This window comes from Cyprinus carpio, chromosome A5 (genome assembly GCF_018340385.1).
Source record: "Cyprinus carpio isolate SPL01 chromosome A5, ASM1834038v1, whole genome shotgun sequence".
Lineage (NCBI taxonomy): Eukaryota > Metazoa > Chordata > Actinopteri > Cypriniformes > Cyprinidae > Cyprinus > Cyprinus carpio.
The window spans coordinates 3,400,439-3,544,617 of NC_056576.1; the positions used below are offsets into that span (position 1 = coordinate 3,400,439).

At 40.5% G+C, this 144,179-nt stretch overlaps 7 protein-coding genes, 1 non-coding gene and 1 pseudogene across 15 annotated transcripts in view; 8 read left to right on the forward strand and 1 right to left on the reverse strand.

Annotated features, from left to right (window-relative positions):
- Positions 1-834, forward strand: part of LOC109045358 (transmembrane protein 127) — a 4,033-nt gene extending 3,199 nt beyond the window's left edge. Inside the window, exon 5 of the mRNA XM_019063219.2 lies at positions 195-834. Within this exon, the coding sequence (XP_018918764.1) occupies positions 195-472 (278 nt within the window). The 3' untranslated portion in view covers positions 473-834. The remainder of the gene's footprint in view (positions 1-194) is intronic.
- Positions 835-5,149: 4,315 nt separating this feature from the next.
- LOC109045366 (leucine zipper putative tumor suppressor 3) lies at positions 5,150-19,038 on the forward strand. 5 transcript variants are annotated; one of them, XM_042751423.1, is made up of 6 exons: positions 5,150-5,314; positions 9,557-10,174; positions 11,185-11,766; positions 13,431-13,751; positions 14,764-14,994; positions 17,704-19,038. In XM_042751423.1, the coding sequence occupies exons 2-6, from the start codon at positions 9,641-9,643 to the stop codon at positions 18,340-18,342; spliced, it is 2,307 nt and encodes a 768-aa protein (XP_042607357.1). In that variant the 5' UTR covers positions 5,150-5,314; positions 9,557-9,640; the 3' UTR covers positions 18,343-19,038. The 5 variants fall into 5 exon arrangements, with proteins under 5 accessions (XP_042607357.1, XP_042607396.1, XP_042607385.1 ...); XM_042751462.1 differs by having other exon boundaries at positions 5,151-5,314; positions 11,185-11,757; positions 17,704-19,037; XM_042751451.1 differs by having other exon boundaries at positions 5,153-5,306.
- Positions 19,039-22,990: 3,952 nt separating this feature from the next.
- LOC109045351 (FAST kinase domain-containing protein 5, mitochondrial) lies at positions 22,991-26,844 on the forward strand. Of its 2 annotated transcripts, none has more exons than XM_042751408.1 (2): positions 22,991-23,173; positions 24,244-26,844. In XM_042751408.1, exon 2 carries the CDS (start codon positions 24,323-24,325, stop codon positions 26,690-26,692), a length of 2,370 nt encoding a protein of 789 aa, XP_042607342.1. In that variant the 5' UTR covers positions 22,991-23,173; positions 24,244-24,322; the 3' UTR covers positions 26,693-26,844. The 2 variants fall into 2 exon arrangements, with proteins under 2 accessions (XP_042607342.1, XP_018918754.2); XM_019063209.2 differs by having other exon boundaries at positions 22,992-23,172; positions 24,311-26,842.
- A 3,223-nt stretch (positions 26,845-30,067) lies between these two features.
- LOC109074527 (endoplasmic reticulum chaperone BiP-like) lies at positions 30,068-73,411 on the forward strand. The gene is made up of 9 exons (XM_042751468.1): positions 30,068-30,196; positions 32,932-33,088; positions 33,445-33,676; positions 33,759-33,896; positions 33,987-34,099; positions 56,521-56,911; positions 59,923-60,160; positions 60,264-60,431; positions 72,588-73,411. Exons 2-9 carry the CDS (start codon positions 32,964-32,966, stop codon positions 73,142-73,144), a joined length of 1,962 nt encoding a protein of 653 aa, XP_042607402.1. The 5' UTR covers positions 30,068-30,196; positions 32,932-32,963; the 3' UTR covers positions 73,145-73,411.
- On the reverse strand, positions 69,375-69,481 carry LOC122145199. Its single transcript, XR_006160152.1, has one exon. It is a non-coding gene; the product is annotated as a U6 spliceosomal RNA (small nuclear RNA).
- Positions 73,412-87,159: 13,748 nt separating the features above from the next.
- LOC109053230 lies at positions 87,160-89,810 on the forward strand. The gene is given in 2 exon segments (XM_019070655.2): positions 87,160-88,080; positions 88,083-89,810. Coding segments are annotated over 2 exon segments (2,466 nt in total). The 5' UTR covers positions 87,160-87,342.
- A 9,809-nt stretch (positions 89,811-99,619) lies between these two features.
- On the forward strand, positions 99,620-123,473 carry LOC122142035 (annotated as a pseudogene).
- A 7,321-nt stretch (positions 123,474-130,794) lies between these two features.
- Positions 130,795-135,289, forward strand: LOC109076076 (endoplasmic reticulum chaperone BiP-like). The gene is made up of 9 exons (XM_042751482.1): positions 130,795-130,936; positions 131,637-131,800; positions 131,925-132,156; positions 132,244-132,381; positions 132,468-132,580; positions 132,689-133,067; positions 133,420-133,657; positions 133,745-133,912; positions 134,368-135,289. The coding sequence occupies exons 2-9, from the start codon at positions 131,685-131,687 to the stop codon at positions 134,931-134,933; spliced, it is 1,950 nt and encodes a 649-aa protein (XP_042607416.1). The 5' UTR covers positions 130,795-130,936; positions 131,637-131,684; the 3' UTR covers positions 134,934-135,289.
- Positions 135,290-135,352: 63 nt separating this feature from the next.
- The window catches only part of gng10 (guanine nucleotide binding protein (G protein), gamma 10), a 14,950-nt gene continuing 6,123 nt past the window's right edge, over positions 135,353-144,179 (forward strand). The window contains exons 1-2 of one of the 3 annotated variants that reach the window (XM_042751682.1): positions 135,353-135,893; positions 144,059-144,179. The exon at positions 144,059-144,179 is cut by the window's right edge and continues 150 nt beyond it. The gene's annotated coding sequence lies outside the window, so the exon portion shown is untranslated. Of the gene's footprint in view, positions 135,894-144,058 lie in introns of those variants that run through there. The other 2 variants (XM_042751673.1, XM_042751666.1) reach the window with 2 other exon arrangements.

Consider the following 144,179-nt stretch of genomic DNA (forward strand, 5'->3'; position numbering starts at 1 on the left):
AAAAACGTCTTTACTTACGATAGTTTGATCAAATAAGTCAAGAAACAGAAATGTGGAAACTAGTATAACATCTGTATTCTCTGGAATTACAATAATGAAGCAGTGGACAGAGAAAAGCATCATTTCTGGCCTGATGTGAGCCTGAAGTATTGCGTTTCTTTGACTAACCTGTGTTTTTGCACGTTTCCCCTCAGCGTTCTTCTGCGTGGCGGTTGTGGGTGTGTGTGCGGCCTGCATGAGTGTGATTGAACACAACCTGCAGCGAGGGAAGACTGAAAGCCGCCCGGCGCTCTGCATGTCTGCAGGAGAAAGCTTTTACATCGAGATCGTGGGCCTGCTCTTCTCCTTAATAGCGTGCACTTTGGCCCTCAAGGGTCGTCCTGAACCCATCAGGCCCTGTGACTACGTGAGCGTGGAAGCAGCGGACAGTGACACGGAGCCTTTGATTGGTGGAGCTGTGAGGCAGGAGTAAACAGACAGAGTTATGCTCTTTATTTTAATGGCAGAACAACGAGAGCAATGCTGAACAAGAGCTGCTGTGAGATCAGGTGATCTCAGGAGCGTGTACAGAATTTAAGAATCGGCTCCTTCCGGTTCATGAGTGTGAATTTGAATTGAATTGATCACAGCATACAGGATCTCAGAAGTTATGAACAGTAACATTAATAGAACGTTAGTTCAAAGTTATTTAGTCTTTAATAACGTTCTCAAAACATTAGCGCAGAAACATTATTCATACATCATTTACTGAAATGTTTGCCTTGGACATTCAGCCAACGTTTTTTAAATGTTGCCGCTTGTTTCAGAACATTCCGAGAACATTCAAAAGTAACACTCTTTGCAAAAATGATTAAAATGGAATGTTACAAAATGACTTCAAAAGTTCAAAAACTGGGCATTTGAAGTGTTCAGAAAGAACGTTTTCAAGAACTTAATTGTAGCGAAATGTTGGGATGTAGAATTGACAGGATTTAATTATTTAATTAAATTACAATTCAAAGAAATTCAACAATCACACAAAAGTGAAAACAAGGGTTTCGATAAAATATTAATTATGTCATTAATTTGGACTACTTTAGGTGCTGATATGTAGAGCACATATTTTTTTCTAAATCGATTTGACATTTTTCTCTAATATTTGGCTCTATTTTTAGCCTTGGGTAAACTGGAGCATTCTGGGAAATGAAGTCTTCTACTGTAATGATTAAATAAATCAAATTTAATTTGTTGGGACTTTACAATTAGATTCAAATTTTTAATTAATGTGATTAATGAATTTTTTAAGTGTGTTTTTAGTTATTGTGTTGGTTAAATAAATCAAATTTGCTGTATATGAATTAAATACAGATTTCTTTATTCTAAAAATATTAGTAGCATTGTCTAATGTTTCTTAAAATGTTGTGTGATGAGAACATGTTTTTGGGTAATTTGTTGTTAAAAATGTAATGAATTTCATTCCATTTTAATTCTACTTAATTGGCAATTCTGAATCCTGTTTGCTAATTCAATTCAAATTCAGTTCATGTTCTATATTCACCTCACTGATGCTGCGGCAGGAGCACAAATACACACTGATGCTGCCTTCAAGTCCTGCTGGATTATATTCATGAGAAAACACATTGATGAAATAATGAGCAAAGTGCATTTGGTCAGAATAAAACAAAAGTGTTGGGCAGCTTCATATTTCTCTCTATTTTGCACTTACAGACAAACACGGGAGGCATTTTGTTGCACAAATGCAGAATAATGAAGAGCGAAGGATGAACTAGGAGCGCCTCTATCTGTGTGTTTCATTCTACTGCAGAGAATTATGGGAAATGTAGTCTTTCTGTAAATAAGATCATTCCAGCATGACTTGAAGGCAGCATGAGATCCTTCAGTTACCTGTGGTGAAACTCATACATGAGCGTATTCTGTGCAGGTTTTTTCTGCTATTGGACCAAATACATAAACCACTGAAGGCACACTTGGTTTGTTTCAGGGTTTTGAGAGCTCTTGTGCTCAATTATAAAAACAAGTGCTCCATTCGAACCGTCCCAACATATTTTAATGCATAATCTTTATTATTCAATTTATACGTAAATAAGAAGAATTCATATAGTACTTAATATAATCCACAACATTGTGAACAGAAAGTGGACTGAGACCCGATCAACATTCAGATCGACTAAACTGTGATCGGAGCCCACTTTCTAGTCCACACACAGTGTGAATGCAAACAGAACTGAATTCTTTTTCACTTCACTTTTGACTCGAGTGTGAAAACTAACATATTCAGGGCTGTTGTTATTTTCTTTGTGATCACTGATGTGATTTCTGTAGAGAAACTAGTAAACAAATCAAACAGCAATCCTCAATGTGCCTTGAGCTTCCTGGAAGAAAGAGCTGTTAAATCACCAGCTCCTCCGTCAAACATCAACAAACAACACACTTTATTTATTAGTCACTTCCTGTCATGTCACAGTGTCAGCTAGCTTTGATTAAGATGAGGTCAACCTTTCAGTTTTCTGTTTTGTTTTTCTGTTCATATTGTATTTGTATTCCCTCTTTTAACCTGAATGATATTGCACCATTTATTTGATATTCTAGTATTTTACTGGAATTAGGATGTCGTTCAAACCCAAAACGACAGTTCTGTCATCATTTACTCAACCTCATGTTGTTCAAACCGGTATGACTTCCTTTCTTCTCATTGACAGGAAGATTATTAGTGAATAATGACTTAAATGTGGTTCTGTTCCACAGTAATTACAGTTAACTGAGACTGAAAGTAAGACTTAAAAAAAACATTCTGTTACTTGAAATACTGTTACATTTCCAAAACCTTTCAGAAAATTTCCAAATAATCCCAGCACGTTTTCAAAATGTCCAAAGTTTCGGAAATGTTCCGCCTTTTTGCAACCCTACTTGAAATAAAATAATCATTAACTGAAATATAATAAAATATAAAAAATAATAATAAGCTTATTTAATTTCAGTTAGTTTCCACATCATCTTTTCTTGTTTTCGTTCCTATTCTCTGAAATAAAAATATAATATATAATAAATCATTAAAACTGAATAGACATTAAAAAACAAACATTAAAATTGCTAAAACTTGAAAATTAAAGTGAAAACGGAAAATATACAAATTAAATCTCATTCAAAATATTAACAAAAACTAGTATAGTGATACTAAAATAACACTATTCAGATTTTCATACTAAAAGTCTTATAACTTCAGAAGACTTAATATAACACAAAACATATGTACTATTGTTTATGAATGTTTAAATTAATGTTTGGACAATGTCTTGGTCCTTTTCGGAGCTTGAAAGTCATACAGGTTTGAGCAGCATGAGTAAATCTCATTCATATGCATCTATAATGAATATCACTGCATGTTTCACTGTAATATTTCATTTGTCCTGTAAAGAATATAATAACAGAGACATGTCAAACACTGTGAGGCTATAGGATACTAGGACTGAGTCTGAAGAGGATTAATACAGTCTGTGTTTACGTTTATGTATTTGTGTGAAGCCATTTTTAATCACATGTATTATAAAAAATGAGTTTCTGTTCTAAAGTTGATGTATCATAACACTCCTCAATGATCTGGACTGATATAGACATACACAGATCTTGTTGAAAATGCATCTCTGGATGACAGCAGTGGAATCATGGGAAGCGGAGCTCTGCTGTGCCTTAATTTCTCAGCTCTCTCTCTAATTACACTCCATCCGTCACATGACACCAGCTTGTGCTCCAGTTGGACGGAGACCATCGCCATAGTAACCTTGAGAAGTTGTTGCTGTCACCGACCGAGTTGTGAATGGAGAGAGAGAGAAAACAGAGCGAGATATGAGATGTTAAACATTTGATGGTTTCAGTATAACGGGACGTTTTTCGGTTGTCTTCAGTCTAGTATTTGTGAGTGTGAGTTGTGCATATTAAACACTAAACCATATCTTGTGCTGTAGAAGCGTGTTCAGAGAGAGAAATGATGTGAAACTCATAAGTCTGTGGATCTTTAGTACTGATATTTACACTGACAGGACTGTGTTGTGTGGAAACGTGCTGCTTCTGTGACTGAACAAGCATTGATCCTCTCAAATGTTTCTTGTGAGTTTGTTTTTAAAACTGTGCATGCATATATCATGAACATTCATTCTGATGCTGTTTATGCCTGTTGAATTTAAGTTTACTGTTGCAAAAGACTTATTTGAATGTTTAAATGAAGATAAGTTACAACAATCTCACTTTATTTCATTTATCTTACTAATGAAAAACAGCTACACTGCAATAGGGTCTCATTTGTTAACAGTATTTAATGCATTAGTTAACATGAACTAATTATGAGCAATATATATATATATATATATATATATATATATATATATATATATATATATATATTTATTTAAATATATATATATTAACCTTTTAGTTCTTAAAAATACAATTGTTCGTTTTAAGTGCTTTACATTTTTATTTAAAAATTTATTATTAAATGTAAAAACTAACATTTAGTCATTTTTAGCAAATAAAAGCCTTATTGTACAGTGTAACCTAAAAAAAGCATTCAGTTGCATGTTTACATTTACATTTACATTTTTTTTTTTACATGTCAATTTGTATTTTAATAATAAAAATTTTTTACAGGTTTGCCTGTAATTTTCTATTAATTAAGAGTTAGAGCATAATTAAGACACACTTAAAAAATAAGAAATAATAATAATTAGGCAAAATGAATGTTCTTAAGTAGGCTACAATTCTTGAAAGTATAATTATATATATTTTTTATTTTTTAAGTTAGAGGTAAATCTAATTTGAAGAGGTTGATGATTTTAGGATTTATTTTTATTTATTTATTTATTTGCCTTTAGAACAGTGTTAATAAATATTAAATAAGGATAACATTCTTAAGAAATGTTTTGTGACCACAAAATAGTCTCTTTGAATTTTAAACTTTTTTTTTTTTTTTCGTGAATCCGCCCTCTGGAGAATAATAAAAAAAATGTATAGTATAAATTGATTAACTGTTGGTTTCCTAGTTTTCTAGCTGCTGTGATCGGTTGTTATGCATTAAGGGCCCTCGCCTTGCAGAAGGGGGCGTGTCCGACAGCGTCCGAAAGGGGCGGGGCGCAGGTGGGTGTGTCTCTCAGCTGATGCGCGCCGCTCGCGCTCTCTCCCTTTCCTCGCGCGCGCGCGCTCCATCTCCGTCGCGGGCGTCAGCGGCAGCGCATCGCGCGGCTTCACACGTTCGTTCACGCCGCAGCAGCAGAGCAGCGCAGCATCCGAACGCACAGACAGACGGACCCGCGGTGAGACAGTGAGTATGCGTGTGAGTGATGGAGACGCGGCGCGCTGGATGCTGCTGCTGCTGCTGTCATGGAGGGATGCGGATGCTGTGATGCATCATTTTGCATGAGCGGTAACACGCATTATGTAATGAGAGGCAAAGCGAGCGGATGCTTCGTCCTGTAGTCAGGTGAACGCTGGATCTCCATTGTGCTGCTGCTGTAGCGCCACTGCATCCTGCACTGTTGCCGTCTCTCTCTCTCTCTCTCTCTCTCTCTCTCTCTGTTAAATGGAGGCACAGCGTTTTATGTGATGATAAACGCAGCCTATTGAATGCATCCGAGCATCTGCTGGTTAGTAGCATCACTAGGCCCGCATTCACTGATTCACTGATCATGAGCTGCTTCAGCAGATGAAGATGCTTTTTTAGTGCATTTTGTGGGCTGTTTGTGTACAGGCCTCCATCTCACGCTCCACTGTCGGTTTTTTTTTTCAGTTGTGTGTGTTTTCTTTGAATTGCACTGCGGTGTGTGAGTGTGATGCATCAACACAGTGTGTCATTCTGCTGCACTGCATGTTTACATCCATGCATTTGCCTCGATTCGCAGATGTTTGTTATGCAGTGATGAGGTTAAGCCGTAAATCTGATCTTGCATTATTGATGGAGTGGCTGGGGCTGATGTAATTAGGATAGCAATCTTTAATGTGTGTTGGGATATATGAAGCATGTGAGCGATGATGTAATGCCTGTGAGTGACTGACTGTGCTGGAGTGGGTAGTAGAGGCACGTGCCAGTGCTGATCTGATCCAGAGCTCTGCTGGACCAGTGATGCTACTGCACACCATCAGCAGCTCTGCTCCAGCTGACGTCTCAGTGTGCTTGCATCGCTCTGGGAGAGAGTTTATGTAGAAACTGCGTGTTAATGTGCACGTTACAAAAACACAATAATGTTGGACATGCACAATGGTAGTATTGTGGTGTTCTTTAAAGTGCCTCGGAGGGCTGTGTAAATACCAAGATATTCAGATAGGTTAATCATTAAAATGCTGTGATATATATCCATGTGCATGAGACAAGAGAGCTGAGCAGTCATGTGTGTTTTTGTTTTTAATGTTGAATAATGCTACAGATTTATGGATACATTGTATCCTATTTTATCCTTTTTAAAGAAGTACCATGTTAAAATTATGGTATCAAAAGTCATCTTAATATGAAAGAAAAATGGCAAAAATGAAAATGTGTTGAAACTGTCCTCAGCCTCAGGTCATCCAAAATTAAGATGAGTTTGTTTCTTCATCAGGTTTGTAGAAATGTAGCATTGCATCAGTGTCTCAGCAATGGATGCTCTGCAGTGAATGGGTGCCGTCAGAATGAGAGTCCAATCAGCTGATAAAAACATCACAATAATCCACAAGTAATCCACAGCACTCCAGTCCATCAGTTAACATCTGGAGAAGACAAAAGATGAAACACATCCAGCATTAAGACGTTTTTAACACGTTTGGATTACTTGTGGATTATTGTGATGTTTTTTCAGCAGTAAGAGCAAATCAAGCATGCTATTATAGTGGATGTCCAGTTTGGTTGACATAAATATCACATACATTTCATTCATACTGGAAAAAAAAAGAGGTGTTTTTTTTATTTTTTTTTTTAAATGATGAAAGTGTAATATATGTGTATTGTTTTTTTTTCTTTTTTAAAAAGATATGTGTCTTTTGGATGTGTGTGAACGCTGGCTTTGTTTAGGCTTTACAGTCACGATCAGAGTCATGTCAGGTTTGCTCTGTGTTTGGTTAATATTTAACTCCAGTTATCATCATAATCAAGCTACAGTTTCGCTGAAACAGATCCGCGTTGATGTTTACACACCTCACACACACACATGCGCTTCATACGACTGAAGACCATCTCCTCACTGTCTTTTTCTTTCATCTGCTGGCATGAGAACTTGCAGTCAGGTTTTTGAGAGGTCTGATAAACGTTCAACATGAGGAGGAAGCAGTTCAGCTTTTATAATACTCGAGGGACGCACGTATGTTGTTATTTACAACTATTTCCTTTCTCTTGAGCTGTCAGTATAATATCCATTTATTCCACTTGGAATGTTTTTAACTATTTTTGAGACTATACATGTGGTACATGCACGTGCATTTTATTCTAGTAATGGTGTAAATATAATATTATAAAGCAGCTAGTTGTGTGGTGATTAACATTTCTGCATTCCGCTGCACTGCTTTTTTTAAAATTGTTTTTCTGTGTAAACATATCTTTTGCAACATCTTGTGGATGACAAGCTATTCTAAAAACGCAGTGCTCAAGCTAAAAAAGTTATAAACTCATTTTTTCATTACACTGCATTTTTAATAAAATGAAACATTCTGTGTGAATGGCCTCATAGAGAGCAACCTTTAACCTTAGTTTACAGCAGATTTTCCCAAACTGGTGTTCTTGAGTTGATGAAAAACTAATAGATTCTTAAAACTAAAGGTTCCTTATTGGCATCGATGGCTTTCAATTGCACAAAATATTCTTTATAATGGAAAAGGGTTCTTTAGCTTATTCAAATGTTGTTTACACTAAGAAAAAAAAGGTTATTTTAAGAACAGTGGAAATACTTTATTTTTTAGTGTAATAAAATAAATCATAGAAAGATCAAATTAAATTAAAGAATTTTAAAAGAAAAGCAATCAAAATAAAACACTAAAAAAGATTAAATATTGTTTTTTAAATAAATTAAAATGAAAATAATTTAAAACTAATATATTAAAAAAAGCAACATGCAATTGTGTTGATAAATTAGTAAAATATTTAAAATCTCTGGGGGATTTCAAGAACATATTTCAGCTCAAATGGATTCAGCTGACAAAAATGTCAATCTGATTTTATGAGATAACTATTATTAATTCATAGTTATGAAATAAAAAGTCAAAGTTATAACATTCTAAGTAATAGTTTATATTTTATATAATTTATATCCTATACATTTTATTTAATAATTTATATTCTAAGTCATAAAATTGTTATTATTATTATTATTTACCTGAATAACATGCAAAATAATATTTCAGCTCTAATTAGAAATTTTAACTTCAATAACATGTTTAAGGTCAAAATGGTTCGGCTGACAAAAAAAGGTTTGATTCACTAAACCGTGTGTTCAGCAACATTTGTACACTTAAAGGGATAGTTCACCCAAAAATACAAAATCTGTCATCATTTACTCATCCTGAGATTGTCTCAAGTCTGTATGAATTTCTAGTCCCCCTTGACTTCCATGGTATTCTTGCTCATACTGTGGAAGTCAATGACTACTAACAACTGTTTGGTTACCCATATTTTTCAAAATAATTTATTTTATGTTTAACAAAAGAAAGGTTTGAAGCAACTTGAGGATGAGTAAATCATGACAGAATTTTCAGTTTTGTGTGAACTATACCTTTAAGTGCATGATTAAGTAAATCAGATTGACTGGTTTCATCTTTACAGTGGTGAGAATTTTTTTTTCAGCCAAACCCCCTTTTGACCTCAAATATGTTCTTTAAGTTAATATTTCAATAATTTATCAATATTTTATAATATTTTTAAGTATCAGTATCATGGTTCTCTAATGTCAGTTAGTTTTCTATTTTGTAGAGGGGGTCAAAATGACAATTTTCACAGAGATTTGGAACCAAATTGCAGGGGGTAAATTCCAGTATCTGTGGAACTGAACCATACAGGGCCTTAAAAATGAAGATACTGAAAGAAGAGTTTGTTAAGGCCCAAAATCTTAAAGGACGTTAAGATAACTTTAATCATTTTTGTGATACAGGCATGCAAACTTTGGAGAAAAACTTGAAAAGTGTGTTTTTTCTTTTTTCTCCAATTTCTGAACTGTCACCACTGGCATATAATGCAACAAAGATTACTAAAGTTGACAGATTATTAATATACCTACTAACCTCTGTGTAAAAATAACATAATTATGCTGCTATTTTTCTTAAATAATTTTTACCTCCTATATTCTGGCTCTGAATCTAGGGTGAAAATTGTCATTTTGACCCCCCCTCTACAAAATAGCACATTATTGAGTAAATATATATCCATGACATTTAATATTTTGTCTTTCTTCTTCATTTATGTATTTCTTTCATAAGAACAAATATTAACAAAATCAAAAATCTAAGCTGGCGACCTTTGGTTGAGTTGGACGGAATGACCCAATTGAAAAAAGCAGTATAGTGCTATATTGTGTGAAAAAAGCCACTAATGCAGTCTGTTGTGTTGCAGTGTGTGTGACCCGGCTCACTTCCCCTTCATGCACATGTGTGCTGGCGCTGTGGGCGGTGGAGTGAAGCGCTCGAGGCTCCTGGCATGGGCAGCGTAGGGAGCGGGGCCTCCAGTCAGCGGCCCATCACAATGCGCAGCGTGGGCACCCGCACCACCCCCAACGGCCCGCTGGTGGCCGCACCGCCTCCCGCCTTGGCCCGCCGCCGCCTCGATGACCGCAGCTTCAGCGCCGAGCGCATCCCTGGCCCCAGCACCAAAACCAAGGGCGTCTCCGCCGACGAGCACAGCTACAACGCCGAGAGGGATTACCACGCTAACGCTCGTAACCACGCCGACACAGAGCGCGCCGCACCTCACAACGCCAACCGCCAGCAGACGCTCAACGGCGAGAGGCTGGTGTCCAACGTGGTGTTCGCCAACGGGGCGCGGAGGGAAGGACACAGGCGCGGAGAGAGTCTGGACCTGTGCGGGAACAACATCGTGCTGAACAACGACAAGAACGGCAGCCATCAAGCTCCACCGCAGCCGCCGCAGCACAAGGACAAGAGCAAAGCCAAACCCAATAATCACAACCCACCCAACATCCTGCCCATCTCGGGAAAACTCGAGCATGCACAGGTATGACAGAATTATGACATACCAAGTCCTAATTATGAGATAAAACATCATAATTATGTCATTAAAAGCTGAAATTATGAGATAGCTACTAAATCATAATTGTGAAGTAAAAGATCACAATGTGACATAAATTTGTAATTATGAGATAAAAATTGATAACTGTGTAATTAAATGTTGAAAATATCAGATATCTGTTAAATCATAATTGTGAGACAACAAACTTAAAATTGACATACTAAGTCAAAATTATGAGATAAAAATGAAAAATAGGACATACCAAGTCCTAATTATGAGATATAACATCATAATTATGTCATTAAAAGCTGAAATTATGAGATAGCTACTAAATCATAATTGTGAGATAAAATGTCAAAATGATAACATACTAAGTCAAATTTATGAGATAAAAAATTCTAAATTAGGACATACCAAGTCATAATTATGAGATAAAAGTCAAAATTATGACAAAAACAATGACTTAAAAGTCACATCTACGAGATAAAGAGTCATAATTATGACAGTTCTTGACTACTATAATTTTGACATGTCATAATTTCAACTCTTCATGTCATATTTATGAATTTTATCTCATAATTATGACTTAGCGTGTCATAATTTTGACATTTTGTGTCAAAATTATGAATTTTATCCCATGATTACAACTTATCTTATAATTTCAAATTTCAACTAAATGTTGCCTTGGCAACTAACTAAAATGAGTCGCAGTATTATATTATTATTTAATATTTCTGATATATTTTTAATTAAAGATTAAAATGATATGTATTTAAACTGAAATATATATATATGCATACTAAAAATGACAAAAGCACTTAAAAATCATTAAACAAAGTAAAATTTTAATGAAAATGGAAAATATAAAAATAATAAGGTAATTAAAAATATTAACACATAGTTATACTAAAATGTAGTTTATACAAAATAAACAAACAAAAAAAAAACAAATCTGTATTTGATGTCACCATTCAAATGAATTTCTGTCTCTGCAGACCAATGACTCTCTGGTGCGTCCATCAGCCTTCAAACCTGTGGTGCCCAAGAGCTTTCACTCCATGCAGAACCTGGTGTGTCCCCTGCAGTCCAGCTCCGGGACGGCCGGCGGTCCGGGCAGCAGCGGAAGCGGCGGCAGTGGAGGCGAGAAGGGGGGTCCGAACACATCCGGCCCACAGTGGGACCAGGACAGTCCCGGCAGCCGCGGGACACACGCCGGTGCAGGCCGGGCCGGACAGGGCAGTCTGTCGGACTCCGGGAGGAACTCTCTGACCAGTCTGCCCACGTACACGGGCTCCAGCTACGGCCCACCGCCCGCGCTCGGACCCCTCAGTGCCTCCACCAGCCACATCAACCGGCTCGGCACCGTCGCCCTGGACAAACTGGACAAACCGGGTTACCAGAACGGCCTCAGTGCCTCGGATAGTGGCCGCTCCTCTTCAGGCAAGAGCTCCTCCTCGTACCAGCGACTTAGTCACCTGAGCGACGCTCCCGCGCCCCTGAGGCCCTCTCCATCCTCCGACGACGTTATTCAGGACCTGGAGGACCGTCTGTGGGAGAGAGAGCAAGAAGTAAGTGAGGTGAAAGAACTTTGTACATTCATTAGCAATATAAATGTATTTGTTTTATAATGTGCCATCTGCAAAATGCTTTTGTCACCCTGTTTTGTACTTTTGTAAACTGTTTATAATTGTATACAAAACTCAAAATTTCAAAACTTGTCATCTTCATCTTTTTTTTTTTTTTGCATGCACCATTATATATATATTTATATATTTTATATATTTTTTAATTTCTTTAATTTTGCATACTTTTTGTAAAGTTTTTTATTTTATTTTATTTTTTTCATTTTGCATACACCATTGGATATTTTTTATTTTATTTTTATTCCTTTATTTTCAATTATTTAAATATAGCATTTTTTATTATTATTTTGCATACAATACTGGATATTTTAATTATTATTTATTTATTACATTTTACATACACCATTGAATTTTTATTATTATTATTATTATTATTATTATTATTATTTTATTTTTTAATTTTTTTTATTTATTTATTTTGCATACACCATTGGATACTTATTTATTTTAATTTATTTAATTTTGCACTCCAAAAGTGTGAAAGTAAGTCAGCGAGTTTCACTAATCGTGAATGGAACATTTTCACCTGGAAAGGTCCTTTGGTTAAGTGAAATATTGTATGAATATAAACTGACAAAAAATGAAAACAAAAGCATGCACGTCAACCTCAAATGAGTGTTTGACTAAAAAATAAGTAGAAAAAATTCAATACAAAGTTGGCAAAACCAAAGCTCCAAAAGTTTTTACAAATTTATTTAAAAAACTTTTGCATAGCGTGTGACGAGGCTCTTCATCTGACAAATTAAACACGACTAATGTGCCACCCTTTATACCTCCAGGTGATCCAAATGAACAAGACCTAGCACATAGGTCATGTGTTATATAAAACAAACAAAACATATGAAACTATGCAAAGTACAAAATACAAAAATACACTTCTCAGTATATCGTTCAACAAAATTAATTATTACCTGCATACGTACATATATTCAACTAATATCGCCAAAACCTTTATTACTTAATATACCAGAGAAAATAAAATAAATAAATACAATTTTTATTTAAAGAAATTGAAAAATGTGTAAGTCCTCATTTAATCTTTTGGGGGACAATATAAGGTGATATTAGTTGAATTTATTATGTATATATGCAGGTATTAATTAATTTTGTTGAACGATATATTAAGAATTGTATTTTTGTATTTTGTACTTTGCATAGTTTCATATGGTTAGTTTTATGTAACACATGATGCCCTATGTGCTAGGTCATGTGAATTTGGATCACCTGGAGGTATAAAGGATGACTATAAACAGAGCAACCATTTTTATTGTTAACAAGGTTGTAATCTGTTTTTATTGTTCCAGAAATTAGCATCGCCTGCCAATAAGGTCAGAAACATTCTCTATGCAAGTACTGTATGGAAATGCAGACGTGAAAGCAATAACACGATTCTGTTGTACATACATGCTTTCTACATGCATTAGATTATTATTATTAGATTTTTCTTGGGACGTGCTGTAATTCATGTAGCTAGATATAGAAGAAGTTTATGCAAAGTTGCATTAAGTATTGCAATCAGACAGGTGACGTGAGCATGCAACAATGCATGAAATCAAGCTTGTGTTTCGTGTGTTTCGGCCGCCCTGCCCTCCTCGCAGGTGATTCACATGCGGCGAAACCTGGACCAGAGCGAGGCGGCCATCGTGCAGGTGTTCGAGGAGAAGCAGCGTGTGTGGGAGCGTGAGATGGAGGAGCTGAGGCAGAATTATGCCGGGCGTCTGCAGCAGGTGACCCGACGGGCCCAGCGCACCCAGCAGGCCCTGCAGGCGCAGATCGCCCGTCTGCAGCAGGACAAGCGGCGACTGCAGGATGAGATGACCCTGCTGCTCGCTCAGAGAGAGGAGCTGGAGAAGAAGTGCTTGGACTTCAGGAAGGAGCAGGCCGATATCCTGCCCAGACTGGAGGAGACCAAGTGGGAGGTGAGAGAGACTCGTCTGACATCAAATCACAGTTGGACTTTTAGTTAGTTTTGAGACTGACAGCTGTAGCCTAGTGCAGTGAATGCACATCCACTGCTGAAAGTGATGTTCTTTCTCAATACTTTTGCCTTGTTTTCCAGTGAAAACATCTAAACATCCTTGAATCAAGATACATTTAGTTGAGAAGCACAATGACGTGTTTTTTGAGAAATTCATCAAAATGAAGTTATTTTATGCTTAAGACAAGAACAAATATCAAATATATATATGAGAGGGTTAAAAATATATGCATTTTTAACACACACATACAATTTCACTGTTACTTCAGATGTTTCACTAGTTATTTTATGATGTACAATATAAAGGCAATTAATACTTTTAATCCTTAAGGACACATTAAATTGAACCCAATTAACCTATAAATTTATATTGTTACAAATATTTCAAATCAATGCTGTTCTTTGAAAAACTTTCTATACATCTGTGAATCCTGAAAAAAATTCATTATGGTTTCCACAAAAATATTTCCAACATGAATAGAACCATTATTAATAATTGAGTACCAATAATAACTAAGCAGCAAATCAGCATATTAATATGATTTCTGAAGATCATGTGACACTGAAGACTGGAGTAATGATGCTGAAAATACAGCTGCACATCACAGAAATGTTAAATTTTATTTATTATTTTATTTATAAAATTATTTTAAATTGCAATATTTTTTCACAATTTTTACAGTATTTTTGATCAAATAAATGCAGCCTTAGTGAGCAGAAAAATCGCAAAAACAGTACAAGTCTTAATTATTCCAAACTTATTAACGGTTTTCTATAGCAGCAAATATTTCACTATATTATAGTAGCTGTTTAACCAGCATATGCTGTAATAATAGTGACATATTTGTTGCTTTTGCATGCAAAAAACATTCTTTTGAGTCATTCCGTATAGGCTAAATATCCAGATAGCTAAGACTGCACAGAAATATATAGTTGTATATGCATGTGTGCAGGTGTGTCAGAAGGTGGGTGAGATCTCTCTGCTGAAGCAGCAGCTGCGGGAGAGTCAGGGCGAGGTGACGCAGCGGGCCGGAGAGATGGTGGCGCTACGAGGAAACCTGAAAGACCTCAACGCCCAGCTGAGAGAGAGAGAGGAGGCTGAGATCAGCCTCAAAGAGTCTTTTTGCACCAAAACCCTGGAGCTGGAGCGCTGCGAGGCCGAGCTACAGACCATGCTGGCCGAGGTACAGATGCCACACATCTGTGTCTGCCTGTCAGACAATGATAACAGAGAAATAGATCACATTTTTATTCATACATTGTACTCTCATGTTTCCTGTACCAACACTGAATCTAAAAGCATCACAGCAACTCAAAAATGATGTTTGATGTGAGTTGTGTGTTTGCAGTGGGAATTAAAAGTGATAATAGAGACATCATAAAATATAGTAAAGACAATAAACAGACAAACATCCTTACATTGTGTTGTTCTAACTGCAACAAACAAACAAATGGTGTTAGCAGTTCAGTCTGATTCAGTACTCAATGTCTTACAGTATATGATATCAGTCCTTCAAGGTATCTTGGAGGGGTGAGGTGTCCACGTCGCACCATCTAGCTTCTGGGGTGCCTCAGAGCTCAGTTCTTGGATCACTTCTCTTCTCTGTCTGCAGTTCAACAGTTCAGTCTGAATCAGTACTCAATGTCTTATATGATATCAGTCCTTCAAGGTATCTTGGAGGGGTGAGGTGTCCAAGTCTCACCATCTAGCTATTGGGGTGCCTCAGGGCTCAGTTCTTGGACCACTTCTCTTTTCTGTCTGCAGTTCAACAGTTCAGTCTGAATCAGTACTCAATGTCTTATATGATATAGGTCCTTCAAGGTATCTTGGAGGGGTGAGGTGTCCAAGTCTCACCATCTAGCTATTGGGGTGCCTCAGGGCTCAGTTCTTGGACCACTTCTTTTCTCTGTCTACATAGCATCACTAGGTTCTGTCATTCAGAAACATGAATTTTCATATCACTGCTATGCTGGTGACACTCAGCTCTACCTCTCATTCCATCCTGATGATCTGACAATAGCTGCTCGCATCTCAGCTTGTCTAACAGACATTTCTTCCTGGATGAAAGACCATCATCTCAACCTAGCCAAGACAGAACTGCTTGTGGTTTCAGCAAACCCATCACTTCAGCAAAATTTCACCATCCAGGTAGGCTCATCAAGTGACGTGAAAAAAGTGACATGACATACAGCCAAGTATGGTGACCCATACTCAGAATTCGTGCTCTGCATTTAACTCATGCAAAGTGCACACACACAGCAGTGAACACACACACCGTGAACACACATCCGGAGCAGTGGGTATCATTTATGCTGCGGCGCCCAGGGAGCAGTTTGGGGTTCGGTGCCTTGCTCAAGGACACCTCAGTCGTGGTATTACTGGCCCGAGACTCAAACCCACAACCTTAGGGTTAGGAGTCAAACTCTCAGCCATAACTCCTTCAAAAACAGCCAGAATCCTTTGAGTTGTGATAGATAATCAGCTGAATTTCTCAGACCACATTGCTAAAACTGTCCGGTCATGCAGATTTGCTTTATACAAGATCAGGCCCTTTCTTTTGGAACATGCTTCACAATTCCTTGTTCAAGCTCTTGTCTAATCCATACTGGACTTTTGCAATGCTCTCTTAGCAGGTCTTCCAGCCAATTCTATCAAACCTCTACAACTAGTATTTAACGAAAAGAATGCACATCACACCTCTGTTCATCAATTTGCACTGGCTACCAATAGCTGCTCGCATAAAATTCAAGGCATTGATGTTTACCTACAAAACCACCACTGGCTCTGCACCCCTTTACCTAAATTCATTACTTTAGACTTTTGAGCCCTCTAGAAGCTTGTGTTCTGCAAGTGAACATTGCTTTATTATGCCATCCCAAAGAAGCACAAAATCACTTTCGCTGACTTTTTCATCTTCAGTCCCTAGCCATCTTCAAGAAACGGCTAAAAACACATCTCTTCCATCTTCACTTGACCCTCTAACACTTGCACTCTCTATTCTATTTCTGTTCTTACTACTTGTTTTCTTTTCTTTTTCTTTTTTTAAAAAGAGAGAGCCACTGACACAAGCATTGATGAAAATGAAAATTATTACTGACCTATATCAGTGATTAAGTATATTTTGCTGTATGAATATCTGAATATGCAGTACACCAAAATAAAGATCAAACCCTCTACTTTAAAACAAAAAGATCTGTTTTATTCTACCTTAAAGCATTATTTTTTATCAACACTTGAATATAGGTAGGTTTCATAAAAAAATATAATTTTGAGCAAAAAGGTGAGAAAATCAAATTTTTATCAAAAACTACATCTTGATAATATTCTGTACGATTATCAAATCCAGTAAATCGCTTCCATCAACACCTCCAAAGCTTGCACAGACATATACCACTCCCTGGATCATCATTTCACTCCATAACATTATGCAGTTTTCATATATATGCTGTCTATTGCTGATGATTGCATTATTTATCATACGCATCTGTTTATATAAGAGATCGCTAGTTTCTCCGTCCTGTTCACGTGTGTTTATGTCCGGGAGGTTTTGTACTCGTTCAGAAGTAGTGTAATAGCGCCCCCGAGTGTATAACAGTGAAAACACGAAAAGCCGTAAAAACTCGTTATTATGTCAGAGGGAGGGTTATTATTTATTATTATTACTTTTTGTAATAATAATAATAATGATAAATCATCATGTATTGTTTTATAGTCATATTGATATACATAAACTATTATTATTTTTCTTAAAAACGTTTTTATTTTACAGTGAAATTTACATTGACAGATTTTTATTTTATTTAACAGTGAAATATTATTATTTTTTTAGATTTTTGCCCTAAATCATGCAGTCCTATCTGATGTGTCTATATGTCCCTCTCTGTGTCTGCAGGTCACAGTGCTGCGGGACAAGCTGAGTGCGTTTGAGACGGAGGTCACGCGGCTGAAAAAGGCCCTCAGTGAACTCAGCAGCAGCTCCAGTCGCTCCAGTGAGCCCAGCCTGACCAATATGGGTCAGCTGGTGGCGTCCCGCAGCCGAGAGCATCTTTTGTCTCCTCCGGAGACGCCCCTGTCCCTCCCGGCACTCCCGGCGCCCGACACGCTGCTCACGCTGCAGAGCGACGACTCCAAGGTCCAGTGGCAGGAGTCGGGCGACCTGCGGCAGCAGCTGGAGCAACTGCAGGGTGAGCTGCGTCTGGAGCGGCAGCAGCGAGAGCGGCAGGCGGTTACCTTCGCTCAGGAGCGCCAGACCTGGCATGACGAGAAAGAGCGCGTGCTGAAGTACCAGGCGCAGCTGCAGCTCAGCTACGTGGAGATGCTGCAGAAGAACCAGGCGCTGGAGGAGCGCGTGGACAAGCTGGGAGCCCAGATCGCAACGCCGTCGCTGCCGGAAGCCCCCGTGTCCGTCTCCATATCACTCACCTCTCCCACCCCGCCGGTGGAGGAGAAGAAGCTGCCGGAGATGCACCAGCTGGCTCCGCTGTGGCCCGTGCCGACCCGACTGGAGAGGATCGAGTCGACAGAGATCTAATGCATCCCTGATTACAACTGCATTCAGTACAATCCAAAAACTAAACCGCTTCCGAGGACTGTCCAAGGATGCCCTGCTTGTCTGGGGCAGGTGTGTGGGTTGAGGGCAGGTTCGTTGGGTAGTTATGAGTTGCGTGTGTGGCCTTATCAGCTGGTTTAGTGCAGAGGAGCTGGCCCCAGGTCAGTAGCCAAGCGGAAAACACTCAGGGGTTTATGGGGAACCGGCATTAACAGACTGTTTCAGCTTTGTGTTTTTACAGGCGCGAGGGTTTAGGCTATTAATAAGTCACCATCTTTTCTGAAAAATATCCTTATGATGACAGCATCTTCTGTACTCTGCAGCCTTCAAACAATCAAAACTAGACTAAAACTGCAGGGAGTTCCTCTTAAAGTGAAGATCTTGCATGGTGCTTAGATGCAACGCGCCATCACGTTTAAGGACCAAATCTTAGTGCCAGTCTCGAATGTTTATGTTGATGTTTGTCGGGCCGCAGAAACATACTCTACACAAGTACACAGAAGTGCAGGACGAAATTAAGCAGATTATGCAAGCGTTGAGATTTGATGATTTCGAAGAAGTCTCTTCTGCTCAGCAAGGCTTTATTTATTTGATTAAAAATGCAGTAAAAATTGTGAAATATTATTACAATTTAAAATAGCTGTTTGCTGTGTAAATATCTGTTAAAATGTTATTTATTTCTGTGATCAAAGCTGAATTTTCAGCACCATTACTCCAGTCTTCAGCGTCACATGATCCTTCAGAAATCATTCTACACTCAAAATACAAAAATGTTTTGGCTAAAAAAAACAATAATAATAATAATTTATTGCAACAGTTTGCATCAGTCTTTTTGAGTTATGACATAACTCTATTTCTATATGAAATAGAAGTCTTTTGTCACATTATAAATGTCTTTACTGTCACTTTTCATCAGTTTAATGCGTCCTTGATGAATGTAAAAGTATTAAATATTAAAAGTATTAAATCTTACTGACCCCAAAGTTTTGAACGGCAGTGTAGCAGACTCAGAATGCATTGTTGCGACGCGTAATGAATTGGGTTTCTCCGAATGCAGTGAAATAGAGCTTGTGCATGCGTTCATGTGCTTGAATAGAGTATGTTTGGAGGCCGAGGCCTGGTGTGGGACAGAGGAGCGCTCAACCCTCCTGCTCTATTGCCCAAAGCAGTGGCGGAGGACGTGTATTCATTTCAACTCAGAACGTACTGTATATCACCTGAATGTTGTTTTTGCCCTTTTCTATGTTTTGAGCTACGTAGTGTAAACTAGAACGAGAGATTGAGTCAATATGTTAGTGCACCTGTCGCTTCGGTCTCAGACCATCCTGCTTTAAACTGAGGACTCGGTTGTTGTGAACAACAGCAACTGAATGAGGTTTGGTTGATGAAGCTGCTTGACTGATGGACGGCGGCTGAGCCAAAACTGTGCAGAGGGCGACGGGTCGATCTCGAATTAGTCAACGGATTATATTTGAATATGACTTTGCATTCTTCCAAAAAGAGCTTATAATATGTGTCAGTGTATACTTACTGAAAGTATCATTTAGAATATTTGACTTTTAAAATGTCATATGCAGTAGATTGAAGTGATAATTTAAATGTTTTGGAGTAAGTGCACAGATATCCTGAGGAATATTTGAAAGGGTTGTGAAGACTGAAATGTGGGTTGTGTGGTAGATGAAGATTGAAATTGGCATGCGACGCGTACTGTTTCTGTAGTGTGTCTACAACAAAGCACACTGTGCACGGTACTGTTTCCCACAATGCAAAGTGCTTGACTTGACTTTGCATTAACAGTGTGATGATTTAAGAGGGAATAGTAGAAAAATTCTGTCAAGAATGCAAAATAACTATTTAATTTCCCAGATGCAAGCTTGCTGAATACTATGGAAAGTCATTTCCACCATGGAATAAAAAATTAAAAAGGTAATTGCGACTTTTTATTTCTCAGTTCTGACCTTTTATTCTTGCAATTCTAAGAAAATTAAGAAGTGCAAGATATAAAGTTATTATTGTGAGATATAAGCTCAAAACTGTGAGATATAAACTCACAAATCAGAGAAAACAAGTCAGAATTGAGATATAAACAAAACATAAAAAAATAGACAAGCTTGACTATTTAAAAAAAAAAAAAAAAAGATAATTGCGACATTATTTTGGCGATTGCAAGTTTATATCTTGCAAATCTGACCTTTGTTCTTGCAGCTCTGAAAAAAAATTAAGAATTTCATGATATAAAGTCAGAATTGTGAGATATAAACTTGCAATTTGTGAGTAAATAAAAAAATTAAAAAAGGTAATGGTTGCTTTTTATCTCGCAATTCGGACCTTTTTTCTCACGATTCTTAATTTTCTCAGACTGTGATATATGAAGTCAGAATTGCAAGAGATAAAAATTCAGAATTGTGGGATATAAACTTACAATTTGTGAGAATTGTGAAATATAAAGTCATTACTGTGAGATAATAATTCAGATTTGTGAGAATTGTGAAATATAAAGTCATTACTGTGAGATAATAATTCAGAATTGTGAGATATTGTCATTATTGTGAGATATTAATTCAGAATTGTGAGATATAAACTCGCTTCCATACAATACCATGTGCACTGTGTACTGCTTACTATATTTTTTAAAAGTGTGCAATTCAGCATCTAATGAATAATACTGTTATGTTGCATTTTTAATACAGTTTTGTGTACAAATGGCATCTAATCAAATCAAGAAAGATTGATTGATGATGGTTCTGTCATCACACTGGAAGTTAGAAGGACAAGGGTGTAGTGTGCAGTATGTAGTGTGCAGTGTGCTCTCTTGTACAGAAACAGCACGAGTCGTATGCTTGTATGCTTTTCCAAACATGGCCAGATAACAAATGCACTACAGGCTCTGACGAGGGACAAAAGCGGTTTGCTATTGTAGTGGTAGCATTTCACAGAACACCTTTTGTCACAAAGTCTTTAATCGTTGCTTAGAAGCTACAGAAATTATTCCATTGAACCAAATCGATGATTCCTTTAACACAGCCGCCCTTTTTGATCCAGTCATACAGTATATCACAAGCCAGATTCGCTGTGTTTTGCATGCGAAATGCATCTGGTGCTGGATGAAGAAACAAGCACAAACAAGTGATTTATTTATTTCCCACAAGGTACCACTATAGAAATGCAATAGAAAGATTGACTTGAAAAAAAAAAAAAAACCGAGTCTGGAGCGTCTCTCCCAGCGCTCGTGCCTCTTCTTTCCCATCATGCCATATCTGAGATAATCATCGCAGCTTTATGACACTAGGTGTTAGGAGAGAAAGCTTTAGAAGGATGCCACACCTCTGCTGTCTTTGGCCACATTTGCTGCTATGTGCTTCTGTTGTGTTCTTGGTAGAGACTAAGGCATGTAAATATCACTGTTCCTTATGTGTACAGAACTATTCTATCCAAATATACCGAGCTAATGCGTGTGAATACTTTTGTGAAGTAATGAGACTGACATGTCAGCTTTTATTTTTCAAAACTATTAATATAGGAATATAATATACATATATGAATCTTAAATCCTTCGATCGGCTGCATCACGGTGAAGTCATACATTCGAGAGTCCGATGTCTTTGCTCTTTCTCGATCAGTTCTTGAGATGTATGGGTGCGCGACGCCACCGAGGTTTTTGTAAAAAATTTCGTTTTTTCCTTTCGTTCTTTTTTCAGAAATTGCTTGGAAAAAGCATATCTTAGCAAATATTAATTTAAATAATAAAGATGTGGATAAGAAAACATAGCTGCATCTCTTCATGGTTTTCTTTTTAAATAAACCTCAGCAGGTTTGGTGTACATTTGTGGATTACTTTAATTACAAACGATCAAAACCTACAAGTTTCAATGAGACTGCACACATCCTTTATGAAATATTAGGTAAAAATAAAAACCTGCACACACACACACACACGTTTAAAATAGTTTTGATCAATTACTGTTAGTACTGTAAAATCATAAATAATATATATAATAAATTAAAATTACAAAATCATTAAATGAATTTAATATTATAGATAAATGTCATATTAAATAGAAATATATAAAAATATATATAATAATAAAATGTTAATAGTTCCCAATATTGTCCTAAAATAATCATAAAATGTATATATATATATATATATATATATAATATATATATATATATATATATATAGTATATATATATATAATTCGTGATTTTGTAATGTGCAATACAATTATGTATGTATATATAATTCTAAAATATATAAATTTTATATATATATATATATATATATATATATATATATATATATATAAATCACAAAATTACTATATATATATATAATTCACATTAATCATCATAAATTAATGTATATTAATGTTAATAAAATATATAAATAAATATATAATTAATTACATTACATTAATTTTAGTGTTTTTTTTAATTCATATAAACTTTCAGATCTTTATTTATTTATTTGTACTGTAGAAACGTCCGTTTTCATTGTAAATATCATTGTAAAAAATAAAACACACAATCTACAATCCCATCAAGAACGTGACAAAAATGTAAGCAGATAATAATAATAATTGTTTGTTTGTTTCTATGTATGATTGCTGCAGTAGCTGGACTGACTGTGCGCGTGTCCGCTGTTTGGGGTTTGTCTCCTGCGAGCCTCCGTAGCGCGCATGACATCCGCACTCACTACACACATGGCTGTTGGTGTGGATTCGGCACATTAAATGAGTGTTTTTGCATTGTGTCTTAGTAAAATACATACTTGACTTGACTCGAAGAGCTTGGTGAATACACGCGCTGAAGGTACGTCCATCATTCTACACTCATGCGCGCTCAGTTTGTTGTTTTCAGTGCGTTAAGAACGTGTGCTGTCAAGGACGAGCGGTAATTTCTGTTTGATTAAAGACGTTTCGCCACGTGGAAATAACGCTTTGTTTAACTCACTTTTAAGTTAGTTGTTTTTTAAACGCACGTCATAAAACCAACCTTGTATTTTCACGAAAATCAATGTGAAATTGCCAGTTGCTACAACTGGATTAAATTCTTGTTTGACGAAGCGAAGTAGTGAATCTGTTACAATTTTTAAAAAAATACACTCTATGAGAATATGAGAATATGAGAATCTGTCATAGACACAGAAAACACGAGAATCTCTTCATATATATTTAATATTTAGGTTTAGAGGGTCTTTTAGGGTGTGTTTATGGTCTCTTCTGTGTCAGTCAGATTACAGTACAGAATTGCTAATATAATAGGAATTGTTTGTGCCAAAATTAACATAATGTATTATTATTTCATGGACTATATGATAGGATATATGGACTACATTTTTCTTAAATTTTAAGTCTTGTAAAATCATGCACAGACCCAAATGTAAAGTCACCATGAAATAAAAATCTTATTTTTTTTTATATGATAGGATTTTTGGACTACTTTTTTTAGTGATTTTTTTTTTTTTTAAAGACTTATCTGTGCACATTATTATTATTATTATTATTATTATTATTATTATTATTTTTAGGCACCCTTTTAATCTTTAATTAAAAACATTATGTATTCATCACTCATCACATAGGGAAGAAATTGGAACTATTGCGTTTTTTTTTCATGCCGATTTTAATTTGAGGGTATCTTTAGATGTTGTCACATCAGGTTTAACGTAAGTGATGTTTTGAATCGTGATAGACAATATTTCGTAAGTGATGTTTTGAATCTTGATAGATGATTTTTGATTTATGTTTTAATAATAATAAAAAATAGAAGAATAAATCAGTAAAAAATATATATTTTTGACAGAATTTTTTTCCTGTAATGGTCAGTTAAAAGTGAGAAAAATGAGTGTTAATGATTTAACACCAAATAACTTTGGTTTGAATTACAAAATTCAGACACTGTTGGTCTTTAAAATAAAAACAAAAATCTCTTTTATGATCCTTTCCAGTGCCTGCTATTGATGTCTGCGACAGTGCTGTTTCATCATGTGGCAAAGCACCGTCTTTATGCCCACATACAGCGCGTTTTCATCTTTAGATCCCAGCGTTTGTCATCAAACGTGGAAAATGGAGAGCAAAAGAGAGAAGAAGAAGCTGAAAGCACACTGGTATACAAACCCTCGGCTTACTACCAGAGACCATCGACACGTTCTTCTACTGTGGGCCGCTCAGAAGCCGAAGAAGAATTGTCCATTAATCTCCCCTTAAACTCTGCTTTCCGTCAACAGTGTAGCCCGTGCAGTATTAGCACCTCACGACGGCTCTCCAGCACCAAGAATACGCTGTTAAACACGGCTTCAGACCGAGTAGCCGTTCCGACCCCAAATGGCACCAAAGAGCCAAGTGCCAACAGTGCCCCTCGAGCCTTTCAGAGATGTCGGCCTGAATACCGCAACATGACCCATGATGTCTCCCAATGCTCGTCTACTGTAGACCTCAACGAGGCCTTCTTAGTTCTTCACCAAGTCATGGTACAAAAAAGCAACATGGAACCTTCAGAAATAATTAATTTCTTGTCCAAACTTGGTCAGATTCCCCAAGAACAGATCGTGGTCGTAAGGGGCGACAAGCGATTCAATATGCTCCTGCGGTACAGCGTGGAGATCCTGCCAAACTTCACAACGCCGCAGTTATTGGATGCCCTCATGGCTTTCGTGAACTTAAGCTTGCCTCATTCCCATAGCATTCTGGGATTGTACGAAACCGAGTTCTGTCAACGAGCCTGCGAGATGGACCTTCATGAGTTGCTGCTTGTCGCAGACTTGTGGCGATGCCTCGGTCGAGCTGTTCCTAAATACCTTGAGAGGCTCTTCGACAACGTGAGCCGAAACTTCAACCAGATGGGTGTTCCAGAGTTGGTTCAACTCTTTTACATAATCGGAGAAGGCAGGAGATGTCCGGATACCCTTGTTCAACCCGTCGAGTCGTTGCTCATGCGTCATTTGAACCAGTTGAAGCCTGAAGAACTGGGCGCCGTTTGCCTAGGCCTCTTCAAATCACAACGCTCCCTGTCTGAGAGAGCGACGCGCCGGCTTGTGGACAGGGCGCTTGCTGTAGTTGAGGATATGAGTGACTTCGGGATCGTTAATGTAATGAAGCTTATGCGATTTAGCTATCTAGACCATCTCCCGTGGTTGGAGGCCATGGGATCGGAGGTTCCTCGACGTGCCCCGAAGATGGAGGTACAAGGTCTCATGCACGTCATCTTGGCCTTCTCTGCTCTGCACTACCGAGATGATCGCGTTCTCTTTGCTGTGGCTGAACGATTAACCAACGTGGTCAGTCGGTGCCGGAGTAAAGATGCTGCAAAGATGCTGTGGGCCTTTGGGACTTTAGGAGTCCTTCCCAACCAATGTCCCAACCTTTATCCATGTCTCACTGCGATCTTACGAGAACGCCAAGCTGAGTTTCAGCGATATCCCGAACATCTGTTGACTGCTCTGCTTGGACTTGCTTTTGCCGGTCTGTTCCCTGAAGACCTGCTCAGTCTGGCTTTATCCACAGAGTTCGTCAACAGGGCTAGTAATTCCCAGGAGCTTGAGTTGAGGAAAGACTTGTTCACCTTAGACGGAACTGTAGGCTTGGAGTTACCCGAGTCGACGATCCCAAGACTTAGTCTTGCAATTCGGGAAGAAGTGACCAAACAGCTGTGGGATTTCGCTCAATCGGATATCTGCCAGAAGCCCGAGGTGCTCGAGGCTGAAGATGTGTTGCGGAAACTTCTGGGTGGAGAGATGTTTGTGCGCAAACACATGATACTTCCACATTTGCGTTCGATTGACTTGGAAGTGCACTTAGACCAAAATGACCAACCTATTCCTGTATCCTCCGGACCTGGGCAACAAAATCTCGCCTCTCAAAACTTGGATGCAAGGCTCTCTGGAGTTACCATAACTGATGACCTACTAGCTCAACTAACTAATACACGAAAGACTCCAGTGCAGCAGTCTAACAAGTTCCTCCAAAAGCCAGAGGTTCACACAGTTGAACCGGTCAGAGAGAGAGAAAGTATTTTCAATGTGGGTATTGATTTGACAGACGATCTTCTGATGGCATTGACCAAATCCCGAAAGCGGTCGCCTCGTCTTAGCGATTCTAAACCGTCTATTCAGAGACTTGCTGTTCAAGTGACACATAGGAATCACTATTGCTACAGGACTGAGCAGTTGCTTGGATTACATGCACTCAAAAGGAGACAATTAGCGCTGGCTGGATACAGAGTCGTAGAGTTGCCCCATTGGGAATGGTTTCCCTTGCTGCGACGCTCGTATGCCGAGAAACTCGCCTATCTGCACTGCAAGATATTCAGCTGTTCTGACTCCAAAAAATAGACTGATTGAATTCTCTACATATACAAACTACCAGGTTACTAAATATACTAAACCACAGCACTGATGTTTTTTGTTGCTGTTTTGATTAAATGATTATGTGATTGTATTGTTGCACATTTGTATGTCAATGAATTAAAAATTGTGGTATTGTGTGTTTATTTGTTATTTATATTGTTTGTTTTCTTTATTCTTTGATTTTTCATTTTTAAAGATGATTAGGTCAACCCTCTTGTTTAAACTGACCCACATTGGTTGTTTCCATGCAAGTTGCCAAAAAAATCGACATTAAATTAGAAAAAAATCAAAAGATTCAAGGAAACACTTTATTGTAGCCTGTCAGAGATTAAAATATTAAATATGTGAGAAATATAATAATTACCATTTGTTTTTATTGTTATTTCTGTTGTGTTAGGGCTCAATTTGAACAACATGTTTGTTCAATTTTTTTTTTTTTTTTTTTTTTTTGGTCATGACTGCTTGTAGTGACTTTGCATACTGCAAAATACTGTCACTGTTTTTTTTTCTACTTAGTGTAAGTATTTATTCGTTTTTTTGTTGTTGTTTTTTTTTTTTTTCTGGTTCTCAAACCTAAACCCACTTATTTTCAATGCTACAAGAATCTAGTATTTTAGATAAAAAAACAACAACTAATAACTGAAATCACCTTTGACAGATTTTTTGATTGTGAATTTTCCTTGGATGAATCAGAAGGCAAGTCTCAATTTCAAGTAAACTTTGACTCTTAAATTTCATAAGTTTGCATGCATTTCATATTTTAGCGTTTGAGAAGCTACAATAATGTTTTTCAATTTTTTACCTGACTGTTTAATGTTTTTAGAAATGCTGGTTTTTGGCAAATTTCATGGAAGCCATTAGGGTTCAGTTCAACCCCAACACAGGAGATTTAACAACATTTGTACAGCCTTTCCAAAACATATCTTGTCTATATGGCAAAACTTTGCATGCACATTCATGACCCTTAATGAGAAATATTCACAAAAATTAGTTTAACCAGTATTTCGATCAGTTTGCAAAATCGATTGTGGGTCAAATTGACCCAACACAACCGGAGGGTTAATGGAATGACTGTATTTCATGGTCTCCAGGCTGAATTGCTTTTTAAAAAAATGGTTAGTAGCCTACATAATAAACATTAGAAAAAGTCTTGAACAAGTTCATGAAGTGACATTTGCTGAAAGATCTAGTCCCTGCAGGCCCGGACTGGGACACAACTTCAGGCCGGGAAATCACACACTCATCCAGGCCATCTTATACACCAGGGGTCTCCAAACTCAGTCCTGGAGGACCAGTGTCCTGTAGAGTTTAGCTCCAACTTGGCTCAACACACCTGCCTGGAAATTACAAGTATGTGTAGTAAGATCTTGATTAGTTGATTAGGTTATTTTTCTTGTAGCCTACCTGTCACTTCTTTACCAGCGGGTCTTCTGTTATGAACAGAACTGCACCTTGTGGCAAAACAGCCACCTCATAGTAATTTGTTTGCACACAAGCTAAGTTTTAGCTAAATTCAAAATATAAGATTAGGACAGTCTGTTACTGTTGTTATTTATCTTCAAATCACTTTAATACCCAAGATTAACAAACATGTATTTCATATAAATATTTTGCAATACATTTTCTAAAGTGTCAAAGTCAAAATTTGTACAATATGTTTATATAAAAAAATAATACTGAACACTTTATTGCATTATTATGATCATATCTTTGTGTTGTCTGCTCTAGCTCCCTGCTTTTGAATAATTTATGAAAAGTAGGCCTGAACCTGAGTTACCACCTTCTGAGTTTTTACTGAATCTGACAAAATGGACACTAACAATATATTTGTCTTTCAAGATTTTTTTTTTTAAAAGGGAAGGTTATGGGGGCATGTTATAGCCCTTCTTATGCTGGTTTATTTTTAGGTAAATGAATTTTTTTTTTTTTTTTTTTTTTTTTTTACATCAATATATAGAAAGCCCACTGACAGAAGTGCAGTCCTCCAGTTTTCACCCTCCTAAATTAATAATATACCTTTTGGGCAATTTCAAAGATTGTGATAAAGAACAAGATTTTGAGTATAAAGCTAAGGCTCTAAAAAACAGTTTTAAAATAGAGGGTATAAGTTTGAAATTATTCGAAAAGCTAAGATACGTGCAAAAAATATGACAAGGGACAATATTTTACAAAGAAAAATAAGAAAATTCTTAGAAAGTTTGTTTTGTAACAAAATATAGTACAATATTTTACAAAGAAAAATAAGAAAATTCTTAGAAGGTTTGTTTTGTAACAAAATATAGTATAAATAATTGGGGTATTTTACAAAGTGATGACTTGAGAAACACATTTCCAGATCCTTATATGTTTATTTTTAGATGAATTGCGATTTTATAACTACCCCTGAAAGTTCTTGGTTAGGGAATAAATAAGGGTTGTTCTAAATAAATAAGGGTTGTTCTAAATGTCATCGCTGTATTTATTGTGATAATATTTTACTGTACATGGTTAAACATTCTTAGATGAAAATACAAACAAGATCTATTCTATTTAACTTTTTATTAATTGTCAAGCTGTTCATATTATTTATAGACTAGAATGTCCTCAATGTAAGGTGTTTAATATTTGGAGAGAACAAAAAGAGGTGATAGGGTAATGAAGGATATCCTATGGCAAAACACTTTAAATTAATGCATAAAAATAATCATTTGATCCTTAGAATAGGCTACAGGTTACTGATCATGTGAATATTACTATTAGGAAAGGAAAGAGAACTTAAATTTAACCAAAGAGAGTTATTTTGGATTTATAAATTACGGGCTAATATGTATCCAAGACTAAAAATAGGACTTTACTCCTTTTTTATAATTTATTTATTTATTTGTTTGGGATATTTTAAGTGGTATTTCTTGAGGATATATTGTGTGTGAAAATGTGCTGTTTTTGTTTAATGCTGTAGAGTGTTGTGGGTCACATCATGACAATTGTCTATTAATCAGCTGACTTGATGAATGACACGCTCTCGCCTGTGCTGTTTGTTGTTTGCTCTCTCTGAGCAAATTTGTACAGCCAATATGTACAATAACTATACAGATAAGTATTATGGACATAATTTACAGATTTTAAATGTTAAATACTATCAGCATGATATACAGATAGGTGTACTATGAACATACTATACAGATGGATTATGTGAAAGTGTATGTACACTATAGGCAGAACTATGAACATATGAACATAATTTACACTATTGCAATGGAAAATAAAGTGCATAGAAATATCTCAGTGTGCAAATGGGTTATTCAGTGTATCTGGATGAACAGACAGTAGTGCAAGTAATAACAAGTTTACTGTTTACACGGTAGAGTACTGTGGTCATCCTAAAGTTTTCCTTGATGGACTATTATAAACCCTAGACCAGAGAGCACCCTGATGCTCTCCCTACTATTGGACTTTGCTTGAAGATCATTGTATCTGTTCTAAAGCATCTGAAGTCTGCTGCCTGATCAGGTAAGAATACTTACATAACTTTAGCGTCCTATCTTTATTTTGTAATGAAGTCCTAAGAAATATTGAGTGAATATTGACTCTATCGCTTTGTGACTTTGAACGAGACACCTTTCCCCACGCTTCTCTGCTGGGATTGTCTATAGGAATATTTTCTTGTAAAAAAAAAAAAAAAAACATCCAGGTTAAAATATTTTATCAGACACCAATGGCTGAAAATCAGCATTCCGCTAATATTCAGTGCATATCACGATGGTAGTATAGTTACTTCACCTGTTTGTAACACTTGAGCTATTCTAAATTAGTTAAGAAACTTAAGTTGATTAATAAGTTAATTGGTAAGTATTTCAGAAAAACAAACTGCCAATCATTTTTCTGTTTGCATGCAGACAAAGTTTTTATTTTCAGACAGACACGTTTGGGTTTGTGCAGTAAGTATTTATTAGGTGAGCACGGAATTTAATGGCCTTTTTTGAATTGTGATTATGAGAGAGTATAATCCTAATTCTGCTTGTGCAGGCATTATTTGGGGTTTTGCGCTGTACTCGTAGTAAAACTTTGCATAGTTTGGTCTAATGATATTACATATGACACTGAAGCTTCACAGCGCAAGTAGGCGGCGCAATTTCTCACGAACCACGTGATCAACCAAAAACGACTTCATGCAGAGCTGCGCAGACCGATCGGCGAGAGTAGCCGCTTGCAGTCGGGGGCGGTATTGAGAGCGGAGATGTCAAGTCTGACATTTTCTGCTCCCTGAAGTGACGCTCTCGCGGAGTTTGCATACTCTATCACAGATAAAGTGAATAACATGCAATATTTGTCTAATAGACAGTCATTTAAAATGTTTTAATGAACAACAGAAACACTTTTTACATGCTTTATACCGTGCCATCTGTTCAAGAATAAAGTAAAATCAACATGTACTATTTAAATATCTATAAAGTGTGTTTTTTTTTTTAATGAACGTGACTCAATATAACATTGTGACTACAGTAAAAAAAAAAAAAAAAAAAAAAAAAACCTTTTACTGTTCTAAAAACAGTTTTGTGAGCAGTATTGGAATTGAAGATGTTAGAGACACAGGTCATTGTTGTCATGTAGTGAATTTGGCCAATCGTGAAACAGCTGTGTTGTCATCAGCGCTCCTACGGTCGCTCTGAAAAAGCTGCGCCAGCTGAGTCAGCCGGCTGCTCTCGAAATGCTATTGCGGTACTTTGATGCCACATGTGACAGTGATGTGGCACTGGTTCAAGTTGGACAAAATTTCTAACCGGCATGCACTGCATTGAGTCAGCCGCCGATCGGTCTGCACAGAGCTGCATGAAGTTGAACGCACCTAGATTCTTTCCATTCACGTGAATGCTTTACTTTGCCTGTCGGAATGTTTGAATATAGGTTTTTGAAAGTTGGGTTTTCAAATTGGGGTTTCTCACAACTCGGATGTCTGCATGAAAATTAGCTTGTGGGGTGGACAAAATTTGTTTGGCTGTTTCCAAAAATATAAACTAGTTAACAAACAAACCTAAGTGTGCATGTATTGCATCCAATCAGTCCCCATGTTGTTACCAAACACACACCCACACTGTACAAAAATAAATCTCTATTTTTTGATTACTGGTTTGATAACAATCCTTTAAAAGGATTTTAAATGCACATCGTGAAGGCAAAGAACCACTTTTGAAAAAGAATAATATAGTAGTCTGCTCATTATTTCATCAGAATATTATTAATCTGCTAGCTGTGACTGCTTATTGGAATAATGCAGGGGGTAACATCTGCTGGAAAAAAGGTGGATGCTTCCCCATACTTGTTTATTAATAAAGTAAAGGAGATTTCTTATAAAATGATTTTTATCCTGCAAATCATCACATGAAAAAATTCAAAAGTGATATTTCCTCCAGTTGCTCTTTTTGTGATGAAACTGTTGTTCCTCTCTTTTGGAACCGTCCATTTACAAATAAATTTTGGCAAGACGTTTTAGGTTTCATTAGGAGTAAAATTTTAATTAATGTGTCCTGTTTTGGAAAGACGTGATGCTGAGTTTTATTGAGTGTGAGATTATGTAGTGAATCTGATTTTGCTTCTTGCAACATTTCACATTCACAGATGCAAATATTATGTTCTTATATCTTTAATGACATGTAAGTCTCAAATTGTTTTTTTTGTTTTTTGTTTTTTTTTAGTTTGTAATTTTTCATGTTTTTATTTTATGTTGTTTTCATTGTCTATCATTTTTATTTGTCGGTGGTTATATTACTTTGTATACTGTCTTTGAGCGTTAAAAAAATTAAATAACTAAAAAACACCACACGCTGGTGACCCTGCTGGTTAAAATGGTTTAAATGCAATGAAAGCTAAACCAAAACATGCAAATTGCCTTCACAAACCCATTGCAAATGTTTTGTATTAATATAATATATTAAATGCAATTCACATCATCAAATACCATTACATATTAAGTGTCTGTATAATGTGTTCTTTTATTGATTTGCAGGGATTGTTTTTTTTTTTTTTTAATGGAAAGCTTACTAAACAGGCAAATAAGAGACTATTAACCTGATAGCACATGGACATCACTGAAACATCTATTTGATGTCTACATTTACATCTGCAAGAAATATTTTTTAGAGTGTTTGCTCATCTGCAATATGTCTATAGGACATTTCCTATCAGATGTCAAATAGACGTTTTTAGATGCCCTGGCCTGTGACCTTTGTTTAAAATACTCTTTACAGAAGTGACCATTTGACATAAGATCAACATCAAAATGCGATTGCTCTGCCTGTTCCTGCTGGTGGCCGGTAGTTCCTGCTGGTGGTTTACCGAAGAGGACGACAAGAAGGAAATTATTGGGACAGTGATTGGAATAGACCTAGGGACGACCTACTCATGGTGAGAATTTAATAGTTTGGATTCATATACAGGGACCACAGGATCATTACAGTTCTTGTTTGTTTGTATGTATGTATACTGTATATACACACATATATATTATTTTTATTTGATTTATATATATATATATATATATATATATATAATATATATATATATATATATATACACTTATATATATATATTAAAAAGATATATAAATTATATACATGTATATATCGTTTTGCATTTATTTGTATTTAGTGTTTTTTTTGTGTGTGTGTGTATTTATTTATTCTCCTAGTAATGCTCAGCGTGAAAACATTTCTCTATTATTTATAATTAACATAAGTTTTTACTATTTTAATTTGCTCCAGTGTTGGAGTGTTCAAGAACGGCCGTGTCGAGATCATCGCTAATGACCAGGGAAACCGCATCACTCCGTCATACGTGGCCTTCACCACTGAAGGTGAACGTCTCATCGGAGACGCTGCGAAGAACCAGCTGACCTCTAACCCCGAAAACACTGTCTTTAACGCCAAGAGGTTGATCGGCCGCACGTGGGGCGACTCGTCCGTGCAGCAGGACATTAAATACTTTCCCTTTAAGGTACACATGTCTGCCAGCCTGTGTCTGTATTTGTCTCTTTGTCTTCAATGGGGACGCCAAACACCTGCTGTGTCTCTTCCAGGTTATTGAGAAGAAGAACAAGCCTCACATCCAGCTGGACATCGGATCAGGTCAGATGAAGACTTTCACCCCTGAGGAAATCTCTGCTATGGTTCTGACTAAAATGAAGGAAACTGCAGAGGCTTACCTGGGAGAGAAGGTAAAGTTTGGTCTCCAACATCAAGAAATTATGTAATCTCTGTTGCCCTGCAGTAAAACTCAACATTGATCTGTTTCTGCTCTTCTAAAGGTCACACATGCTGTGGTCACTGTGCCCGCTTATTTCAATGATGCCCAGCGCCAGGCCACCAAAGATGCAGGAACCATCGCCGGTCTGAACGTCATGAGGATCATCAGTGAGCCGTAAGTATAGAATTGATTCTGCTTTGTTGTAAAGCATGTCGTTTTCATCTAGTTGTTTGTTTAAATTGAAATCAGTGTTATTTTAGTATGATTGATATGCTATTATAGCTTTTATTAATGATTTGATTTAATTTTTATATTGTCCACTATTAAAGTTTTAGTATTTTACTCTGTGTTTTAAATTGTATTATTTTAAACTACGTATTTAAATATATAATATGTATATTATAACACACACAAAAAAAATAAACGAATACACAATTAGGTTCACCTGTTAATTTGATTGGTTAAATTGATTGGTAATCAACCAATCACATGGCAGCAACTTAATGCATTTAGGCATCTAGATGTGGTGAAGACGACTTGCTGAAGGTCAAACCGAGCATCAGAATGGGGAAGAAAGGGGATTTAAGTGACTTTGAACGTGGAATGGTTGTTGGTGCCTGACGGGCTGTAGAAGACTGTAAAAATGTTGCCTGGTCTATTGAGTCTGGATTTCTGCTGTGACATTTAGATGGTAGGGTCAGAATTTGGCGTAAAGAACATGAAAGCATGGATCCATCCTGCCTTGTCTCAACGGTTCAGGCTGGTGGTGGTGGTGTAATGGTGCGGGGGATATTTTCTTGGCACACTTTGGGCCCCTTAGTACCAATTGAGCATCATTTAAATTCCACAGTCTTCCTGAGTATTGTTGCTCACCATGTCCATCCCTTTATGACTACAGTGTACCCATCTTCTGATGGCTACTTCCAGCAGGATAATGCATCATGTCACAAAGCTCAAATCATCTCAGACTGGTTTCTTGAACATGACAATGTGTTCACTTTACACAAAGCTCAAATAATCTCAGACTGGTTTCTTAAACATGACAATGTGTTCACTTTACACAAAGCTCAAATAATCTCAGACTGGTTTCTTGAACATGACAATGTGTTCACTTTACATAAAGCTCAAATCATCTCAGACTGGTTTCTTGAACATGACAATGTGTTCACTTTAAACAAAGCTCAAATCATCTCAGACTGGTTTCTTGAACATGACAATGTGTTCACTTTACACAAAGCTCAAATCATCTCAGACTGGTTTCTTGAACATGACAATGAGTTCACTTTACTCAAATTGCCTCTACAGTCACCAGATCTCAATCCAATAGAGGAGCTTTGGGATGTGGTGGAATGGGAGATTCGCATCATGGATGTGCAGCCGACAAATCTGCAGCAACTGCGTGATGCTATCATGTCAATATGGACCAAAATCTCTCATGAATGTTTCCAACACCTTGTTGAATCTATGCCACAATGAATTAAGGCATTTCTGAAGGCAAAAGGGGGTCCAAACAGGTACTAGCAAGGTGTACCTAATAAAGTGGCCAGTAGGGGTGGAACAATACATGTATTCATGCTGAACCATCACGGTATGGATATCTCGGTTCAGTACATGAGGCCTTACATGAATACAGGCAATTCAAGAAGGGAGTGCCCACAGCAGTGCAACACTGTTTGATAACCGGGTGCCAGGGGAATTGAACCCAATCCAGAAAGGCAGAAGCAGAAGAGCAGCGAATGCCACGAGATGCCCACTTGAAAACTATGTTTGCTTGTCTGTGAGTATGTGATGGGTGTATATTTTAAAGCAGGGTTCCTCAATTAGTTTTTGCTGAGGGCCGAATTCTGCCAACAATACCAAGCCAAGGGCCACTGACCTATATTTATATATATTGTCACGGGCTGAAGAATCACACGACAGGGTTTAGTGCAAAAGTGAAGCCCCGGAGGGTGTATTTATTGACAGGTGCTTTGATTTGTGCTGAATCCTGTGGTGTCCAGTGCTCGTCCTCGGTGCCACGTGATCCTGTTTGCCGGCTGGCTGAGTGCAAGGGGACTTGGTGTCCGGTGCTCGGGTGGCGGGCTGGTCGATCCGCAGCTTTCTGGAGGGACAAGAGACACAACGTTAGTTTCAGTCATCTGAAGATCCTCTCTTCCTTGTGTCACCTTCAGGCGCAGCGTTTATAGTCCTCTCCTCATCCGCTTCAGCTGGGACCGATCAGCCCGCTGTGATTGCGTGCAGGTGAATCTCCCTCGTTGCCAGGGCGACGCTGATAGCTGCCCAGGACACGGCTCACACTCCCCCCCCCCAAGCGTCGTTCTGGTTCCTCGGGCGAGGGGGGAGGTGGGGGCTGGGGGGAGGAAGAGTACCTGACAGACCTGCGAAAGCTGTCCACAGGCGGGAGAGTCCAGCCGCATTGGCGTTGGCGGTTCCAGCTCGATGTCGCACATCAAAGTGGAAGTCCTGGAGCGCCAGGAACCACCGCGTCACCCGGGCATTGGTGTCCTTAGCCCGGGCCATCCACTGTAACGGGGCATGATCGTGTAGAGACTGAATTTCCGTCCCAGTAGGTAGTATTTCAGCTCCAGGACTGCCCACTTGACGGCCAGCGCCTCCTTCTCCACTGCCGCGTATCGTTGTTCCGTTGTGGACAGCTTTCGTCTGATGTAGACCACCGGGTGCTCCTCACCGTCTTGCACTTGGGACAGGACGGCTCCCAACCCGGTGTCGAATGCGTCCGTCTGTAATAAGAAGGGACAGTTAAAGTCGGGCGCGTGCAACACTGGCTCAGACGTGAGTGCTGCCTTTATCCTCCTGAACGCTTCCTCTTCCGGGGCTCCCCACTTTACCTTCTCCGGCTGTCCCTTCTTAGTGAGGTCTGTCAGGGCCGTCGCTAGGGAGGAGAAGTTTGGTATAAAACATCTGTAGTACCCAGCCAACCCCAAGAAGGCCCGTACCTGTTTCTTGGTGGAGGGCCTCGGGGCCGAGAGAATGGCTGTCACTTTCCCCTGTTGCGGATGGATCAGGCCCCGGCCCACCTGGAAACCAAGGTATTGTGCTTCAGGTAGGGCGAGGTGGCATTTCTTGGGGTTGGCGGTGAGCCCTGCCCGCCGCAGCTCAAGAAGCACCCTCCGGAGCCGCTCCAGATGGTCCTCCCAGGTCTCCAAATGGATGACGACATCGATGTAGGCTGCGGCGTAAGCTTGATGGGGTCTCAGCACGATGTCCATCATCCTCTGGAAGGTAGCCGGAGCCCCGTGCAGCCCGAAGGGGAGTACACGGTACTGCCAGTGGCCAGTGGGGGTGGAGAAGGCGGTCTTCGGTTTGGCGGTCTCTGTTAACGGTCCCTGCCAATAGCCCTTGGTGAGATCGAGCGTGGATATGAACCGGGCTCTCCCCAGCCGCTCCAGCAGCTCATCAACACGGGGCATCGGTTATCCATTGAACTCCGAGACCTCGTTTAGGCGGCGGAAGTCATTACAGAACTGGAGGGTGCCGTCCGGTTTTGGGACCATGACTATGGGACTGGACCAGGGACTGCGGGAGGGCTCGATCACCCCTAGCTTCAGCATCTCTCGTACCTCCCCTTCGACTGCGTGTCGCCGGGCCTCCAGGATTCGATAGGGCCGCTGTCGCACAATGGTCCCTTGTGGGGTGCGGACGTCATGCTGCAGTAGGTTGGTCCACCCGGGCCGTGGGGAGAACACATCAGAGAACTGACCGACCAGATGTTGAAGCTCTGTCTTCTGGGCGGCCGACAGGTGGGGGCTGATGTCAACAACCACGGGTGAGGAGGCGGCTAGGGCCGCCACCTGAGTCCTCGTCCCCTCCCAGCGCTTCAGGAGATTGATGTGGTACAGTTGGCTTTCCTTCCGGCGCCCCGGCTGGCATACTCTGTAAGTCACGGGCCCCACCTTCTCCGCGACGATGTACGGGCCTTGCCATTTGGCGAGGAATTTACATGCTGCTGTCGGGATGAGGACTAGGACGTAATCCCCTGGCTGGAATTCCCGCGGTTGGTGCTCCCGGACGCGGGGCATGACACGGTCAATCCTCTTCCGCATCTCCCTCACGTGCTCGATCGTGGTTCGATGGGCGGTCAGCTGCTGCTCCCAGGCCTCTCAGGCGACATCGAGCAGGCCACGGGGCTGCCGCCCAAACAGGAGCTCGAATGGTGTGAATCCTGTGGAGGCCTGGGGGACTTCCCGGATGCCGAAGAGGACGTACGGCAGCATTTGATCCCAATCCCGTCAGTCGTCCGCAGCCAGGCGGCGGAGCATCTGCTTTAAGGTTTTGTTGAACCTTTCGACCAGCCCATCGGTCTGCGGGTGGTACACAGTGGTCCGAAGCTGCTTGACCTTTAGGAGGTGGCAGAGGTCAGCCATCGTCCGGGACATGAAGGGGGTGCCCTGGTCGGTCAGTATCTCCCGGGGTATGCCGACCCGGCTGCACAGCAGGAAGAGCTCCTGGGCGATGGCTTTGGACGTGGCTTTGCGCAGTGGAATGGCTTCGGGGTACCGGGTCGCATAATCCACGATGACTAAAATGTGTTCGTGTCCCCGGGCGGACTTTGGCAGCGGCCCTACGAGGTCCATTCCTATCCGCTCAAAGGGCACCTCAATGATGGGCAGCGGGATTAGCAGAGCTGGGGGAGGAGTTTGTGGCGACCTCCTTTGGCAGTCCGGACAGGCCTGACAAAACCGCTTGATCTCCGCCTCCATGCCGGGCCAATGGAACCTGTCCCGGACTCGTTGAGTGGTGTTTTGGGCCCCCAGGTGGCCCGCCTTAGGATGGGAATGGGCGAGCTCGATGATAGTCTGTGTCTTTGTGCGTGGGACTACCAACAGCTTGACCTCCTCCCCTCTCCGCTGTGCGACACAGTACAGCAGGCCGTTCTGAACCACGAAGTGTGGGGTTGGTTTGTGGTGGCGGTTGGACCTCTTTTCCCTCAACCACTCTCACCTGCTTCCAGCAGTGCTTCAGCCGGTCGTCCCCGAGCTGCTCCTTCATGAAACTTCCCCCACCCCGTACCTGCTGGAACACATCATAGAAAAGGTTAGCACTTTGGGGGGGGGGGGCTCACCATCTCGGGCGCTGTCCGAAGCCAGGAGGACAGGGTGCCGTCGGGGACCCCGGCTGACGGCTGACGTTCTTCCTCTTCTGGCGGTTCCCGGCAGGGCTGGCAGGCCGGGTGATTTGGGTGAGCAGTTGGTCAAAGCCTGGCCAGTCTCTCCCCAACAGGACGGGCATGGGCAGGTCCCTGACTACGCCCACTTCCAGTGGCCAGGTGCCAGTCCTCGTGGAGAGTGTTACCCGCCGGGTGGGCACGTTCTGGGTGTCCCCATGGACGCAGGTAATGGAGAGGCGAGCTTTGGTTCCCATCCGTGGGGGAAACAGGGAGGACTGGACCAGGCTTACCGCACTTCCAGAGTCCAACAGGGCTGTATACGGTCGGCCGTTAATGGAAACCTCGGTCTGGGGTGCCCCTCGTGGTGGCTCCAAATGGACAGCACAGCCTGCCAGCCAGGCGTGATTGGGAGAGGGTGGTGGCTCCGTGGGCATCGGCTCATCCTGTATGCCGGGAACCGCCGACCTGCTGACTGTGCGCTGGGTGCCCTCTGGCGTGCGTCGCTCCTGGTACACCCTCCGGGGAAATGGCGGTGCTCGCTCCCCAGCCTCTCATCGCATCGTCATCTCCGCTAGCTCAACGGCCTCGACGAGCTCTCCCACGGTGCAGGGATTCCTCATTCCGGCCGCCTGCCGAAGGGGCCGTGGTAGGGCGCACAAATACCAGTCCACGACGACACGTTCGGCCACTTGGGCGGCACTGGGGCTCCCGGCGAGTAACCAGTGATGGGCGAGGCGGCTGAGTTTGGCTGCTTGGGCGCGGGCTGGCAACCGACTATTATACTCCCAGGCTCGGAACAATTGGGCCGCGGCGATGGGAGATAAACCCACGCGCCCCAGTATTTCCTTCCGTAGTTCATCATAGGATTCCTTTTGGCGGGCTGGCATGGAAAAGTAGGCCTGTTGGGGTTCCCCGGTTAACAACGGTGCCAGTATCTGCGCCCACTCTTCCCGGGGCCAGTCCTCTCGAGCGGCGATGGTTTCAAACATTCCCAGATAATGCTCTATATCGTCGTGGATGGTCATCTTCGGCAGGAGCTGGGTGGCTTGCGTGCGGGGGTCCGGCAGCGGGGCCCGCTGAGCGGCCGTGAAGCGGAGAACGGCGACCTCACGCTCTGTTTCACCCTGTCGAGTGGCCATGTGCTCGACGATCTGCTGCTGTCGAATGCTTATTTCCGTCAGGTGCTTGAGAAGCTCTTCCATAGCTGGGGAGGGAGTCACCGCCTGACGAGAAAGCAGAGGGGGGAAAAAAAACAACTTGGTGAACCAGGACAATCGTGTGAGTCGGTGATCCTTCAGTAATCTGCCCGCATTCTCCACCAGTGTCACGGGCTGAAGAATCACACGACAGGGTTTAGTGCAAAAGTGAAGCCCCGGAGGGTGTATTTATTGACAGGTGCTTTGATTTGTGCTGAATCCTGTGGTGTCCAGTGCTCGTCCTCGGTGCCATGTGATCCTGTTTGCCGGCCGGCTGAGTGCAAGGGGACTTGGTGTCCGGTGCTCTGGTGGCGGGCTGGTCGATCGATCCGCAGCTTTCTGGAGGGACAAGAGACACAACGTTAGTTTCAGTCATCTGAAGATCCTCTCTTCCTTGTGTCACCTTCAGGCGCAGCGTTTATAGTCCTCTCCTCATCCGTTTCAGCTGGGACCGATCAGCCCGCTGTGATTGCGTGCAGGTGAATCTCCCTCGTTGCCAGGGCGACGCTGATAGGTGCCCAGGACACGGCTCACAATATATAAAGTATTATTATTATTACAATTATTAAATTATATTATATTATCGTTGCTTTTGTTAAAATAATCAAAAGATGGTTACACAATAAATATTCAGATTTTTTCCCCCCGGTAGTCTGTTTTATTCAATTATGAACATTTTTGCATTTAGATACAGAAGAACTTTGCCTGTTGAATATTAAAAACAAATGAACAAACAAAAAATCTGGATCTCCATGTCTGCCATGCAAAAGTGAAAGTGAAAAGTGAAAGTCGTGACATTTGCCAAGTATGGTAACCCATTCTCAGAATTAGTGCTCTGCATTTAACCCATCCAAGTGCACACAGCAGTGAGAAGTGAACACACCGTGAACACACACCCAGAGCAGTGGGAAGCTATATATCCAGCGCCCGGGGAGCAACTGGGGGTTCAGTGCCTTGCTTAAGGGCACTTCAGCCATGGGTATTGAGGGTGGAAGAGAGCGCTGTTCATTCACTCCCCACTCACCTACAACTCCTGCCAGACTCGAACCTGCGACCTTCGGGTTACAAGTCCAAATCTCTAACCATTAGGCTCATCTCCAGACTGGATCTCTTCTCTCCACTTTCCCTAATTGCAGGTTTAATTATTAGATCTGTCAGCATTAATATTTTTATACTTAAGATTTTTGGGGGGGATCAAACTATAACACCATGTGTCTAAACCAGACCTTACGTGACGCGATAGAAAGTATCTTTTCCATGTAGTTTTTGTCCTAACCACCCGCGACAGCGACACGTGACAATAAGCGACACGGAATACTATTTTAGAAATGGTTTTAATTTTCTGCGACGTCACAGCAGGAACAGCATACAAAATATGACAGTGATAATCTCAGGTAATGATTTTGTGCTTTATTCAATGTTAAAAGTGTCTAATGTGAGTTTGAAACAGTTCTGCTCTGCCATCAGTGAGTCTGTCCTGTGTTCATCCATAACTGTCTGGTTTGGTTCAGCTACCAAATCAGACATCAAGAGACTACAACGGACAGTCAGGACTGCTGAAAGGATCATTGGTGCCCCTCTGCCCAGTCTCCAAGTTCTTTACATCTTCAGAGTGAGGAAAAGGGGCTATAAAAAAAATCACCTTGGACCCCTCGCACCCAGCCCACTCTCTGTTCGAACTGTTGCCTTCTGGTCGGCGCTACAGAGCACTGACCACCAGAACAGCCAGACACAAAAACTATTTTTTCCTATACTTCTATTCCTGTATATATAGTACATTATTTAATGTTTTGTTTTTCTTTTTTTATATTAGTGTTATATTACATCCCTACTGTGTTGTTCCTATGTATGTCTGCACTATGTTGTACTTTATTCTACACTGGAAGCTCCTGTCACCAAGTCAAATTCCTTGTGTGTGTAAACATACTTGGTAATAAAGCTCTTCTAGTTCTGATTCTGAATATTATTTTGCGTGATCTTTATAGCCATTGTGAAAGCAACAATAGATGCTTTTCTTTACTTCACACTTGCCATGTTTTTGCTGTCACATCGTAGGCCTATATCTACACTGGACGAGACAACTCATTGTAAATCATTTGAACTTTGTGTCAGCACGTCATAAATAGAACGAGTCACCAGTTTTCTGTTGAGGATTTGTCACACCGCTCGCGTCCGGTGTAGACATGATGTAAGTTAATGTCGCTTTCTGATGCTGCATTTGTATTTTCATGCCACATTATTTGAAATTAGCGCGGGCCAAAAAGTTTTCTCCCACCTATTGAAGAACCCTGCTTCAAAGGCTTGTGCACTCAACTGTTTGTGAAATGGAGCTTTGTGTTTGTGAATCCTACCTCTCTCATTCAGCACAAATCATAATATTCCATAATATTTCCATATTTGCAGGGTAATGTATCTGAATGCTAAATGATTTATTATATAAATTAATCGGCTTTGTACTTCAGTTCCAACGGTAACACAGAGGCAGGCGTGCTGATGTTTGGCTCACTGTATTTTATTTTGATAAAGTACCTACTGTGCTGTCAAGTTAGCAATGCAGGAACTGATGTGTTTTGTGTGTGTGTGTGTACACCCACCGGCACGGAACGCTTAAGCATATTTTTTTATTGTTTCCTTATACCAGCAGAATTAACTTTTAAACACTTAATAACGCATCACCATATGAAGGTCTGCTTTTTTTGTGTACGCTTACAATGAAAACAAAACTCTAACAAAGTCAATGATTGAGAAGGAAGAGGACGGGGTCGGCTTGACTGCTGCTGGTGATTTTATTTGGGTTTCAGTAAATAAACAGAACTTCGCACTATAAGCGCTCAATATAACACAGTTGCATAAGCAATACACAGGGGCTCTCCAGAGCAGACACAGTCTCCACACATGCACACCAGTCAGCAGTCTGTCCTTCTCTGCCTGCCTTCTCATTCCCGGGCCTCTTTATGTTGTCTCTCCATGCCAATTACTGGAACAAGACACAGGTGTTTGTCATTTGCATTTGACCCACTTACTCACCGCTCGTCTCTCAACTGTCTCTCCCACTGCAGACCTCGCTGAACCACGCCCCCCTCACCACATACCCCCACCACCCGACTCAGGCCGGGGAGCTGTCCGGGCTGCAGCCCCCCCATTTCTGGAGAGAAAGACAGCCACAGCCATCTGTACACCCGGTCTGTGGACCACCTGGAATTTAAAATGCTTTAAAGCCAGATACAAACGAGTGATCTGCGCGTTGGTGTCCTTCATGCGGTGGAGCCACTGCAGATCTATATTGCCAAGGATGATGATGTCATCTAAATAGGCAGTGGCATATGTATTATGGGGCCAGAGAATATGGTCCATGAGACGCTGAAAAGTGGCCGGCGCCACAACCCGAATGGATACGTAATGAATTGGTGCAATCCAAACGGTGTTGTGAAGACCGTCTTTTCTTTAGATACAGGCGATAAGGGGATCTGCCAATATCCTTTTGTTAAATCCAGTGTCGAATTAAAACAAGAATTGCCCAGCCAGTCAAGCAATTCGTCAACTCGCGGCATTGGATACGCGTTGAATTTAGACACTGAATTTACTTTGCGGTAATCCACACAAAATCGAACAGAGCCATCTGTCTTAGGAACTAAAACTATTGGGCTCGCCCAATCACTGTTGGATTCTTCTATTACCCCCATTTTGAGCATTGCCTCTAATTCGGTCTGAACCACTTTTTTCTTGTGCTCAGGTAAACATTACGGCTGATTGCGCACTACTATGCCTGGCTCGGTGATGAATGAGATTTGTTCAACCAGGTAGGGGCGAGAACACATTCTACAAATTCTGCCAGCAACTTGGCCACATCAGTGAGCTGGGAGGGTGAGAGATGATATCATCCTGGGGCCAGATCGGGGGATTGAATTTTAGTGCTCAATTTGATGTGGGCGAGTGATGTTCTTTTCGCTTGTTTTAGAGCTGGCTTTGTTTGCCCTGAGCCTGTAACAAATTCTCCATAGATAGCCGCCCCAAAGTGTGGAGTTTTGTTCTCAGGTCCATTACATGCAGAGTTAAATTTTTACCTTGAGAAGCTCCGTTCTCCCAAGTTTTTCTCAGGATGTCCAAACCCCTCAGGGCTGACGTCTGTAGGGTCAAAAATTAACTGTAAGGATCCACCCGCCAGCCCAAAAAGCGGAATCCAGCGGCCTGGTCGAAGGTTTATTGTGTATTCGGTCTTTTATTTGCGCCTCTGAATCTATCAGGATTTAGTTTGAATTTTAGTCTAGCTCCATGTTTAATCTGACTCCAATTTCACGTGATCATTAAATTTAGGCAATATTTCTATCAAAAGCTGATCACAGATATCCATTGTTTATTAATTTTAGATATTTGAGTATTCTGAAAATCCCATACTTTCAATTATTCGTTCACTGCAGACCCGGTATCGCTTTAGAAGTAACATTTCGGCCGATTGAATGCTCTTCCCGAACACAAACTCGTCAGTCTGATCTTAAACATTGGATGCCAGGGTAAATATCTACCTTTAAGTCGGTTGCGCCCTGCTTACTCGTACAAAAAGTATAGTTTTTTATATATTTACGAAAACTGCAACTTATTTAAGACAGTGATAGTCAGAAATCGAAATGGATTCAATTGATGTGCCCCATGCTCCATCTATTAAACCTTTCGTATGAACAATCCTGAACACAGATTTGAGGTAATACCTTCGCTTTAATCTACTAGTAATAATGAGTTAAGAATAATGCAGAATAAATCAAATATAACAATTTATTATCAGTCAGGTAAAATTGTATCATGCCAATTACATAATGAAAATAATTAGAAGCCAATTTAGAAAGGATAGTGTAATTGTAAATCACATTGTAGTTGCAACTTTGCTCCTGCACAAAGACACTGTAGCCATATTGGGAACGGCCAAGTGATCCATGCAGGAGGCACACAAATTTAACATAGTCACACATGTAACAGTTATCCTAATTTAAGACACATGGTCTAAAATGCATAGCAAAGCACTCAGGTGTTTTAGAGAATAAAACTTAACTAGCCAATGTGTACATGTAGTAGCACAAACAACTATACAGTGTGCTCTGTAGGCACAATGTGTTTAACACAATAACATAATAGTATACCTGACTTCAGGAAGATACATAGTATGGAGCATATGAAATACACTCCACACTACGGGCTTTCTGGCAACAGAATCGCCCAGTAGTGTTTTGTCACTTCCCTTAAATACTCAGACCAGACAACAAATAATCTTCAAATCAGCTGTAAAAACATAAAAGACCTTTTGGTTTTTTTAGGTTCCCGTGGTCACATCAGGGTCACACCTGGCTGGAGATAAACATTCTCACAGACCCCTAAAGGGGGGCACACCCCCTTCTCAGCAGATTCTACAATTCTACAAAAGTTTTCAATCTTTCTCATAATATAAATGACTACTTTGAAATTGAGACCATTTTAGAGACCTTTAAAATGATACCAAACATGAAAAGTTTACAAGCATGAATCCTGAAGATATAGTAAATGTTTTATGTGAGCGTAACAACTGTTAGATGCCTGGACCATGTGCCCTGGGGGGAAGGATGGGTGAAGGTACCAAAGAGCAAATGGTCTTTCTTCCAGATCTTCCTATCTGTTTGTTTGGTCCACGAGGAGATCAAAGCCCATTGTTTTGGTGCATCTGCATTTGCATTGTGAGAGTTCCTGAAAGTCTGGCTTCACAAAGAATTCATTTCATAAGGAAATAATTTCACTCCTTACACGTCCATTAAGAAGCTCAAAGGGGAAACCCCCGTAGAGGCTTGCAGGACCTCCCACACTGCGAACAAGAGGGGTTCCAACCATTTATCCCAATCTTTGGCATCCTCGTGAACTAAGGATTTTAAAGTGCTATTAAATTGTCCCTTCGTTTGTGGGTGATGGACACTGGTGCAAATTGACTTAATGCTTAATAATTCGTACAGACATAGACGCTGGCCTTGGTCAGTGAGGATCTCTTTCAGGATCCCCACTCGGGATATTAATTGAAACAGTGCATCCGCAACCCTCTTGGCGGAAATGCTACGGAGTGCCACTGTCTCCGGATATCATGTTGCATAGTCCACCAGCATTAATGCAAAATGATGCCCTCTTGCGGATCGTTCTAATGGCCCGATGAGGTCCATTCCAATCCTTTTTCGAAGGGGACCTGCATTAACGGTAGAGGGTGCAGTGGCGTTTTGGGGAGGCCGGTGAATTTACCAGCTGACATTCATGACAAGACACACACCACCTGCACACATTCTCATAAATGCCCAGCCAAAAAAAAAAAAAAACACAGGCCATGAGACAATTTAGTGTTGTTATTTGACCTAAATGTCTAGCCATGGGATTACAATGAACCGCCTGGAAAAGCATTTCCCGATGGCTTTTTGGCACTAAAAGCTGTGTTGTATCTTCCGTTGTCTGAGCGTCTTGGTTTACTCGATACAACCGGTTATTATAATCCCAAAATATGAATAGGAAAGCAGACGAGCAGGTTGGAGAGGTTGACTGTCGGACCTGTTCAAAAGCATGTTTTAATGACTCATTCTGAGACTGTTCCAGAGGAAAATCATTGTGTCCTGAGAGGATCAGCCTCTCAATTTGATTCTGTTCCGCTGGTACAGATCGCAGTGGTCCCTGTTCAGCCTCTCCTACCAGCATGAGCGCCCTCCTTCCCTGCTTTTTCTTTTCCCAAGAGACATCCGCACATAACCATCCCAATAATTCACTAAAAGCAGGCCAATTAGTCCCCAGAATTAGCACATGTCAGAGGTGTGGGTTAACTGCGACCTCTACACTATGATTTTGTCCCCTAAATCGAATAACAGTGGACACTAAAGGATATTTCACCCCGTCCCCGTGGCCACTGCCTCAGGATATTGTGTTGCATAGATCCAATGCCTCGGGCTGAATCAGGCTTTGATGGATAAAGGTTTGGTTACATCCTGAATACACCAGAGCCTGATAGTTACCCCCGAAATACTCACAGGTGTTTGGTACCAGTCAGCCTGACCGGGGGCAGCCTGCGGGGCATCCGGGACCCGGATCATTGTGGTCAAATGATTGGCGTCGAGAGAGCTGGAAAATGGACGCTGTATAGGTCCCAGCCATGGTCCCCCTGGGCAGAGCTCTCGGGCCAGCAGCATAATCCGGTCTGGTCCCACCCCGCCCTCGGGGCAGGACTCGTGGAGGACCTGGAGGATGGGACCTGGAAAGAGGGACAAGTCAAAATGCAGGGAGAGAGGGAGAAAATAAAGGGGAAAAGAGAGAAACAGCTGGAATGGATTCCCCGACCTCAGGGCACGCCACCATCTGATCCTCCGCCAATTGCATGGCTGAGCCGTTGGGCCATCATGAAGGGTTGGACGCTCTCGCTCAGGTCCAGCGAACAGATTCAGGGGTCGTCCTGAGCCCCCATCTTGTTCAGCGGGAGGTTGGGGGCCGGGGTCTGCTGAATTGCCATTTCTACCCGAACCTTCCGGTCCATCCAGTTCCAGAACCTCTCGTGGTCCTCCTGTTGCGCCAGGATAATGGCCTGGAAGTGTCGTTCCTGGTCAGTCCGCAAATCCAGTTACGTTTGGTGTTGCTCTTGATGGATGACCACGAGGGATGAGATGACATCTGCAAATGGTGTACTTGTTGTTTGCATGACGGTGTTGGTTTTGTTGTTTTCTTGCTTGGTTTCAGGGTTTGTGTAAAAGTTTTAAATTGTCAATGATTAAGAAGGAAGAGGACGGGGTCGGCTTGACTGCTGCTGGTGATTTTATTCGGGTTTGAGTAAATAAACAGAACGTCACACTACCAGCGCTCAATATGACACAGTTGCATAAGCAATACACAGGGGCTCTCCAGAGCAGACAGCGTCTCCACACATGCACACCGGTCAGCAGTCTGTGTACAAGTTCTGTGAACAAGTTAAGCTTGTCACAAAATTGAACTGAAACGCAGCATTTTACATTACGGCTACGTTACGTGTCATACTTTTTCCCCCTTGTTTATCTGTAAACTAATCTAATATATTTCAAGAATTTATTCCTTGTATGTATACAGGTGCATCTCAGTAAATTAGAATGTCGTGGAAAAGTTCGTTTATTTCAGTAGTTCAACTCAAATGATGAAACTTGTGTATTAAATAAATTCAGTGCAAACTGACTGAAGTAGTTTAAGTCTTTGGTTCTTTTAATTGTCATGATTTTGCTCACATTTAAAAAAAACCAAATTAGAATACTTCATAAGACCAATAAATAATAATAATAAAAAATTTTTTTAAATGAATTGTTGACCTTCTGGAAAGTATGTTCATTTACTGTATATGAACTCAATACTTAGTAGGGACTCCTTTTGCTTTAATACCTGCCTCAATTCGGTGTGGCAAGGAGGTGGTCTGGAAGCCCAGGTTGCTTTGACAGTGGCCTTCAGTTCATCTGCATTTTTTGGTCTCTTGTTTCTCATTTTCCTCTTGACAATACCCTATAGATTCTCTGTGGGGTTCAGGTCTGGTGAGTTTGCTGGCCAGTCAAGCACACCAAGACCATGGTCATTTAACCAACTTTTGGTGCTTTTGGCAGTGTGGGCAAGTGCAAAATCCTGCTGGAAAATGAAATCAGCATCTTCAAAAAGCTGGTCAGCAGAAGGAAGCATGAAGTGCTCCAAAATTTCTTGGTAAACGGGTGCAGTGACTTTGGTTTTTAAAAAACACAATGGACCAACACCAGCAGATGACATTGTACCCCGAATCATCACAGACTGTGGAAACTTAACACTGGAATTCAAGCAACTTGGGCTATGAGCTTCTCCACCCTTCCTTCAGACTCTAGGACCTTGGTTTCCAAATGAAATACAAAACTTGCTCTCATCTGAAAAGAGGACTTCGGACCACTGGGCAACAGTCCAGTTCTTCTTCTCCTGAGCCCAGGTAAGACACCTCTGACGAGTGGCTTAACAAGGAATACGACAACTGTAGCCAAATTCCTTGACACGTCTGTGTGTGGTGGCTCTTGATGCCTTGATCCCAGCCTCAGTCAATTCCTGGTTCACTCAAATTCTTGAATCTATTTTGCTTGACAATCCTCATAAAGCTGCGGTTCTCTCGGTTGGTTGTGCATCTTTTTCTTCCACACTTTTTCCTTCCACTCAACTTTCTTTTAACATGCTTAGAAACAGCACTCTGTGACGGCCAGCTTCTTTGGCAATGAATGTTTGTGGCTTACCCTCCTTGAGAAGGGTGTCAATGATTGTGTTCTGGACAACTGTCAAATCAGCAGTCTTCCCCATAATTGTGTAGCCTCGTGAACCAAACTGATAGACCATTTTGAAGGCTCAGGAAAACTTTGCAAGTGTTTTGAGTTGATTAGCTGATTGGCATGTCACCATATTCTAATTTGTTGAGATTTTTGTTAAATGTGAGCAAAATCATCACAATTAAAAGAACCTTAAACTACTTCAGTCTGTGTAAATTGAATTTATTTAATACATGAGTTTCACAATCTGAGTTGAATTACTGAAATAAATTAACTTTTCCACGACATTCTAATTTATTGAGATGCACCTGTATATGTACTGCAGATTATATATATTTAACATAATGTAATATTTAGTTCTAAAAATTTGCATTACTGTCTGTTCAAAATAAATGAAAAGATAAGTTTTTTTTTCCTGTACCAAAATCGTATCGAACAGTGACCCCCAATCCAAGGTACCATGACATCTGTGTACCATTCCACCTATTTTTTTTTTCAGTTTCACTTTTGGACAATAACAACACATATTTACGGATGTTTTTTGTCAACTTCAGTTCAGAATTTAACACTGTTTTTTTGTTTATTTGTTTATTACACTGCTCCACCACCATCACACTCAACACTGGCGTACCACAGGGCTGTGTGCTGAGCCCATTCCTCTACTCCCGCTACACCCACGACAGCAAGCCTGTGCATGGATCAAACTCCATCATTAAGTTTGCAGATGACACCGCGGTGATTGACAACATTGCCTCATCAGAGACAACGATGAGACTGCCTACAGGGAGGAGGTACAGCACCTGGCCGCATGGTGCGCTGACAACAACCTGCTCCTTAACACCAGCAAGATAAAGGTGCTCATTGTGGACTTCAGGAAGAAGAAAGGAAGCATGCATGACCCCATCCACATTAACGGAGATTGTTGTTGAACGTGTGTCCAGCTTCAAGTTCCTGGGAACCACCATCTCGGAGGACCTGTCCTGGATCACAAACACCTCCAGCCTGGTCAAGAAGGCTCATCAGCTCATCCTCAGGACACTGAAGAAGAACCAGCTGTCTTCAGCCATCCTGGTGAACTTTTACCGTTGTGCCATCGAGAGCATCCTGACCAGTTGTATTACCGTCTGGTATGGAACTGCTCAGTTGCTGACCGCAAGGCACTGCAGAGGGTGGTGAAAACCACCCAATGCATCACAGGGACACCACTTCCTGCTATTGAGGACACCCATAAGAAATGCTGTCTACGTCAAGCTCGCAGCATTCTTAAGGACTCTTCTCACCCTGACCATAGACTGTTTAACCTCCTGCCCTCCGGGAGGCGCTTCAGGAGCCTCCGGACAAGGACCAGCAGATTCAGGAACAGCTTTTTCCCTACAGCTGTCTCCTTACTGAACTCTGCCCTCTGACACAACCCCCCCACCACCACCACCCACACACTGACTCCTCACCCCTCCTCATCACTACATCTGATTTACAAACAAGCAAAAAACAGTAAACTTGTTATTACTTGCACTACTGTCTGTTCATCCAGAATACCAAGTAATCCATTTGCACACTGAAATATTTTCTATGCACTTTTACTGTCCATTGCACTAGTGTAAATGATGTTCATATGTTCATAGTATCTGTTTATAGTGTACATCCATTTGTATAGTATGTTCATTGTACACCAATCTGTATATCATGCTGATAGTATTTAAAATATGTAAATTATGTCCATAAAACTGCCTTATTTGTATATTTATTGTACATTTGTAACATATTGTAGACACTGTATATTCTGTACTTACTGCTTATTGCACTTCTGGTTAGATGCTAACTGCATTTCGTTGCCTTGTACCTTACATGTGCAATGACAATAAAGTTTAATCTAATCTAATCTAATGATAATATCTACAATGAACATTTTTTGACTTTTTTTTTTATTTATATGATGTTTTATTAACAAGGTTCGGGAGGAGCATGATCAGATAATCAACCAATTTGGCTCAGGTGCAACTCGTTTAGCTAACCATCTTAACTAGCACAATACGTGTGATCATATAATCAACCAATTTGGCTCAGGTGCAACTCGTTTAGCTAACCATCTTAACTAGCACAATACGTTATTCCTAATCTGTTTTTATCCCACATTAGGGACAGGGGGAGTTCTTCGGGTTCGGGCTATATTCCGGGCTCGGAGCCCTCCCCCAGGACAGCACGCCAAAATATGCTTACTATTTGCTAACAGATTAGATGTAAGGGTGAACTCGTGAACTGCCCTTAATGATTGGCGCGCAGCTACAGACTTTGCTTTGATGCCCACAAAGCATGCAGCTCAGGCAATCGGTAAGGCTATGGGCTTTATGGTCTTCCTTCCTGACCTCAAGGACTCAGACCATAAAGTTCTCCTTAATGCCCCGGTGACTCCTTCCGTATTTTTCGGTGTCTTCGTTGATTACGTGGTTTAGATCTTTTAGGAGTTTAATGAGCATGCCAAAGCATTGAGCCACGTGATGCCGAGGTGCGTTTTCCAGCAGCAGACCATGAGATCCTGGTGTTCTTCCATTTGGGCTGGCTTTGGCCCCACGCACTTTCTCAAAGTGCATGGATGCACTGCCTTTTCCCCTCAGAGCGAGTGAGATGCACGTTCTCAACTATCTGGATGACTGGCTGATTTAAGCTCAGTCCCGGGACACGATAGTCGGCCATATAGACACGCTGCTTCGTCACTTGGACTCCCTAGGGCTATGTGTCAACATGCAGAAGAGCATTCTCAGCCAGAGTCAGTCTGGGGGTGTGTTTTAACTTGGTGGAGATGCGCACCCGCCTCTCTCTGGAGCGCTCAGTGGCCATTTTGTCTTCCCTGTGCCATTTCAGACCTGGCCAACTCTATTCACTTGAAGAAATTTCATAGGCTGCTGGGAATCATAGCAGCAGCGTCAGCAGTGTGTCATTTAGGTTTACTACACATGCGCCTGCTGCAGATATGGTTGAAATCTCTAGTCCCTTGGACGGCGTGGAATTCGGGCTGTTTGTGGTCTCTGGCGGCTGCATCGAAGCTCTGAGGCTGTGGCGCAACCCAGTTCTCATCAGCTGGGGGGTTCCCCTGGGCTTGGTGCACACTCTGGTAATGACGGACGCATCGACTCGCAGCTAGCGTCGGATCATCAGGATGGAATGAGAGGTAGAGTTGAGTGTCATCGGGATAGCAGTGATATGAAAAGCCATGTTTCTGAAGGACAGAATAGGGTTGACAGGAGGATCTGGTGATTAACCATGTCAAAAGGAGCAGACAGATCCAGCAAGATAAGTATTGAAGATTTGGAATCTGCTCTTGCCAGTCTTGGGGCTTCAACAACTTAGAGCAAGACAGTCTCGTTTGAATGTTCACTTCTGAAACCAGACCAGTTGCTGTTGAGGAGGTTGTTCTATGTGAGAAAGGCAGAGACTCGTTCAATGTTTTTTGCAGTGAAAGGAAGAAGGGAAACTGGTCTGAAGTTCTCTAAAGGAGATGGGTTAAGGGTGTGTTTCTTAAGTAGTGGGGTTATATGAGCCTGTCTAAATGCTGGGGGAAAAACACCAGTGTGAAGGTATTTGTTAATGATGTGAGTGAGTGCAGATACAACTGCAAGATAAATGGCTTGAAGGAGATGAGATGGAATAGGATCAAGCAGATCATGAGCGGATTAGAAAGGATGAGTTTGGAGACTTCTGCCTCAGAGAGTGAAGAGAAGGATGTGAACGAGTGTATGTTTGCTGGTAAGATGTGCTTGACAGATTGTGGTGTGGAAAATTGTGCACTGATGGTTTTAATTTTATTTATGAAGAACATGGCAAAGTCTTTGTTGATGTTTTGGGCAGAATTATGAGAGCCCACTCCCTTGGTTGAAAAGCAACCACACACATGAATGGTCTAAGAAGGCTTCACTGTTGGTACAACACAGGGCTCATGGTAGCGTTCACCTTTTCTTCTCAGAAGAAACGATTTTTCAGATGTCCCAAACAGTTGGAAGGGGGCTTCTTCAGTGAAAATATTGTTGTTTAGGATCTTTGTAATTGATGATTAATTTTAGTCTGTCCTTGACACTCTGGGACATCCTGAAGACTTTTTCACTGCAGTCGAACCTTTCTCCTTGAAGTTTTTGATGATCCGGTAAATAGCTCTTTCAGGTGCAATATCCTTTGTAGCAATTTCCTTGCATGTGAGGCCCTTTTGATGCAAAGCTATGATGGCTGCACGTGTTTTTTTTGGAAGTAACCATCGCTAACAAGAACACAATGATTGGAAGCACTTCTTCCCTCCTTTTACAGCAATCAGTCTGCTCTTACAATCTAATTAGTATGAGAGTGATTTGACCTGACTAGTATTCATTCATTCTTTCACATGTGCTGCTGATCTGATTAGTCAATTAATGTAAGCAGGTCATTTGGTGTCAGGATTAAAAAACAGTGAAATTATTTTTGTGAAAGGTTCATTTTTTGGCCAATGAGTCAATTGTCAATTGAGCTTTTAGCATCTGATCACTCTATAAAATAATCTAGAAACAATGTGAATGAACACCATTACAGCTTAAGCAGCAAACTTTGCAAAACACAAAATTTATGTTACTACCAAACTTTTGGTCATGACTGTATGCCAGGTTAAAGAGATGGGTCTTTAGTCTAGATTTAAACTGACAGAGTGTGTCTGCTTCATGAACAATGCTAGGTAGATTGTTCCACAGTTTGGGCGCTAAATAGGAAAATGATCTGCCGCTGAAGGAAAGCTTGCTATTAAAAAGCACAACTAGGGTCCTAACTAATGGCAAAGAATTGACACACTGTAAAAAAAAAAAAATCTGTGACATTTATGGTAAAATACAGGCAGCGGTGGTTGCCAGAATTTTTACCTTTAAATATATGGTAGCAACATTTTAGGCTTTACAGACTTAACTTAAATTCACAATAAAAATGTATTTCATTAACTGATGTAATGTTGAGAAACCAGCATATTGAAGTACTAATATCTGTTTTGAACCATTGTAATACTAATAACCACCAAAAGCAGGTGGTGATGAGAAAGTCACATGATGAATCAAAGCTCATTACAAACAGCTCTTCCACAAGCTGAGAAGGGATATACTAATATATATATGTACACAACTGATAAGAAAAAGCTAAGAAACAGGTATTTCAACAGAAAAAAAAAAACATAAAATATGAAGTGTCATACAGGGAATTCTGGGAGTGTCAATTTAGTTTTTTTTTTCACTGTAAATTGTACAATGACTTTTTCTTTTTTACTTCCAAAAACCGTAATTTTAACAGTATTTTACTGTAAAATTACATTAAATGTAATTACAGTTATTCACTGTATATACTGTAGTATGGAAACTTAATGATAACCAATTAACTGGTTTTTACTGTAACATTTTTACAGTCTTTTACTGTTAAAATCACAATCATTTTTTACAGTGCAGAGCAGCCATAAAGTGTTAGACAGTGTTCTAGGTTATTACATGTGGAGGTTTTTGGTCCGAGAATTAAAGGCCAGGACACACCAGGCCGACTTCAAAGAACTAGCGGTGACAAAAGCCGACGGTGTTGTTGCCTCACGTTGGCAGCATCTAGAGTAAAAAGCTGCGCTTGAACACACCGCTCAGACTACAGCCAACTGCAAACTAACATGTTTTCTTTACCTGTGTGAGAGGAATTATTTCTCAATATCAGCAGCTATCAATAGTAAATATTGGTCATTCAAAAGGAGAAACTGAAAAAAAGATATGAGATATATGAAGAATAAAACTAAATAAATAAATAAAACGTAAACAAAGCAGCACTTGTTTACCATTTTGAATATCAGTTATGTTGATAACTTTCTTCATTTTAAGTGGCTCATGTTGTTATAAAAATATTTGCATATTTTAGTGCTTGGGTAAAATCTTTCAATATTAGAACAGCCTTCTGTCTGTGCTGCCTTCATTTACATGCTCGTTTTCATCACTTTCGGTTTAAATCTGGGGGACTGACTCGTTCACTAAACTGAACATCCAATCAGAGTTCCCACTCTTGCCGATGCCCCCGATGCCAATTCAACATGTTGAATCAGGCAAGCTGCCACAAGTGTGAGCCCAATGAGAGCTAACGTGAGGAACACACCAAACAAACTAGCCCGACAGACTCTTATTTGAAAGCCTGGCGTTGCCAAATGGCTGACCGTCGGCTTGGCGTTTCCCGGCCTTAACACCTCTGTTTTTTCAGAATTTAGCGGTAGGAAATGACTAGTCATCCAGTTTTTTTTATATCAACTATGCATTTTGTTAGTTTTGCGAATTGGTATATAGAAATGCAGAGCTGAGTTTTATCAGCATAACAGTGAAAGCTAAAAGTATGTTTCCTGATGATATCTCCTAAGGGTAACATTGTAAAGCGTGAAAAGCAACTGTCCTAGTGCTGAGCCTTGTGGTACTTCACTTGTGATCCTCATCAATCACTGCTACGAATTGATTTCAGTCAGATAAGTAATATTTGAACCATGTCAATGCAATTCCACTAATGTCTACATTATATTCTAGTCTACTCAAAATAATGTTGTGGTCGACAATGTCAAATGCAGCGCTAAGATCCATTAGCACTAATACAGAGGTACAACCGCGTTCAGATGATAAAAGAATGACATTTGTAATTCTGATGAGAGCAGTCTCAGTACTATGATACGGTCTAAATCCTGACTGGAAATCCTTACAGATACCATCTCTCTAAAAATGAACAAAGCTGAGAGGATACTGCCTTTTCTAATATCTTTGACAGAAAAGGAAGATTTGAGATTGGTCTGTATGTAATGACAACTCAAAATTAGAAATGTTGCTTTGGCAACTAACGGAAATAAAATAAGTTTAGGATTTAAAAAAAATATTTTATTTCAGTTAATGTTTTAATTGCAAGTATTGTTACTTGAAATAAAATAATTTATATATATATTTATATATATATTATGGTTTTGGTTAATGATTACCCTGATGAACATCTTGCTCTCCACAGAACTGCCGCCGCCATTGCTTACGGTCTGGACAAGAGTGACGGTGTGAAGAACATCCTGGTGTTTGATCTTGGTGGCGGCACCTTTGACGTTTCCCTGCTGACCATCGATAATGGCGTCTTCGAGGTGGTGGCCACCAATGGAGACACTCACCTCGGTGGTGAAGATTTTGATCAACGTGTCATGGAGCACTTCATCAAGCTATACAAGGATAAAACTGGAAAGGACGTGCGCAAGGACAACCGCGCCATGCAGAAACTGCGTCGTGAGGTGGAGAAGGCCAAGAGAGCGCTGTCCACCCAGCATCAGGCCCGCATCGAGATCGAATATTTTTTTAAAGGGGAAGACTTCTCTGAGACACTGACCCGCACCAAGTTTGAGGAGCTCAACGTGGTAAGAGAAGCTCCGCTTTACCAACAAATCCTTAACAAGACTAGAAATAAAATTTATTAATAATGTTAAAAAACCCTGCAATTTATTAATTCTATTAATAAAAGATTTTCTATTTATTTGAAAAAAAATCTGAAAATATAAATATTGGGAAAATTTCTTTTTAGTTTATATATATATATATATATATATATATATATATATATATATATATATATATATATATATATATATATATATATAATCTATTTAGATTTCATTTGTTTTTATTTTTTTATTAATGAACTACAATTGAAATAAAAATTAATGAAATAATTCTAAAACAAAAACTATTAAAAATGATATCTCAAAATTACTTAAACTTTAAAAATAACTAATTCAAAATATTAATAAATACTGTTATAGGAAACTAATTAAGGTTTTCAGGATCAATTAAAAATTAAAGGCAGGTGTGTTTAATTAGGGTTGGAGCTAAACTTTGCAGGACAGTTGATCGCCAGGAGCAGGGTTGGGCAGCCCGATCTAGAGTTGGTTAATTTTTATTTTAGTATCACTAAAACTGAAAGAAAAAAGTAATATTAATAAAGAAATAAAAATGGGCCAGTCATGGCCTAATGGTTAGAGTCAGACTTGTAACCAGAAGGTCGTAGGTTCGAGTCTCATGACCGGGAGTGAATGACCGGCACTTTCTTCCACCCTCAATACCTCAACTGAGGTGAGACCCTTGAGCAAGGCACCGAATCCCCCAACTGATTCCTGAGCGCCACAGCAAAAATGGCTGCCCACTGCTCTGTGTGTGTGTTCATGGTGTGTGTGTGTGTGTGTGTTTGTTCACTACTCACTGCTGTGTGTGTGCACTTGGACAGGTGAAATGCAGAGCTCAAATTCCGAGTATATGACACAATTTTTTGGCCACCTGTTAGGCCCGGGGAATGAAACGCTATCGATATTTATCGATGGTACACCATCATCAATAACGATATATCGCATGATAGTTACCCACTTTTTTCATTTAAAGGCGTGTGTTTTGACAAGCAGAAAGCCAGCAGAACACAAACACATGCTGAAATGAGTGCGTGCCTGCCTGAGATGAGGAGACTGTGAATCATAAAAGGAATATTAGTCGAATGTGTATTTTGAAACATTTTAATGTTTTTGTTAGTCTATATCCAGTTGAACCCACAAGATGCGCCGCTGCAGCATTATTCATTCAAAATATAAGAGAACTATTGAAGCTCAATGCGGAGAAGATATTATTTAGGTTACAACCGAAACCAAGCCATTCACACAGAATGCATGTTCGGCACATTTTTGAGACGCACAACTATGACTGCTACACTCGCATCTCCCACGAGATGAATAGAAAGCCATGTAAAGTTAAAAGAGGTTCAACATTTAGAAAACATGTCTCGAGAATTTGTAGGGGTTTTATTCTATACCACTGGGTCTCATATGTTTACATGTGATCGGCGCTTTGGCTAGTTGTTTTAAAGGAGTCATCGGATGCATGCACTTTTACAGGTTGTTTGAACTGAAATGTGTGTAAGCAGTGTGTGTACACAAATACCCTATAATGATAAAAATCCACCCAGTGTTTTTATTTTAATCTACTAAAATCTTTACCCCTTTCTCAAATCGAGCCAATCTCAGATGCCTGTCTGTGTGATGTCACAAAAACAGGCCCCTCCCATGATAGTTTGATTGACAGCCAGTGTTTTTATTTTAATCTTACCTTAGACCCACCCTGAGTGACTGTCATCAGTCCACCATTTTTTCACCGCCGGAGCAGATGTAGACAAGAATGACTCCTGTTCTGTTGTTGGATGTTATAATGAACATAGCAGTCATCATTTACTCCCGACATCTGTGCTGCTGAAAACGCAGTGGATTATGTTTGTTTTTGAAGGGAATGCACCCCTGATCTACCTAAATGCGTCTGTGTTCGCGCCAATTATTCATGATCCAGCTTCACCTACAGAAGAAATGAATATACGTTTTTTTTCATGAATCTTTGCAAATCGTCTTTCCTAATAATCTGCTAATTAGCAAGTTTCACAATGAATGTGGCTAAAGTCTCTTAGAGAGCAGCTCGGAAGAGAGGGGCAGGGTCAGTAGAGCACATTAACATTTAAAGGAAAATGCTACAAAATAGCTTGCTCTGAAAAGAGCTGTTTTTGACAGGGTAAAAAGTGTGTTTTTTACACTACCATTGAGAAATGTAACCAAACTGTTACAGACTTTTCATTAAGACCCTAAGGAGTCATATCAATTTATGCAAAATGGGCATCCGATGACCCCTTTAAGGTATGCATAAATACATGATGCTGTTTTGTTCATTATTGTTTATGCAATTTACAAAATTATATTTGATTTATAAATACTAGTTTAAACTAATACAAAAAGTATGCACTTTCTTTTTATAGACAGTCATTATTTAATTGCATTGAATAAACAATTTAATGAGGTGCATTTTTTTGCTCATTGCGCCCTCCTGTGGCCTCAGGAGACAGGCCAAATGTTTCCTTAACACTTATTTAATCTGCATATAAAATATAAGAAAGGAGATATTAGTTTAAATCTTTTTTTTGTTATTTTGTTTAAGACTAAAATAAGATGCTGTTTGTCTTAATAAATTGGGTCAATTAAAAATATAATTGTTAAATTAAAAAAAAAATTCTACTGCTCTGTTTAAGAAAATTATTTTTTTTAAAATTCAGTAATTATCGATACAAAACAATATGAAACATTATATTGTGATAATTGTTTTTAGCTATATCGCCCAGTCCTACCACCTGTCCTTTTTCTTTTTAAAATGACAAAAAAAGAGAAAAGACTCACAGCAGATTACTAAAACTTTTGAATTAAAATGAAAACTGAAAATCTAAAAATAAAAAACTAATTCAAAATATTGAAAAATAGTATTGTAGTTTATTGAAAAAGATATATAAAAAGAACCATGCTTGTGCCTGTATTGCATGGAAAATAACCAATGTTTTGTGCTCTTGTCCTCACAGGACTTGTTCCGCTCCACAATGAAACTAGTGCAGAAGGTTCTGGAAGACTCTGACCTGAAGAAGACTGACATTGACGAGATTGTCCTGGTTGGCGGCTCCACTCGTATTCCCAAGATCAAGCAGCTGGTGAAGGAGTTCTTCAACGGCAAGGAGCCGTCCAGAGGAATCAACCCGGATGAGGCCATGGCTTACGGAGCTGCCGTCCAGGCTGGAGTCCTGTCAGGAGAAGAGAACATCGGTGAGTCTGTCTACAACCTTTAATGATGGCCACATCTAGGGCTGGGCTGTCTAATTACACACGTCGCTTGTGAGATGATTACTGGCTGAAATGTGTTGAACAGGTGATCTGGTGCTTCTGGACGTTTGCCCTTTAACCCTGGGCATTGAGACAGTCGGTGCAGTGATGACCAAACTCATTCCCAGGAACACCGTTGTGCCCACCAAGAAATCCCAGATCTTCTCCACTGCTTCTGACAACCAGCCAACCGTGACCATCAAAGTTTATGAAAGTGAGTGACACTTTTTTTTTTTTTTTTAAAACTGACCAAATTTGATTTAATTTTTTTGGTTTAATTTATTGACCTTTTTTTTTTAGTTAGTTTATATGAAAATGGTTTTGTTTTAGATTTTGAAAATAAAACTAAAAACAAAAAGAATAATAAAAAAAAAAAATCCCCCATATTTTGCTACATTTAACCGTTTCTCACTTAAAATTGCCAATGTTGCTGGTGTGTTAAATCACAAACATTCTTTTTATTTAGTTGATTCATATGAAAAGGTCTTTAAAGTCCCTGTAAAGTCAATTCTGAGAATTATTTCTAAACTCTTTATAAAGGTTAAAAATGTATTGCTGAAACACTTTACAAAGACTGTGAATTCTTTAGAACTAAATAGTGAAGTTAGACCATTAAACAGTTTTTCACCAATTCTTTGTTCAGGATTTTTCTGGCGGGGCTAAAACGGTGGCTCGATGCCGCACTGGAGCCACCGATCATGGCCCCTCCCCTAACACTATAATAACTGTTGATAACGCACTGGAGCCACCGATCATGGCCCCTCCCCTAACACTATAATAACTGTTGATGACGCACTGGAACCACCGATCACGGCCCCTCCCCTAACACTATAATAACTGTTGATGACGCACTGGAGCCACCGAGCACGGCCCCTCCCCTAACACTATAATAACTGTTGATGATGCACTGGAGCCACCGATCACGGCCCCTCCCCTAACACTATAATAACTGTTGATAACGCACTGGAACCACCGATCACGGCCCCTCCCCTAACACTATAATAACTGTTGATGACGCACTGGAGCCACCGAGCAAGGCCCTTCACCTAACACTATAATAACTGTTGATGACGCACTGGAGCCACCGATCATGGCCCCTCCCATAACACTATTGTAACGATAAAACAAACTTCATATTCACGGGTAGAAGGAGGCGGGAACCGGCGAACACTCAAATCAAACTTTAATAACCAAATAAACATAAAACAGCGCGACAGCCCCTCACGGGCGACTGCCGCGCACAAACAAAAACCAAACCACAAAATAAAACCCAGACCTGGTCCTTTCTCGTCCTTCACTGTCGTCGCTCCTCTTTTGTATCCTGCCAATCTCTTCCGTGGGACTCGAGACCGGTGAGTGGAGCAGGTGTCGCTCATTTCCCAATCACTCCACCGGCCTCGCGCTGTTCCCACGGCTCTCGGTCCCGCCCCACTCGTCACATACCCCCATCGCCCCTCGCAGGGCAGGGGGTACCCACGAGACTGCGCTCTACTCCCCCCCCCGCTTCCCTCTGGGGGGACCGCTCACGGTGGCTGCGGGTACCTGGGGGTAGGACAGACAGACGAGGCGAGAGAAAAGGAGATGGAAGGATGAGGAGCGACAGAGACGAGAGAGGGGAGAGAGGAATTTTTGTTTTTAAAAATCCGGTTCCCAGACATGTGCCGCTCTGACATGCTGCAGCTGGGTGAACTCTTCCATGGTGCCTGGCGGTGGCACTGGACGGCCCTCGGCGGACGGCACGACACTCCTCTGTCGCCCGGTGGACGGCGACGGCTCCTCTAATTTTGGGCAGCCGGCAGGAGTCCCCCGTTCCCTGCTCCTCCTCATACCTTGGGATGGCAGCAGGCTCCGGCCCCCTGGCGAACGGCGCCGACTCCTCCGCTCCCTCACGGACGGCAGCCGCCCCTCCACATCGCAGGCGGCCGGCAGCGAGTTCGTCCATCCCCGGCAACTCACTCCAGCCCACCGCCTCTAGCGTCCATGGCGCCAGACTGTTACGTCCTGCTCGATGGCACCGCGGATTCACCCCAGCGGCGAGGGATCTTCGGCAGCGCGTCCCTCCTTCCTCCCGGGTTTCAGCACCAGTGTAACAATAAAAACTCCATAATCATGGGAAGAAGGAGGTGGGAACCGGTGGACCCTCAATAAAATTTTAATGACAAAATAAATACAAAACAGCGCGACAGCCCCTCACGGGCGACTGCCGTGCACAAACAAAAACCAAACACAAAATAAAACCCAGGCCTGGTCCTCTCTCGTCCTTCACTGTCGTCGCTCCTCTTTTGTATCCTCCCAATCTCCTCCGTGGGACTCGAGACCGGTGAGTGGAGCAGGTGTCGCTCATTTCCCAATCACTCCACCGGCCTCGATCCGTTCCCACTCTCGGCCCCGCCCCACTCGTCACAACTATAATAACTGTTGATAACGCACTGGAGCCACCGAGCAAGTCCCCTCACCTAACACTATTATAGCTGTTGATGACGCATTGGAGCCACCGATCACGGCCCCTCCCATAACACTATAATAACTGTTGATAACGCACTGGAGCCACCGAGCAAGGCCCCTCCCATAACACTATAATAACTGTTGATGACACACTGGAGCCACCGAGCAAGGCCCCTCACCTAACACTATAATAACTGTTGATGACACACTGGAGCCACCGAGCAAGGCCCCTCACCTAACACTATAATAACTGTTGATAACGCACTGGAGCCACCGATCACGGCCCCTCCCATAACACTATTATAACTGTTGATGACGCACTGGAGCCACCGATCACGGCCCCTCCCATAACATTATAATAACTGTTGATGACACACTGGAGCCACCGAGCAAGGCCCCTCCCCTTACACTATAATAACTGTTGATGACACACTGGAGCCACTGATCACGGCCCCTCCACTAACACTATAATAACTGTTGATAACGCACTGGAGCCACCGAGCAAGGCCCCTCACCTAACACTATTATAACTGTTGATAACACACTGGAGCCATCAATCACGGCCCCTCCCATAACACTATAATAACTGTTGATAACGCACTGGAGCCACCGAGCAAGGCCCCTCACCTAACACTATAAAAACTGTTGATGACACACTGGAGCCACCGAGCACGGCCCCTCCCCTAACACTATAATAACTGTTGATAACGCACTGGAGCCACCGATCACGGCCCCTCCACTAACACTATAATAACTGTTGATAACGCACTGGAGCCACCGAGCAAGGCCCCTCCCCTAACACTATAATAACTGTTGATGACGCACTGGAGCCACCGATCACGGCCCCTCCCATAACACTATAATAACTGTTGATGACGCACTGGAGCCACCGATCACGGCCCCTCCCATAACACTATAATAACTGTTGATGACGCACTGGAGCCACCGATCACGGCCCCTCCCATAACACTATAATAACTGTTGATAACGCACTGGAGCCACCGAGCAAGGCCCCTCCCCTAACACTATAATAACTGTTGATAACGCACTGGAGCCACCGATCACGGCCCCTCCCATAACACTATAATAACTGTTGATAACGCACTGGAGCCACCGATCACGGCCCCTCCCATAACACTATAATAACTGTTGATAACGCACTGGAGCCACCGAGCAAGGCCCCTCCCCTAACACTATAATAACTGTTGATAACGTACTGGAGCCACCGAGCAAGGCCGCTCACCTAACACTATAATAACTGTTGATGACACACTGGAGCCACCGATCACGGCCCCTCCCATAACACTATAATAACTGTTGATGACGCACTAGAGCCACCGAGCACGGCCCCTCCCCTAACACTATAATAACTGTTGATAACGCACTGGAGCCACCGAGCAAGGCCCCTCCCCTAACACTATAATAACTGTTGATAACGCACTGGAGCCACCGATCACGGCCCCTCCCATAACACTATAATAACTGTTGATAACGCACTGGAGCCACCGAGCAAGGCCCCTCCCCTAACACTATAATAACTGTTGATGACGCACTGGAGCCACCGATCACGGCCCCTCCCATAACACTATAATAACTGTTGATAACGCACTGGAGCCACCGATCACGGCCCCCTCCCATAACACTATAATAACTGTTTGATAACGCACTGGAGCCACCGAGCAAGGCCCCTCCCCTAACACTATAATAACTGTTGATGACGCACTGGAGCCACCGATCACGGCCCCTCCCATAACACTATAATAACTGTTGATGACACACTGGAGCCACCGAGCACGGCCCCTCCCCTAACACTATACCTAGAGCACATTTGCATCAGTTCACCTGCTCAATCGCAAGTTACTGTCAGTACATTTAGTTACTACAGCCTAAAGTTTGCTAGCTAGCTATGACTTCATCATGGAAATGCATATTACCAGGTTGCATTATAGATACATATAAGTTATAGATAACTTACAAAACAGCTCTGTGTCCTTATTTAAATTTCCTAATAATGATTATATCAAAAAGAGGTGGATTAATTTTGTGGATTAAGAGCCACCTTGATGGAGAGCTGAAGATCACCAGCAACACCCGCCTCTGCAGTGATCATTTTACACCGGATAGTTTTATAAACTCTCATTGGAGACAACTGGGATTCACTGATAATCCGCAGCTTTCCTGTGAGTGGTCATGGTTTCAGCGCAGACAGCGGACACGCCCCCAGCATTTGAGAGCAGAGGATACCACCCATTTTTTCAAGATTTTGATAACTTATTTACTTTAGTGGATTTTGTGGTTGGTTAATAATAAATTTTTCTGTGGTGTGACAAACTCACAACACATATGTAATATTGACTTTACAGGTACCTTAATTTTATAGTTTTAGATTTTATTATTTATTTATTTTTTAATCAAAGATAAATTTCAAAACTTTTTTTTTTTGCTTAATTTTAAACCATTATTTGCTCAAATCTTAGCTGGCATGGTGTTTGTTATACACTGCACAAGAAGATTGAAGATCCAAACACAGCTTTTAATAAGGGGTAATCCACAAACATAGTCCAAACAGGCAAAAGGTCCAAAGCACAGACAGGGCAGTCCAAACAACAATATCCAGAGCACAGGCAACAACAACAAAACACAAAGAACCCCAAAAAAAAAAAAACACAACAAAAACAAGACAAGACACAGTAGCACCGGACACAAGGGCTTAATTGCAGTGCTAACACAAGGTACCCTTTGTCCAAATACCTGCACTTGCAGTTTTTGCACTTGACCACTTGACTACTTATGACGTATTTCCTGTATTTGGTCCAAGTGTTCAAGTGCGCATGAAGACTACAAGTGTGTGTAGAACTTTTTATTACCTGATGGGACACATTTATAGTGTTGTAAAAATGCAAGTGTTTATAGAGCTTTGTTTTTATTTTCAATACTTTGCATTTTAAAATCAGTTTCTAAATGTCTGTTCAGTAGCATCTATAACAGATGACAGTTTAATTTTGTGTTGCTTCTAATTAAGTAATAAAATGCAGTTGAAAATGGTGTACAAAATAATTATCACCACTACTCATTTGCACCAATAAAACGTGGAACTCTTTGTTTTACTACCAAATTATATGTAATATCTAACTATTATTAATATTTAACATACATTGGAAAGGATTCTGTGACCTCTTGCAAGATCTCTACAAGAAGACTTACGATATATTTCCAAAACATGATGCATGATGGGATACACTAAGCCTTGAATACCGCTCCGGAGTGGTATTCAAGATAGTGTGGATTAAGTATGTGTTTAGGGCACTGCTCTTTGGTGTTTTTAAGACCTGGGTCTTGTGGACTTATTTCCTGTCGAGTGCACACGCTCTCAATCAGAATCAGAATCAGAAAGAGCTTTATTGACAAGTGTGCTTGTGCATATAAGGAATTTGTTTTAGTGACATAAGCTTCCAGAACATGAGACAACAACAACACAGAGACAATGAATATAAGATGAGAATTTAAAAAATCACATACGTAAATATAAATAGACAAAAATTTTAAAATAGATGATTGAATGTAATGGAATAGAATGAGATGAGAGGATGTACTAGAATGGAGGTGGTAACTAATAAATATAAGGTTATTGAACATTTTTATTGTATAATGTGGGGAACATTTAACTGTTCATAAGGTAGATTGCTTGGGGGAAGAAACTGTCCTTGTGCCTGGCTGTCCTGGTATTTGGGGCTCTGTAGCGCTGGCCAGATGGCAAAAGTTCAAAAAGAGGATAACTTGGATGTGAGGGATCCAGAGTGATTTTCTGTGGCCTTTTCCTTACTCTGGATGTATACCAATAAGTTATCTGCACCAATAATCCTTCAAGCAGTCCGAACCGTTCTCTGTAGTCTTCTGATGTCTGATTTTGTAGCTGAACCAAACCAGACAGTTATTGAAGTACACAGGCCAGACTCGGTGACGGCTGAGTAAAACTGTTTCAGCAGCTCCTGCGGCAAGTTAAACTTCCTCAGCTGGCAAAGGAAATACAACCTTTGTTGGGCCTTTTTTTACAATGGAGTCGATGTGAGTGTCCCACTTCAGGTCCTGGGAGATGATGGATCACAGGAACTTGAATGTCTCCACTGCAATTGTTGTGCTTTTTTTGATGGTGAGTGGGGGGAGTGCAGGGGGGTTTCTCCTAAAGTCCACAATCATCTCCACTGTTTTGAGCATGTTCAGCTCCAGGTTGTGAAGACTGCACCAAACAATCAGCTGCTCAACCTCTTGTCTGTAATCTTGAGTAACTTTGGAACAGGGATCATGGTGAAGCATTTTGAAGAAGGAAGGGACTTCACACAACTCCAGAGATCTACTGAAGATTTGTGAAAAGATGGGGGCCAGTTGGTCAGCACAGGTTTTCAGACAGGTTGGTGTCACATCATCTGGGCCTGGTGCCTTTCTTCTCTTGTTCTTTCTGAAGACCTGGTGCACATCCTCTTCACTGATCTGAAGTGCAGGAGTGGGGGAGAGGGAGGTTACAGGAGGTGTTAACGGTTGTGTAGAGAGATGGTCTGAGTGGGTGTGGTGGGTGGGAGGTTTTAAATCTACAATAAAACTCATTCAGGTCTTCAGCAAGTTTTTGATTCACCTCAGTGCAGAGGGATGGTGTCTTGTAGATGGTGATGGCTTTCAGCCCTTTCCACACTGAAGTTGAGTCATTGGAAGTGAACTGATCTTCCAACTTTTTAGCGTAGGTCCTTTTAGCCACTCTAATCTCCTTATTCAGTGTGTTCCTGGCCTGATTGTACAAAACTCTGTCCCAATTTCTGTAGGCATCCTCTTTGGCCTGACGAAGATGTCTGAATTTTTCTGTAAACCATGGCTTATCATTGTTAAATGTTAAATAAGTCCTGGTAGGAATGCATATATACTCACAGAAACTAATATAGGAGTCTATATAGTAACTCACATAACCCACAGTTACAGTCTCTGTAAGTTTGTCCAGATCGTTGGTATAGTGTTGATTAAGTATGTGATCAGTGGAATCGAAACAGGCTTGTAAAACCCACTCTGTTTCGTTGGTCCATCTCTTTACAGTCTTTACTACAGGTTTAACAGATTTAAGTTTTTGCCTTTAGGTTGGTATAAGATGAACCAGGCAGTGATCAGGGAGTCCTAAAGCTGCCCGTGGGACAGGATGGTATGCATCCTTTATTTTTACCAAACTTTTGGCAAAGCCAGGCTCACATGCACTTGCGGAGGAATGTTAAACACTCATGAGAATGAACGCTGCGAGTAGAATGGTTTACAGTTAACGAAGAGCATTTCTAGATGGGAACAGCACATCTTGTTTAACACTGTTACATCTGTAGACCACCGTTCATTGATATAAAAGCATGGCCTGCCACTCTGAACAGCTGGAAACTTGGCAGATTTAATGTGCTGTATGGAGTCATTCAGCCAGGTTTCTGTGAAACACAGAGCAGCAGAGTGTGAGAAATCCTTATTTGTCCAGGAGAGCAGAAGAAGTTTGTTTGTTTTATTGTATAAAGAGCAGAGATTCGCCAGATGGATGGATGGCAACGGCGTTCAAAATCCGCTCTGCCTGAGCTTCATAAAGATGATGGATTGGTTAGATGGTTTGTTGGTAATGGAGTTTTAAGTGCTGTTTTTCTGAGATCTACTATGTTCAGCAAAACGTCTGAATAATCAAAAGCTGGTAGGAGATTTTGTAGTGTGTTCTGCCGAATGTTCAGCGGTTTATCCCTGTTGAAACTGATCATGTTTGAAAAACAAAAACAGGAAAAACTAACAAAAACACTAAAACAACTGGAGAGTGAATCACAGTGGCTGCCATGTCTGGCACCATCTTGCAACATATTTCAACATATTTCATCTCAAGTGGCCAAGGCTGCAAGTGTGGGTATTTGGACAAGGGGTAAGACTAAGCAATGAGGTAAAGAGACACCAGTTGAATGGTATACTTGAAAAAGAGGGCGTGCAAAGGATTATGGGGAATGCGGTTTGTGAGAGAGTTTGGGATGGGGTCTGGGATGGAGTGTCCTCTAGTGGACAACCAGGGCATTCCAGCCGGCCATCACAATAGTGTTAAATTACAGACTTGCATGCATTTACATTTATGATCCTATTTTTATTCAGTTTTATTCATGTGAAAAGTTATATTTTATATATATTTATATTATACTTGTATATATTTTTATTTATTATTTGTCATAAATAAGTTGAATTTTACCCATTTATTTAACTTTTATTTTATATTATTATTATTATTATTATAAATCAACTGAATAATATGACCTGTTTTAATATTAACTTTAATTTTCCTTATATGTTAAAGAATCATGATTTTATTTCCCTCACCTTTTCATGTTTTTGCTTAATTTTAAGCCTTTTTGAAATTTTCAGTCATCTTAAAAGGTACAGTTTGTAAGATTTTCGTGATAAAATATCCAAAAACAACTTGCACAGTGTGATATATTGGCAGCACATGTGGACAAAAATGCTGTTGTACATTTAAACTAAATCCATTACGGCTGTCGCACAAGTGCATGATGACTGCTCAAGGACACTTCAGCCATAGGTATTGAGGGTGGAAGAGAACACTGTTCATTCACTCCCTCCCACCTACAACTCCTGCCAGCACCGAGACTCGAACCGGCGACCTTCAGGTAACTAGTCCAAGTCTCTAACCATTAGGCCACAGCTGCCCCAAAAGATGGAGCGTCTCACGGATTTGAGTGTCATCCTTTCGCAGGGGCCATGCTAATCTTCTCTGTATTGATCCAATTTTACTATATGTGCTGCTGTAGCAAGCACATATACTAAATAAGTGTCCTGTCATTATAAAACTCCCCTTTCACTCAGCGTATGTGAAGTGGAACAAGAAAGCGCATTATGTTTGCTTTATTTTACAAAAGCGCAACATTTTGTTGCTATTCTGAGTGCACATGAATAAACATAGTCTTTACAGATACAAAAGATGCATTACTCTTATTTTAACACAAGTGCTTTATTTTGTTGATATTCTGAACCCATACTCAGAATTTGTGCTCTGCATTTAACCCATCCGAAGTGCACACACACAGAGCAGTGAACACACACACACACTGTGAACACACACCCGGAGCAGTGGGCAGCCATTTTTTATGCTGCGGCGCCCGGGGAGCAGTTGGGGGTTCAGTGCCTTGCTCAAGGGCACCTAAGTCATGGTACTGAGGGTGGAGAGAGCGCTGTACTCTTACTCTTATCTGTATGACCAAACATGAAGTATTTTAAGAGCAAATGATCACATTGGCGCCTCCATCTGTCCTGCAGTAGCCTAAGTGTGCTACATTTTAGCTTCCACACTCTGCACAAACAGCACACTTTTTTTCTAGGCTAACATTAGATTGAGCTGCCATGTAAAGTTGCTACTACATACATATCTCAGATGATAAGCCATATTTGAGGTCGATGAATGTTAGGTGAGCATATGTGTCAGGGACCAGGCAAGCCCGGTCCCAGCCAATCCACAACGTTCACGCTCCCCTGAGTATTAATCACCCTCACCTGATCTCAGATGATAAGCTAAAACACTCAACTCAGCCCCAGTTCACCGTCAAGCCTCCAACAGGAACAGACCTCATGTTTCTGTTCCCAGCTTGCCTTGCATCCCAAGAATTCCACGACGTAACGTATACGTACTTTTGAAAATCTAACCTCTGTGTCATTGTTCTGCTGTCTCCAGAATTCCCGATCCATCCCAGTTACCTGATTTCCCATCGACCTCCGGTATCTCCTGTGTTCCCGTCAAGCTCGCTGGACATTTCCCTCTCCTGTAAAAGAAAAAGGGACAAGCATTAGTAATCCGTGATTGTGTGGCATTAACCTCTCGTCTATGGACGTACTCACCTGCATTCCGCCTCTCACTGAGTGTTTTGTGTAGAATAAGAAGGTGAAATCACCTTCTACTCACCGTGCACTTATTCTTGAGAAAAATAAACATTGTGTTGAATTCACTTACCTCTGCCTCCAGTGACTATCCTGACAATATGGATGTCCTGTCCAATGTACTATATAACCACATAGACCAGCCGTCATGGACTGCATTATTTCGCCACTTCATGTGGAACTTATTTTTTTCTGCAACTAATAAAATTTTGGTAATATGCATATAAACAGCCTTTTAATTAGCAGAATAATCATGGCAGATAGTAAGAAATGCAAACATAAAAGAAAACCAAACTGGACGTTAGAACAGCTATATATTAAGGATATAATCAAACATTTGGAGTTGGGATAACCTCCAAACCAATTAGAAAAAAATTCTAAAATATTTATATTCCAAGGTAGATTGCTGGCAACAGCCATTTTAGGATATTTCAGATTTGGTCTTACTGACCTAGGACTCCTCTACACGACTCCTAAAGTTTCACAGATTTAGGAGCTAATTTTAGCGCTAGAGCAAAAATTCCTAAAAGTTCCAAAAAGTCCTAAATTTAGGACTGACATGCCCACTATTTTTAAGATTTTATGATTAATTGGATTTTTAGGATTTAGGAGCTACTCTTCACCTTAAGATGTTTTGTGAATACGGGCCCAGATCTCTAGAAAATGCTGTACTTTATTAGGGTATTTATTATTATTATTATAGGCAGAGAAAACGTTTTAAAAATAACATTATTAACCATTATTTTTTCTAGGCAAACCGGTTTTGGAACGATAATAATGCAGAGGAACACAGAAACAGCAATGTTAAAGTATCGATTCTGCTCGGAGTGAACCAATTGGATTTTTTTTTCCTTCATTTTAAAGGCCTGCCTTTGACACAATCAGTATTGTATAAAGCACAATTTTGCCCTTCATGACAACTGTGAGGGGGGTGTATTTTTTTTTTATAACTCTTCCGTTTAAATTATATTAAACCTTAAAGTTCTGCATGATTAAGGGAGTGGCCACTTGAGTGACAGGTGGATTGCCGCTGCTGACACTGCCGTCGAGCCAGGTCGGCGTGGTTTCAGCAACCAGCTCCCTCCTTTTTGCCCATTATTGAATATCCGGGAGTGATGTATGGTGACGTGCTGCCAAGATGGCGATGGCCTGCTCCGCCCACTTTGCGCTTCAAAAGCGCTCTTCGGGAATCTACGGGTGACGGCATATTTTCTTATATGCTAGTAGTATTTAGGGTGAAAATAGAAACGTTTTTAAATTCAAGTGCAAATAGGGCAAATTAGAAGCGTTTGGTGGCCAGAAAAATTTTCAAATGTAATGTTATGGTTTAACCACTAAATGCCCAAATGGCTGTTTAATGAATATAGCCTACATGTATTCAGCAGTTGCTCAAGTGTTTTGCCAGTCATGATTGTTTGATTTTGAGAAGGTTAATTACTCCCATCCCAGTGTTATTTTATGATATCATTCAGCAAAACTCTTTTTTGCATTCCTTGAATGAGCAGTCTTCATTGAAACCCTTTCAACCTCCTACAAAGAGAGTAAGATTGCAGAAAGACTAAAAGCTTAAAATGAGAATTAGCATCTGGTTATGGTCGTTATTAAGGAGTTTCTTACGTTATATAATTGCAATTATAGTATAATTGTCTATTATCTAATGAGAAACATTAACTATAATGTGCTTAATAAAATACCTCTATTGTCCAGATTGTGCCCTTGAGAAACACTGAAATAATGCGCTTCAATGCTGGAACTATTGGCTGCTCCGTGACACAGTTTACTTTACCGTGACACATATTCCTCAGTTCTTATGGAAGCCTATGGGAGTGTCGCAACTCTCTGCTCTACATTTGAATTATTATGTGGTTGTCGAAACTCTTTATTTCAACGGCTCTGCATACATCTCTAGATGGTTCTGTAGCGAAAACTTGCATATTGTGCCTTTAATCTTCGGAGTAGAATCTGTTCTCACTCTTTCCCTCAATCTTTCCAGGTGAGTGTTCGTTGACCAAGGACAACAACCTCCTGGGCACCTTTGACCTGACTGGCATCCCTCCAGCCCCCCGCGGTGTCCCCCAAATTGAGGTCACCTTCGAGATCGACGTCAACAGCATCCTGCGTGTCACCGCAAAGGACCTGGGCACAGGCAACAAGAACAAGATCACCATCACCAATGACCAGAACCGGCTGACACCCAAGGACATTGAACGCATGGTGAATGAGGCCGAGCGCTATGCCGATGAGGACAAGAAGCTGAAGGAGCGCATCGACGCCCGCAACGAGCTGGAGAGCTATGCTTACTCCCTGAAGAACCAGATTGGGGACAAAAAGAAGCTGGGTGGCAAGCTGTCATCTGACGACAAGGAGGCCATTGAGAAGGCCATTGAGGAGAAGATCGAGTGGCTGGAGTCTCACCAGGATTCAGATCTCGAGGACTTCCAGGCCAAGAAGGAGGAGCTGGAGGAGATCATGCAGCCCATCATAAGCAAGCTGTACGGCAGCGCGGGTGGCCCACCACCAGAGGAGGAAGACGAAAAGGATGAGTTGTAAAATGTCCAGACATTTTTATACAAGACGGGTAAACGTAAAGCCTCAAATCTCTTCAGTGAAAAATTTGGTGGGAAGAGTTGCGATTGTTGTCTAATTTTCTCTTTATTCTGGTGGAGATTCTGTCAGCCCGGTTTGAGGCTCGATTAAGGGTGCGGGAAAAAATTGACATATGTATCATAATTATAACTTCGAAATTGATATTCTAAAGTGTTCAGTTTCTTTAGCTTCACTGTACTAGTTATTGGCACGTTAAGAGTAATTCACAGTAAGCCGCAAAAAAGGACTTAAGATCTTTTTTTCGCTCTAACGGATTCGCTCTAACAGTGGATTTTTTATTGTTGTTAAAGCTGACTAGTGAAATGTTGCTGTTTATCTGTTTAATTTTATTCCAAAACAACAACAACATCAACAAAACAACGCTGAATCACTTCTATTATGAATCAATTTATATGTAGTTCATACAGTACAGACTATAGTGTAGTTTATTTTTAGATTTGATTATTCAGTTTCTGTAGTATTTAAGACATATTAATCTTAGGCAAATGTCCCTGAAAAACTTATTAATTTGATGATTTTATCTATTATATTTGTCCTATTGTTTATTTTATTTATCAGTTTTATGTTTGCAAATGTTTTTATTTTTGTGTCAAGGAATGTTATCCCTTACGAAAATGAACCATGGTTTTACCACAAATAAAACCAAAAAACCATGGTAACCACAAATTAACCATAGTTATACCATAGTTTAACCATGGTATTTTTAGTAAAACTGTGGTTATACAAATGATAATCAGTACGCCAAAAAAAACCATGGTTACTACACTTTTACAACAATAAAACCATGGTTAATTTATGTACTACATGGTTTTTCTGTTTGTCTCAGGGCTGCCTTGCTTTATTACAGATGGCTGCTGGTCCTGACTGCTGTCATCTTACATGGCCTTTTTTCTTTATAATACTGGGTTGACTAAAATAAAAATAAAAAATATATATTTTTCAAGGTTTACATTTAATTCAGTGTGATTTGTTTTCTTCAAGACCTATTAAACTGTCTTATAGGAAAAAAAAAAAAAAATTGTAAACTAGAATAAAATCTATGCATTAAACGCAACAAAATTTGATTCAAAATCGTGAATCAATTTTTAATCTAATTGTGACCTCAAGAATCAATATAAATCTAATCTTGAGGTTACAAAAGATTCCCACCTCTAGACTAAGAATTAAAAAAATAATAATAATAATCAAAATTGCAAGTTTATATCTGTGTTTATCTTGCAGTTTTGACTTTATTCTCAGATTTGCAAGTCTGAATTGTCAGATAAAATGTCAGAAACTTGCTTCCATTGAAAATAGTGTACTTCTCCATTGCAAAATTAGCTGGATATTAGACAGTGATCCAGTAGTCATGTTATTTATATGACTGAATATGCTTTTCTCTTCTGGAGAAGGAGGGACAAGCAGTTAATAAAGCCGGTATGAAGTCATTGTGTTTTGAAGGGGACCTTTTATGTTAAAATCACTTTTTATAAGGTATTTGAACACAGTTGTGTGGCCGCAGTGTGTGAAAACAACCAGCATATAATGGTAAAAATCCATTTTATATCTAATTTTTTAAATAATCTCAATAAATCATAAACAATCTCTCTGAACACGTGATTCAAGATTTCTCCCGTCGTCGTAGGGAAAAAAAATCCCACCCATTTGTGACGATCTCTGCCCTATTAGCATAGACACAGTCCTGAGTGAGAAGCAGCAGTCCGCCATTACTGTTTTCTTGCTGTAGCTGCTGGAGATATACAATGTATATCTCCATTGTATATTTTGGCATGCACCAACGAACATACGTTTTGTGTTAACTTCTACCATCAAGCTGCTTAAGGAGTTGGGAATCCATGGTTAAACCCTGCACCAGACCATCAGACAAGTGGCAGATGCTGCAGAAAACTGCAGTCGGTGGCTATGGAAATACCCCAGCTGGGCCCCAAGAAAATAGGGACCCACATCAAGGTCTGATCAACCTATGATGGGCCTGCTTCTGCAGAGGGTGTCTTGTTTAAAAGGCCGAAATACCTGAAGATGCAGAGGTACACATCTGAACATAGGTTGAATTTCATCAACTGGTAGCCCAAAACATTTGCTGGTGGTGGCAACCTTATATGAAGATGGTGAGGTGGGGATTTGTACATTGTTTTAATTTTGTATGTTTTAAAATGAGTCTATCTGGATGCATCCAGTGACAGCGAAGAACAGAATAGCTGACAACAAGGGAAAGATCTTGTGATGGCAAGTAGAGACAGCTGATTGCAGGGAACAGACCCCATGTGGGGCTGGCAGGAGCTAGCTACCTTCCAGTACAAAGTAGTACATGAAGATGCCCACCTTTAGCTACAAACAAAGTAAAGGAAGAATACCCCTGGTGTTGAAGAGAGTGGGGTGAAAGATGACACACAGACAGAATACACAGCTGATGACTTTGGAATGGATAAGAACAAGGAGAAGTAGGCACTGCACAAGAAGTTGTCACACTGAAGGAACCTGCTAAGAAGCTTCAGGTATGCTCATACTCCGGTGAACACTGCTCTCGGTTGTTGAAGCCCTAATTTTGTGGTGGTGGGATTCTTAATCTTCAATACTTATCTTGCTGGATAACCTGCCAAGAAGCTTCAGGTATGCTTATACCATGCGCTGGTCAGTGGTTATTCTGAATGGATCCGTACAGTAGCATGTACAGTCAGGTTAAGGCAGCAGGTTTAGTGGTCTTTTGGCGTCTCCCTGTGGTCCTGTTTCATATCGCAGCTTAACTGGTGCTTATGTATAATAAAAATGCCCTAAACAACATTCTTTCTTTCGGCATTATATTCATACATTGGGAATTATGAAATCGCATAAAAGGGTGAGTGTCTCACAATCAAAACAGACCAGCATTTGTATGCACTAAATTTGGTATTTCTTCAAAGGTTACATGCAATTTGTACGATTGATAGTATTTGTGAAATATGATGTACGCTCATGTATTTATATTTGTAAAGCACAATACGCTTTGTTACACCTCTGCGGTTTTGCTCACTCTGACTTTTGTATGTAGTCTATTTGCAACTCGCTTTCTGTTTGTGTGTGAGCTGAGTTTGCCTTTGCACAGCAGATCAAGTTTTTGTTTGCAAAATACTGGATTTGTTTGTTTAATTTTGGCACATTGTTAACTCCATAAATGTGGTTCAAATAGGGCCAGCACTAGGTATAGGCAGAGAATGCGATTGCCAAGAGCTTTGGGGTTTGAGGCGGTGCCTCCATAACACCAGTCAAGAAGGGGAGCAAAATACTAGCCTCAATGTTCATTCATAATGCAGCTGTGTGAGTTGTCTTCTGTTTTGGAGTGATTGCAATGTATTCTAAATATAAACTTGTACAAAAGTAAAAGCACAGAAGTTTGTAATCAAAGTCAAAAAGCAAACAAACTAGACCATTTTTCAATGTTTTAAAAAAAAAAAAAAAATCCTGCCCATACCCATCCCGCTATAGGATTTTTTTTTTTTTTATATAAAAGCACTGATATTAATTTATTGATATGGTGCTCAGGAACTGTAAATAAACTATTAAAATATTACTGCAAAATAAAAATAATAATATTTGTTACACAATAACATCCTCAACAAACAAAAAAAGAGATTACCTTTTAACTAATAATAAGATAAAGTTTTAATTAATCTGTACATATAGTACCGGTCAAAAGTTTAGACACATTACTGTTTTTGAAATAAGTCTCTTATGCTCATGAAGCGTACATTTATGTAATCAAAAAAAAAAAAAAACAGTAATATTTTGAAATAGAAAAGAAAAAAGAAAGAACAGCATTCATTTAAAATTGAAATATTTTGTCTCAACACCATTCAAAAGTTTGCAATTCAGTGGGTCAGTGTTTTATTTTTATTTTTTATTTTTCATGCTACAACATCAATTTTGCCTAGGGCCTCCAAATGTCTAGAATTGACCCTGTTCTTGGGAATATATTTTTGTAATAAAAATAAGCTTCTGTTTCATAAGCTTGGTGTTGATAACAACTTAACATTATTTATCTTAGCCTGCCTTTGGGGTCTTTGCTATTATATATCATTTTTCCTCAATTAGCTAATTGTTGTTTTAGATGTACAGATGGTTTGCTGCTGTGTTTAATAATTTGTGTTTTTAAAATAACATTTTGTTCCGTATATGCATGATTTAGCTACTTTTCAATACACCACATTAAGAATGCCACTTAGTACTGTAAAATGCATATTAAAGTAGTAGTTCACTTCAAAAATTCAAAATTTAACACAAAAGAAGATATTTTGAAAAATGTTTCAAAATCGTATCTTATTTTGCAATTATGGAAGTCAATGGTGTCTATCAACTGTTCGGTTACCAACATTTTTCAAAATATCATCTTTTGTGTTCAACAGAAGAAAGAAACTCAGGTTTGGAACAAGTGGAGGGTGAGTTGTGTTATGAAGAATATAGTTTATCAGGTCTGTTTAAATTGGTGGGTGAGTGTATTTCTTTAATCCTTAGAATATGATTTATTGATCATGAGAATATTACTATTAGGAAAGGAAAGAGAACTTAAATTTAACCAAAGAGAGACATTTTGGATTTATAAATTAAAGGCTAATATGTATCCAGGACTGAATGAGGACTTGGATTTTACTCCTCATTTTTATTTATTTATTTCTCGCCTGTGCTGAGTTTATTGTTTGCTTTCCCTGAGGAACACATGATCAGAAACGCGTTGGAGAGTGTTTAGATTTTTTTTCAGATTTAGCCATCTGATAATAAATTCCTTTTATACCTGAAAGAGTACTATGGTAATCCTAAAGATTTCCTTGTTGTACTACTATAAACCCTAGACCAGAAAGCACCCTGATGCTCTCCCTACTATTGGACTTTGCTTGAAGATCATTGTATCTGTTCTAAATCATCTGAAGTCTGCTGCCTGATCAGGTAAGAATACTAGCATAACTTTAGCGTCCTCTCTTTATTTTGTAATGAAGTCCTAAGAAATGTTGAGTTTGTAACACTCACTTATACTGAAATATTCTAAATCAGTTCAGGAATTTAAGTTGAACAATAAGTTAATTGGTCAATATGTCAGAAAAACAAACTGAAAAACAAAATGCCAATCATTTGTTGTTTGCATGCAAAGTTTTTATTTTCAGACAGACACGTTTGGGTTTGTGCAGTAAGTATTTATTAGGTGAGCACGGAATTTAATGGCCTTTTTTGAATTGTGATTATGAGGGAGTATTATCCTAATTCTGCTTGTGCAGGCATTATTTTGGGTTTTGCGCAGTAGCTACTCGTAGTAAAACTTTGCATAGTTTGGTCTAGTGATGTTACATATGACACTGAAGCTTCACAGCGCAAGTAGGCAGCTCAATTTCTCACGAATCACGTGATCAACCAAAAACGAAACCTCATTTTCTTTCCAGTCACGTGAATGCTTTACTTTGCGTGTCGGAATGTTTGAATCCAGGTTTATGAAAGTTGGGTTTTCAAACTGGGGGTTTCCCGCAGCTCAGATGTCTGCGCTGAAAATTGGCTTGGGGCAGGTAGACCAAATTTGTTTGGCCGTTTTCAAACATATAAATTGGTTATCAAACAAACCTAGTTTGCATGTAGGCTATTGCATCCAATCAGTCACCATGCTACACACTATACAAAAATAAATCATTTTTTTATTACTATTTTGCTTTTAAACAATGATAGAGTTTTAAACATAGCCTATAAGGATTTTTTAACATAGCCTAATGAATTATAAAGAGTGACTCGACTCTCACAAGGTATAAATAGTATATACCTGCATGGAGGAAGATTACACGAAGGCTCTAGTATCAATTTAATTCTAAAATCAAACCACAAAACTTAATCAAAACTGAATATGGGACTATACGATCCTGTCCTGCATCAGGACTGGTTTAAACGCTCCAGACTGGTCTTGTAGTCTATGTCCTTTATTGGTTTTGACTGTGCCAAGTTCAGTAGGCTACTTCACGAAAGACTTCCTCATTCTGTCTGAAGGTCAAGTGTGACACGAAGGTAAGCGCATTATTGTTATGGTTAATTTGTTTAGTTTCGGATTATCGTACATTATTTTAGCTCTATATCAATGAATGACAGTTTCGACTGTAATGGTGTGTGCATGAACGAGTGTAAATATGCTACGGTGCTTTTTCCGATCACGAAGCCTATATTGGGCACTTTTTGCATTTAAATTGGCTCATTCTGACTGTTGACATTGGAAATGATGCATGTGTTTTTTCGAGGGTATCAGTTAATTTCTTGATTGCCGTTTTGACAGTGTATGCCTCCATATTTCAGTCATATTTTGTCATTCTCTTTCATGTATTTGCCCCTTATCAAAAATCAAAATCCGTCTATTTAATATTGTTGTCATTATTTTGTTTTAATGAGTTAAAAATTGTCTTTATCAAACTTGATCGACATGACAATAACATTCTATCGAATTATTTTGATAGTTAATGTTTTGGGCTTTTTTTGTTGGAGTTGACAGGTGTTGGTGAGCTTTTGGGCTGGAAAGGATCCATCCAATCTGGCAACACTGTTCACTTATGAAAATATATTTTTCTTTTTTTTCTTTTTTTTTATAAATATTCCATTAACCCTGCTGAGATACAAGGAGCGTCAACTATAATAACTATAATTCCTGTGTCCGGGAAACCACTAAATATTCATGTTTGCTCCACACACTGAAACAGACAATCTCAGAAACCGAAAATATACAAGTGAGCGCAGCGCAATGAGTTACTGAAACTCAGAGAAAACCAGAGACTGTACATGAGAAACACAGAGAGGAGAGACACAGGCAGCACACACGACCTTAAGACGAGCGTTTATTAGGCTACACTTGTCAGGTAAGATATCTAGGCAGAAGAGAAACGGTCCGTGTAACGCTTCACAGTTACATTTTCAGACCATATTGTGCAAATGCAAAAATGAAACCAAACATTCATTTTTTTATTTTATTTTTTCAGTCACTTCATAAATGAATAATTGCCATTTTCTCTCATTTTTTCAGTACAATAAATTGTGACTTAAGAAATGATAATTTGAATAAAAATCTAAACAATTTTATATTTTTCCATTTTTTTGAAGCAATTTCCTCCGATAGAAAACTATGCCACACACACACACACACACACACACACACACACACACACACACACACACACACACACACACACACACACACACACACACACAGTTAGTTCGGAGGAAATCGCTTCACGTGAAACTTGCGCGTTGCGTTCATATTCTGGGCTCTTCTGTTTGTGTGTAAATAGTAGGCTATGCTTAATTTTTTTTTTAATAAGATGTATGTTTTGCTTTTTTAACCACTGACTTAATGCATTAAGCCATAACATTTTCAAATAATGGTTTTCAAAGGGAGGGTAACGCTTAACTTGAGACTTTGCGTGTCGCGTTCATATTCCGGTCACATCTGCTTCCTGCAGTAGGCGAGGCAATATACTGCGCAACATTAATAAGATGTATACTGAATTTAGCTGTACTTTTACACCGTCTTCTTCGATTAAGCCTATGAGGATAACAGTTTAGGGTGTAGCATTCATATTCTCATCTGCTTTGCTGTACCTATACTTTATTAATACAATGTATTAATAAATATACAGAGTTTGGGCTTTTTAATTTATACCACTGCCTTGTCTTCGTTCATTGAGCCACGTATCTTCTTTAGGTTTTTAGTGGGGCACAAAACACTTAATGTGCAATTTAGCGCAATTTGCTTCCATATTCTGGGCTATCCTGCTTGTCTGTAAATAGTATATGTTTATTATTAATAAGATGTGTCCTCCAGTGTCACTGTTTTAGTAGGATACATTAAGCCACGTTTAGCGTTTGTGAAACAGTCTGCCACACACGCGCGCTAATGGTACAGCCCACAGCGCAAATTGAAAGATTGAAAATTGTTTAGATTTTATTTATTCAAATGATCATTTCTGAAGTCACAATTTAGCAAAAGTAAAATTGAAAAATTGAAAGAAAATGGCAATTGTTCTTTTATGAAGTAGTTGAAAAAAAAATGAAAAAAATGTTTGGTTTCATTTTTGTATTTTTGCCTTTGCTCCATGTGGTCTGAAAATTGAATTGTGAGAAACGAACCTTTTCGAAGAAGCTTCGAATCAAATGAACCAATGGAGTACTTGCACAACTTACTCCAAATTCAATTTTATTTTTTTATTTATTTATTTATTTATTTATTTATATATTTATTTATTTTATTAAGCAATTAGTCATAAACAATCAACATGGCAATATCTGTAAATTTTTGTATTAGAATATACATAAACAGGTGCATGAAATTTGGGAACTGTTTAAAATGTATGTTATTTTTTATTTAGTACTGTCCTGAGTAAGATATTGTACATAAAAGATGTTTGCATTTAGTCCACAAGACAAAAAAACATATTGCTGAAATTATTAAAATAACCCCATTCAAAAGTTTGGGAACCCTTGGTTCTTAATACTGTGTGTGGTTACCTGGATGATCCATGACAGTTTTTTGTTTTTTTTTGTTTTGTGATGTTGTGCATGAGTCCCTTGTTTGTTCTGAACAGTTTAACTGAGAACTGTTCTTCAGAAAAATCCTCCAGCTCCTTCAGTTCTCCAGCATCATTTGCATATTTGAACTCTTTCCTGCAGTGACTGTATGCTTTTGAGATCCATCTTTTCACACTGAGGACAATTGATGGACTCAAACACAACTATTTAAAATGGTTCAAACATTCAATGATGCCCCTGAAGGAAACACGATGCATTAAGAGCCGGGGTGAAACATTATGCTATGTATGATACACTATTAAGAAGTGCTAACCTGCCAGTGTCTTCTTAGGGAGCTATTTCTACCTCATCTAACCCTTTTATTTCATTTTATCTCTATAACCGAATGTATAGGGTAATTAGGTTAATATTTTTAGGTTGAATAAAATCAGATAAATTAGAGATTACCACATGAAAAATTGTACATATTCAATGAAGAAAAACACTTATAGGGACTCAATGGCTTTACTCAAATGCAGGGGCGGATTTTGTGATTTGGGGGCCCCAGGCAAAATATATGAATGGGGCCCTAAACATTTTCAGACATTTACCTAGATCAACTGTGAGGTTCCTTTTTTGTTGTGATGCTTGCTGCTGCTCAATGGTGCCGCATAGCTGTGTGCATGTTATAATGGCTTTCTTACATGTTGTAGACTACGAAATAGCAATTGATTTACAGTTGAGATACAGGTTTTCACAAAAATAAAATAAATAATGAAATGATAAACCTCACAGTTGAACCTTTAAACCTTTTTTTAAAGAAAAGACGTCAGAAGTATAAATGATTATATTTATTATTATGTGCTATGTGGTGGTTTTTCTCATTGATCTGAACAAAAACTGCAGACGGGATTATTGAAAATGCACAGTCTTTCTCTGCCAGCAGGAGGCGCTTTTGGGACATCAGAAACATTGTGGTTTCCCCAGTAACGGCTGTAAACAAAGCAGCACTGCTTTTATCAGATTAAATGAAAACGCCATCGAAAATTTTCTGAATACAGTCAGGTCCATTCAGAGATTCATTAATATAAAAACTTGAATTAGTGAGAATGAGAAAAGTGTGAAAAAACAGTCTATATATTGACTGCTTTTAGTCCACTGATGAGTTCCAAGCATAAGACTGTGTACTGCGCTACATTCTCCAAAGGGTGTCCAAATTCTAAACTTTAAAATACATTTATTTAATATATATTATTATTTTATTTATATTAACTACAAATTTAAATGAAAAACAAAAAGGAAATTATACATTTACACACTTAAGGATTAAATCAACCAAAAAAGTAACTACGGTCCTCGGGTCCTTCTCATAAATAAGCGGCATTTAAAACAATATAATATGCACTGTTGATCAATATTTAATTATAGCTTCAGATGCATGATATTTTCATTTGATACAAGCAGGATACACAAGAAGCATGTTCAGCGCAGACCCACAGATGGTTGACATGGAAATAAACACAGTAAACAGCAACTGTTCCCATGTCTGCGCATACCCAGATAGCACATGTATGTCTGCAAGATGTCTGTTAAAGATCTGGAAAGCATCTGCTGTGTACAAAAATCTGATAGACATCTTTAAGTCAGTTTTACATACATTCTAAATCATAAACACCTTAAAGGCATCTTCTAAATGTCTGACATCTGATAAGAAACATCCTATCAACCGGGTCTAGTTGATACGCTTTTATTGTAGAACTATACAAACACAACAAAATACAAATGCATTAAATAAAATAATTAAATAAATGCATATTTACAATAGACACTTAACTCAAATTAGTATTAAGTAATATAATAAATAACTAGAGAAGGCTGACTAATCAGCTTGCTTCCATTTAGTTGGATAATAAATACACAATATCGGAGCGAGAACAATGTCTATTTTAAACAGCATATCCAGTTTTGTGTGAGAGTGAAGGAAATCTGCTTGCGAGTGGACAGATTCGTGCTTGCACATTACATGAATGCGTTATGGTGCTATCGCTTTACATCACTGCGCTCGCGACATTTATCATTAAGATAATTTTGGTTGTATAGATTTGTGTTTGTGCGTTAGATGCAGTTTATTTTGTAAAATCTGAGAAAAAACCTGTGTTGCAAATGAAACATAAAAATTGGAATGTAAACAGGTAGTCAGTGATGTAGCATAAGGTAATTTGATTGGCTGTTAGATTTAGTATGAAAGAAATAGAACCCTGCGAAACAGTCGGAAGCCACTGGACTTTGGAGCAACACAGTCTTTTGACCTATGCAAAACTGCACAGTTAATTTGTAAGAAAAGTAAATATCCTAAGTTTTTTATGTTTTAAGATTTATTAAACAGTCAAACGAAGAACTTTGGATTCAAGACTTTTATTCACTGACGTTTTGTGTTGAGTACAAAAGAACTTGGAAGTCCTAAGCTAGTGAGTCGGCTTGTTGCGCTCACATCCAAAGTCAAAAGACTGCTCGACATAGTCAAAATATCGAGCAAATTCGGAAGATTGTTCGACGAAGCCGAAAGACGAGCCGCGTGAGAAGATCGCTAAAGAAAAAAGACACTCTTGATGACGGCGAGCTAATTGACCAGGCGGATCTGAGGGAAACCTGCTAGCGGCTGCTAACAAATACAACAGACCAATACGGACGAAAACGACGTTGCAGTAAAATAATACAGAAAGGAAGCCAGAGGTAGCCTACCTAGAGAGTGAGTCGTCGGCTGAATGAGACATTCCCTGGAACAGGTCTGATATTTTCTTCATGACTCTATTAGCCATCGTCTAAAAGTGACAGTATTCACTGCATATTTCATCCTGAAAGTCATAGAGCTTGGCATAAATAAATCCTGCACATCAGTGACTCTTTTAAACGAGTGTTTATAAGAAGATTAGAAGCTGTGGACAATATTAAGAATTGTGACAGTTTTTGTGTGAATATTTTAAAGTGACATGACATGGCAGATGAAAGCGCAGCTGCGTGTGTTGACCAAAAGAGGGCGCCAAAGCCCACAGAAAAGGCTGTAGAGGAGAAAATACACAGGCTGAAAGGGAGAACGCAAGGGAAAGTTGGCACAAATAACCAAACAGAAGAATGATTTAGCCAAATTGAAGGAAAATGAACACAATGTTAATTTCATTAAAGATGAAGAATTGCTACGGTTCGAAAGATGCTTAAGACAGTATGAACGGATTAATGAAGAGTTGTGTGAGTTAATAGATGAAGATGAGAAGAAAGTGGATCAAGATGCTTATGAGAACAGATTTTCGGAATTTCAGCGGTTTATAGAAGACACAAACAAATGGATTGCAGATGTCCTAAAAGATGAGGAAGAGGATATTAGGCCACATGATAGTGTATCCAAAGCTAACTCAGTGGTAAGCCAGACTTCCAGTACTACTTCTGCAATGCTGAGAATTAAAGCTGAACGTGAAGCACTGTTGGCAAGAGCTGCAGCAATGAAAAAGAGAGAAGCAATAGAACAGGAAGAAATTCGCTTGAGAATTAGAAAAGAGCAATTGGAGCTTGAAACTGAGCTTGCTGCTTCAGACGCCAAACTGAAGGTGTACAAAGAATTTGAAGATGTTCATGAATTTAAATGTGATTTATCAAAGCTACCTTCAGGACCCAGATTTGAACCCCTGATGTATAGACGAGAAAAACACAGTGTAGACGATTATGTGCATCGTGGAGCTGGTAAGACATCCCTTACATTCAATCCAAAGCCAGCCACTCAAGTTGGTGCTTCAGATAGAAGAAATTCATCATCAAGGTTTGATGCTGTCAGCAGCACGCCACATCTTAATCATCATGATCACACTGATTTTTCTACAGATAGCCTGCACGAAGTGTTACAGCATCAAAACGAAGTCACTGAGATGCTCATTAAACAACAGAGTTTGTCTCAACTCCCTCAAAGAGACATATCCACGTTTAGAGGAGATCCTCTGACTTACAGATCTTTCATAAGGGCATTCGAGCATGCTATCGACAGTAAAACAGACAGTCATCAGGACCGGCTGTACTACCTCGAACAGTTCACGAGTGGAGAGCCACTTGATCTCATTTGGAGCTGTGAGCACATGAAACCTGACAGAGCTTATAAAGAAGCCAGAGAACTGCTTGATCGTCACTATGGAGATGAAATGACCATCGCTACAGCTTATATCAAGAAGGCTTTGGAATGGCCTCAGATGAGGCCGGAAGATAGAAAAGGATTGAATGCCTTTGCTTTGTTCTTGGTTGGATGTTGTATTACAAATAAATCATGTGGACTACATGGACGAAATGAACAATCCTACCAACATGAAGTCCATTTTATCCAAACTTCCATTCAAACTGAAAGAAAGATGGAGAAGTTATGCTTATGACATTCAAGAAAGAACAAGAAAAAGAGCCAGGTTTCCTGATTTAGTGGAATATGTGTACCGACAAGCAAAGGTTGCCAATGACCCGCTGTTTGGAGATATCCTGGACTTCACTTCAAGTAATCGGAACAGTTTAAAAAAGCAACCAAGCATTAGAAAAAGTGAGTCTAAAAGAAGCAGCTTTGCTGTGAGTGTGTCTGCTACCGAAAATAATGTCAGTAAAAGCCAACCTGAGAAGAAACCTTTTGCAGCCAAGTCAGCAAGTGTTTTTCAAAGTCCCTGTCTTTACTGCCAGAAGAACCATGCACTGAATGCGTGCAAACAAGATTCGAGAACAGCCTCTGAAAGAAAGAATTCAGTTCCTGAAAACGAAAGGACTTTGTTTTGGGTGTCTGACGGCAGGTCATATGTCCAAGGACTGTAAAAAAAGGGCCTCTTGTCCAGATTGTTCATTCAACACCCAGCTATCTTGCATGTGGTTAAGGAAGATGCTTCATCAAAGAACAACAGTGCAAACAACACGTCACAAAGCACGAGTGAAGTCACAAGCGCTCTCGTGTCTGCAGGGTGCAAAAAAGGTGACCATACTGGGGCCGGGAACAGTGAGTGTATTCTTCCCATCGTACCTGTGAAGATAAAACACAAGAAAGACACAAAGATAATTAAGACCTATGCTTTCTTGGATAAAGGAAGTACAGCGACTTTCTGCACTGAAGAATTGGCGAAGAAGTTGAATATGCGGGGCAGAAAGACAGATTTTCCAGAAAGAAGATGTGACGACAGACGAGAACAGTCGCAACATGACAAACAGTTCATGCATACGGTGACAACATCAGCTCAGCTCGTGGATGGTCACTTCTGCATTAAGTTGCCTTTGAAGGATAACAAGGTGAAGGATGCCATGCAACCGTGGTATTGCTGAACAGAGGCTTAACTATTTGAAGAGGAAGTTCAGTAGGAATACAGATTTCTTTCAAGAGTACAAGGCTTTTATGGAAAACATACTGGAAAAATGGCTATGCAGTAAGGATTCCAGAAGAACAGTTGATTCGCAGTGATGGAAGAGTATGGTTCATTCCACACCACGGGGTTTACCATCCAAAAAAGAGGAAACTCAGAGTCGTCTTTGACTGTGCGGCAACTTACCAAGGTGTGTCTCTAAATGACCAGTTGTTGCAAGGGCCTGACTTAACTAACACCCTCATCGGAGTTTTGTTGAGATTCAGACAGGAGCCTGTAGCCATGATGGCAGATATAGAGTCCATGTTTTACCAGGTGCGGATTCCAGACACGGACGCGGATATGCTACGCTTTCTCTGGTGGCCAGGTGGTAATCTGAATGTGGAAGCTGAAGAGTACAGAATGTGTGTGCATTTGTTTGGTGCTACATCATCTCCTAGTTGTGCGTCGTATGCATTAAGAAGAACAGCGGAGGATGCAGCATCAAAGAGTACGCTAAAAGCCACACAGACAGTCCTCAAGAACTTCTATGTGGACGACTGTTTGAAGTCAGTAGCCACAGAAGATAAAGCCGTTGCTCTTGTGAGGGAGCTGATGACGTTGTGCGCCAGTGGTGGTTTCCATTTAACCAAGTGGGTCAGCAACAGCAGAGCCCTGCTGGGCTCCATTCCTGACCACGAACGAGCGGCTGAAGTCAAAGATCTCGTTTTGGAGCATGAGGAGTTACCAGTGGAACGGGCATTAGGCATGCAGTGGTGTACAAGTTCTGACAGCTTCAGGTTCAAAATACATCTGCCGGACAAGCCATGCACAAGACGGGGCATTTTATCTGTAGTCAGTTCGGTGTATGACCCAATGGGTTTTTTGGCACCACTCCTATTACCCATCAAGCTCATTTTAAGAGATCTCTGCCAAGAGAAGAAAGGTTGGGACGAAGAGATCCATGAAAAGGAATGTCGGACATGGATGAAGTGGCTGACAGACTTGGACAAGCTTTCAGAACTCCGTCTGAACAGATGTTTTTAAACCCCCTGAATTTTGGGCGCACAAATGCTGCTCAAATACACAATTTCTCAGACGCTAGTCAAGATGGATATGGCGTTGTGTCGTATCTCTTAATGACAAATGACCGGGGTGAGAAACATGTATCATTCTTGATGGGAAAGTCCAGAGTCGCTCCACTCAAACAGATCACGATTCCGAGAATGGAGTTGACAGCAGCAATGGTTGCAGTCAGATCAATCGGGATGTTGAAAAAAGAACTTGAAGTTCCCCTGATGGAGTCGGTCTTTTGGACGGATAGTACAACAGTACTAAAGTACATTAAAAACGATGCCCTTCGTTTCAAGACGTTTGTAGCCAACCGTGTCTCTTTCATTAGTGAAGTGACTACATCTTCTCAGTGGAAGTATGTCAACACCTCACAAAATCCAGCAGATCAGGCTTCCAGAGGTTTGAAGATCCAGAGCTTCATGGAAAGTAAGAGCTGGTTTCAGGGGCCTAGTTTCCTGCGAAAAGAAGTTGAATGGCCGAAACAACCTGAACAGTGGCCGTACCTGACGGAAGATGATGTTGAGGTGAAGACATCTGCTGCAGTGTCATGCACAAACTCAAACGAGTGCACAGATCCACTGAATCAGCTCTTTGAGTATTACTCCAGTTGGCATAAGCTAAAAAAGGCAGCAGCCTGGATTTTGCAATTGAGAAGGATGTTGCAGCACCTGAGTGAGAAGAGAAAAGAGTTTGAGCAGAACGTACAGCAGAATGAGAATGATCCAGAGAAATGCAGATCTATAGTTGAACAGCAAATGGTGATGTACAAGAAAAACCTTGAAAAAAGAATACTTAACGTGGAAGGTCTGTCCAGAGCTGAAATTGAACTGGTTAAATACAGTCAGAGACAAACTTACATGGAGGAGATTATATATTTTTGGACGGCAGGCTCCCGTGTGAAAAAGAGCAGTTCTATCTTTAAGCTGGATCCATACTTGCAAGAGGATGTGTTGAGAGTAGGAGGACGTTTGAACAGATCGGCGATGCCTGAGGAGGCCAAGCATCCTGCCATTCTGCATAAACAGCACAGAATAGCTCACCTCATTCTCCACCACATTCATCAAGAGTGTGGACATGGAGGTAGGAACCACGTCTTAGCCATATTGCGACAACGGTATTGGATACCAAGAGCCAATGCAGCAGCAAGAAAAGTGATTTCAGAGTGTAACCTCTGCAGAAGACTGCATGCCAAGGCAGGAGAGCAGAAAATGGCGGATCTGCCTCAAGACCGTCTGCTCCCTGACAAACCACCCTTCACCAACACAGGTGTAGACTATTTTGGACCTTTCGAGGTCAGAAGAGGACGTGCAAAGGTTAAGCGTTATGGAGTGCTCTTCACATGTTTAACTGTCAGGGCAGTGCATATAGAAGTGTTAAATTCTGTTGGAGATGATTTTTGTTTTAGTGGATTATTGCGTTTTGAGGCAGTGAGTGTTAGAGTGTCAATTATTCGTTCCGACAATGGCACCAACTTTGTTGGTGCTGAACGAGAGCTGCGTGAAGCATTGGCAGAGCTGGATCAGTCTCGTATCAATGAAGTCATGATGAGAAAGGGTGTGCAATGGATTTTTAACCCGCCTGCTGCATCTCACCACGGCAGTATCTGGGAGCGTCAAATTCGTACAGTGAGAAAAGTTCTGAGCTCTGTTGTGAAGCAACAGCTCTTAGAAGATGAAGGACTACACACTCTTATGTGAAGTTGAGAGCATCATCAATGGGAGGTTTTTAACCACGAACACAGATCACCCCAATGACCTCGAACCGCTGACGCCGAACCATCTGCTCGCATTGAAAACACAGCCTAGTTTTCCACCTGGTGTGTTCACTAAGGATGATGTCTACGCCCGCAGGCGCTGGAGACAAATACAATATATGGCGGATCTGTTCTGGCGAAGATGGACTCACGAATACCTACCACTTCTGCAAGAACGACAAAAATGGCTCGGCTTAAAGAGAAGTTTCAAGGTTGGAGATGTTGTCCTTGTCGCAGATTCATTCCTGCCAAGAAAACTCCTGGGTGTTAGGCAGAATTAAGAGAGTGATGCCCGACTCCAAAGGCATTGTCAGAAGTGCTGAAGTTCAGACAAAGACCAGCATCATTCAAAGACCCATAATTAACTTTGTTTGTTGCAGGGAGAAGACTGAAGATAGAAGAGAAAGACTTGAATAGAATAGAAACTATCAGTTGAATAGTCTGTGAAAAGTATTTAGTTGTTAATACTTTCCAGTTAATGTTTACCTTTAAATACTTTCCTGTGAAGAGAAGAAAGTTCTTGCTAAAAGGAATTTAGAAAGTGTTAAATGTAAGAGTGTAAATGACTTCAGTTTAAATTTAAGTTGGTAATTGATATGTTACGGCCTAGTCAATTAGGGACCCGGGATATGTTGAAGCCATTTCTATGGAAGTAATAATATTTTGAGTTTATTTTGTAAAATCTGAGAAAAAACCTGTGTTGCAAATGAAACATAAAAATTGGAATGTAAACAGTTAGTCAGTGATGTAGCATAAGGTAATTTGATTGGCTGTTAGATTTAGTATGAAAGAAATAGAACCCTGCGAAACATTCAGAAGCCACTGGACTTTGGAGCAACACAGTCTTTTGACCTATGCAAAACTGCACAGTTAATTTTTAAGAAAAGTAAATATCCTAAGTTTTTTATGTTTTAAGATTTATTAAACAGTCAAACGAAGAACTTTGGATTCAAGACTTTTATTCACTGACGTTTTGTGTTGAGTACAAAAGAACTTTGAAGTCCTAAGCTAGTGAGTCGGCTTGTTGCGCTCACAAATGCGTTATGGTGCTATCGCTTTACATCACTGCGCTCGCGACATTTATCATTAAGTTGCCCATGACAGGATCTGCCACTGATGCAGTCAGAAATTTTATAAAAACAAGCCAGTCGCAAGACATCTGGTGGGGGTGGGGGGGGGCACCTGGGGTAGCAAACAAGATTTCAGTGGGGGCCAGTGCCACCCCTGGCCACCATATAGACATGCCCCTGCTGCACAACTAATTATTATTATTCTTTCAGCTCCGTTGCTGCTTGAGCTGGCTCTGAGGAGTTTTGTAACACACATTTGTCGTGCAACATTGGTTTTTGGCAATTCATGCTACCAAAACTATTTTGCATGACTAATTACTCTATTCTTGTCAGCCCATCTGGAAAGGCATGGAACCACTGTGTGAATTAGTTGTTTACGTGCAAGTGCAGTTTTATTTTGGCAAGCTATTTTAATGCTAACCATGGTCAGCCTTACTTCATGTGATTGACACGGTGCTTATGTGCTGCAGCATACATTGTGCAATATAAATGTTTGGTGCTTCGTGCCACCAAGCAGTGATTTGCATGACTAATTACTCTGTTCTTGTTAGCTCCACTGCTGCATTGAGCGGAACTTTTGTGTGAATGTGGGCAACTTCTAAGTGTGTTCGCCTCTCTGTCATCTGTTCCACCACTTGTTGCACATTTCAGACTGATTTTAACCATTCTCAGTGACTTAATTTTTTGGTAATTGAGAAGATACCCCTAGGCTAAGGCTAAGGGTGCAGGGTCTATGTTGGCATCTAAGTTCCCATTTCTCTGCACCCCCCCCCCCCCCCCCCCCCCCCCCCCCCACTGGCTTGCCTAATTGAGTGATCTGTTTCCTGTTTTAGAGGTTTTTCCCTCAACTCAGATGTCTCGGGGCCCCATGCGGGAAGAGTAGTCTGTCGTATGTTTACACCATCCAGCTTCTACCGTGACCACACATTTTGGAAGACATGCTGTCACTTTTAGAGTTACCCTGTTTTGCGTTCGATTTGGACTTGCATCACCTAAATCTTGTGCTTGGAGTAAGCAAATTCAAGATACTGACATAGAATTCCATCTTCTCTCTATCTTCTCATGAAGTGCTTTGAATGGCTAGTCATGCACTACATCAAGTCTGCCCCCCCCCCCCCCAGGACCCCTTCCAGTTTGTATTTTGGTCCAACCGCTCGACCAATGATGCCATCGCCACTACCCTCCACTCAGCACTCACACATCTAGAGAAAAAAGACTCATACGTCAGAATGCTGTTCATAGACTTCAGTTCATTCAACACAATCATCCCTCAAAAGCTCATTAACAAACTGGTCCAGCTGGGGCTCAACACTTCGCTGTGCAACTGGCTGTTAGACTTTCTGACTGGAAGACCTCAGGCAGTACGGGTCGGCAGCAACAAATCCAGCACCATCACACTGAATACTGGGGCCCCCCAAAGATGTGTGCTGAGCCCCCTCCTCTTCACTCTGCTGACCCACGACTCCACACTGTCACACAGCTCCAACCTCTTTATTAAGTCCCTTTTTTTCCCCATGCACCACTGAACTCTGTTAACCTCATCTGAGTTACCTCATTCAACTACCTCTTCTGTCAGTTTAAATAAAGAACTGCTTTCTGGGATTTTTTTAAACTTTAACCAGTCTGAATAAGCTCTTTTGCATTACAATTATTATATCTGCACTGTTTACTTCACCTGTTTGCACTCTATCTGCCATGTTCCTTGTGCTGCTTTGCTTATTTTCTTTTTACATTACCTATTTGTATATTTGTATAGCTGTACTTTATATTTTATTATCTGTATTTAATGTTCTACTGATAGTGTTATCTGTATGCACCAAGGGTCTAAGAGAAACACAATTTCAATTCTCTGTATGTATGAACTGTACATGTGGAAGAATTGACAATAAAGCAGACTTGACTTGACTTGACTTGATCTGAACCGGAGATTGTTTCTTGACCATCGATCTAAGGATACGTACCTCTACATCCAGATTGTTAAAAGGCACAGGAAGTTACTCAGGGTTTCATTTGGAACAAATCTAGCCAATACTGTGTTCTTCCGTTTGGACTATCTCTGACTCCTCAAACGCAAAGTGAATGGATGCGTCTCTGGCCCCGTTGTGGCTCCAGGGAGTCTGTATTTTAAATTACCAGGATGATTGGCTGATAGCTCAGTCACAGTGTTAAGCAGTAACTCATTGAGATTTCGTACTTGATCATTGAAGAGCCTAGGATTGTGTGTAAACCTTCATAAGAGTGTGTTGCTGCTAGTCAGCAAATTACTTTTCTAGGCTGGAACTTGGACTTCTTGCTTGATGCAGGCACGTCAGTCTCCCACACTTGTTCAGTCATTACAAACTTGTCTGATCTAGTTCAGAACAGGACATTCCTCCACATAGGTTTATTCCACAGGTTGATGGGTCTTATGGCAGCAGCATCCCCTGGGATGCAGTTGGGCTTGCTCTCGATGGCGCCGCAGACGGCTGCTTCAGTGCTTGGCTCTCCAGTGTTTGTACTGTTTTTGTTCGTTTTTCCTTTTTTTTGTTTAACAAACACGATCAGTTTCACCAGGGAAGAACTGCTGAACATTCGGCAGAACACACCAACAAGATCTTTTACCGGATTTCAATTATTCAGACGTTTTTTACTGAACGTTGTTGTCGGGCGGAGCAGCGGCGCTGATCAAACTCTTCAGGACGCGCAAAACGGGGGAAGCGAGCTGGTGCGCTCGTTAGACTCAGGAAGCGCGGATTTCGAACGCCGTTGCCTAGCATCCATCTGGCAATCTCCGCTCTCTACCCAACAAAACGGACGAAATCCTTCTGCTCTCTCGGACAAATAAGGATTTCTCACACTCTGCTGCTCTGTGTTTCACGGAAACCTGCTCAATGACGCCATACCGGACAGTGCGCTGCCATCTGCCGGGCTTTCAGCTGTTCAGAGCGGATCGCGACGCAGAATCAACGGGGAAATCGCGCGGCGGCGGGACTGCTGCTTTTACATCAATGAACGGTGGTGTACAGATGTAACTTTGTTAAAGAAGATGTGCTGCTCAGATCTCGAAACACTCTTCATTAACTGCAAGCCGTTCTATTCGCCGCGGGAGTTTCACTCGTTTTCATTTCTGGTGAGTGTTTTATATCCCTCCGCAAGCGCACGTAAGTCTGGCTTTACAGAAACTCGCTGACCAGATTACAGAGACAGAAACAACAACACCCGGACTCTTTTTTAATCATTCTTGGGGACTTTAATAAAGCCAATCTCTCCCGTGAACTGCCCAAAATACAGACAGCATGTTACATGTCCCACCAGAGACAGTAATATATTGGATCACTGTGTACACCACAATAAAGGATGCATATCACTCTGTTCCACGAGCAGCTTTGGGACTGTCTGATCACTGTCTGGTTCATCTTCATACCAACCTACAGGCAGAAACTTAAATCTGCTAAACCTGTAGTAAAGACTGTAAAGAAGATGGACCAACGAAATAGAGCAGGATTTACAAGCCTGTTTTGACCTCACTGATTGGAGTGTTTTGAAGCTGCTACCACCAATCTGGACGAACTCACAGAGACCGTACATCATATATTAGTTTTTGTGAGGATATATGCATTCCTACCAGGACTTATTTAACATTCAACAATGATAATCCATGGTTTACAGCAAAACTCAGACATCTTGGTCAGGCCAAAGAGGATGCCTACAGAAATGGGGACAGAGTCTTGTACAATCAGGCCAGGAACACACTGAACAAAGAGATTAGAGCGGCTAAAAAGACCTACGCTAAAAAGTTGGAAGACCATTGTACTTCCAACGGAGGAAACGACCTCAACTTCAGTGTGGAGTGGACTGAGAGCCATCACTAATTACAAGACACCATCCTCCTGCACTGAGGCTAATCAACGACTTGTTAATGACCTGAATGAGTTCTTATTGTAGATTTGAAACCCCCCACACCCATTCTGACCATCTCTCTGCACAGCCGTTAACACCTCCTGCATCCCCCTCTCCACACCTCCTGCTCTTCAAATCTGTGAGATGATGTGCGCCATGTCTTCAGGCGAAGAAAAAGAAAGAAAAGCAGCACCAGGCCCAGATGGCGTTACACCAGCCTGTTTGAAAACCTGTGCTGACCAGGTGGCCCCCCATCTTTTCACAAGATCTTCAACAGATCTATGGAGTTGTGTGAAGTGCCTTCCTGCGTTCACAACAGCTCCACCATCATCCCCCATTCCAAAGAAAACCCAAGATTACAGGACTTAACTGGCGCGGACCTTGTTGTTTCTTTTGTACTACTTGTAGACGCCAAGGACACTACACCCTAACGGTGTGAGCGTCGTAATGCACGGTTTGAGGAGCAGATGTGCATTTGTTTGCTTTGAGCATCGCTACCTATGCCATTGCCCTGCTCGTTTCCGCCCCGTCTCCTCCATGTTTCCTGACGGAAAAAATAATGGACGCCGCTCCCTGTTCTGGCCCTTCAATATGCGGTTCCCCATCGCCCCCCTGTCTGATCAATCTGCTAGTTGGGCTCCTCTTGGTTCCTTGTTCCTGATGCCCATTCAAATATAATTGTGCACGAACAGGGACTCCGTTTTTATAGTTTTGGGGTCGTGTCATGATTTACTTTTCTTTTGATAAAAACAAAGGTTTAGATTATTGTATGTATCGTTTGGCAGTTCATTTATTGTATACCCTTTAAATTCGCTTGATTGAAAGACCAACAGCAGCCGCGCAGCCAGTATGTGGGGTACCATTTAATTGGAAACACATGAATTGGTACGTTGCTACCTTATTGATCTTTACCTCTTCCTTTCATTCTTTTAATGGTTTTGGAAAACTTGGTCTCGGAAGTTTCTCTGCATTGCTTTTTTTGCATAACTCTGGTCCATCAATCACACCAAGCTTTGTTGCAAGTCTTCTGTCCTAGGACTTAAATGCGTTTTCTGTTCTCTGAATCTTTAAGTATGTCCCGCAAGCGATCGTACAGTGTTGACTATATCTGTGCCAGCTCAGCTCATTCCGACACATTTGTAGGTTATGTTGTCTAGTGACTAGGACAGAGTATATTGAATCTCTCTTGCCTGACCTCCGTTGAAGAGAAACGAACACGAACAATAAAATCGCACGTCAATAGAAGGTGGATTTTTCCGACAAACACTGGCCACCGATTGCGTAATCGCACCGGAACTCAATGGACGCTCAAAGGTGTGTTAGGAGCCAACGAACTCCCCCAGAAAGGTTGCGCTTTGGTCAGCTGTTTCGAACTATGCGACTGACGAAACTAACTCAAAACAAACTTCGTTTTTTTCGCCTGATTTTGTTCGAAATAACATTATATCAGTTTGTTCTTCGATTTCGTTTGAAGTATCCAGGGCCTTTATTGGCACCATTCATTCCTAAGAGATCCAACAGAATTTATAAGCCACCAAACACTTCCCATGTTTTCCCTATTTAAAAAACGTTACATAATATTACACGAGTAAGTCATGGGTGACACAAAGATACACATGGTGATTTTCTAAACGGATAAAAAATGATAACTCACTCATGTATGATGGAACAGCAACTTCGCAGCACTTTCAACGCTCGGCGCGCCAAAGTGCTGCAGGCGAATTACTGTGCCGAGCACTTCGACCCTCGGCGAGTAATAATCATCACAATTTGTTTTTTTTTTTGTGTAATGCGGCTTACTCATTAAAGAAGGACCCAAGCATAGCACCTGATTACTTTTTGGTTGAAGTAATACTTACGGGTCAGTGTGTAATGTACAGTATCATTTCCTTTCTGTTTAGTTTTTTTTTTTTTAATTTGTAGTTTAATACACTGAACAAATATAAAACACACAACACTTTTGTTTTTTGCCCCCCCATTTTTTCATGAGACTGAACTCAACAGATCTAAGACGTTTAGTCTATGTCTACACAAAAGCCTATTTCTCTCAAATATTGTTCACAAATAACCAATCTGTCTACAAATCTGGTGTTGAGGGAGCACTTTTCCTATGCCGCCGAATTAATCCATCCACCTCACAGGTGTGGCATATCAAGCATGCTGATTAGACAGCATGTTATTGCACAGGTGTTGCCTTAGGCTGACCACAATATGTTAAAAGGGGACTTATCCCTTTTCCTTAAAACAAAAAAAAAGGTTTCAAAGGCTCAATTGTGGGTGTATCATTTAAATTATGTATTTTGCTTTTGTTAAAAGCCTGTATTATCAACTGTAAATCAATTGCTATTTTGTGTCTCAAACATGAGAACAAAGCCATTATATAGCTGCACAACCAAAGCTATCAGGCACCACTGAGCAACGGCAAGCATCACAACAAAAAAGGAACCTCCAAGTTGATCTAGGTAAAATGTCTGCAAATGTAATAGGGCCGCCATTCATATAATATTATTTTTCCCTAGGGCCTCCCCACGAGTCGATACCAAATTGCTCTACCCTTACACGTAATCAATCAGATTTTGAAATCATCCCTCTGAACTCTCATTATTAATAACAGTTTAAGTCACCAAAATGATTACAGCACACTGAAGACTATATATAACTGGAAATAACTGAGACTGTATTCTTTCAAAACGGAAGGTTGCAAAGGTACCAGGTCAGATGCAAAGCCTTTGAAACACCTCCAGGCTGGTCCGTGTATTATGGGGTCTATCCCAATCACAGTGTTCGCTTGTACACTAGTTTATTTCTACTTAATTTGTGTTGATACTTTCTGGATTTGCGATTGTGTTTTGTCTTCTTCTCAGCAGAAATAGATAATAGGATAGTACTGTGTATATGTAGGTAGCTTTATTTCAGCAGAATATTATTGACTCGGCCAGCTAGTGAACTGCTTATCTGGAATAAGCTTCGTGGTAACAAGGCTGCTGACAAAAAGTGGATGTTTTCCTCATACTTGTTTATTAACTAATAAATGTAAAGGAGATTTCTTACAAACAAGTTGCAAATCTGAGTTATTCTTAGCGTACAAATCATTAAATGAAAAAAATATTAAGTACGTATTATCCTCCAGTTGCTGCTCGGTTGGTGATGACTCTGTTGAAACTGGGGGTCATCTCTTTTTGGAGCGCTGGTCCCATTTACATAAGACAGTTGGCAAGACATTATAGGTTTTCATTAGAGTAAATTATTAATGAATGTGTTTCACCCTGTTTTGGAAAACTGATTTTGAGTATGAGTCGTTAGCGTAGTGATATCGGCGTTTTACTTCTTGCTAAATTCCACATTCACAAAAGAGTTTGCAAACATTCAAACTTCACAAACCTCTCTATTTTGGTTTCATTGAAGAATTTTGAGCATCTGTGCAATAAACGCTTTCAGGTGATCCAATTGTCTAAGAACAAAATCAGCTTTATCTGTTTGGAACCTTTCTCGTTCCTAAGTCTCTCTGTTTTTCTGTTAATGTATTTAAACTACCTTCCCTTTTTTCTTTTAGTATTTATTTTATTTTTATTTTATTTTTGTTGGTCATTGTCTATCATTTATATATTTGTTTGTGGTTATATTACTTTGTATATCTGTCCTTTGAGATGTTATTAGAAGAATGAAAAACATCCCACACAACGCTGGTGACCCTGACTGGGTAAAATGGTGGAATGCAATGAAAACTACAACCGAAAACATGCAAATTGCCTTTACCAAACCCACTGCAAATGTTTTGTACCTGTAAGATAATCGATTAAATGCAATTCACATAATCGAATACCGTCTACATGTTAGTGTCTGTATACGTGGTTGTTTATTTTATGTGATTTGCAGGGGATTGATTTTTGTTTGTGTTTTATGGAAACTTTTGCCTAAACAGGCAAATAAGAGACTATTAACCTGACAGCACACTTACATCACGGAGACATCTATGTGATGTCTGCATTTACATCTGCAAGATGTTTTTTTTTTTAGAGTGTTTGTTCATCTATAGGAGTGTTTCCTATCAGATGTGTTAAATAGACATTATTTAATGCCCTGACCCCTTGACCTTTGTTTATTAAAATATCTCTTTTACAGAAGTGACCATCTGACACACGATCACATCAAATGCAGATTTGCTCTATCCTGTTTCTCTGCAGGTGGCCAGTACTTCCTGCTGTGTGGGTATTACTGAAGAATGAAGACAAAAAGGAAAAGTGTCCAAGGATGTTGAAATTTACAAGAAGGTCATCGATTGGGACCGTCGTATTGGAATTAGACCTCTCGGACGACCTACTTCTGGTCGAGGAGTTTGGATTTGGATTTTGGATTTCACATCACATGTGACATAAGTATATATATATATATATATGCTATATAGATATACCGCTTATACACTGCTCAAAAAATAAAGGAACACTTTGGAAAACACATCAGATCTCAATGGGGAAAAAATATCATGCAGGATATCTATACTGATAATGGACTGGGTAATTTGTTAGGAAATGAAAAGATGCCACATTGTTTAATGGAAATGAAAATTATCAACCTACAGATCTCTGGCTAAATTCAAAGACACTCAAAATTGAACGTGAAAAAAGGATGCAGCAGAGCGTAGTCCTATCCATTAAGCTAAATTTCATTGCAGCAACTCAAAATGGTACTCAGTAGTTTGTACTGGCCCCCACGTGCTAATGATCTCAGCATTGAAACATTTCTGTATTAGTCTATAATTAACATATGATTTTGTGCTTATGCTATTGGGGTTATTTTGCTCCAGTGTTGGAGTGTTCAAGAACGGCCGTGTCGAGATCATCGCTAATGACCAGGGAAAACCGCATCACTCCGGTCATACGTGGCCTTCACCACCGAAGGTGAGCGTCTCATCGGAGACGCTGCAAAGAACCAGCTGACCTCTAAACCCCGAGAAAACACCGTCTTTGACGCCAAGAGGTTGATCGTGTCGGCCGCACATGGGCGACTCGTCCGTGCAACAGGACATTAAATACCTGCCCTTTAAGGTACACATGTCTGCTAGCCTGTGTTTGAACTGTAGTCAAGTCAAGTCAAGTCCTACTTTATTGACAAGTTCTTCCACATGTACAGCATACATATAGAGAATTGGAATTGCATTACTCCTCAGACCCATGGTGGATACAGATAACTAACAAGTTAAGTAAGAGCCTAACAATACAGATAGATACAGATTAAATATAAAATTTAAAATAAAACTATACAAATAAGGGCATTTAAAAATAAGACACAATAAAAACTAAAGTTAAATAAAGCAGCGCAAGACACATGGCAGATAGAGTGCAAACCAGTGAAGTGAACAAATGATAACAATAGAAGCAATCAGACCAATGAGAGAACAACAACAGTATACAAGTGCCATGACAAGTCTCAGTTAGTCTAGCACAGAAAATCAAACCATGAGAGTGATTTTGAACCTCTTTGGGATGGCACCACAAGGTGCCGTTGACTTGCAGAACACAAGCTTCTGGAGGGCGCATAAGTTTGAACTAGTGAGTTTAGGTATATTGGTGCCGTGCCAGTGGTCATCTTGTAGGCAAGCATTAGTACCTTGATGTGAGCGGCTACTGGTAGCCAGTGTAACCTGATGAGGAGAGGAGAGTAACGTGAGCTTTTTTTGTCTCATTGAAGACAACACTCTCTGCTGCATTCTGGATCAGTTGTAGGGGCTTGATAGTACATGCAGGAAGGCCCGCAAGGAGAGGCATTACAATAGTCCCCAGTCTGGGAGAGAACAATAACTTGGACAAGAAGTTGGGTGGCTTGCTCTGACGGAAGGGTCTAATCTTCCTAATGTTGTATAAGGCAAATCTGCAGGACCGGGTCGTTGTAGCAATATGGTCTGTGAAGCTTAACTCGTGATCCATCACAACTCCTAGGTTTCTGGCTGTCCTGGAAGGAGTTATGGTTGACGAACCCAGCTGTACAGAGTAGTTGTGATGAAATGATGGGTTAGCAGGAACCACCAGCAGTTCTGTCTTAGTAAGGTTGAACTTAAGGTGATGGTCATTCATCCAGCTAGAAATGTCACTCAGACAGGTTGCAATGCGAGCAGCTACCGTCGGATCATCTGGTTGGAATGAGAAGTAGAGTTGAGTGTCATCACAATAGCAGTGATAGGAAAAGCCATGCTTCTGAATGACAGATCTTAGAAGAGAAGTGGTCCAAGTACTGAGCCTTGAGAAACCCCAGTAGCAAGAAGTTGTGACTTAGAAACTTCACCCCTCCAAGACACCCTGAAGGATCACAGGAGTGCGGTTCCAGAGATGCCCATCTTTCTGAGGGTGGACAGTAGAATCTGGTGATTAACTGTGTCAAAAGCAGCAGGTCTGTATTTTCTAGAAGTGCTGGATTTAGAGATGGTTTCTTAACCCTCTGAGGTCTAGGGGGTTTAAGTGCTGGATTTAAGTTTTGACATCCTCTGACTTTTGTGCTTTTTTCAGTTGCTTATAAATAGATACATGGCTAAAGTCTAATAACACTGTAATCAGTACAAACTGGGCTACAATAATATGTAAATAGCATGTATGTACATGATTGTGTTTTTGAGAAAACAACGTTTATGCGTGGTTAGTAAAAAACTATAATTTTGAAGTCACTGAAATAAGGTCATAAAACACATACAGAACATTTGTTCACAAGACTATCAAACATGGACCTTGTAGTCTAGAATTTTTGCTTCAAAATGATGTGAAAATCATCTTGTTTACTCACTCACAGAAAACAAAAGATTAATTAAAAATTTCTAAGACACTTTTTGTTTCAAAAGGGCATATGCGAGTAGGAATCAACTATCATGAATATCTGTGTGATTCACACCTGAGAAGACAAAGACCCACATAATGAGCTGCGTAATGAGCCTTTCAGCCAGGTATGTGACTGAGAGGGAAGAGTTACAAGAAAGAATGTGAGGACAAAATCAATGTATATATTTTTATGTTTGTCGTTATAATGAGCTGCATAAAATTATCCCTCAAAATAACTTGAGATTCACTTGCGAATGCAGTTAAAGTTTATTGGGAACAATCAAAGCTGACTCATCATCACTTGTGTGCTAAATAAAGTTTATATATAATATATATATATATATATATATAACTATATATATATATATATATACATACATATACTGACTCCCAGCTTATAAGTGATGCTTCATAAACAAATTTCGGGAGGAGCATGCATGGATAATTAACACGGCCAGTTCATCATTAGGGATTACACCGTTTACCAATCAGCTCAAGAGGAAACACCTATACCTATGCCATCTTACCAGGGATTTTTTCAGATCTGCCGCATTTTCCGGCCCCATGATAACTCCTACCCCGCCAAACACGGCCGCCGAGCACCAGGCGTTATCGCAACAGCTGCTCTTCTCGACCAGCCACACGCTGTGGCCAATAGACCGTGCAAAGCCCCGAGCTTGCCTAGCTCGACACCACCATTGTCCCACTCAAAGACCCGGCTCTCCTCGAGCGCTGGATCGCGGCAGCAGCAGGCATTCAAGGAGCCTGGGCCGCGCCCCAGATCTCACTGCAGCAAAGCCTCACTCGCTTCCTGTTGCGCGCTCAGCCTTTCACCGTGGCTTTTCCGGCCGCAGCGCAGTTTGAGGCTGCCTCCACTAGCGGCGCAGACCGTGTGTTGCAATTTAATAAATTTTAGAGTTGTCATCCACACTGAAATGTCTGAAGGCATTACATTTGCCTTACTGTGCATGTATAAACCTCACCGAGATGATACAGACATAGGTTTCATGCAATTTGTATTATATTTCGTGCAGTTCTTCTAGCAGGATCAATTTATTTATGGAAATATTTCACCATCAGAATTGATCTTAAACGCAACTGCCCTCGTGTTTGCCACAGGACAGCAATTGTGAGTAAATTTCTGTTGTCTTTTTTGGACTGCAATATGAAAAGAGTACAAAGTAAATATCTTTAGAAACAGTGTGAAAATGAATAGCACATAACTGCAAATTAATGTTAGTGCTATAAACATGTCTATTGGTACAATGTGCAGTGTTTCCCACAGCCTTACACTCTATTTGTGGCAGCACTCCCCCGCCCCCATATATACACATATATGCAAATTCATTTTCTGCCAGCAGGAGGCGATTTAAAAGCGGGAGAGATACAGGATTCTCTGGTAACGGCTGCAAAACAGCGCTGAGCTCACACACGCTGCCTTATCAAGGTATTACATGCAAAATGAAATAAAAATGAAATCGAAAATTTTCTTACCTAATTACTACACCCAATTCCCACACTGTCGCAGCAGTTCCCACTCCCGCAGGAGCCTTGCCTAATTTCCACGCTGCCACAGCAATGCCCTCTCCCACAGGAGCCTTTCCGTTTTCCCCACTGCCACAGCAGTCCCCGCTCATGCAAGAACTTTTCCATATTTCCCCACTGCAGCAGCAGTCTCTGCTCCTGCAGGAACCTTTTCCCTATTTTTCCCACAGCCGCAGCAGTGCCCGCTCCCGCAGGAGCTCTTCCATATTTTCCCACCTGGATGGTGCCCCGGGCTCAGGAGTCTTGCCGGGCTTGGAGCTCTCTCCCCAGACAGCACGCCAAATAAGCATAACCTTTATTTAATTATAAGTAAATGTGAACTTGTGAAATGGTATAGTGTATATTGTTACACTTGGAGTAAGACTGGAGTAATGATGCTGAAAATTTAGCTTTGATCACAGGAATAAATTTAATTTTAAAATATATTCAAATAGAAAGCAGTTATTTTAAATAGTAAAAATATTTCACAATATTACTGCTTTAGCAAATGCTAATTTCTGTATTTTGGATCAAATAAATGCAGGCTCATGTGTCATGCTGAAATATATAAATGAACATCACATACCTGGCATTTCCAAAATGTATATTGTGCTCTGAAGGACATACTGTTTTGAAGAGACTTTGAAGAGATGGGAGTGTGTGCCTCGCTTGGTCTTAGCTGTGTTCTAGGTTCCTGAGTGGGGCTGCTTATTTGCATTGGCTCGCTTTGCAACAGGTTATTATTTATCTGAAATAAAAAAAAAGTTGTGTTGTTGTTTACTGAGATAAACTGCATTATTAACATTATCGTGATGGTCACTGATACTATTAGTAATTTATAGGAAAAAAAGAACACAATTACCACATAGCACATTTATTGTCAGTGATATTTGCAGCTTACTTGATACAAATTTTTTTTTTTTTTTACCTCAGACGATTGAAAACACCAATGACGGGGGATAACACATTAAAAATATTTACACAAGAGCTGTCTATGTTATAGAACATAAAAAAAATTAAAAATAAAAAAAACATCCTGGCATCGTGAAACATTGAGATGATGTAAATGAAACTTCATAATGTTTCACCTGATTATACATTTAGTCAGGAATTATAGTCTGGGAAAAGTCTAACTAGTAAAATGTGTACAAGTTATATGAAAACTAATACAAGTAGATTAATAATAAAAAAGACTGACTCATGTTTATCTCTGCTGGGTAAAGCCGCTTCGTTCTTCTTTCTGAGGTAATCCAAATCTTATTCCTCTCAGCGTTCTTATTGAGGTGAATTATATCTTATTCCACTCAGCGCGAAGGGAACAGTAACATTTAAAAAACGTGAAGTACAGTCTTGCTGCTTTGTTTGCTCTGATGAGGGCGGTTACCCGTGCGAGCTTCATGTGGACGTTTATAATAACAATAGAGCGCTCGGCACGTGGGCTTGGTCGCATTAGATATAATGAAGGGAGACGTGAAAGATGGACATCACGTAGTTTTCATGTGGATTACTTTATCACAAAATATTTGTTTTGGTAGCACTTGCTTAGTTTAAAAAAAGTTTAAGAAAGTTTAGACATGTCAAGCTTTCTATAGCTATCTCTCTCATGTCTCTGTGTTGAGTATTCACTGAGTTACAGTTCATTTTAATCACGCATTTCTAAATAAAGATCACTGCAGACCAAGGCTGCAGACAGTGCACTCCCTTTGTTTTCTTTATTTTATAAATGCACAAAGTTTTGTTGTTATTATGTGTGTATACAAATAAAAGTAGACCCTTTACAGATTCGTTTGCTGTATTGCTTTTATCAGTACGATCAAAACTGAAAGTGTAATTTAAGTTCTTTTCGGTCTTATCATAAGAATTTGCCTCAAAACGCGTATCCGCGTTAGCCGATTTCAGAGGGTTAAGCAGTGGGCTTACCCGAGCCTGCTTAAATGCTGAGGGAAATGTACCAGAGTGAAGAGAGGTGTTGATAATGTGAGTAAGTGAAGGTATGAGTGAAGAAGAAATTGCTTGAAGGAGGTGAGTGGGGATAGGTTCATCCCTGATGGCAGCAGACTGACAAAGCTGTGTGTCGGGTGTGTGGGATCACCTGCGATGCAGAGGGCTTTGCAAGTGAGACGGGTTCCGTAAATGTCCTGGAGGGAGGGGAAAGAGACACCAATGATCTTCTCAGCTGTTCTCACTATGCGTTGAAGGGTCTTCCGGCAGGACGCATTACAGGCGCCATACCACACAGTGATGCAGCTGGTCAGAATGCTCTCGATGGTGCCTCTGTAGAAGGTGCACATGATGGGGGCCGATGCTCTAGCTCTTCTCAGTTTGCGGAGGAAATAGAGGTGCTGCTGTGCTTTCTTGGCCAGTGCTGCAGTGTTGTCAGTCCAGGAGAGGTCCTCTGTGATCTGCACACCCAGGATCTTGGTGCTGCTCACTCTCTCCACAGTCGCACCATTGATGGTCAGTTGAACATGTTGAGTGTGCACTCTCCTGAAGTTAACAACAATCTCTTTCATCTTCTCCACGTTCATAGAGAGGTTGTTGTCACTGCACCACCTGGCCAGGCCGCTCACCTTTCTCCTGTAGTTTGTCTCATCTCTGTTGCTGTTGAGACCCACCACAGTCGTGTCATCCGCAAACTTAATGAAGAGGTTGGAGTTGTGTGACGGTGTGCAGTCGTGGGTCAGCAGAGTGAAGAGGAGGGGGCTCAGCACACATCCTTGGGGGGCCCCAGTGTTCTGTGTGATGGAGCTGGATGTGTTGCTGCCGACCCGTACTCCCTGAGGTCTTCCAGTCAGAAAGTCCAACAGCCAGTTGCACAGCGAGGTGTTGAGCCTCAGCTGGACCAGTTTGTGAATGAGCTGTTGAGGTATGATTATGTTGAATGCTGAACTGAAGTCTATGAACAGCATTCTGATGTATGAGTCTTTTTTTCTCTAGATGTGTGAGTGCTGAGTGGAGGGTAGTTGCGATGGCACCATCGGTCAAGCGGTTGGACCAGTATGCAAACTGGAAGGGGTCCAGGAAGGGGGGAAGGCAGACTTGATATGGTGCATGACTAGCCGTTCAAAGCATTCATGAGAATAGGAGTAAATGCAACTGGACGGTAGTCATTGAAGCAGGATGGAGACTGCTTCTTCGGGACTGGAATGATGGCGGTAGCTTTGAAGCATGTGGGGACAACAGCCCCACATGCTTGGGGAAGTTGTGGCCTAGTGGTTAGAGAGTTTGACTCCTAACCATAAGGTTGTGGGTTCGAGTCTTGGGCTGGCAATACCACGACTGAGGTGCCCTTGAGCAAGGCACCGAACCCCCAACTGGTCCCCGGGTGCCGCAACATAAATGGCTGCCCACTGCTCCGGGTGTGTGTTCACACTGTGTGTGTGTTCACTGCTGTGTGTGTGCACTTTGGATGGGTTAAATGCAGAGCACGAATTCTGAGTATGGGTCAGCATACTTGGCTGTATGTCACGTCACTTTCACTTTCAGCCTGACTAAGCAAGATGTTGAAAATGTCTGTGAAGACATCAGTGAGATCTGCTGCACAGTCTCTCAGTACACATCCAGGAATGTTGTCAGGACCCGGAGCTTTGCATGCATTGATCTTGCTGAAGGATCTCCTCACACTGTCTGGGGTCAGCGTCATCACCTGGTCACCGGGAGGAGGTGGAGTCTTCTGTACAGTGGTGCTGTTTTGTTCCTCAAAGCGAGCAAAGAAGGCGTTCAGCTCGTTCAGCAGGGAGATGTTGCTGTCACAGGTCCGTGGTGGGGGCTTGTAGTCCGTAATGGTCTGTATCCCCTGCCACAGGCTCCGAGTGTCTCTGCTGTCCGGCCACACTTGAATTTCTTTGTGAACTGGTTTGGCGACTTTAACGAGTGGTCTGTATGCAGGCATTAGCATGAGAGTGATGTGGTCTGAGGCACCAAGGTGGGGGAGGGGGAGGGCCTTGTAAGCTCCTCTCTGTGTAAACAAAATCCAAAATGCTTTTACCTCTTGTCAGAAAGTTAATGTGTTGGTGTATTTTTGGGAACACACTCTTTAGGTCTGCATGGTTGAAATCCCCAGCTATGATGAGAAAAGCATCAGGGTGGGCTGTCTGCTGCTCACTGATGTGCTGGTACAGTTCATTTAGTCTCTCACTACTGTTGTTGTTGTTGGGGCTGGAGCTCGGAGGAATGTATACAGCAATGAGCAATGAGATAGAAAGGCCGACACTTAACAATCATAAACTCCACCAGGGGTGAGCAGTGTTTGCAGACCACAACAGCATCGCGGCACCAAGTGTCTTTGAGCGTAGTAGTCAAATGTAGTCCAGTTTATTGCCCAAAGAGCATACGTTAGCCAGTACGATGGTGGGGATAGCTGGCTTGTGTGGGTTAGCTGTTAGCCTAGACCAGATACCTCCGCGCTTACCCCTCTTCTGCTTCCTCTCACACCACTTGTGGCGCCTCTGCTGTGGATGAGATGCAGTAGTGGGAGTCGGTGATGGTGTAGGCTTCTGGAGCAGACCGAGATCCCGCAGCTGTTCCGCGTTGGCAGAGTTTAACTCTAAAAATGTGGTTCTGCCGACATCCAGCAGAGACTCACGACTGAATGCGCGCTTAAAGACAGGTAGACGTGATGAAGACTTACAAAAACACAGCGACTCACAAGACAAAAACACGATAAACGTTCTGACGGGAGAGAGAGAAGCCGCTGCGTGTGGACGTGCCGCCATCTTGGATTTAGCAATGCATTTTTTAACTGTATTTCTCTTTGTCTCAATGGGGACTTTAAACACCTTCTGTGTCTCTTTCAGGTTATTGAGAAGAAAAACAAGCCTCACATCCAGCTGGACATTGGATCAGGTCGGATGAAGACTTTCACCCCTGAGGAAATCTCTGCTATGGTTCTGACTAGAATGAAGGAAACTGCGGAGGCTTACCTGGGAGAGAAGGTAAAGTTTTGACACCAACATCAAGAAAACATGTAATCTCTGTTGTACTGCAGTAAAATTTCTGCTCTTCTAAAGGTCATACATGCTGTGGTCACTGTGCCCGCTTATTTCAATGACGCCCAGCGCCAGGCCACCAAAGATGCAGGGACCATCGCCGGACTGAACGTCATGAGGATCATAAATGAGCCGTAAGTATAAAATTGCTTATGCTTTGCTGTAAAACAGGCCATTTTCTTCTAGGTGTTTGTTTAAATTAACATCGGTGTTATTTTAAGATGATTGATTTGCTATTATAGCTTTTATTAATAATTTGATATTGATTTCAATTTTTATATTGTCCGCTAATAAAGTTTTAGTATTTTAATTTATTCTTATATTTATTATATATATATATATATATGTTATTTTAAGAATATATATATATATATATATATATATATATATATTAGGGCTGGGAAAATAAATCAATGCATTTCCTCTGGAATCTATTCTGAGCTTAGTTTTGAACAGCAGATGGCACTGCATGCTTTAGAAATATGGAATTACATTTGCTTCCATAAAAATGAATGAAACTTTATAAAAATGAACGAAACTTTAATTTGGTTAACGTAAAATTTTTCGTAAATTTTTAAGAATATGTCATTAATATGGAATTAAAAAAGAATGAAAATGAAATGAATTTGATAAGTATTAAATATTTAACAGGATTTTAAAATGTGCTTCATTCTTTGTTAATGTTTTTCAAAGATTCGTTTTCAGTAATCATGGATTCTGAATGCATTGTCACAGATTTCGCTTACGCTTCGCAGTTTTTTGTTTGGTGTTTTGACACAAACCTCTCGTGGGGGCGGGCTTAACAGTGATCTACTCTGATTGGATAGTGAGCTTTTGATGGACAGGTGCTCTCTGACCGGGAAGTACAGACGCCACTCAGTGGCGCGCATATTGGAAAGGACGTTCACTTGCGGATCTCAGACTTCTGGAGGGGATGTAGATTCGTAGTAGTGAGTGGAAGTAGCCAGGTGCTGAGGCTGTGGCTGTTCTATATTAAAGCATCAATGTCTTGAACTTGATGCAAGCCGCAACTGGTAGTCAGTGCCAGGAGATAAAGAGAGGTGTAACATGGGCTCTTTTGGGCTCATTGAATACCAGTCATGCTGCTGCATTCTGAATCAATTCAGAATGTTTATTAAGCACGCAGAGCAACCACCCAATAAAGCGTTACAATAATCTATCCTTGAGGTCATAAGTGCATAAATTAACATTTCTGCATTTGACATTGAAAGCATAGGTCATAATTTAGATGTATTTTTGAGATGGAAAAATGTGGTTTTACAATGCTAGAAACTTGGCTTTCGAAAGAAAGATTGCTATTAAATAGTACACAGAGGGTCATAACAAATGACGAAAAATTGACAGAGTAGCCCTCAAGTGTTAGACAGTATAATAGGTTATTATATGTGGAGGTTTATGGTCTGGCAAGGCCAGGTCACACCAAGCCGACTTAGCAACAAAACGAACTAGCAGCAACAAAAGCAGATAGAACTAGCAGCAACTAGCAGCGTCGGCAGCATCTAGACCAAAAAGCTGCGCTTGAACAAAAAGGTGAAAAATTCAAAAGGAGAACCCAAAACAAGGATATATGAGATATACGCAGATATACAAAATGTAAACAAAGCAGCGCTAGCTTACCATTTTGAATATCAGTTATTTGAAGGCTTGGGTCAGATCACGTAACATTAGAACAGCCTTCTGTCTGTGCCGCCTTTTTTATCACTTTTGCTTTAAATCTGGGGCACTGATTCGTTTGCTAAACTGAACATCCAGTCAGAGTTCTCAGTCTTGCTAATGGCCCCGATAACGATTCAACGTTGAATCTGGCAAACTGCCACTGGGGTGAGCTCGATAAGGGCCGACGTGAGGAACACACAAAACAAACTAGGCCAATAGACTCTAGCCGACAGCCTGGCGTTGCCCAATGGCCGACCATCAGCTTGGTGTGCCCCGGCCTTAACACCTCTGTTTTTTCCAGAATTTAGCAGTAGGAAATGAATAGTCATCCTGTTTTTTATATCAACTGTGCATTCAGTTAGTTTTGCGAATTGGTATATAGAAATATAGAGCTAAATATCATCCGCATTAAGTTGAAAGCTAACAGTATGTTTCCTGATGATATCTCCTAAGGGTAACATGTAAAGTGTTAAAAGCAACGGTCCTAGTACTGAGCCTTGTGTTACTCCATACTGCACTTGTGATCCTGATTATTCACTGCTAAAAATTGATGACACTCAGATAGGTAAGATTTGAACCATGCCAATGCAATTCCATTAATGCCAACATCATTTTCTAGTCTATTCAACAGAAGATAAAAAAATAAAATTCAATAAACTTTTTAAGAAGATTTCCCCCCATATTTTGATACATTTTAAGCCGTTTCTTGCTTAAAATTGCCAATGTTAGTTTTAAAGTTATTTTATTTCAGTTAAAGTGCCCCTATTATGGGTAAAGAAAGGTTTATATTTTGGTTTTGGGAGTCCCCAACAACAGGTTGACATGCATGCAAGGTCAAAAAACACTTTCATTGTCTTAAAATATGCATTATTTTTTTTCCTTTTTTGCTCAATGACTCCCAAACGATTCGTTTAACGATTCATTTTTCCAAACTCCTCCTTTGCATGACGCTAAACTGCAGTGATTGGTCTGATGACGCAGTATGTCATGATTGGTCTACTGTGTGCAGCACAGGTCAATAACAGAACACCCATCACCATTACTGAGCCCACAGCTCAGTGGTAAACACCCAAACAGTCATGTTACATTCACTATTCATCTTTATATTTCTAGACAATTGCGAGTGAATAGATATTGCTGTGAGACCTACACACAACTAAACACGTATTTTGCATGCCACAGTAGGCTTCAGAGTACATGACGGCAAGTTTTTAAAATAATTACTCCACTTTCAGAATAAAAACATCCTGATAATTTACTCACCCCCATGTCATCCAAGATGCTCATGTTTGTTACGGAATACCCAGGAGGCTGAGGATAACAGAAAGTCAGTTTTATTCAGGCACAAGCAGAGGAGCGGGTAGTGCTGGGAAAAGTGATGTGGAGACTGGCAGTGATGAATGGATCCGTAGTAGAGGGGTAGAGACGTCAAAGGAGGGAGGTGTACCACACACACGCACGGAGATGGCTGGGAGCTTCTGGAGATCGCTGGAGAGAGGTAAGTAGAGATAGAGTTAGTCCTTAGAGTTAGCATAAAGGTAAGACCTTGTTTGCGAACGAGAGCGGACGCTGACTGAGTGCGTGTGTGTGGTATTTGTAGTGCAGAGGTGATTGAATGTTGATGAGGGTCAGGTGGAAGTGCTCAGTACTCAGGTGAGGGCGTGCGCTGTGATTGAATGGAGGTGGAACCTGGCGTGTCTGTAACAGTATCCCCCTCCCCACAGCCCGCTCCTGAGGGCCGAGGACCCCAACAACGTGGTGGACGTCCTCTTCCTCTGGGAGCTGGCCTGTTAGGATGACTGGAGTGGAAGGTGTTTAGTAAGTTCGGATCCAGGATGTCGTTGCGTGGGACCCATCAACGTTCCTCTGGACCATATACTTCCCAGTCCACTAGGTATTCAAGTTATCCACCACGCCGCCGGGAGTCCAGGATGTCTCTTACTTCGTAGGCAGCACCGTCTTCAAGGAGGAGTGGAGGGGGGGCTTCGGCTTCGCCAGGTTCTGTGGAGGGAGAAACAGAGGGATGGTGAGGCTTAAGGAGAGACACATGGAAAGTGGGGTGAATCCGGTACTCAGGTGGTAATTGGAGTTTGTAAGTGACCGGATTGATCTGCTCAAGGATGGTGAATGGGCCACTGAATCTGGGACTTAGCTTGCGGCAGGGCAGGCGCATGTCCCTGGTGGACAGCCAGACCTTCTGACCGGGTTGGTATGCCGGGGCCTCAGATCGGCGAAGGTCGGCTGTCATCCTGCGCCTGTGTAGGGCCCGCTGGAGTTGGTGGTGGGCCGCGTCCCAGACCCTCTCGCTCTCCCGGAACCAGTAGTCGATGGTGGGGACATCCAAGGGTTCTCCTGACCAGGGGAAGAGTGGAGGTTGGTAGCCGAGCACGCACTGGAATGGAGTGAGTCCAGTGGTAGGTTGTCGCAGGAAGTTCTGTGCGTACTCGGCCCACCCTAGGAACTGGTTCCAGGAGTTCTGGTGGCCTTGACAGAAGGTACGGAGGAAGCGTCCAATCTCCTGAACCTTCCTCTCCGTCTGCCCGTTAGATTGTGGATGGTATCCGGAGGACAGACTGATGGCCACACCTAGGAACGAATGGAATGCTTTCCATACCCGGGAGATGAACTGAGGACCTCTGTCTGAGACGATGTCTTCTGGGATGCCGAAGTACCTGAAGACGTGGTTAAATAGTAACTCGGCCGTTTCCATGGCCGTGGGCAGACCTTTCAGGGGGAGAAGACGACATGACTTAGAAAATCTGTCCACTATGACAAGAATGCAGGTATTATTATCAGAAGGAGGAAGATCAGTAATAAAATCCACTCCTAGGTGTGACAACGGGCGATTAGGGACGGGCAGAGGATGGAGCTTGCCTGATGGTAGATGGCGTGGGCTTTTAGAGACGGCGCAGTCTGTACATCCGTTCACGTACCTTCTAACGTCAGAAGCCATGTTGGGCCACCAGAAGCGTTCCCTTAGCAACGAGAGGGTTTCATTGACCCTCGGGTGACCAGTGCCAAGAGATGTGTGAGCGGAGTGAATGAGTGGAGTGCACCGTGTCCTGGGGATGTACTGGTGTCCCGGTGGGCAACCCGGCGGGGTGTTGGTAGCAGGATCAGATGGAGGAAGGGTCTCGGCAGACCAGGTAATGGGGCTGATGATGACTTTTTCTGGGAGTATGGTTTCTGGTTCCTCTAGTTTTTCTTCGGGGGCGTGACACTGGCACAGGGCGTCAGCCTTCACGTTCTTAGCCCCTGGGCGATACGAGATGGTAAAGTGGAAGCGGGTGAAGAATAGTGCCCAGCGGGCCTGTCTTGGATTTAACTTCTTGGCGACCCGAAGATACTCAAGGTTCCTGTGGTCAGTGAGAACCAGAAAGGAGTGTTTGGCTCCCTCCAGCCAATGCCTCCATTCTTTCAGGGCCAACTTGATGGCCAACAGCTCACGGTTGCCGATGTCATAATTTACCGCGGCGCATGGGTGGAGGCGACTGGGATTCCCCTGCTGCTGAGATAAGACAGCTCCCACTCCGGTAGTAGAGGCGTCGACTTCAACGACGAAGGGTCGGTTGGGGTCAGGATGGACCAGGAGTGGAGCAGTCGTAAATGCCTTCTTGAGGGAATTGAAGGCCTCTGTGGTGGCTGGAGTCCAAGAGAGTGATTTTGGTTTATTCCAGAGGAGACTAGTGAGAGGGCTGGTGATGGCACTGTAGTTTTGGATGAAACGTCTGTAGAAATTGGCAAAGCCAAGGAATCGTTGGAGTTCTTTGATGGTGGTAGGAATGGGCCAATTCCTTACAGCATTTACCTTCCCCTCGTCCATCCGGATGCCACTGCTGTTGATGTTGTAACCAAGGAACTGCACTGAGGCCTGATGGAAGGAGCATTTCTCGGCCTTGAGGTAGAGCTGAAAGGCCCTCAGGCGTTGTAGGACCTCCGTAACGTGGCGACGAAGTTCCGCTAGGCTCCGGGAGTAAATGAGGATATCATCAATGTAGACGAGGACGAACTTATGGAGGAACTCCCGGAGCACCTCATGGATGAAATCCTGGAAGACGGAGGGGGCGTTAACAAGTCCATACGGCATCACGCAGTACTCATAGTGGCCAGTAGGGGTGATGAAGGCAGTTTTCCACTCGTCCCCCTCTTGTATCTGGATGAGGTTGTAGGCGCTGCAGAGGTCCAACTTGGTGAAGACAGTGGCACCACGGAGATGTTCCAGGGCAGCTGGGACGAGGGGAAGTGGATATTCGGAACTTGACAGTTATGTTGTTAAGAGCCCGATAATCGATACAGGGTCGTAAGCCTCCGTCCTTCTTTTCAACAAAGAAGAAACTCGAAGCAGCAGGGGAGGAAGATGGATGAATGTAACCCTGGGCCAGCACCTCCTTGATGTACTCCTCCATGGCCTTCTCCTCCGGAATGGGAAGGGGGTAGATCCTTCCTTTAGGCACTGGTTCACCCGGAAGCAGATCGATGGCACAATACCACGGCCGGTGTGGAGGCAGCTTGGAAGCCCATTTGGGGCAGAATACGTCACTGAAGGGGGCATAGCATGTTGGGATGGAGATGGATTGGTTTTCCACCGGGCTCTCAATTGAGGTAGTACAAACTGCAAGAGGTGCAGGGGTAGGTTTGGTTGGGACAGGACAACCGGTGATGCAGCTCTGGAAACAGGAGTCACCCCACTTAAGGACTTCGCCCGTCTTCCACGAGATGACAGGATTATGCTGCTCCAACCATGGGTGCCCTAGGATGACGTCAGCGGTGGATTCCTCCAGAACCAGCAGGTGGATCTCCTCTTGGTGGAGTAGTGCGGTTTGGAGGGTAATGGGACCCACACTATGACGCACACATCTTCTACTCAACGGCCTTCCAGTTATTGTGTGGACCTGGTAGGCTGACGGCGTTGCCGTGGTAGCGAGTTTGAGTTGACGGCAGAGGGCACCTGAGATAAAGTTGCCGGCTGACCCAGAATCGAGGAGGGCGGAAACTGGAAGAGAGATGTCAGCGGCAGTATGTGTCACAACAGTGGTGAGTGGTTTCATTTGATACTTCGAAGGGAGAATGGCACTCACCATGGGACGAGGAGGACGGACGGGGCATACAGAGATGAAATGCCCCGGGGATGTACAGTAGAGGCATAGATTCTGGGCCAGCCGTCTTTGTCTTTCAGCCGCAGTGAGTCGTATGTTAGTCGACTAGCATAGGTTCGTTGGCTGGTTCTGGGGAGCTGACGGCCTCTGGTCGGCAGAGTGGCGAGTTGAGATACGCCTGGCCCTGGTGCTCTTCTAGGCACAACTGCATATGGGTGGCGAAGAGGATGGAGAGTTGAATGAACCGTTCAAGCCCGATGGTATCCTCGTATGCAGCGAGATGCAACTGCACTCGAGGTTCCAATCCCTGACGGTAGGTAGTCAGCAAGCCCTGTTCGTTCCATCCACTGGTGGCCGCTAGAGTCCTGAACTGAAGAGCATATTCATTGACAGACTTTTTTCCCTGTTTAAGGTTATACAGCTTCTCACCAATAGACAAGTCCCAAGCTGGTCTGCCAAAAACTTCTCAGAAATGGTCGATGAAGCTGGAATAAGACTGGATAACTGGGTTATTCTGAGTCCAAATTGAATCTGCCCACAGAAGTGCTTTACATTGCAGTTGAGAAATTACGAATGCTACCTTGGATCTCTCGGTTGGGTACAAGTGCGGTTGCATCTCCAGGACCAGCGAGCATTGAAGAAGAAAACCACTGCAATCTTCCACCGAACCAGAGTAGGGTGCCGGCCTGGCCATGGGACTGGCATGCACGGTGAGGAAGGGCTGGCGTTGTTGGCGGAAGTGCTCGCTGGTGTCGGGGATGTGGGTAGAGTGGTGAGTGTCTGACGTAATGCATCGACCAGGTCTTGGGTGGTGTCATTGTTGATGGTGGTTGTGGCGATCGGTGTTGGTCCGGTCTTCTGTTACGGAATACCCAGGAGGCTGTGGATTGGAGAAAGACAGTTTTATTCAGGCACAAGCAGAGGAGCGGGTAGTGCTGGGAAAAGTGATGTGGAGACTGGCAGCGATGAATGGATCCGTAGTAGAGGGGTAGAGACGTCAAAGGAGGGAGGTGTACCACACACACATGCACGGAGATGGCTGGGAACTTCTGGAGATCGCTGGAGAGAGGTAAGTAGAGATAGAGTTAGTCCTTAGAGTTAGCATAAAGGTAAGACCTTGTTGCGAACGAGACCGGACGCTGACTGAGTGCGTGTGTGTGGTATTTGTAGTGCAGAGGTGATTGAATGTTGATGAGGTTCAGGTGGAAGTGCTCAGTACTCAGGTGAGGGCGTGCGCTGTGATTGAATGGAGGTGGAACCTGGCATGTCTGTAACAGTGTTTCCCTTTCTTCAGTCGCAAATAATTTATCAGTCGCAACATACATAACGAAACGATCGGTCATTTTCTTAAATAAATAATTAAAAAAAAAAAAAAAAAATGATTGCTCTGCGATGCGCATGCAAACTCTGTGTACAACGGTTCAAGACAGGGTATGTCTAAAAACTCCCAACACTTTTTTTTTTTGGAAAGAGTGTTTGACCATCCTTGCACGTTCACTTTTTAAACACTGGAACAGTGCTTCTGCAGCGATTTAAGATGATTTTGGAGTTGGAGGAGAAAATGAGTTGGGAGTTTTTCCACATACCCTAACTGTACCCTAACAGATCTCCAATCACAGTGCAGAGCACAGCGTCTTCTCCACAGGAATCCGTCACGGTGTTTGAGGGAGGGGAGGTTCAAGTTTTCCCGGGTCTGCACGCACAACAAGTGGGCGGGCATAAATATGCTAATATTTCAGTTTGACGTCACCTTGAAACAGCTAAAGGGTCATTTTAAAAATGACTCATTTTCATGACTCGGTGTTGACTCTTTCTTTTGACAATAACTTTATACACGGTGCACTTTTAGATTTAAAACTTTGCAGGATGTTTAGAGCTGTGTTACACACAGTGGTGTAATGTAACGAAGTAAAAATACTTCGTTACAGTACTTAAGTATTTTTTGGGAGTATCTGTACTTTACTTGAGTTTTTATATTTCAGCCAACTTTTACTTTAACTCCACTACATTTCCTAATTAAATTGTATACTTTTACTCCAATACATTTCCCCAAGTATATTCATTACTTACTACAAAATAGTCAGAAGAACACAGACTGCAGGAAAGCAGGTTTAACAAATCAGTGGTCTGGCATTTGCAAGTTAGACTCAAAAAAAAAAAAAAACGCCTTTGCTCATGTGCAAACAAGCACAGATAATTTCATTTTCCACTCAAGTCAAGGCTGAGGTGTGCGATATACAGCATCGTCTGCGATTAATATGGTAAGTGTTGTTGTAATGATGTGCAATCTGACGTTATCAAGTAGGCTATATCACCAAATCACACACAGAGTGCATGCATATTGATTTATTAGTCTATTAAAACTCAAAACGCCATGATTGAATGAATCGGTTGAACCTCAGTGACTCACTCATTAACAGTCACCGTGCTGTCACCTACTGGCGGTTTTAATTTCACATGTCAACTATTTTTTTTTTCCATGTTTTAAATATATTTATATTTTTTTTATATAGTTTTGGTTAACGATAACCCTGATGGACATCTTGTTGCTCTCCACAGAACCGCTGCCGCTATCGCTTACGGTCTGGACAAGAGTGACGGTGTGAAGAACATCCTGGTGTTTGATCTCGGTGGTGGCACCTTTGACGTTTCCCTGCTGACCATTGATAAGGGCGTCTTTGAGGTGGTGGCCACCAATGGAGACACTCACCTCGGCGGCGAAGACTTCGATCAGCGCGTCATGGAGCACTTCATCAAGCTATACAAGAAGAAGACCGGCAAGGATGTGCGCAAGGACAACCGCGCCGTGCAGAAGCTGCGTCGTGAGGTAGAGAAGGCCAAGAGAGCGCTGTCCACCCAGCATCAGGCCCACATCGAGATCGAGTCCTTCTTCAGGGGTGAAGACTTCTCCGAGACACTGACCCGTGCCAAGTTTGAGGAGCTCAACATGGTAAGAGAAGCTCTTTACCAACAAATCCTTCAACAAATCTTCCCAGGCGCCGCAGCAAAAATGGCTGCCCACTGCTCCAGGTGTGTGTGCGCACTTGGATGGGTAAAATGCAAAGCTCAAATTCCTAGTATATAACACCATACTTGACCACCTGTCTTGTCCTTTCCTTTCCTTTTAAAATAACAAAAAACCCACAGCAGATTACTAAAACTTTTGAATTAAAATTAAAAATATAAAAATAAAAAAAACGAATTTAAAATGTTGAAAGATACTATCATAGTTTATTGATTTATTTTTTTTTAATAACTGTGATTGTGCCTGTATCTTTTCAATGCATGAAAAATAATCAATGTTTTGTGCTCTTATCCTCACAGGACTTGTTCCGCTCCACCATGAAACCAGTGCAGAAGGTTCTGGAAGACGGTGACATGAAGAAGTCTGACATTGACGAGATCGTCCTGGTCGGCGGCTCCACTCGTATTCCCAAGATCCAGCAGCTGGTGACGGAGTTCTTCAACAACAAGAAGCCGTCCAAAGGAATCAACCCGGATGAGGCTGTGGCTTACGGAGCCGCCGTCCAGGCTGGAGTCCTGTCAGGAGAAGAGGACACCGGTGAGTCCCTCTATAACCTTTAATGATGGCCACGTCTAGGGCTGGGCTGTCTAATTACACCAAGTCTCTTATAAGATACTTACTGGCTGAAATGTGTTGAACAGGTGACCTGGTGCTTCTGGACGTTTGCCCTTTGACCCTGGGCATTGAGACGGTTGGAGGAGTGATGACCAAACTCATTTCCAGGAACACCGGTGTGCCTATTGGTAAATCCAAGATCTTCACCACCACTTCTGACAACCAGCCAACGGTGGCCATCAAAGTTTATGAAGGTGAGCAACATTTTTTTAGTCAAAACTGACTCTGTTTACTTAATCTTGTTGGATTACATTTATAACCAATTTTTATTCATTATTTTATATGAAAAGAGTGTTAATGCTTTTGTTTTAGATTTTCAAGATTAAAAAAATATATAATTCAAGAAACTTTTTAAGAAGTTTTTTTCCCCCATATTTTGATACATTTTAAACCATTTGAAAAAGTACATTTTATTGAAGATAATCATATTAAAAAAAATCAATCGTATTCAACTTATGATTTTTTTCTTTCAAGATTTTGCTTCATTTTAAGCCATTATTTGCTCTAAAATAGCCATCTTAGCTGGCATGGTGTCTGTTACGCACTGCACAGAGACAAGAAGATTGAAGATTCAAACACTAAGGGGTAAACATAGTACACAAGCATAGTCCAAACATGGAAAAAGTCCAAAGCATAGACTAAGCAATGAATCAGTGAATAACCAGGCTTAAAATAGGGTGAGACTGATGAGGTAATGAGACACAGACCAGGGACACAAGACCACTGGAACCAGATGAGTCCTTTGCACAATGTGACTTTGCTGGAGCCTGGAATTTAACTGCTGGTTTCGTCTGGCCAGAGGAGAACTGGCCCCACGACTGAGCCTAGTTTCTCTCCATTCTGTCACCTATGAAGTTTTGGTTTCTTGCTGCTGGCGCCTTTGGCTTGGCTAGTTGGGGACGCTTGACTGATTGCACAGACACTATTGGAAGAGAGCTGAACTGGTTGATGACATCACTGAATCATCAACGAACTGACTTTAGCTGGAAAAATGACACTCTGTTATTGCATCATTGAAAAACTACTTTCCTGTTTGACACTGTAAAGCTGCTTTGACACAATCAGTGTTGTATAATGCACTATATAAATAAAGGTGACTTGAGTTGACTTTCTTTGTAGAATTTATTAGGTACAGGTCATAAAAAAATTATTCATTACCTCATCCGTGAACATGATTCATGAATTCTATACTTCCAGAGCTGTTGAGAATTATTTTAGTTCACCGCAAGCGGTCACATGGTTCATGAAGCTCTCAATTGCTCCAAACAACTTCATGCTTGCAATATGTTTGAATGGGTTTAAGCAGATCGACAGCAGCTTCACTTTATTTGCAGCAATTTCTAGTAATTATTAACACATTATGTGCAGTGATTGTGTATTGATGCACATAATGTGCACATAACTACGCTGACGTCATTTTACAATAGAATTTTATTCTGGGAAGTGATAAAGAATCAGCATTAATATGTTGGTACTGCTTGTCAGTCAAATGTGACCTCAAAGGGATAGTTCACCCAAAAATGAAAATTCTGTCATTAATTACTCATCCTCAAGTCGTTCCAAACCTGTAAGACCTCCGTTCATCTTCGGAACACAAATTAAGATATTTTTGATGGGATTTGTTAGCTCTTTGACCCTCCCATAGACAGCAAGGGTACTACCATGATCAAGGTCCAGAAACAGAGTAAGGACATCAGTAAAGTATCCCATGTGACATCAGTAGTTCAACCGCAATTTTCAGAAGCTACAAAAATACTTTTTGAAGAAGAGTATCATGATGTATGCGCGCACTTCCACTTCATTTTCCCGCTTCATGGGAGAGTCAAAGAGCTCTCAGAATGCATCCAAAATATCTTAATTTGTGTTCCGAAGATGAACGGAGGTCTTACGGGTTTGGAACAACTTGAGGGTGAGTAATTAACAAAAAAAACAAAAACAAAAAAAAAAAAACATTTTTGGGTGAACTATCCCTTTAATGATGAAATTGCATTTACAATAATGATCCATGAATGACCATTTAAAATATAACATTTTCTTATATGATTATTATTTATATTACAATTAGTGTAGTATTTAGGGTAAAAATAGATGCGTTTTTAAATTCAAGTGCAAAGAGACAAATTAAAGGTGTTTGGTGGCCAGAAATATTTTCATATGTTATGCTATGGTTTAACCACTAGATTCCCGTATGGCTGTTTAATGGATATAGCCTACATGTATTTAGCTCTACTGTAGTTGCTCAAGTGTTTTGCTTGTCATAATTGCTTGCTTTTTTTAGGTTTTGCATTTGAATGTATATTTAGACATTATCAAAAACTCAATTTTTGTAAGTTTCTATTTTTTATGTTAAATCTAAGAAGGTTAATTACTCACATCCCAGTGTTATTTTATGATATCATTCAGCAAAACTTGCATTCCTTGAATGAGCAGTCTCCACTGAAACTCATTCAACCTCCTACAGAGAGAGAAAGATTGCAGAATGACTAAAAACTTAAAAATATGAAAATTAGCATCTGGTTATGGTCATTATTAAGGAGTTTCTAACTTTATCTGACTGCAATTATAGTATAACGACCTATTATCTAACAACAAACATTAACTATAACACGCTTCATAAAATACCTCTACTGTCCAGATTTCCAATAGGTCAATTCATGCATTAAAATGTCAAAAAATTTTATTTCTTCAATTTACCAGCGAGTGTCCTTAAGAAACACTGAAATAATGTGCTTCAATGCTGAAACTACTGGCTGCTCCATTACACACTTTACTTTCCTTATTCCTCAGTTCCTATGAAAGCCTATGGGAGTGTTTCAACTCAGTTTCTCAACGGATCTCTGGATGGTCAAAAAATGACATCTCCCATCATTCCACTCTCCTTTATAGTGTCATCAAGCTTCGTCTTTCTGATTGTTTTGAAAATGTGACCTCTAGCGATGACAACTTACATATTGTTTCTTTAATCTTCAGAGTAGAATCTGTTCTCATTCTTTCCCTCAATCTTTCCAGGTGAGCGTTCGTTGACCAAGGACAACAACCTCCTGGGCACCTTTGACCTGACTGGCATCCCTCCAGCCCCCCGCGGTGTCCCCCAAATAGAGGTCACCTTCGAGATCGACGTCAATAGTATCCTGCGTGTCACCGCAAAGGACCTGGGCACAGGCAACAAGAACAAGATCACCATCAGCAATGACCAGAACCGGCTGACACCCGAGGACATTGATCGCATGGTGAACGAAGCTGAGCACTTTGCTGAAGAGGACAAGAAGCTGAAGGAGCGCATCGATGCCCGCAACGACCTGGAAAGCTATGCCTACTCCCTGAAGAACCAGATTGGGGATAAAGAGAAGCTGGGTGGCAAGCTGTCATCCGACGATAAGGAGGCCATCAAGAAGGCCATTGAGGAGAAGATAGAGTGGCTGGAGTCTCACCAGGATTCAGATCTCGAGGACTTCCAGGCCAAGAAGAAGGAGCTGGAGGAGATCATGCAGCCCATCATAAGCAAGCTGTACGGCAGTGCAGGCGGCCCGCCACCAGAGGAGGAAGACGAAAAGGATGAGTTATAGATTGTCCAGACTTTGTTTTCAATCGCATGATGCCCTCGACTCTCTAGGTGTACATATTGAACACGCAGATATTTTTGTACGAGACGGGCAAACGTAAAGCCTCAAATCTCTTCAGGAAAGACTTGGTGGGAAGCGTTAGAGAGTTGCGTTTGTTGGCTTTTCTCTTCATTCTGTTGGAGATTTTGTCAGCCTGGTTTGTGGCTTAATTAGGGGTGTGGGAAAAAATTGATTCACATATGTATCGTGATTCTAACTTCTAAATCGATTGTCTAAAGTGTTACATTTCTTTGACTTCACTGTACTAGTTATTGGCATGTTAGAGTTATTCACAGTAAGCCGTGAAAAAGGACTCAATGCAGTGTTCACTCTGACGGACACTCAGCTGAAGCGCAAGCACAAATTCCGCCTCTCATATGCATGCAATCCTGAATTAAGTTCTCTTTCACAGTTTATTACACTTATACAGTCAAATTCACACACAATTGTCAAAATGCACTTTGTGTGGAGTATTCACATAAACAGTCTATGTCATATGTGAACACAGACAGTTGGAAGCAAATTGGATGTGTAACAGTATCTTAGATCCATGGATTTGTTCTTAAAGTGACAGGGCAACTATTAAACTGTTGCCGCCTGTCATACTAATGTTAATTAAAAAAACAACAACCCTGAATCACTTTGGTATTTTTATTATGAATCAATTTATATGTAGTTAATACAATGCAGAATATACTGTATTTTATTTTTATATTTGATCATTCAGTTTCTGTAGTATTTCTTAAGACATGTTTCTCTTGTTTTGTCCTGTCTATTGTATTTGTCCTATTGTTTATTTTATTTACCAGTTTTATGTTTGCAAAGGTTTTTATTTTTGAATCAAGGAATATATTATCCCTTAACGAAAATTAACCATGGTTTTACCACAAATAAAACTGAAGAAAACAAAACATGGTTACTATAGTTAAACTATGGTAACCACAAATTAAGCATAGTTATACCATAGTTTAACCATGGTATTTGTAGTAAAAGTGTGGTTATACAAATGGTAATCAGTTTGCCAAAAAACCATGGTTACTACATTTTTACTACAATAAAACCATGGTTAATTTTTATGTACTATGTGGTTTTTCTATTTGCTGCCATGCTTAACTACAGACGACTGCTGGTCCTGACTGCAGTCATCTTAAATGGCATTTGTTTTATAATACTGGGTTGACTACAATGGGAAGAAACAAACAATACATTTTAAGGTTTACATTTAATTCAGTGTGATTTTTTTCTTTAAGACCTATTAAAATGTCTATTGCAGTCAAATAGGAAAAATAACACAAAACTGTAAACTAGAATAAAATCAATGCAAAACAGTGCTGTGATCTTTGTTTGGAACTATTTTCATTGCCAAAATTGAGCCAAAAAAATTGATTCAAAATCGTCAAGTCACCTTTATTTATATAGCGCTTTTAACAATACAGACTGTAACAAAAAAATACTGAACGGCATTAAAAAGATAAAGCAAAAAGGCAGTTCATCATTGAATTCTGGGCTTCCATACCACCTCAGCAGTGCCACAAACTGATCACCACCTTGCCACGCCGAATTGAGGCAGTAATTAAAGCAAAAGGAGCCCCTACCAAGTATTGAGTACATGTGCAGTAAATGAACATACTTTTCAGAAGGCCAACAATTCGCTAAACATGTTTCTTTATTGGTCTTATGAAGTATTCTAATTTGTTGAGAATTGGTGGGTTTTTGTTAAATGTGAGCCAAAATCATCACAATTAAAAGAACCAAAGACTTAAACTACTTCAGTCTGTGTGCACAATTTATTTAATACACAAGTTTCACAATTTGAGTTGAATTACTGAAATGAACTTTTTTACGACATTTTAATTTATTGAGATGCACCTGTATATCCAACTAGTGCGGTGGGGACTTATACCATCTTGTCCTATGTTTTCAAATGAGTGTATCTGGATGCATCCAGTGACAGCTAGGAACAGAATAGCTGACAACAAGGGAAATGAAAGGTAAGCCCTGCTCTCAGTTGTTGTATTGAACCTTCAATGCTTATCTTGCTGGTTCTGTCCACTGCTTTTGGAAGGGCATCTCAGGAACTGCACTCCAGTGGTTCAAGGTCTTAGCTCTCAGATCTTGGAGGGGTAAGGTGCCCATGTCGCAAGATCTAGCTACTGGGGTACCTCAAGGCTCAGTGCTTGGAAGGTGTCTCTTCTCGGTCTACATGTCATCACTAGGTTGTGTCATTCCGAAACATGGCTTTTACAATCACTGCTATGCTGTTGACACTCAACTCTACTTCTCATTCCATTCTAATGATCCGATAATAGCTGCTTGCATCTCAGCATATATCACAGACATTTCTTGCTGGATGAAGAATCATCACTTTCAACTCAACCTTGCCAAGACAGAACTGCTTGTGGTTTCAGCAAACCCATCACTTCATCACAATTTCACAATCCAGCTAGGTGCATCAACCATAACACCTTCCGGGACAGCCAGGGACCTTCGAGTTGTGATTTATGATCAGCTGAATATTACTGTTACAGACGAGTATTGCAACAGAGTTGAGGATCCAAATGAAGGCTTTGTATCCAGGGCAAGACAAAGGGATAAGCCACATGAAGGGTTTGTGTTCAGGGCAGGAAGAAGGTGTTAGAAAAACCAGGAAAACAATCCAGAGTCAAAAAAAAAAAAAACACAGGCAAGACAAGAAAACAAAACAAGGCAGGATAAGAGAAAAACTATCAGCAGTGATTTAAGTACCTGAAAGCCATACTCAAGTAAAAGTACAGATATCTTACAAGAAAATGACTTTGGTAGAAGTTGTAGTCACTGTTTAGAATAGTACTTAAGTAAAAGTCTTAAAGCATGTGATATTTATTGTATTTAAGTATGAAAATTATTTTTTAAATCTTAAACATACTTAAGTATTGAAAGTAAAAGAACAAGTAAATGCAAACTGAAAAAGAAGTAAATACATATATACAGTATATAAAAATTCACACACAACTTGAGTAGCAAGATTGTATGAACTGTTTCTTCCATTTTGTATTTTTGGGTAAGAATAAGAAGCACTTCATCCGGTACTTACTGTCTTTCATTCCAACATAAGAAAACATTTCTGGAATCTGCATCTGAAATAGCATTTAGACATATTTACACAGTTTAATGTATCTCAGAAGGGACATACAGTAGATGCATTTAACCTGCAGTTACAGATGGATAAATAATGTTTTGTTTTTTTTAACATAAAACACTGAATACAGATATTTTAAATGATTTTAAAACATGAAAAAAATAGTTGAAATGTGAAATTAAAACCGCCAGTAGGTGACAGCAAGTGACTGTTAATGAGGGAGTCATTGAGCTTAAACAGACTCATTCAAACGGCTGAGTCATTCAGGAACCAAGTATTTGACTGTGTTCCCCTCACACCTCCTTCAAGCAATCTCTCCTACACTTTTACCAGCACTCACACACATTATCAACACGTCTCTCCTCACAGACACCTTCCCCACTGCATTCAAGCAAGCTCGGGTAACCCCACTGCTCAAGAAACCTACCTTAAATACTTCACTTACAGGTATTGTCTGAATGTTTATTAACTTTTTTTTTTTTTAGCTACAGACCTGTCTCTCTCCTTCCATTCATAGCGAAAGTTTTCTCTCACAGAACAACAAACTGTATGCTAACCAGTCTGGCTTCAGGAGTGGCCATTCAACTGAGACTGCACTACTGTCAGTCATGGAAGCCCTGTGGATTGCAAAAGCTGATTCCCAATCATCAGTACTTATTCTGCTGGATCTATCTGCTGCTTTTGACACTGTCAATCGTTAGATCCTCCTGTCTGCCCTCTCATTACTGGGCATCACAGGGATTCCACTTCGCTGGTTTGAATCCTATCTCACTGGTAGGTCTTTCAGGGTGGCTTGGGGATGGGAGGTATCCAAAGCACATCAACTTGTCAATGGGGTTCCTCAGGGATCAGTTCTTGGACCCCTCATCTTCTCCATATACACAACATCACTGGGTCCCATCATACAGGCACATGGCTTCTCCTACCATTGCTATGCTGATGATACACAGCTCTATCTTTCATTTCAACTAGATGATCCAACAGTGGCTGCACGGATCTGAGGATGCCTGGCGGACATCTCGGCATGGATTAAAAAATATCACCTACAGATCAACCTGGCAAGGACTGAGCTTCTTGTCTTCCCTGCCACTCCAACTCTACAGTATGATTTCTCCATCAAGCTAGGTTCTTCTACAATTACACCATCAACTTCAGTCAGAAATCTTGGTGTAACCTTTGATAATCAGCTGACCTTTAAAGACCACATTGCAAAGACTGCTCTATCTTGCAGGTTTGCATTGCACAACATCAGAAAGATCAGGCCTTTTCTAACAGAGCATGCAGCACAACTTCTTGTCCAGGCACCTGTCATTTCTAGGCTGGACTACTGCAGTGCTCTTCTGGCTGGACTTCCATCAAGCACAATCAATCCTCTACAAATAATTCAGAATGCAGCGGCACGACTGGTCTTCAACGAGCCCAAAAGAGCCCATGTTACACCTGTCTTTATCTCCTTGCACTGGCTACCAATTGCGGCTCGCATCAAGTTCAAGACATTGATGCTTGTATATAGAACAGCCACAGGCTTAGCACTCGCCTACTTCCACTCACTATTACGACTCTACATCCCCTCCAGAAGTCTGACATCCGCAAGTGAGCGACACCTCGTGGTACCATCACAGAGAGGCTCAAAATCACTTTCCAGAACATTCTCGTTCACCGTTCCTGGCTGGTGGAATGATCTTCCCACCCTTATCTGGAATGCGGAATCCCTGACAATTTTCAAACTACAGCTGAAAACTCATCTCTTTCGAAGCTACTTGATTTCATCATCATAAAAAAAAGTGTTTCTCTTTATTTATTTCTTCTCTTTCTAGCTTGTACATATTTGAACAATGTCTAAAACTTGGTATTACAAGCACTTCCTGTGTTTGTTTGCCTCTTTAAGAAGAATTGCTTTATGTATCCCCCAATTGTAGGTCGCTTTGGATAAAAGCATCTGCAAAATGACTAAATGTAAATGTAATGAGTGAATCACTGAATCATTAGTTCAACTGATTCATTCAAAAAGCTGATTCATTCAGTAAGTAAACAGCATTGCTCAGAGATGCAAAACAGTGCTGTGATCTTTGTTTGGATCTATTTTCATTGCCAAAATTGAGCAAAAACAAGCAATATTATGTCTAAAATGTAAGCCACTTATTGCTAACTTTACTGAACTTGTATAAAATGATTACCATGCTCTCAGACAAAGAGCTGTAAAACTCTCCAGTATTTCCAACCTCCTGCTTGGAATTTCAGCCTTTCTCATTGGACAAGCCCATCCTGAGAGGCATGAATCTTCTCAGACCTTAAAAGGCTCACGCACAGTCCCACCCATGTCTTCTTCTTCTAAGCCTTCTGCTAAATCTTCTGATTGCTGCCTGTGTGGAGAGCCAGAGCCAGTGTGGGCTCCAACACAGCCTGTCAGTCTGCGGTTCTGTTAGATTCTGAGAAGATGAGGATGTGAGCTAGAACACTTCTGCAACCTGCTAAGTCTGGGTCAGGCTTCGTGCCTTGACTTTCCATTCACCAAAGATCCTAGGATCCGAGCTGATGTCTCTCTTAGCTCTTTTTCACTTTCCACTGGTAAGAAACTCCCTCTGCAACCTGCTAAGTCACCATCGAGTGGAATTCATCACTCTTCAAACCTGGAAGAATGCGATCGCAAGTCCAAAACCTTGAAACCATCAAGAGTTTCATCCGAGACTGCTTCCAGATGCCACTCAGGTGGTTAACTGACTCCTTTCATAGCTTCATTCTCTGGTTTTTCCTGATGATTTAATCCATCACGCCTCATTTGCCCTTTCCCATGTATGAGTGATTGTGTGTTTGTTTGTTTGTTTGTTTGTTATACTAGTTGTGTTAGTGTTTAGTTAATAAAACTCATGTGCATAAAATGCATGAGGTTTCTGAATTCTGCCTTGCATCATTAATGTCTCTTTATGACATTTTTGATCTTTGTTGCATGCCCTGATGCATTAATACTGTCTGAAAGTATTTTCTGTATTGTGTGTTGTTTTGTTTGTAATACTGTCTGAAAGAAAACATCCTTTCCTAGAGTTGATATAAAATTGCACTAAATGTTCGCTGGACAAACAGATTAGTTGATGGCAATTTAATTCTGCTACAGTTACTACTGGCAGTTGATATAAATAGTTGTAATTAATCATAATTGAGCTAATTTACTACAGTGCCGTACTCATCAGACCTTCAGCCAACGGTCTGTGGGCGTGACTTATGAGGCTGAGGCTACTTCTTTTCGGACCTAAAAAAAATTATAAATCGCCCAAAATGTCCGGGATTCGGCTTTTGCTTTCTACAGTCGCCATTCACTGTGTGCGTTTTTGTTTTCTTAATCCCGCTCCTGCTGAATATCTGAAAATTATCACCTGCTCCCGCGATTTCATATGCTATCAATATGCAGAGTATTTAAATCTCTTTTGAATGAGCGCTCGCTGTTCACTTAAACTTCCGATTTCACGATCACATGCGCTCTGTGTAAAGGAAGATCAGATATTTGTCAATGAGCTCAGGAGCTGTTGAGCAGCAAATCCTCCAGCATTATATGTCAGCCATCTCTCCTCTCAACCTGTGATCAGTCAAATCTGATTCCTGCAGCTCGTGCTGGATGCAGGGTTGTCAAGTCATGTTTTTTTTTTTTTTTTTTTTTTTTTATTTTTAATTTGGCTACTTTTAAACTGTTGCCATGGGTTGATTTTCCCCCGTGGGTTAAAGGTGTGAACATTTGCATAAATTAATTTTGCATTCTACCTATGATAAAACTGTGCTGTTAAGTTTTGTAAAGGAGGGCCACTATCAGGAAGCTTTTTAGCTGAGTCTATAATCAATATGCATTACAGTGACTGTAAAATAAGTATTTTAGTTATGGAAATGACATATTTTGAGTTTTGATATTTGAGATATGGCCATTGCACTACCCTTTGGCACTACTTTAACCACCAACCACACCACAGCCCCCCCGCTCCACACGCACCCACTGTCCTCTTTTTGGAAAACTAAAATATGGTCACCCTATTTAAAAAAAAAAAAAAAAAAAAACTACCAACTATTTAAAAAAATACAATAATATTGGTAAAACTTTACAAAGGTTCATGGTTACTAATGGAAACAATAATATATGGTAACACTATAAATATTAGTTCATTGTTGCCTAATGGAAATTCCTTTTTATTTGTTACTAAATTAATAATAATACAACTATTTAAAAAAAATACAATAATATATGGTAACACTTTACAATTTGGTTAAAATTTGGGCTCAGTGCTGTGCAATAAACAAACCTTTTCATAATAATAAAATCACAAGTTCAGTGTGCAAATTTCATCATTTACATTACATTTACAGTCTGGTCATTTCTGATGCAGATTTACACTTTCCAATCACTGATAGTGTCTAAATGACATTAGTAAGTTTGTATGACACAACATAAGGGCCCAACAAACCTTTTGTTTATATTTTTTTACTCTTGAACTTCCTCGTCCTTTTGTTCAGAGGGCAACTTGTTGTGTATTTAGTCAGAGGCAATATCAAGAATATCTGGTATGTCTTTATATCAATGGTCTCATAATACAGTGATTTAACTGATCAGTCTTTTGTATGCTAATATACATTTGACATATTGAGGTTTTTTTATTGATAGATAATTTATCTGTTTTGTAAAGCTTCTGAAGGATAGTGTCAGGTAATTATACTAACATAACCTTATCACCCTAACGTTATTCCGTAATGAAATGTTGAATTACTAAAAGACTCTATTCCAACCCTTTTATAACCTTGAACGAGACACTTTTTACAGATTGAAATAATATTTTACAAGGCACCCATGATTGAAAATCTGAATTATTTCCACACACACGACACGATGACACTACCTTTAATTAGCGCCACTTGTAAATGAAAGATACAAATAAAAATACAACACTCAAGCTATACAGAAATATGCTAAATCAATTCAGAAATTTTAATCAATAAGTCTAATCAATATAACCATTTAAAGCAGCCATACTACATTTAAAAATCATTCTGAAAAGCATTGCCAGATTGTTCCTTATCATTTCATCATTACATGACAGCTGATCATTTGTTGTTTGCACACTGATAGTTTTGATAATGAGTCACCAAACCACAACAACATCACTGTGAATGTGCCATATATTCATGCATGCATTACACAACATTCCTGCTTTTATTTGAGAATAGAAGAGTCACTTCCTATGTAAGAGATATGTTATGTGTAAGTATATGTGAGTAAAACACATACAATATCTAAACCTGTAAAGAATGAGTGTTTTGTCGTACGTTTTAATAAAAAGTATTCCAAATTCATGGCCTGGTTTGAGCGCAGCACCGCCCCCATCCAGACTGACACCTGACGCGAACCAATCAAATCGTTACAGTTCGCCTCAACCGATGACGTTTCCGCCGCCAGTACGTGTGCAAATCAGCATCAGCCAGCGTGCAACGCTCAGCCAATCAGCGCCTTCCAACGAGCTGCTCTCCGACCAATGGCGAGGCTCCACGACTGGGAAGCAGTGTCGGCTTATAAACAGGCGAGCGCAGCGCTATGAGTTACAGTCGAGACTCAGAGAACACACGAGAAACACAGAGAGGAGAGAAAAAGACAGACAGCATCCACACTCTTCAAATAGAGCTTATCACTACACTTATCAGGTATCTCATTTAAACTATTTATTTAATCGGTTTGCATTATAAAGAGCTGTATCAAAGCAACCCGTTATAACTGTTTTGATAGTCTCGAGGAATGTTGCTTAAATTGCTAGATTAAAAATATACATGTAACGTAAATATAATTTTTAAATAGTGTTTGTAAATGCAATTGAGAATGCGTCTTGTTTGCTTCTTGTAATATTCGTTCATTCATTCGATAGTAAGCGGTAAGACGAGCCGAATTAATGTTTTTTATTTTTTATTTTTATCTTTAATAGGTTTTTATCTTAAGTAAATGTGTTTTTAAAATATTTACATTATATCATAAAATTAATATTTGGAGTAAATAGTCAAAATGAGGATTTGATGATCTGTGATCAGCACCCACGAGGTCGAACTGGAGACTAGTTACTCTTGTGATTGACAACTACATATTTTTTTTTGGACATTTATAGTATCTTTATTCTTTGCATTGGCCTTTATTAAATATTTAATTAGTATTTTCACATTCTTTATATTTAAATGGATTAATATGCACGTGCAGCTGAACTCAATACAGCCATTCTAAACTATGTAGAAGATGTGTAGGATTTTTCCATGCATTAGTTTTTGCATGAAAATACATTGCTTGGTTTATAGTCGTCTGTCCATCCAGTGTGCTTCATTATGTACCTGCTCTGACCTCTGACCTTTATCTTTAAAGTAGTCTTTATAGAAATCGGAGACCATTTGACACGAGATCAACATCAAGATGAGATTGCTCTGCGTGTTCCTGCTGGTGGCCGGCAGCGTTTTTGCCGAAGAGGACGACAAGAAGGATAGTGTCGGGACCGTGATTGGAATAGACCTCGGGACGACCTACTCCTGGTGAGAATGAGTTTGGATTCACATACAGGGTTCAAAGGGCCATTACAGTTGATCTTCAAGACAAGAAAAGCATGCATATTTATATATTTTTATATATAACTTATACTATTTTAATTTGCTCCAGTGTTGGAGTGTTCAAGAACGGCCGTGTCGAGATCATCGCTAATGACCAGGGAAACCGCATCACTCCGTCATACGTGGCCTTCACCACCGAAGGTGAGCGTCTCATCGGAGATGCTGCGAAGAACCAGCTGACCTCCAACCCAGAGAACACCGTCTTTGATGCCAAGAGGTTGATCGGACGCACGTGGGGCGACTCGTCCGTGCAACAGGACATTAAATACTTTCCCTTTAAGGTACACATGTCTGCCAGCCTGTGTCTGAACTGTATTTGTCTCTTTGTCTTCAATGGGGACGCTAAACACCTGCTGTGTCTCTTCCAGGTTATTGAGAAGAAGAACAAGCCTCACATCCAGCTGGACATCGGATCAGGTCAGATGAAGACTTTCGCCCCTGAGGAAATCTCTGCTATGGTTCTGACTAAAATGAAGGAAACTGCAGAGGCTTACCTTGGAAAGAAGGTAAATTTTTGACTCAAAGAACAAAAATGTAATCTCTGTTGCCCTGCAGTAGAACTCAACATTGATCTGTTTCTGCTCTTCTAAAGGTCACACATGCTGTGGTCACTGTGCCCGCTTATTTCAATGATGCCCAGCGCCAGGCCACCAAAGATGCAGGAACCATCGCCGGTCTGAACGTCATGAGGATCATCAATGAGCCGTAAGTATAGAATTGATTCTGCTTCGTTTTTTTTTTTTTTTTTTTTTTTTTTTTTTTAATGGATTTAATTGATGATAATAACCCTGTTGACCATCTTGCTCTCCACAGAACCGCAGATGGTATGGACAAGAGGGATGGTGAGAAGAACATCCTGGTGTTTGATCTTGGTGGCGGCACCTTCGACGTTTCCCTGCTGACCATCGATAACGGCGTCTTCGAGGTGGTGGCCACCAACGGAGACACTCACCTCGGCGGCGAAGACTTCGATCAGCGTGTCATGGAGCACTTCATCAAGCTATACAAGAAGAAAACCGGCAAGGATGTGCGCAAGGACAACCGCGCCGTGCAGAAGCTGCGTCGTGAGGTGGAGAAGGCCAAGAGAGCGCTGTCCGCCCAGCACCAGGCCCGCATCGAGATCGAGTCCTTCTTCGAGGGTGAAGACTTCTCCGAGACGCTGACTCGCGCCAAGTTTGAGGAGCTCAACATGGTAAGAGAAGCTCCGCATTGCCAACTAAAGTAGGGAAGTCATGGCCTAATAGTTAGAGAGTTTGATTCCTAACACTAAGGTTGTGGGTTCGAGTCTCGGGTCGGCACTACCACGACTGAGGTGCCCTTGAGCAAGGCAAGGCACAGCGTGTGTCGGAAACGCTAAGCCTATTTCAATAGTTCTGTATTTTGAACGCTCTATAGAAAATATAGACATCAATTATTTATCATACTTGTGATTCAGTTGGAGCAGCAAGTGTTTTGTGAATCCCGAGATTAGAGAAGCAGTGATTGTGCCTGTATCTGTTCAATGCATGGAAAATAATCAATGTTTTGTGCTCTTATCCTCACAGGACTTGTTCCGCTCCACCATGAAACCAGTGCAGAAGGTTCTGGAAGACTCTGACCTGAAGAAGACTGACATTGACGAGATCGTCCTGGTCGGTGGCTCCACTCGTATTCCCAAGATCCAGCAGCTGGTGAAGGAGTTCTTCAACGGCAAGGAGCCGTCCAGAGGAATCAACCCGGATGAGGCCGTGGCTTACGGAGCCGCCGTCCAGGCTGGAGTCCTGTCAGGAGAAGAGGACACTGGTGAGTCCCTCTACAAACTATATAGTCTGGGCTGTATAATCATACCAAGTCTCTTGAGGTGATTACTGACTGAAATGTGTTGAACAGGTGACCTGGTGCTTCTGGACGTTTGCCCTTTGACACTGGGCATTGAGACGGTCGGAGGAGTGATGACCAAACTCATTCCCAGGAACACCGTTGTACCCACCAAGAAATCCCAGATCTTCTCCACCGCTTCTGACAACCAGCCAACTGTCACCATCAAAGTTTATGAAGGTGAGCGACACTTTCAGAGTCAAAGCATCTTACTGAATTATATTGACATTTATGACCCCGTTTGAATTGTTTATATGGAAAGAGTTTTAATGTTTTAGTTTAGATAACATTTCAAAAGCTAAATATTTTTTTCTCTCCATATTTTGTTATATTTTAAGACCTTTTTCAGTTGAAAATAGCCATGGTAGCTGGCATGGTGTTCATTAGAAACATGCATTTTTTTTTTTTTTAATTCCTGTTAAATTTTAAGTCGTTGTAAGCCAAATGTTTAGATTTTCTATTTAAATAAAACTAAATCATTAGACTAGTAAATTTTATTTATTCAAGATAAGCTTTCTTTACAAATTTTACTGCATTTCAAGCCATTTCTAACATTAGTCTCAGATTTTCCCCCATTTTGCTACATTTTAAGACATTTCTTATTTCTCACTCATCTTTAATCATCATCTTTCCAGGTGAGCGTCCGCTAACTAAAGATAACCACCTTCTGGGCACCTTTGACCTGACCGGCATCCCTCCGGCTCCCCGCGGCGTCCCTCAGATCGAGGTCACCTTTGAGATTGACGTCAACGGCATCCTACGTGTCACCGCAGAGGATAAGGGCACGGGCAACAAGAACAAGATCACCATCACCAATGACCAGAACCGACTGACCCCTGAGGACATTGAGCGCATGGTGAACGAGGCTGAACGCTTCGCCGATGAGGACAAGAAGCTGAAGGAGCGCATCGACGCCCGCAACGAGCTGGAGAGCTACGCCTACTCCCTGAAGAACCAGATCGGGGATAAGGAAAAGCTGGGTGGCAAACTGTCGTCCGAGGACAAAGAGACCATCGAGAAGGCAGTCGAGGAGAAGATAGAGTGGCTGGAGTCTCACCAGGAAGCAGACCTCGAGGACTTCCAGGCCAAGAAGAAGGAGCTGGAGGAAATTGTACAGCCCATCGTAAGCAAGCTGTACGGTAGCGCGGGCGGCCCGCCACCGGAGGAGGGTGAGGATCAGGGTGACAAGGACGAGTTGTAGATCGTCTGGACTCTGTTTTCAGTCGCGTTGGCGCCCTCACCTCTCTAGGTGTACATATTGAACACGATGGACATTTTGTACGAGGCTGGGTGAACGTAAAGCCTCGAATCTCTTCGGGAAAGACTTGAGGGAAGCGTTAGAGTTGCGTTTGTTGTCTTATTTTCTCTTCACTCCGGTGGAGATTTTGTCAGCCTGGTTTGAGGCTCGATGCTGCTGTTCTCAGGCAGTTCTGTGAGGGGGGGTGCTCGGGGTCAGGGGTTACTGGATGGATGTCATGTCACATGCTCAAAGTTATTTATTGAAATCTGGCAATTGTAGAAGACATTTCTACCACAATTACAAAATAAAAGTTTGTAGTTATTTATTGAAGTTTTTTGTGTGTATTTGATTTTTAAATGTCATTGTCACTGAACTGAGAAATGGAGTTTCTGTTTCCCTGAAATGTAAGAAATGAATATATATTAGATGAGAACTTGTTTTCAGTCTAGTTGGCTGGGTCTCTCTGGAACAATTATTGCTTGATTTCAATCTTGCTTAACCATATACTTAACCATAACTTAACTTACAGATCTGATACCATACCTGTTCGACAGGGAGTTCCTCAGGGTTCAGTATTGGGCCCGATTTTGTTTGGCTTATATATCAGGTGTTTTCAACTCTGGCCTTCGAGGTCCACTTTCCTGCAGAGTTTACATTCAACCTTGATCAAACTCACCTGACAGTAACTTTCAATTAATCCTGAAGACCTTGATTAGCTTGTCCAGGTGTGTTTAATTAAGGTAGGAGCTAAACTCTGCAGGAAAGTGGACTTCGAGGGCCAGAGTTGAGATCCCCTGCTATATATGCTTTCACTTGGGCAGATTATCAGGAATTATGGTCTTGGGTACCACTGCTATGCAGATGATACCCAGATTTACATCACCACTAACTCTGATGTCCACTGCATATTATCTACACTGAGTAAGTGTCTAGAAGAAGAAATCAGAATCTGGATGAAGTGTAACTTCCTGAAACTGAATGGCTCTAAAACTGAACTGATGTTAATTGGTACAGTGGCTTGTGAATATATATATATGTGTATATATATATATATATATATATATATATATATATATATATATATATATATATATATTTATATATGATGTATATAAAAAAAAAAAAAAAATTATATATATACACACACACACACACACAAACAAAGTTCTTTCTGGTCCTTACATTTCTGTTCCTCAAATCTGATTGGCTGAGAGGAGTGTTATATTCAGTGATATAGGAACTCCAGCCTTTTCACCGTTTGTATCACTCCGCTTCAGTTAATTTTGGCAGGCATTTTTGATTTAGATTTAGTCTTTATCTTGAGACGAAAATGCTTAATAGTCTTAGTCACATTTTAGTCATTTAAGTCTTTCATAGTTTTAGTCTAGTATTAGTCGTTGCATTTATGTCAACTTTTAGTCAATAATTTTAGCCAAACTGCAGTTAGCAAAATTTATTTTGGTAGCTATTTTATATGTAGTCTTCAGACTAAAATAATCATCAATTCTTCTCTCTTTAGACCAAATCAATTAAGCTTGGGATTGAATTTGGAAAAACTTGAATAAATTGACAATTTTCATTTTTGGGTGAACTATCCCTTTAACAGTAGTGAAAAAGAAGCAACGTATAACAATATTACTATTATATAATTTAAAAAAAGAAGCACAATAAGACAAATATGATAGCGATACAAATGAAACTCATTTTTTCAGATACAGTAGGTTTACTTAACATGTATACATTTATTTAAGATCTTTTGTTGGTTAACATTAATGTAATTGATGTTGATGTGAAGGGGTGTGATTGTGATACTGATTTAGTTTTAGTTTTTATGTTTATGTTTTAGTTTATTTATAACCTACTGTATTTACGTGAGATACTCTACACGATAAACATTTGAGCTGCATCCAAAAACTTAGGCAGGTGACTTGCTGCCTCGCTGCTGTATCAGGCAATGACTTTGCAGGCAGCGTTTTTGCACGAAGGCACCTCATGAAACTGATTTTGGACAGGCTTCTGAGGCAGAGTAATTGTTTAATGATCTACAGCAAAATATAGAGAGCTTTGCTGATAACTAAGTGGATATTTCATTACTGCAACATTAATTTCTCGCTAGAAATTACATAAAAAGTGGAAAACGTTGATCAGAAACATACATTTACATACAAACTGACCACCGACCGCTACTTTCAGATGCCATCTTTATTTTTTGGCTGAACGGTCACAGAATGGAACGCACAGGATTGTGGGATATCAAAGGCAGCGAAGGATACATCTATGCTGCCTTCAAAAATCGGCCAAATGAAGGCATCTCAGGAGACAGGAACTGACACTAACATTGAATTCAGACGTGCCTTGTTGCCTTCCTACCTTGGAATGTGTCCTCCGAAGGCAGCATTTTTCAGTTTTCGGATGCAGCCTTGGACTGGTGTGTGTTTGAGTGCTGAGAACTGATTGTGTGCTGTATATGAGAACTGAGGAGTTGGGGATTGGGGGAAGGGGGGAAGCGCTTTTATATGAGCGATTTTACCTATTCCTTCACTAACTTTAAGTTAATCGACAACAAATTGACTCCCGGGAAAAACCGGACGTCTGGTTACCTTATCCCTACCCCTTCGGGTGCTGAGGGCATTGTTTCAGATCGCTTTTTATTAGCCTATCCATTCACTGCGGCGGCTATACTGACTAGATAAGCAAACGCCCCTTATCCGATCGCAATCCAATGACAGGGACGCAAATTTTGAAGGACAATAGCCTATAGGATGCATTTTGAATGTTTGGTACAGTGTTAATTTCATTAACGAAGACAACGACGAAAAATACTTGTTAACGAAATTTTTTTCTGTGACTAAGACGAGATATTGACGAGCTAAAACTAATATCTGATGACGAAAATATGATGAAATTTATGCCACGTTAACTAGACAAGACTGGACTATAATGTTATTTGAGGACTACCGAACATTCAAAATATATCTTATAGGCTATTGTCCTTCAAAATGTGCGTCCCTGTCATTGGATTGCAATCGGATAAGGGACGTTTGTTTTCTGTTTGAAATAAGATTATTTTTGTAAGAATCCACCCGCCGGCCCAAAAAACAGAATCCAGCGGCCTGGTCGAAGGTTTAATGCATATTCTGTTTTATACGTCCGCTTCTGTATTTATCAGGATTTAGTTTGAATTTTAGTCTAGCTCCGTGTTCAAACTGACTCCAATTTTACGTGATCATTAAATTTGTGCAATATTTCTATCAAAAGCTGATCACAGATATCGATTGTTTATTAATTTAGATATTTGAGTATTCTGGAAATCCCATACTTTCAATTATTCATTCATTAGGGACCAGGTACCACACAGGAATTGCACTTCAGCCGATAGTGAACCCACGGACACAAACCTGTCAGTCCCGAGCTTGCTCAGAGAATGCAGAGTGGTTAGTGAGCTACACCCTGCATTCTCATAACAAAAAGTGTATTTTTCTCTATAACCACGAAAGCTACATTGTGTTAAGCCAGTGACAGGCAGAAATCAGAAGATCCCTAATGGTGTTCCCCATTGGTTCATCCATTGGTGCTTCAGTATGATCTGTCCTGAACGCAGATTTGCGGAAATACCACTACACATTAATCTACTTGAAAAATGATTTCAGAAGAGATCAGAATGAGTCAAATATAACAATATATTATCAGTCAGGTAAATATGTATTGTGCCAATTTATATAGCCAATTCAAAGATATCAAATCAATATAAGACATCAAATTCTCAAAGATAAATCTAGGAGTAAAGGATGCATACCTGACTTGGAAAATACATAGTATAGAGTGTGTGGACACCCACCATACTACGGGCTTTCTGGCTACAGAATCGCAAAGTAGTGTTTTGGTCACTCCCCTTAGAAACAAAGAAATCTTCAAATCAGTTGTAAAAACATAAAGACCTTTTGGCTTGCTAGGTTCATGTGGCCCCAGGGTCACTCCTAGCTTGGAAGCATTCCCACAGACCCTACAATGGAACACACCCCTTCCTCAGCAGAACACAGTTCTACAAATGTTTTCAGTATTCCTCATAATAGAAGAGACTACTGTAAAATTGAGACAATTTTACCCATCGCACAAAGACCTTTAAAATGACACCAAACATGAAAGGTTTACGATCATAGATATAGTAAATGTTTTATGTGAGCATATAGCAACTTTTAGTTGCCTGGATCATTTGCCTCTGATCAAATCATTGCGAGAATTCCTGAGTGTTTGGCTTCACAAAGAGTTAATTTCATAAGGAAATAATTTCACTCCTTTCATTTTGCTTAATAAGTTGGTAGTTTATTTCCTTTCATTTAAAATGGGTTATTTTTTGTTATTGTGAATTTGGTGAATATTATATTTTTTTTTTTCTGAAAACAAGACACTTTTTGTTTTTTTTACTTGTCTAGAAAATACTTCTTGATTTAAGATTTTTTTGATATTCTGGCTGAAAACACATTTTTTTGCAGTGTTGCATAATGCCGCCCAAATGTTCACGCAAAGAAAGAAAGCATATCTTTTATTCTGTCTCTTGCCGCCGCTGCCATGTCGTGGAGACGCTGTGTGTTTCGTTGTGAAAGTGAATCTTCTTTGTTTGGCCTTCCAAAAGAGGACACAACTAGAAATCAGTGGTTAAGTTGTATTTACAACACTGTTCCAGAACAGTTCAACAGTTCAAGTTTCCTCTGAGAGTAGCCTACAATGCTGGTGTCTTTTTTTTCTATGTGGTGGTGTTATTAAATTTTTGAGGGGTGTGTTGTTTTTGTGACACAGAGTGTGTGTGTACTTTTATTTTTTTGGAGTTTTTGTCACTGATGATTCAAACGTGTAGAGTAGAGCTTGCTGTTTATCGTTTCTCCGATCACAAATGCAGACATGGTTTTATGTTTACGCAGCGTGATAAGCAACGCATAAAAAGACAGTATGAGTCATTATAATCAGTAACTAGAATGTAAAGTTCGAGGTTTGAACTTTGATGTTGGCTTGGCCTTGGGCCAAAAGAGCCACTGTTCTTGTGTGTCCAACCTTCTTGAGCTGCCTTGGTGGGAAAAAACCTACAACAGTATTTTTCTATGGACACTTGCTGTTTTCTGTTCTAATAAAAAGCCTAGGCTATGACAAAAGCTTCGACAGAGTTGGCTAGCTGGATGCGAAATAAGTCATGCCTTTTTTTCCCGTTTGCTATTTCACAGTCTACTCACTGAAGTGTTGTGGGCAACGACACAGAAGGTAAATGAAACAATGCGGTTTAAGTCAAGGTGAAAATAGATATGAAAATAGATAACTAATATAGTGTTCCTTCACTTTATGTGTGATAACTTGAGAAATATGTTGTCAATACTATTAAAATAAGAAAAAAAGTAATGGTATTTAGAAGATTACAGTTTTTGCATAAATACTATATTGGGCTTTATTAAAGTTTATGAAAATAGAATGCATGTATATGCATGTATGTGCATGTGCATTTTATATTTATGCACATAAATGAAACATTTTCAAGTCTTTGAACAGATCTTGAAGTTTTTCTATCCCGTGGCGCCATCGTGTGGACAATATTAGCATTGTGGCCTTCATTTCTGAACAACATTATGAAAGGGGCCAATATTTTTTGAATGATTACAAATATTTAATGATTAGTTCATTGATAATTTACCCACATTAAAATCGAATTTACTGATTCTGTATCTTATTTCATGCTTTAAGAGTTTATTTTTCAACTTACATTTTTAAGCAGTGATGAATGATAACTATGTGAGTTGCTAAATTGTTTTTTGTTTTTTTTCAATTATAATACATAAACTATATAATGATGACAAAATTACAACAGTTATTGTTTTCATAATATTTACTATTGACAATTGTTATTTTGTGTCGTAATGATAAGGTTTTTATGACAACAAATAAAGAAATTGCAAACAATTGTATAAAAGAGCATGTTTTAGGTTTTTAGGTGTTTAGATGCAGAAATGGACAAATCAAATGGACAATAACATGTCATAGATTTAATTAAATATAGATTCATTCTAGTTAGAGCAATAAATAATTAAATAAATAAATACAAACATGAATACATACAGACATACAAAAAAGCAGCCAAGACGAATGATTTTCTGTTTTGTTTTTTCTTTTTTCTTTTTTTATATAGATTCAAATTGAAGACAGAAAGCAGCTGCAGTCACTTTAATATTCAAATCCAGTATCATGATCCATTTCCGATTTATTTCTCTACAGTTTATGTTCACTTGGCTGTTTTCCTTTATATTCGCCAAGCTATTATGTATTTTGAAATAATCTTTTATGTGATTTGTCCGTTCTTGCGCCGAAAAGCCTGAATCAGCGTCCTCAGTAACTCGAGATATCGATGCAATGTGTTATTGTGCCCTAAGACAAAAATATCTCACACGCACTCATTTTAATCTCTTTAATATATTCTTCTAATTGTTTTGTTTTTAATTTGTTTGACTGTTTTAATGTAAAGGGCTGGAGTTTCTGTGTGTAGACTTTTTTTCCCTTTCCAGTGTTAGAAAACGGCCGCCTGGCGCTGTCAAATATTCTTTCATTTAAACCGCTCACAAACACCTGAATTTAGCTCTCTTTGTGTTCTAATGGGTGGATTGCGTGCATTTGCTGTAATATATTATTTTTAAAAGCTCTTAAAAAACTATAAACATGCTTTTACTGTGAGCACGATCGGACTGTAGGCTACTCTCTGATCGGAGCGATGATTTTTCTCTCGTCTTTCATACTGATCTCTGGCCAGACATCAATTATTAATGAGATCTGACCCGATAATAATAACATATGTTGTTTTAGCTTGTCAGTGTGAATGAAATGTGTATTTATTTGTCCGTTCTATCGCCGAAAAGCCAGACGTCACCGTGTTCTGTATTGCAGAGCAATCGATGCGATGTTCAGCCCTTAGACAAATAAAATCTCGCAAGCACTTATACACACTCATTTTTTTTATCTGTAAAATATGTTCTAATTGTTTTGTGTTGATTCGCTTAACTGTTTTAATGTAAAAGGCTGTAGTTTCAGTATAGACTTTTTTTCCGCATGCCAGTGTTGAAGTCTCGCGCTGTCAGATAGGCTGCCGCAAATCTTTCATTTTCCCCCTTAACAGCTGTTGGTGTGTTCTAGTGGATGGATTGTGTGCAATCGCTGTAATATTTAATTTTAAAAATGCATTAAACAAGAATAAATACGTTTTTTGTGAGCTCGTTGTGAGCCTGCACGAGAAGCCGCGCTGTCTCGAGCTGTCAAAATAGCTGACGCAAATCTTTCATTTTCCACACTTCAGCAGCTCAAAAACACCCGCTTTTAGCTCTTGGTGTGTTCTAGTGGATGGATTGTGTGCAATCGCTGTAATATTTTAAGGTCTTAAACAAGAATAAATTCGTTTGTTGTGAGCTCGCTGTGTGACTTCACTCGCTGATCGGAGCGGTGATTTCTCTCTCGTCTTTCTCTCTGTTCTGTGGCCAGATATCAATTATTAATAAGCCCTGACCCCTGTAATAATCAGATATGTTGGTTTTGCTTGTCAATGTGAAAAAAAATGTATGTATTTATTTGCATTTTTACCGATTTAAAAGTGAAACTAAGGCAGACTCCTCCCTCAGTCCCGGGAATTGACTGTAGAGGCGCAAGGAGAATATAATTATGTTTAAATTGGATGAAAAAGATGAATTATTTGTGTCCCCACTGGATGGTTTTGTCTTGTCGCACCGGGACACGCATCACAGTATGGTGAGGGGTGTAACATTTCCGTCACACGCTTGAGGTATTCAGCCAATCACAATGCACTTGATAGCTGGCCAATCAGAGCACACCTTGCTTTTCAGAACGATGAGCTTTGTAAAAATCGACGCATTTGAAAATAATGTTTTTTTAACCTTAAACAGCATAAATACATTGCATTACACCAAATATGCAAAATGATGTTCTTTTTTAGCAACGTCATATAACCTTTTAAGCCAGTAATATATACACAAGATGAGTGAATAAAACAATAATAATAAAATAAAATAAAACAAAAAATAACATAACAAAATAAAATAAAAAATAACATGGCAAAATAAAATAAAATTTTTATTTTTTCAAACAGCTCTAAATTCTCATAGCTCACTCATATTTACATTAAAACGTAAGAGTCTATGATCTACAGTCTATGGGTAAGAGTAAAATATTAAGTCAAACAAAGTAAAGATTTTTCACGGAAGAGCAAAATATGAAGAAAATATTATTGCATGTCAGGAAGCAGATGTAGTTTCACTTGATCTGCAGAAAGTTTGATAATGATTTTTTTCCCCAATATTTCAATATTTAATTTTAATTTTATTTTAGTTTACACTTGAAATAAGTGGTTTTTATTATTATTATTATTAATAATATTATTTACTTCAGTATGTCTCTCCACTTAGTCTACACTTGTGGGTTCCAAAAGAATACAAAGATCTTTGCAATTCATAGTTTGTCAGGTTCAGTGTTCAAAACTTCAATTAAAATGTGCAAAGCACAAAATGCAAGTAAAAAAGAATATAATTTATTACATTTTTATGCAATTGGATTATAAGTAGTAAAACGTATCATGTAACTATAGTCAAGAAGCATAGTACATCTACACAACTTTTGCTTTAACATTTACTGTGTATGGTGAAACTTTCCTGACATTTGTTCACTAAAATGAACATTTGAAACACAAAATCATTTTCAGTTCTTCACTGTTTGCTGCAAAGTATATATAATACCAAAAAATAATATCTTTATCATAAAAATAAATATATTTGCAAAACAATAAAGCATTGGGGCGAAAAAATACATTTTGGAAAAGAAAATAAAGTATTGAGCAAAAATAACTAAAGCAAAAATTATGAATCGTAAAAGAAAAATAAAACGTGTCGGGAAAAAAGTCCTTAATTAATTACATCTTTATTTCTGCACTGTTTTATTTATATTTTGCATATTCTTATTTTTGTTTATAAAAATATACTTTATTTTTCTATCGCAAAATATGTTTTTCTTTTTTCAATACTTGCTTTGGAAATATGTGGCATGGATTCCAGCCCATGATAACGCAGCACACATGCCCCGCCCATAACCACGCCCACACCCCGGTCATAACCACGCCTCCGCTCATAACCACACCCACGCATCCACTGGAAGTCAGCAGTCGTTCAGTCACAC

Coding starts and splice junctions, on each gene's coding strand:
- LOC109045366 (XM_042751423.1), top strand. CDS start 9,641: ATGGGCAGCGTAGGGAGCGGGGCCTCCAGTCAGCGGCCCATCACAATG. Junction 13,752..14,763: donor TGGAGGAGACCAAGTGGGAG/GTGAGAGAGACT, acceptor GCATGTGTGCAG/GTGTGTCAGAAGGTGGGTGA. Junction 14,995..17,703: donor TACAGACCATGCTGGCCGAG/GTACAGATGCCA, acceptor CTGTGTCTGCAG/GTCACAGTGCTGCGGGACAA.
- LOC109045351 (XM_042751408.1), top strand. CDS start 24,323: ATGTCTGCGACAGTGCTGTTTCATCATGTGGCAAAGCACCGTCTTTAT.
- LOC109074527 (XM_042751468.1), top strand. CDS start 32,964: ATGCGATTGCTCTGCCTGTTCCTGCTGGTGGCCGGTAGTTCCTGCTGG. Junction 33,089..33,444: donor CTAGGGACGACCTACTCATG/GTGAGAATTTAA, acceptor AATTTGCTCCAG/TGTTGGAGTGTTCAAGAACG. Junction 33,897..33,986: donor AGGCTTACCTGGGAGAGAAG/GTAAAGTTTGGT, acceptor GCTCTTCTAAAG/GTCACACATGCTGTGGTCAC.
- LOC109076076 (XM_042751482.1), top strand. CDS start 131,685: ATGAGATTGCTCTGCGTGTTCCTGCTGGTGGCCGGCAGCGTTTTTGCC. Junction 133,068..133,419: donor AGTTTGAGGAGCTCAACATG/GTAAGAGAAGCT, acceptor TTATCCTCACAG/GACTTGTTCCGCTCCACCAT. Junction 133,658..133,744: donor GTCAGGAGAAGAGGACACTG/GTGAGTCCCTCT, acceptor TGTGTTGAACAG/GTGACCTGGTGCTTCTGGAC.